The sequence below is a fragment of the Mustela putorius genome, unplaced genomic scaffold (genome assembly GCF_011764305.1).
Source record: "Mustela putorius furo isolate JIRA1106 unplaced genomic scaffold, ASM1176430v1.1 tig00003842_pilon_pilon_pilon, whole genome shotgun sequence".
Lineage (NCBI taxonomy): Eukaryota > Metazoa > Chordata > Mammalia > Carnivora > Mustelidae > Mustela > Mustela putorius.
In genome coordinates, this window is record NW_025421995.1 from 9353 (window position 1) to 153531 (window position 144179).

A 144179-nucleotide genomic window follows, 5' to 3' on the forward strand; every position below is an offset into this window, starting at 1 on the left:
GATCATGACCTGAACTGAAGGCAGCCGCTTAACCAACTGAGCCACCCAGGCATCCCCCAACATGGGATTTAAACTCACAAACTGGAGATCAAGACATGCATGCTCTCCTGACTGAGCTAGCCAGGTGTCCCTCTGGCTTGTGTTTTAACTCAGGCAAAAGACCCAAGAGGCAAAGCATCCTGGGGTGGGAACCAGAACTACCCCTCAAGCAATAAGGACTGCCTGATGCTGCAAGACCCCTCATGATTGACCTCCAGACAATGATCAACCTGACCTTTCCTGCCCACCTGCAGGTACCTACTGACCTTTGTCCCACATTTTCCATATATAAAAATAGAAGTGTTTTCAGGACTTTTGAAGACAGTTTTTGGAACACTAGTCCACTGTCTTCCTGGTATTGGCCTCACTGAAATAAATTCTTCTCTTGTTTCCCCACCACTTGTCTCTCTGCCTTTGGATTTTGTCATTGGTGAGTGGCTGAACCTAGCCTGTTTGAGACCTTGGGAGCCAAGCGCTCTTGCTCCTCTGCACCCCAGTTATACAATGCTATACAAGGCTCAGCTGCAGTTAAATAAAATCAGGCTCAATGATTGCATTTTATCTGCCCAAAATTGATAGTGCCCATGCATTTTTTTTTTCAAAATATAGTAAAAGAACTACTGGAAAGAGGGTGAACACCTTTGCTCATCATGGAATGAAGTTAGGTGCTTGTTTCAAAAGTTGGTAATGTGTTCCATGAAAGGGGGTTTATGCAAAATGACTCCAAAGGCAAAAGGAGCAGTAAGTCTAAAGAAAAAAACTGGTAGGTCCAGCTTGACAAGAAACGGTTTATGAAGGGGCTTAAGGACAGAAGTATGTCTTTGGCAGTAAGACAAGTAGATTTCTGCAATCCCATCTCCTTTTTTTTTTTTTTTAAAGATTTTTATTTATTTGTTAGAGAGAGAGAGATACAGAGCGCAAGCACAGGCAGACAGAGTGGCAGGCTAGAGGCAGAGGGAGAAGCAGGCTCCCTGCCGAGCAAGGAGCCCGATGTGGGACTCGATCCCAGGACGCTGGGATCGTGACCTGAGCTGAAGGCAGCCGCTTAACCAACTGAGCCACCCAGGCGTCCCCCCCCCTTTTTTTTTTTAAGGTTTTATTTATTTATTTGACAGAGAGAGAGATCACAAGTAGGTAGAGAGGCAGGCAGAGAGAGAGGAGGAATCTGAGCAGAGAACCCAATGTGGGGCTTGATCCCAGGACCCTGAGACCATGACCTGAGCCGAAGGCAGAGGCTTAACCCACTGAGCCACCCAGGCACCCCCAACCCTATCTCCTTTAAGACATATTTTTATAGCCTGGAGGTTGGGGAGTCCTCGCTGGGGGGGGGCGGGTTGGGGCTACCTAGGACTACACAGGAGGTGGAATAAGTGTCACAGTCAGACCTCCAGCGATCAAAGACATTTTGCCCTGAGGGTGTACTTAAGGGTGAGGTTAAGGAAAGGAAAGAATAGTGGGTTGGGGGCGGGGATTGCTATGCCCAAAGAGGCTTCAGTCACAGAATGCAATGCTTAAGAAGAACTCTCAATACTGTACTTCATTGTGTCTATGACTTTCAAAGACTGGGCTCTTTTCCGAAGACCTTAGAATGGGGAATTGGCCTCAGGACCAAATGTTTCACTTAAAGTGAATGACTTTAATGTAAAATATTGTTAACTTTTCCAAACCTTTGAAACAGTTGTTGGTAACTTGCTCAGGGGCTCCCATTACTGTATCATCAGGGTATCTTTCTCTGAAAATGACTGGCGAGGTAAAAATTTGTCCCACATTGTGCAGTCATCTAATTAACAGGTCACTTTATTCAGTTTTTTAAAAAGAGATTTGAGAGAGAGAGACACAGAGCATGAAAGGGGAGAGGGTCAGAGGGAGAAACAGACTCCCCATGGGGCTGGGAGCCTGATGCAGGACTAGGTCCCCAGATTCTGGGATCATGAGGCAGTTGCTTAACCGACTGAGCCACCTAGGTGCCCCAATTTATTCAGTTTTAATTGTTAAAAATATGTGTACTATTGTAACGCTTTAGGTTTTACCCTAAAATACATAAGCCTATTATATAAGTGAATTCATTTGCTAATAGAGTATATTTAGGGGAATCGGTGTGGCTCAGTCGGATAAGTGGCTGTATTCAGCTGGGGTCATGATCTCAGTCTCCTGGGATGGAGCCCAGACAGTGGGCTCCCTGCTCAGAGAGGGTCTGCTTCTCCCTCTCTCTGCTCCTCGCCCTGCTCGTGCTCTCTTGCTCATGCACACAAGCTCTCTCTTAATAACTAAAATCTTAAAAAAAAAAAAAATTGAAACCTTTCCTAGAGAACTGTAGGATTTGGCTGTGGTAACTTTTATTAGACGGTGCTCCTTTTCTTTTCTCCGTTGAAGTAACTGTCGCGGCTGGTGCGACAAATCGAACAGAACATGAGGGTAAGAAGTTGGTGAAAAGAAATTAAGAGACAAAGAGATGGGGGCAGGAGGAGCACTGAGGAGGATGTCCAATAGTGCCGATTTTATTCCACATCTTACAAGCATTTATAAGGCAGATCACAATAGAAGGAGTAATAATACATCGGCATCTAGTCAGACGACCGCAAGTGTCTAGAACAAGTCTTAAATTAACTATAAACAAATCTCGTGATGCCAGGTAGTCACGGCTAATGCCATTAGCTACTATTGATGCAAGACAATCAACCAGGGAGTGGGTTATGGGAAGTACAGGAACAACAAGGACCAACTAAGAATTCATGACCCTGACTACATTGTTCCCTTCTGAGCATGTGGGAAGTCACGTAGGCGAGCACACGACACGTAGCACAGACCCTTCCTCAGTGTTACTCAACTTTCCTGTCCTTAACCCCTTATCAAGGCGTCCGGACTTTAAAGGAGATGCAAGTTGGGGCCTGGTTTGATCCATGACTCCAACCACGCCGTAGCCTCCAACAAATAACTATGATAGGATGTTGGTAAATGGTCTTTTAAAAATAAAAATTTGGGGGGTCACGTGGGCGACTCAGTTTGTTGAGTGTCCAACTCTTGGTTTCAGCTTAGGTCATGCATGGTCTTAGGGTCATGAGATCAAGCCACATGTCAGGCTCTATGCTCAGTGCTGAGTGGGTGTGAGAGTCTCTCCCTCTGCCCTTCCTCCCACTTGTATGCATACACTCTCTCTCTCTAAAATAAATAAACTCTTGAAAAATAAAGATAAAAAACTTTGGATTAAAAGGAAAACCAAACTTCTGTATTTTTGTTACCACTAAATAATGCTTTTGTAAATTTGAATGGAAAACCACCTGTATATATTGCTTTTGGGTTGCAGTTATGTCCTTAAGCTTAATTTAAAATATACTACTTAATAAGGGGCGCCTGGGTGGCTCAGTGGGTTAAGCCGCTGCCTTCGGCTCAGGTCATGATCTCAGGGTCCTGGGATCGAGTCCCACATTGGGCTCTCTGCTCAGCAGGGAGCCTGCTTCCCTCTCTCTCTCTCTCTGCCAGCCTCTCTACCTACCTGTGATCTCTCTCTGTCAAATAAATAAATAAAATCTTTAAAAAAAATAAATAAAATATACTACTTAATAAAAATTTCATGAAAGATGAATTCCAATAATCAAAAAATAAATACATTTCGAAGCTAGAATTTGGTGTAATATATATCAACAGTGTGGAATAGTAAAAGGTATAACATAACTTCTTTAAAATTTGAAACATCTTTCTTCTTTCAATTTTTTATTTATTTGACAGGCAGAGATCACAAGTAGGCATAGAGAGAAGAGGAAGCCGGCTCCCCGCTGAGCAGAGAGCCCGACGTGGGGCTCGATCCCAGGACCCTGGGATCATGACCTGAGCTGAAGGCAGAGGCTTTAATCCACTGAGCCACCCAGGCGCCCCTAAAATTGGAAACATCTTATGAATATTTCATGCTTTAGATACTCTGCCAATATTTAGCATACTGGTTTTATTGATAGTGAATATTTAATGCCATTTAGTAGCACTGTGGTTTAAATAATTTTGTCTTGGAAACAAAGTTTCTTTTCTAATTCTATTATTTATGTATGTATGTAGGTCGCACACCCTAGCATGAAGCTTAGGGTGGGGCTTGAGCTCACAACCCTGAGATCAAGACCTGAGCTGAGACCAGGAGTTGAATGCTTAACTAAGTGACTCACCCAGGGACCCTTCTATCAGTCTGTCTTGAAGAAAAGTTTTTCCATTTTGAAGCTTTTGTGTCCCACCCCCAAATAATAAATTTACTTTGCCTTGTACAAAATAACTATAGAATTAAAAAAAATTCTTTTTAAAGACTTCATTCATTTGACAGAGAGAGGCAGGCAGGCAGAGGCAGAGGAAGAAGCAAATTCCTGGCTGAGCAGGGAGGCCAAGGCGGGAATTGATCCTAGCACCCCCGGATCATGACCTGAGCTGAAGGCAGATGATTAACTGACTCAACCACCCAGGTGCCTCCCCCCACCGCCCCGCATTCTTTTAAAGCAATCCTTACACCCAATGTGAGGCTCGAACTCACAACGCTGAGATCAAGAGTTGGATGCTCCACCAACAGAGCCAGGCAGGTGCCCCCTGTCCAAATTTATTTAACAAGTGTTTTCTGTGTGAGCCACCATGCTAAGCACCTTGCATACTGCATCTCATTTAAAGTTCTAACTCACAGGAGCATTATTATCATTCCGACTTTACAGGGGCATTCTTGGGGCCCTTGCCTGATAAGAGCTAGAGTTGGGAGCTCACCAGGTATTTCTGCAGCAAAGCTTAAAGCGGCTGCGTGCGTTCTGTCCTAGGGCTGTGCCATCTTTAGTCCCGAGGTCTGGTGATTACATTTAGAGATGTATTTATAATACTGCCGGGATCCAAATTCTAGGTCAGTTTTCCAGTGCCAGGTTTTTCAATATTTTCTGACAGCCTTTGTCGAATTCCTGCACAAATTGTGCCCAATTTAGTTGCATATTAAAGCTGGACTAGATACTGAAATTGGCCCTCACCAAACAGCTGTTAGCGAATGCCATCGTGATTCGAATGCCAACTATATGCAAGTGACATATGCTTGCTACAATACTTAGTTTAGTTGTTTTTTTGTTTTTTTAAAATTTGTTAAGTTTTTAAGTAAGCTTCACACCCAGCATGGGGCTTGAACTCACAAACCTGAGATCAAGAGTTGCATGCTTTATTGACTGAGCCAGCCAGGCGCTACCAATACTTAGTGGTTTGAGTTGGATAATTGAAGATTGGTGTGGCCCAATTCAAGTTGCTTACTCTTTGGTCATGATTGAAAACTGAAGAATGTGGTCGTGTCCCTAAACAGAGGTCCATTTCATTTGCTTGCTTCTTCTGAGTAGATAGAAACAAGTTCAAGCTCACTACTGTCCTTGTTGCCTTTTCTCTTCCAAAATTCTCAGCTTTTGCTTTCGTTTTTGTCTTTGAATAATTACAAAATCCAGCCTTCAAAAATAGCATTATCACATATGTGCGCTCCAAATGTATGAGCATTTGTCACAATCAGTCATTTGAAAGGGACACATGCATGGGTATTTGCTACTTGAAAATCATCACATGTAATTGTTTGCTGGATCCTTAACCCTATTACTTTCAGAGGTTGTTAAATTCTTTCATACTTTGCAATTTTAAAGTGTTGAAGCAGAGTTCTCTATTAGTTGATCATCTCTTTAGGGTGGATTCTGAGCATTTTGAGTCGGAGTGCTAGCCGCATCAATACAGAGGATCCAGTCTGCACTCATCCCGTTCCTCTGCAGAATAGCTCAGCTCACTGGGCTAATGGCTAACATATCCCTGAAGGACGGCATTCATTCCTGTGGAAGACAGTATGAAGAGTGCCCCCTAGAGGATGCAGTACTCTTCCCAATACCAGGAAGGAAGCACAGGGGCAAGGCCCAGGTCACTCACTACAGTTAGCTCTCTTCCTTCCTTCCTAGCCCTCTGAAAGCTTTCAGAATTTTTTTCCTTCATCTTTTTTTTTTCTTTTTTTAATGTCAAGGGTTCCTACATTAAAATACGAGGAGGGTCAATTCTACATTTGTCAGATTTACACTGGGCAGTATTGCCATTCTGTCCTTAGTTGATGATCATTGAGTGTTCTTCTGTCAACTCCTTGGCAGGTCCTGCCAGCTGAAGAGAAGAGCCAGGGTGGGAATGGGGACATTGTCCTGGGAAGCAGTTCTCATGAGGGACAGCAGCAGGGCTGCCCTAAGATTGTACGCTCCGTTCTAGAAATAGGGTATGAAATTGGAATGGGGTTGTTAGGGAACATATGACTAAAAGACAAATATACTCCGAATTCCATTATAGTCCCAAACTATTATCTATCTAAAAGAAGACAGATGAAAGTAAAGTGTGACTCTTGGTAGTTCCATCATTTAAAAAGCAATTAAATTTCCCTTTTTTTTTTTTTTTTTAAGTATTTATTTATCTGAGGGATGGGTGTAAAGAAACTGAGCAGGGAAGGGGCAGAGGGAGAGGGAGAGAGAACCTCAAGCAGACAGTGCTGAGCTCAGAGCCAAGGTGGGGCTCCATCTCATGACTCTGAGGTCATGACCTGGTCTGAAAAAAAGATTTGGGGGCGCCTGGGTGGCTCAGTGGGTTAAAACTTCTGCCTTTGGCTCCGGTCATGATCCCAGGGTCCTGGGATGGAGCCCAGCATCAGGCTCTCTGCTTGGCAGGGAGCCTGCTTCCCTTCCTCTCTCTGTGCCTGCCTCTCTGCCTACTTGTGATCTCTGTCTGTCAAATAAATAAATAAATAAAATCTTTAAAAAAGAAAAGAAGATTCGTATGCTCAACTGTCTGAGCCACCCAGGGGGCCTACTTCCATTCTTATAATAAATAAAAATGTTAAGAATCAACAGCCACTGGGTGGCTCAGTGGGTTAAGCCGCTGCCTTCGGCTCAGGTCATGATCTCAGGGTCCTGGGATCAAGTCCCGCATCGGGCTCTCTGCTCAGCAGGGAGCCTGCTTCCTCCTCTCTCTATCTCTCTGCCTGCCTCTCTGCCTACTTGTAATCTCTGTCTGTCAAATAAAATAAAATCTTTAAAAAAAAAAAAAAAGAATCAACACATTCAGGTCCCTGCTCCTTGATCCCCTTGGCTGTAGGCTAGGGACTGAGGCAGCTTGGAGATGGTAGATCACAGCTCTTCAGGTCAGTGAGAATGAATGGCCTCCAATAAAACTCCATTGCAAAAAATGGGAGAAGAACAATGTGAAGAGTACAAACGTTGAGGAGGTAGAGCCCAAATAGTTTGTGGTAGAAAATGTCCTAGACTGGGGTGCCTGGGTGGGTCAGTCCGCTAAGCAGCTGCCTTGGGCTCAGGTCATGATCCCAGGGTCCTGGGATGGAGCCCCATGTTGGGCTCCCGGTTCCACAGGGAGTCTGCTGTAATAATAATTAAATAATAATTGTAATAATAATTAAATAAAATCTTAAAGAAAAAAACGGAAGAAAGAAAATGTCCTAGGCTGACACAGAGTGAATGGGAGAGGGGAGTATTTCTCAGGGTGGAAGGGATTTAAAGATGCTGACAGTCCTTGAGAACCTGAAGAAAACTTAATTGTTGCTTCTTAATTTTCAAGAAGCTGATAAAGATGGCACAAAAAGAAAACCTTTATCTGACAGTGAACCTGAAGATAGCAAATGGGAGTCAACTGACAAATTAAGAGGCTTTACCACAGTTATCAATGAGAATGACTATTTCCCACGAAATGGAAAGATTTAGATGAGGCAGACTTAGGGTAATCAAAACCATAATGTTCTCAGATTGTAATTGCTTTTTATGAAGAGAGACTAATTTGACATTTTGCCCAGAAAATGAAGCTCAATATTGTTTGCATTGAGAGATCTAAATATATAAAGCCAATCTGGATCTTGACTTTTTTCCCCCCAGTGAAAGAATACCTACATTCTCATGCAGACTGAATTTGATATATTTCATTTTTGAAGTAGTATTTGAGGAGCAGTTGAGGTTTCTGTGTATCAACAACATTAGTTACTTCAAACAAATGAAAGTGTTCTATAGTTGCTTCATGTATCACAGATAAAAGAATAATCCATACATTGTTCAATCTTTTTTTTTTTTTAAGATTTTATTTATTTGAGAGAGAGAGAGAGACAGTGAGAGAGAGCATGAGAGGGGAGGTCAGAGGGAGAAGCAGACTCCCCATGTTGTTGGGTGCCTGATGCGGGACTCGATCCCAGGACTCTGGGATCATGACCTGAGCTAAAGGCAGTCGCTTAACCAACTGAGCCACCCAGGGGCCCTACATTGGTCAATCTTGCTAGGAAATAAAATGCAAACAAAATTAAAGTGTTTCATATCTAATGTTAGAAAAAATAATGCTCAACTCTGGAAAGCTTCTAGTGAAACAGCTACATTTTAATTACTAAAGACAGTACAAATTGACATAACTCATACAAAAAAATTTGGATATATGTCAGGCCATGAAAATGAATATAACCTTTGACCCTGTAAATCCCACTACTGGGAATTTATACAAAGAAAATCAAAAACAAAAGAAAGAAGGAAAAAAGTCTCTGTATATAAATATGTTATAGGAATAAGCAACAAATTGGAAACAACCTAAATGTCTAGCAAGGGGAGTGGGGAAGTAAATTATACAACTATACAGAATAGAGGTTTTAAAGTTGACAAGTAGACTTTATAGCAGCATTTTAAAAAAAAGGCAAATTACAACATTGTATTTCCATAATGATTAAAAATTTAGAGAAATTATGTATTTGGAAAAAGATGAAGTGGACATATAGTTGTTCACAATGATAACATTAGATGTGAATTCTCTCACATTTTATGTCATGTTTTCATATATATCAAGAAATATATTCATATTATCAGATGCATAAATCTGAAATTCAAAATAATTTGATAACGATATCCAAAAAAAGTACTTTATGAAAAGGTTGATGTTGGGAAAGACTCTTATTTTGTGATTCCTTTCGTCCTTCTGAACACACTACTTAGCTAATAGTAGAGGTTAATAGTGGTTAAGTTTGCATGCTGCTTAAGGTCAAGAATTTCTAGTTAACCAAATGCCCCATGTGCCCAAGTGTCTCCTTGCCAGACAAAGCCCAGGAAAGAACAAGAATGCTTTTGGCCCTGGCTGAGCAGTTACTCTCTCCTATATAGTAAATATTCATCCACAGTACAGTAAAAAATATATATTATATATATTAGGTGCTAGAGCCTAATATAAGACAAGAATTCAATCTAAAAACTTCTAGAAAGATAATTAAAATATTTCTAGTTTTAATTGTGTTTTTCACAAAACTGATGACACTGGAGTATTTTCCTCATGTGAAACAACAATCGGTATCAAATGTTACAACTAACACAAAGAACTAATGTTTAATCATTTTCATGTCATTATTTGTGAGTGCTCCTCTGTTTCAAAACTAATTAAATTTGCCTTCTGCATTTTGTTGCAGAGTTTTGGAACCAGCTCCTTTGGAATGCTCTAACAGCTTGATGGCCTTGTCAGAGTTTTCAATATTTCTAAGCAGAGTCTCTAATCTTCTCTTAATTTTCTTCTGATCTTCAAGAGCACAGCCGATTACTATGGACTGAAACTTCTGGTCAACAGGCCCAGGTGGCACCTCGGAAGAACACGCACTGTATAGTGACATCAAGTGACTCTTGGCATTTCCCAGATCATCCAGAAACTTACTGACCACCTCATCAATGATCCTGGTGGCATGCTTTAGGGATTCTTGCTGCTGGGGGTTCCTAATTGTTTCTACTGAAACTTCAACGGTGAGGGTTCGTCCCATCAAACGGTTGGCCGTCAGATTTAATTCTTCTCTTTCTCCTAAACGTAGAAAGTTTGAAACAGCCATCAGTATAAGACATAAACTTACCAATGTTGAGAACACTAAAGGCACTTATTTGTGGCTAAAGCTATTTTCTGTAAGTGCCTTGGCTATGAAATTTTTAAAGGTAAAAGTCAAAATGATATCACATAAGATTAACTGATGAACCGTATTATATTACAGAGAGAGGTTGCAGAATACCTTTCCCTGAAGGTCTTTCTTCTTTTATTTATTTATTTATTTATTTTGAGAGAAAGAGAGAGAAAGAGAGAGGGAGAGGAGGGAATATGCACATCTTCATGCAGGTAGGGGAGGGGCAGAGGGAGAGAATCTCAAGCAGGCTTCATGTTCAGCCTGTGAGGCTGACATGGGGACTGATCTCACAACCCTGAGATCATGACCTGAGCCAAAATCAAGAGTTGGATGCTTAACCGACTGAGCCACCTGGGACTCTTCCCTAAGTCTTTATGCATGGGATACCAGATGACTTCTCTAGTAGTCACATTTGAAAAAGTTTGGGCAGGTGTGCATGTGTAACTTGAATGGAGTTTAAGTCTTAACAGAGTGAATAGTGCACCTGACCAGGGTTTTGTGCTGCTTAGAGAAGACATCAGACATGATGTATGTATCGTAAGAAGGTGCATGTAGGGGAGGAAAAATAATTTCCCCTGTACCTTTCTGAGTTCTTGGTTGAGAAACCCTGTAATAAAAAGATTAACAAGAAGAAAACCAGAAGCTTACGGATGTGTGTATTTCACATACACATGGGAGATTTTCAAGGACCCTGAGATGGCCCACCTCCCTGAGACAGATGGCCCAAGCCACTACCTTTCTAAAAACCATGTTCATCTAAGGACTAAGACGTTGAGGAAGGCCCTCCCCTCCTGAGTGAGGTTACTGGGAAAAGCAGGATAAACCAGGGTTAAGGTTGTTTTGCAGATTCAGGAGGTGCCCTCTGCAGAGATAAGAGTTTCTTGGATTTACAGTCATCCTTCTCTTCCTGGTACACAGAGGGAGGCACATTTACAAATGGAAATATCCTTTATACATTTGAACTTCCCTTATAAAAGAATAACTTCTACTCTGTTTCCAGAGCTTCTCCTGCGTCTGCAGCTTCTCAAAAATAATCAGCTTGAAATAATTCTTATGCCAAAGAACCATACTTTGGGGTGGCATATTTTGCATGTGAATCAAATACAACGCCACAATTTTGGCTGAGCAAACTTAGCCATGATAGTGGAGAAACAGCTGGCCTCAGAATTAGGCACTGACTTCATCCTTGCCAGGGAAATTTAAGCAGACCAGTGGTTTAAGTCTTGGCCAGCACAGAGAGGCAATGTGGGAAAAGGGATCCACGTTTCATTATTTATATGAAAAAGTCAGCAACCTCCTCTTTGTCCTGGTTCTGTAACTCTCTTCCTAATTCATCACTCTTTGGCCAGGACGGTGAACAGACTGGCTAGATCTTGACCCTGCTGTGTATGTCTAAGAGTTCAGGGCCTGGAGTTAGACGAACGGCACACTCATGGCACCAGCCGCTGGCCCCTCAGCTTGTCTTGGGAGGCACCAGAGCAACCAGGTTGGCAAGAACACTGCCAGTGAGAGGAAACCACAAGTGCCCTGTTCCTCCACAGGCAGTCATGCTTTTAATATAGAAATGATAGCATGTTTTTATATTAATGGGGTTTTACTGGGCCCATAATTTCTTTCCTCTGCATTCTCTCTCCTTCCTCTCCTTAAATTACACTCCAAGCCCTCTCTTTTTGTCTTCTCTGCTTTTACAGCTTCTACCATCCAGTAACTTCTGAGGAACTGAAGTTAGGAATGTGAACCTGACATCAAAGGCATCGCCTTTTACTGCTTGGGACTACCTCTCCCAGAGCTTGGAGGCCTTTTTGACTATCTCCAACCATGCCCTTGAGGGAGGGGGCAGGCCAGAAGGTGCCCTTTGGGTAAGTGGCTCCTGTAATAAGCCGACAGCTGCAGCTGCTGTCCACGCTCATGGGAGATTCTGAAGCCAACTGTACAAATTCCTCAAGTTAAACGAAAATGGACCTAAACCCCATAAAGGAATGGAAAAGATGAGCTCCCCTCTGTGGAAATGCTCTCACCGTCGCTGATCTGCCTCATGTCCTGGCTATTTTGGATGCTGTGGATCATTTCCAGGAGAATTTCTTTCTCTTGCTCAACAGCAGTTGCTGCTTCTCTCAAAGCTTCCACCCTATATGAATTGGGAAAACAAAAGTTACCACATGGAAGTTTACTTTTCCTCATCTCATTTGCTCCAACAGTTTAAAGATCATTAGGAATACTTCCCCAAAATTCTTTATCCCTCTTTAAAATTTAAAAAAAAAAATTCTGTTGTTTTATTTTATTTTTAAAAGATATTTATTTATTTATTTATTTGACAGGCAGAAAGGCAGGCAGGGGGGGAGGAGTAGGCTCCCCGCAGAGCAGAGAGCCCGATGTGGGGCTCGATCCCAGGACCTTGAGATCATGACCTGAGCTGAAGGCAGAGGCTTTAACCCACTGAGCCACCGAGGCGCCCCTCTGTTTTTTTTAAATCCCCCGACCCCACTCCCACCTTCCTCCCCACTCGTATGGCAATCATTCTATTCAGTGTTTCTCTATTTTGTATTTGTTCTTAACAATATATATATTTGTGTTTTCATCTATTTTCAATTTATATCTCATTGTTTCTTTCTTCACTCAACATTATTTTGTTAGGAACCATCCAGCTTCCTACCTAAAGATCTAATCAGTCACTTCTGATTACTGCATAGCCTTCCATGTACATCCACCTGATTTTACCTCTGCTCTCCCAGTGGAAACACTCACTTTGTCTCCTCATTTTTCATCACCACAAAAAACAAAACAAAACAAAACGCTTCAGCAAATACATGGACTTCAAAAAGAATCTCCTTGCAATAGACCCCAGGGCAGAAGTGCTAAGACACAACGTAAGTGCACCCTCAATTTAACTCAGTGCTACCACGGCTTTCCAGAATGGCTAGACTAGACCATTGTCAGGAAGCAAGCAAGCATTCTTACCCTCCTCCTTCAAGTCCCCTTAGCTGGACTAAGAATCAAATTGATATGAGACAAATTAACAGGAGAAAACAAAATTTAATAGTGTACATACAGGGAATTCACATAGACATGGAAATTCCAAAGACAGGCAAAATGAGGTATATGTTATTTTAAATGAAGGAGAAGGGGGTACAGGTGAGGGTTACGGTTAGGGTTACATTTCACAGGGTGATAAGAGCAGATGTTTGGTAATTAGATGTTTGCCCCGCCACACAGATGAGCCACTCAGATAAAATTTATCTCTGCTTATAACCTTTATTCTGGGAAAGACCCCTAACTTAGATTCTTCTGTGTGGTTCAGGGCGGGGCGGAAATTTCTTGTGAGTCTGCAGGCTCTCAAGTGCCTTCAGCTCTAAATAACCTACACAGCAAAGGGCACATTCGGCGGCAGGGGGGGGGGGGGGGGGGGGGCGGCTATCCTGTGCTCCTTCGCAATATTCCCAGCAGCAAAGCACAGGAATCCCTGTGTCCTCACAGCCCGACCAACACTCAGCATTTTCCAACTTCCTATTTGTTGCCAGTCTACTAAAGTACACAGTGATATGTTCATACTTAATTTGCATTGTCTCTCGATACTAATAATTTTGGATGTCTCTTCGTATTTTTGTTAACCTGTTCATAGCCTTTGCCTGTTTTGTTTTCCCCTTCTCCAAACAGGGGTTATTGTCCTCTTGTTGGCTTGCGTACTCAAGGAATTAATCCCATGTTAGTTATAGACATTATAATCATCTTCTTCCATCCTATCAAATATGAATTTTGTTCAGGATATCCTTCACTGAATAGATAATCCTTACTTTGAAGTGATCAGATTAATCTTTACTTGGTTTTATTTTGCCTTACAGTTTATGCTTTCGAAGTTTTACTTCAGGTTTTTCCCATCCTAGCTCATAGGTGTTTTCCTACCCTTCTTCCTATTAACTTTATTGCTTTACCCTCTCGTATTTATGTCTTACTCCCCGCTGAGTAAGGAGCCCAATGTGAAACTCCATTTCAGACCCTGGGATCATCACCCAAGCTGAAGGCAGACGCTTAACCTACTGCGCCACCCAGGTGTCCCTGATTCTTCTAGACTGATGATTGTATCATCTATACAAAATTAGAGCTTTAATCTCTTTCTTTGTATTATTGACTAAAGTCCGCTTTACTTTATTAAACAGAAGATCTTTTTCTTTTCCTGAATTTAAAGGAAACATCTCTGTAGGTTTTTGGTATAAAGCCCATATCAAACTACAGAAGCACAACTTTCCCTAATTCCCCGAAGTGTAAACACACATGCACTTACACATTCACATGATCATGCCCAGTCACTAAAGAAAAGTCTGTGGAATCAGGAGAGGAAGAAAAAAGAAAATCCTGTATATTTCCAAGTGCTTTGTTTTCAGGGCACTTCTTGTTATACATTACCCATATATAAGTTGCCAACTTTTGCAAAATGAACAGTGACAGACTTATTCTCAGTGTTGAGACGGCCGTAGAAACACGAGATCAGGGATGCCTGGGTGGCTCAGTTGGTTAAGCAGCTGCCTTCGGCTCAGGTCATGATCCCAGGGTCCTGGGATCGAGTCCCACATCGGACTCCTTGCTCGGCAGGGAGCCTGCTTCTCCCTCTGCCTCTGCCTGCCTCTTTGTTTGCCTGTGCTCGCTCGCTCTCTCTCCCTCTGTCTCTCACAAATAAATAAATAAAATCTTAAAAAAAAAAAAAAAAAAGAAACATGAGATCATGGAAGATCTAATCCTGACTGCTGCTCTAAGTGGGCACGGAAGGAGCAACTTTACTAATGTTTGAGCACATGTCCATTCCATTTAAGGCAACCCTATCCATCCCAACCACACATTTGCCTTTTCTCCAACAGCCATCCACCTGTTATACCCCAAAATAGTACTGAGAGTCCACAAAGTCATAGGGTCTCTCTGTTTATCAAGATACTAAATATATGTTGAACTCTGTGTTTATAAGAGCTAGTAAAAGCAAAGAGCTGGTAAGATTCTTGCATGACAAATGTGGCTGGAAAACACAATAAAAAAAATCTTTTTTTTTTTTTTTAATATTTTATCTATTCATTTGACAGAAAGAGACACAGTGACCGAGAGAGAGAGAACATAAGCAGGGGGGAGTGGGGTTGAAGGAGAAGCAGACTCCCAGGTGAACAGGGAGCCTGACGTGGGGCTCTATCCCAGGACCCTGGAACCAAGACCCGAGCTGAAGGCAGACGCCTAATGACTGAGCCACCCAGAACAGTCTTCTGTAAAATAGCAAAAATTCAGCAGCAGGCCCACTTCCAGCACCATTCATTATGTGCTTATACAGTTTACATTCACAAACTCTCAGACATATAAACTAGGGCCCAGTACAACTCAGAGAGAGACTGAGTTGGCACTAATATGAAACAAACCAGGACTCTAGTGTTTAAATGACAAAGATGAATCATGTGATTGGTAAATGAGAGGATGCTGAAAGAAGCGATGAATTTTTCAAGACTCATTAGAGTTTGTACTCAAATGTACAATGATAGAGAATCTAATATTATTCAAAAAAGGAAGGCTTCATTTACAACATGTTTATACCACTAAGTTCAGGGAGTTGTTAACAAGAAAATGGTTTAAAAGGGGACACTCTAGGGAAAAAATAAGTCTATCATAGAAGGAAGACATTTTGCCATTAAATGAGGCCAAATACAGAACTCATTAGATGGAAATTTTGAGTCTTGTGGGGTTTTTTTGTTTGTTTGTTTGTTTTGTTTTTGTTTTCCCCCAATACTAGAAATTGCCAGGGCATTTTCCCTGTGAAAAACAGATTTCATCTTTTATGGAACTTCTCATATACATTTTTATGTATACCTTTTTCATCTCATAGCAAAGATAAAATGCCATTCTTCAGAATGTAAAGATTTCAAAGGTTTGTTTTTTTGGCACCATTGACATTTGCTGTTACCTCTCGCTGAACCTAGATCTCTACTTAGTTTATTCAAGTAATATCTGTACTGTTTCTCAGCCACTGAGATCTTTAAATTCATCTCACATATAAATCTGTGTACAACCTTTCCATTTAGTTCTGGAAAATTGTTAACCATAGTATCTTCGAATATTTCCTGTCCTCCATTCTATTACTTTCTTCTGGAACTCTGGTTAGACAAGGTTGGACAACCTCACCTTAGCCTTCATGTTTTTTTAACACCTCATTTGACAACAATTCTCTTGGCGGAGAAGGGTGGTTATGTTTTTACTAACTGATCCTAGAAGAGCTACATTTCCAAAATTGGTTAAGTACTTCTCCTCATAACAAGGCTGGCCTGAGTTGTACTCCTGGAAAACTCTCTGCCTGCAACTGCAATGAAGCCAGCTTAGACAAAAAGAAATTTTAGTCAGAAAATTCTTATGAGGGCAAAAGTGAAGTGTACACATTCTCAGCTAGTCTTCGGGTCTCCCACACCTCACAAGTCTCTGCAGCCAGCGATCAAAAGGACACACTGTTGGGGTGCCTCGGTGGCTCAATGGGATAAAGCCTCTGCCTTCAGCTCAGGTCATGATCCCAGTGTCCTGGCATCGAGGCCCACATCAAGCTCTTTGCTCAGAGGGAGCCTGCTCCCTCCTCTCTTTCTGCCTGCCTCTTTGTCTAGTTGTGATCTCTGTCTGTCAAATAAATAAATAAAATATAAAAAAAAAAATAAGGACACATTGTTGAGAGAAGTAGAGGTCTGAGAGCAACTTCACCAGACCGAGGTACTGTGGATCAATCAGCTAACAGCAGGCAGTGAAGCTGTGATGACTTTTCCATCATGCTGTTCAAACTAACTTTGCCACTCACAGGCTGTGTAACCTTGAGCAGTTAAGTTCTCATTGCCTGCCTCAATTTCTCCACTTAGGAAAAAGGAAAAATGAAAGGGTGGTTTATGGGGCACCTGGGTGGCTCATTGGGTTAAAGCCTCTGCCTTCAGCTCGGGTCATGATCCCGGGGTCCTGGGATGGAGTCCTGCATCGGGCTCTCTGCTCAGCAGGGAGCCTGCTTCCTCCTCTCTCTCTCTGCCTGCCTCTCTGCCTACTTGTGATCTCCCTCTTGTCAATTAAATAAATAAAACCATTAAAAAAAAAAAAAAAAAGAAAGGGTGGTTTGTGATTGAAGGAAAGCAGGTTAAGAGTTCAACACAATGTGGTGCCTGGGTGGCTCAGTGGGGTAAGCCTCTGCCTTCGGCTCAGGTCATGATCTCAGAGTCCCAGGATCAAGCCCTGCAGGGGGTACCTCCCTCTCTGCCCTCTCTCCTCTCTGCCTACTTGTGATTTCTCTCTCTCTGTCAAATAAATAAATAAAATCTTTTTTTAAAAAAGAGTTTAACACAATGACTAACAGCACTGACTAAAACAATTATATTTATGAGTTGACACGTGTGGTGTGTCTACAATTGGTGCTGGCAAACAGCTTTGTGGTATTTATGACACACCATTACAAACTCAGGCTTATAAATAATAAGAATTTGTACTTTCATAAAAAGGAATGGAACAGGCAAATGCTCCTATCATGAATTTATTTGGAAAAAAAAAAAATTCTTTCTTTTTTTCTTTTTTTAAAGTAGGCGCCACACCCAGTGTGGAACTTGAACTCATGACCCCAAGATGAACACCTAAGCTGAAATCAAGAGTCAGATGCTTAACCAACTGTTTTCAGGGGCCCCCAGAAACATAACTTCTTTTTTTTTTTTTTTTTTTTTTAAGATTTTATTTATTTATTTGACAGAGATCACAAGCAGGCAGAGAAGCAGGCAGAGAGAAAGGAGGAAGCAGGCTCCCTGCTGAGCAGAGAGCTCGATGCGGGGCTCGATCCCAGAGCCCTGGGATCATGACCTGAACCGAAGGCAGAGGCTTTAACCCAATGAGCCACCAGGCGCCCCCCGAAAACATAACTTCTAAAACAAATTCTAAAAATCATAGTCCCACCTCATATTTAATATTTTTATACCCAAGAAACAAGAGTTGGTGAGGATGAGGAAAAAAAAAAAGAACCCTCAATGCTCTTTGGTGGAAATGCAAACTGGTGTAGCCACTATGGAAAACAGTATGGAGCTTCCTCAAAAAATTAAAAATGGGGGCACCTGGATGGTTCAGTTGGTAGAGTGTGTAACACTTGATCTTGGGTTTGTGGGTTTAAGCCCCATGCTGGGTGTAGAGATTACTTAAAAATAAAATCTTTAAAATATTAAAAACTGAACTACCCTATAATACCCAAAGTATATAAAAACACAAATTAGAAAGGATATATGTACCTTTATGATTATTGCAGAATTATTATGGAAGCAGCCCAAGTGTCCATTGATACACAGAATATTATTCAGCCATAAAAAAGAATGAAATTTCACCATTTGCAACAACATGGATGGAGCTTGAGAGTATAAGGCTAAGCAACGTTAGTCAGAGAAAGATAAATTACATATGGTTTCACTCATATATGGCATTTTAAAGAAACAAAACAAATTGACAAAAATGGGGAGAGAAGAGACAAACCAAAAAACCAGACTTAATTATAGAGAATAAATGGGCAGTTACTAGAGGGGAGGAATGCAGGGGGATGGGTGAAATAGGTGAAGGGGATTAAGAATACACTTACTTTTTTTTTTTTTTTAATTTTATTTTTAAGTGATCGCTACACCGAATATGGGGCTAGAACTTACAATCCCCACATCATGAGTCACATGCTCTGAGTCAGCCAGATACCCCAAGAACACACTTATCCTGATGAGCAATGAGTAATGTAGATAATTGCTGAATCACTATATTGTACACCTAAAACTAATATAACACCAGATGTTAACTATATCACCTAAAACTAATATAACACCAGATGTTAACTATATTGGAATTAAAATAAAGAATTAAAGTAAAAAAAAAAATACTCTTGTGGGATTCCTGGGTGGCTTAACTCATTGACTGCCTGACTCTAGATTTTGGCTCAGGTCATGATCTCAGAGTCCTGGGATTGAGACCTATATCAGGCTCTGCACTCAGAGGGGAGTCTTCTAGTCTTCTTCAGGATTCTCTCTCTCTCTCTCTCTCCCCCTCTGCCCCTCCCTCTGTGCTTTCTCTTTCATAAATAAATAAATCTTTTAAAAAAAATACTCTTGTATCTAAAGAATGTTACAACAATCACTTATATTCTAGGCAATATAAGATTTTTGAATAAGTTTTCCTAATCATCAGCAAAATATTAAAATACATTCACCACTGAGACCCTTTAATATAAAAATGGAGCTGGTGTTTAATGGGACTGGTGTTAGGAGCTACTCATCACTACTGTGGCCTTAGGCAGGCCACGCAATCCCTCTGGACCTCAGTTCCTTCATTTCTGAAGAGATAACATACATGTGCCCTCCTCTACCTCAAAGGATTTTTGTAAGGTTCAAATGACAATGTATATGAGAAATGGTCTTTTAAATTATAGGCTGTTGCTCAATATTAACTATGATGCTACTTGTTTTGTGACTCCTGAGACACTGGCACACCCTAAGAAACTTTAAGCAACAGGAAACTTTTGGCCAAATGATCCATGTCACTCCTGGCCCCAACCTTTCATTCCCTGGCTGCTGAGGAAGTCACAGCAGATGGCTGATAGCAGGGGGAAGGAGCTACAATATGACCAGTTTGGGGAAATTGGTGAACAATCTCCCAATCCTATCAACTTCTCCTCAGCCATCTTTCACAACCCATCTTCCAAACATCTTCGTTACCATCCAGAGCCTTCTAAGAGCCACTCAGTACTTGGCACTCAGTAGGTGTTTGATATTGACTTAACTTGAGAACCAATTTATATGGAATTTTGGGGGCACCTGGCTGGCTCAGATGGTGGGAGCATGTGACTCTTGGGTTGTAAGTTTAAGCCCCATGTTGGCTGTAGAGATTACTCAAAACTAAAACCTTTAAAAAAATAAAGTAAATAAGTAAATAAATGGAATTTTCACATCTTCCAGTAAAATCATAATTCATCCATATATGATTCCTACATTTTGAAATACTATAAGCAAGAAGAGTTAGGTATCCCTGGGTAAAGAAAGATACAAATAGCTTTCTTGCCATGAGAAGAGTCATTTTAGGCCCCCAGCCATTTTGTGAAAGAATGAGAACAGTCACCACAAGGCCAGAAGACAGCCTCATCATATCCAGAAATGAAGATAGACTACTTGATACACTGTAGGTTTTAAACCGCTTTGAGCACTCAGATACCAGACCAACTGGAGCCAGAGAACTGATGATGCTGACCCTTCCCGGCCCTCATGACTCTGGCTTGGACTTAGTCACCCCAGTTCCATGCTGTATTCCCCACAGTGTAAGCATCTTCATGAATATGTATGCACGCTCAGTTAAAACTTCCCCATTTTTGTCATTCTGGGAGATGCTTCTTTGGGAATGATTTCCCATGTTCTCCTTTACTTGTTGCAAGTAAAACCCTTCCTTTTCCTATTCTTTGGTTTGGCTGTGTCTTTTGGCTTGATACCCATCAAGAGGCAAACCTTGGTAACAATAAGACACATCTAACTTTAAGAGAATACAGGTGTAATATATTAAGCAGTACAGCCAGTCTTCCTGGGTTCTAGGCTGGGGGATCTTAGACAAGTCATTTAACTTTCTATGCCTCAATTTCCCATTTGGAGAATGGAGGTGATAGTAACTTCCACAAAGGAATGGGGCATGGTGAAGAATCACTGCTCATTTAATCAATCAATGTTAGCATGTATTATTTATAAATTATGGTAATGGTTAAAAAACTAATAGTAATAAGCAAGTGTCTTGAGCCACTGATGAATGCAAAAATCGGATATCATTTAGAATTGGTCAAAAAACTGGGAGAGAGGGGTGCCTGGATGGCTCAGTCAGTTAAGGGTCTGACTCTTGGTTTTGGTTCAGGTGATGGTCTTAATGTTGGGAGATTGAGCCCCATATGGGGTTCAGTGCTGAGTGGGCTTGAGGATCTTTCCCTTCCCTCTGACTCCCCCTCTGCTCCTCCTACTCCCACCCTCCCCCACTCCGCTTTCTCCCTCTCTCAAATAAAAATAAAATCTTAAAAAAACAAACAAAACTGGGAGAGAAAGGAATCACCTTTTTAGGAGGAAACAAGAAAGCAGATGAGGTGGAGTCAAGAAAGAGAAAAAGTATTAGAAACAAACGGAATTCCTTCAATGACATGTAGAATGCTGCCAAACATTTTAAAGTATTTAAAAATCACGTACACCAGGGTCGCCTGGGTGGCTCAGTGGATTAAAGCATCTGCCTTCGGCTCAGGTCATGATCCCAGGATTCTGGGATCGAGCCCCACATTGGGCTCTCTGCTTGGCAGGGAGGCTGCTTCCCCCCCTCTCTCTCTCTGCCTGCCTCTCTGCCTGCTTGTGATCTCTCTGTGAAATAAATAAAATATTAAAAAAAAATCACGTACACCAGTAGTTCATACTCTAGGTCATAAAGCACTTAACATAATTCTGTCTTCAGTTTCATATGGAAGGAGTTCTACCCCAGTTGACAAAATTAATATGGTTGGGGAACTACATGTAAACTTTTAAGTATTAAACTACAGTGTTTTATTCTACCTAAATCACTGCTTTAGTGGTCATCCTTAATATGAAATTAAACTATTAGAGCAAAATTACGTAGATGTTTCTTTTACAAATAAATCTTCTAGGCATGATGCTAGTTTTTAACAACGTGGTGCTCTGTGACGCTGCCCATCCATGTAGTTTCAAAGGAACTTTAACGGATCATCATTAGCATTTTTCTTTATTTTTACTACGTTCTAAAACACTTTTGATGGTGTATCACTTTTTTTTTCCAAAGGAAGGAACAAAGCTTACAGAAGTCTAAAATTACAAGAGAAGTCCTTAAAATCAGTAATTAGCACACTTTAATCAGTCTTTCCTCCTCAGCTCAAGGGTTAATTAAGCAACTTATAATTTAATCACTCATATACAGTAATCAATTCACTTCACGTTAATCAAACATTAGAATATACGAATACTCAAAACCAGAGGGTTTCTTTTTTTAAAGATTAGTACCTGACTGTCTTTGTACCTACCACACACGTGAGGTGTTAATTCAAGTTTGAGAATGACTCAGCTTGAAGAAGGGAGGGGCACTGGCCTCCTCATTGCTTTCAGAAAAAAATCTTTCCTGACTAGCGGGGAGAGAGCCCCGAAATGGTTGAGAACACACCCTCAAAGTTCAAAATATCTGGGGAGATGTGTGACTTACTTGGAATGCTGCTACATAAAAAGAAATATTATTCGTCAGAGGGACACTACTGATCTTCAGTCTTGTTGCACTTTCTCTGGGGATTAATGCATCAAGCTCAACCATGGGGAAGAATTACTTTTCTCTTGTTCCATCTGTCTCATTCTGAGCAGAACCCTAGAATGTGGTTTTGGCTCAGGTTTCTCTATCATCCATGAAATCAGGGTGCCTGGCGAATTTCTCATCTTCTGACCCTTTTCTCAGGGTAATAATAATAATAAATGCCTCAACTGCTGAGATACGCTGTGGTTCTTTAGGCACTTTCCTGGCAAATAACTGTTTTGGTATATAAATTGAGGGAGATAAAGACACACATGCACTCTTTCTTAAAATTTTTGGCTTACATATTTCTTTGCTCACCCAGAACCTGGTGAAAACTGTTGGGGGGTGGGGGAAACCCGCTGTAGTTTCAGGGGGTTGTGGGGCCTTAGTAAGATTTTCATTTAAGGACATCTGCGCACAATCTACACAGTAACTTGGGTGATACATTTATAGGGAGTACATAAAAGTTTTCATACGCTGTTAAGGGAAACAAGTATTTCTAAAATTTACTATACACTATTTAAAAACTGCATAGAACCGTAACACTATATATTATTTAATAAAATCTTATCCAGGAAAGAGTGGGGGGGAAAACCTGCCTATCTTACTTACGCTTTCAGGCCCGTGACTAGCACTTTCAAGAAGGGTGTCTTCTATGGGAGGAGATGCACAGTAAATACTGAGAAACTACCGGAATGGGTTAATACAGCACGCCGGGTTTTAGGGGAAAATGGAAGCTGCAGGGTCTTATTCCACCAAGCACCCAGCCACCGTTCACGCCGCAGTCCCTCCATCTGTCCTACTCGTCCCTAATCCTTGCTCTCGGAGGAATCCTGGATTTATTTTTTGCTCTGCTGTTTTGAGGAAACTTACCACTCACCTCGAGGACCACTAAATTGCTGGCGCTCTTAAAAATGACTACTAGGAAGACAGAGAGAGAGAGAGGAAAAAAAAAAAAACCACCTCTGGGAAGACCACATTCTGGCACTCAGAAAATTCTAGAAGTTCTGCAGTCCCGGAGTGTCACAGTCTCTAACCTCAAATAACGGCACCGTAACTTTTGCCTTCTCTGATTTTTCTCCGCTTCCAAGCGCTCAGGTCTAGCTGTGAGAATGTGGCCACCAATAATACGCTCACAGGTTTTTGTTTAAGTCGAATGCGCTTTCTCTCGGTGGGAGAGGAAAATCCACCCACAGCCAGACAAAACTGCACCGCCTCGGCGGAGAGGGAATCTCCGGCAAGCAACTTCCCCGGCTGCAGCCCCCAGGGACCGCGCCGGGCCGGCCCGCCGCGCACGGCCTCCGCCCGCGAACCGCTCACCTGAGCTCCAGCTGGTCCAGGCTCTCCAGCAGGCGGCTGGAGCGGTCGGCCATGGAGGAGGAGCGGCAGAAGCGCCCTTCGTTGGCTTTCGCGTTGATCTTCGCCTGAGCCATCTGAGCCTCTTAGGCGGGGCAGCCAAGAGGTCACCGGCCTCTCCGGCGGCGGCGAGTGGAGAGTCCGGCGGCTGCAGGCGTCGCCGTCACCGCGCGGGGCGCCCGCCTCCCTCTGACGCCCGCGGAGGACGGCCCGGGAGGACGCGCCGACACCGCCGCCGCCGCCGCCGCGTGGCCAAACAAGGGCAGGCGCGCCGCCCGCCAGGCTCGGGGCTACGGTGCCTGGCAGGGAGCAGCTGCGGCTGCGGCAGGGAGCTTGCTGGCTGCTGGGCCTCGCATCCCGATGGGCCGCCAGGGGCCCCCGGGCCAGAGGAGAAAAGCCCGGCGGCCTCCGAGGTACCTGGAGGGGTGGGCGCGGGAAGGTGAGGACCTAATGTGATCGCTGGACCTTTCTAGCGATCAACCCAGTGCCCAGCGGAGACCATCTACCACCCCCTGCCCCCCCTCCCTCGAGCAGAACAGCCCCCCCCCCCGTGAGCCCTCAACTCTGCAGCCTGAATGTAGCCAGCTCCCCATACGAAGGTACCTAACGGTAGGCTGTGGTTATTTATTTTTTTAATTTAATTTAAGTTTTTAATTTGGGAGAGAGATCACAAGTAGGCAGACAGGCAGGCAGAGAGAGAGGGGGAACAGAGCAGAGAGCCCGATGCGGGACTCGATCTCAGGTCCCGGAGATCATGACCTGAGCAGAAGGCAGAGGCTTTAACCCACTGAGCCACCCAGGTGCCCCGGTAGGCTGTGGTTATTACTTAGTGACAACTTCACTTATTTTCTCCCACTGCCCATAATCCACGGCAAAACCAAAGGCATTAAAAAATCTGTTGATGGGGGAGAAAAGATTCCTTTATGGCACAGATTACATTCAAGTACAGCTCCTTGCAGTCTGTACTTGCCTGATCCTGTCTTGTTGCCAGCCCCTTTCCTGAGGTGGAAATAATGAAAGCCTGGACACCACCACTGAAGCCTATATGGGAAGAAAAGCTATCCTTTCTCTTTCACACCCAATTTATTTAAATCTCCTGTTAATTAAAAAACATGCGGCAAGTCACTAGGGCAGATAATATAAAGGTCAGTAAAAGCGGTACAGGATTGGGAGTACAGATTTAGGTACTTAGAAACTTGTGCTTTGCTCTCATGCCATTATAGCCATGCGCCTCATAGTACAGGGATGAGAATGTACAGGGCACATAAAATGACAGATAATAACAGTTTAAAGCTGAATCATAACCTTTAATCTGAGATCAAAGCCATTTAAATACTTGAACAGAGATGAGTTTGGATTCCAGTTCCCTCTGAACTTAATCTACATACTAATAAACTATTTTTGTAGGGGATTATTCGACCTCATTAAATACATTTTGTCGTCATCACTACACAGACATGGAATCCAAAGACATGTGAATGGTTTGAAAGTCTATCATGTAATTTTAGAATCATCCTGGACTCTTTCTCTCTCCAGTTCTATAGATGCTACCCATAAGTAAATCCCCTCAGCTCTACTTTTACAATATACTAGGATTCTTCTCCCCAGTTCCACTGTTAACACTCTGGTCCCAACACAATCAATTTTCACCTGGCTACTAAAACGCCTTCCTATCTGGTCTTTCTCCTACTCTTGCCTCTGGTGCATATGTTCTCAATATAGTAACTACAGATAATCCTTCCAAAAAAGCCAAGATCACACCACTCAGTCTCAGAAACACAATCTTTCCCTTCTCTATTTGCCTACATTAGTTACCAACATTGGATATACTTATAATAGGATAACACTCTATCCAACCCTCTCTCCCCCTGTCATGTGTTCCATAAAGGAATGTGAACTTTGTTTTGCTCACTGGTATATCCCCAGTGCTTAGAACAGTCACTGGCACATGGTTAAGTACTCAATAAATACTTTGTGAGGGAGTGAATGAATGAATAAGTGAATGATTTAATGAAAAGATATGCATCTTTATCAATGTTGGAAACATTTACTTTTGATAACAATCCATTTAACTTTCTGTAATATCATCCACTGATTACCTTAGTGTCTAAATTAAGTTCAAATTATGAAATAATTTAAAAATGATTTTTAATTGCTTAACAAGTGGAAATACAGTGACAATTATTAATGAAAACAGTAAACAACCCAATTATTGTTTTAAGGGTTATGATGAAGTATCCCTTTAGTGTCATATAAAAAACTTCATTTACTCTCTACCATACACACCACAAAAGCTTAACAGAACATCAGTGTATATCACACATGTGTGAGGTACCTCTAGCAAAGAGGTGTTGATTTCTCTTTCCCACATCTGCTTCACCCCTCTTCTTTCTGGATCATCCTTTCTCTGCTCCTCACTATTGAGCAAGATCTTGGAGAGGTCTGTAAGGTCCAGCTCATGACTACCTCCTAAAATCCTGCCTGAGGACTTTAACATACAAATTAAAAGTACAAGTGGTCGTTTTGGAAAAATGGTAAATTCTCAACCAACCGGTCTGTCTACTTAAAAAAAAAAAAAAATGCAAGCAGGTAGGACAGAACTGACATCGTAAGAAATAAAAACACAAACTGGTTTCCAATGTGGATTGGAAAGATTATAGTAATAGAACAAACAAACAGTAATGCTATTTCACACTAAAATATCAAGTTGCAGAGGAAGAAAATTCTAGCCATGATTTTTTTTTTGTCTTAAAGACAAATTCATATTTATAGAAAAATTTAAGTCTGGTATGTAATTACTACTTAAAATCTTTAGGGAAGACTTTGTGCACACACACAAAGATAGTATGACAAGCCCTTCTTCGGTCTTCTATTTATGTAATGTTTTTTATTCTTCACAATGGAGCCTGACCATTTAAAAACTAAATGTTTAATACCAAATGTAGGAAGCTGACGGTTTAATTAATAATTAAAATGAAGACACTTCAAATGAAATAAAAATTTTAAAGGTTAAGGAAGATTACTCCTGAGTAGACCATCAACATTATTTTTTGGAAGAATATTATGTTTACACAAATATATATAAAAAAGGACTGTTATTAAAAATACATTTAATTCTATGGAAATATTTTTACATCATTCCCTTTAAACTATAGATAATACAAGTCACATGAAAGTCTAAGCAGGTAAAAGGAATGGAAAAGGTTTCAATAATTTCAAAGAAATTAGGGTTTTTTGTTTTGTTTTTAATTACAGCAATGTGGTACTCCAGTTACAGCAGGATAATACAGCTGAGTGAAACCTACAAAGAACATTGCCCATTAAAAGTTTTTAATCTGTTTCCATGATCAGTTTCCATTAATCTCTTCTAATAATCATAAACAAAGATCTCAAAGTTATTCTATATTAGTGCCACATAAGAAATAGAATTTACAGAAAAACTGAGCTATGACAGCTTTATTTATATTCATTTTCACTCCTAAAAAAATAAACTAGAATCATCTGTTACAGTACAAATAAAATTAAACAACTAATGCTATTTGGGAAACATATAAACAATAGTCAAGAGCCTCTCTATTTTTTTAGTTCTTTTAACCTAAATATATAAATTCAGAGTTAACTGGAAAACTGTGATAACTATATTAGAATACATGATTTGTATCTGCATTAACAGATGATTACCAGTGATCATGTATTCTATTCTTCTGTACAATTTGCCAAATAGCACAAAAATACAAAGCAAATATCAGATGCAAAAGCAAAAAAAACATGTTTCCAAATACATTTGTACCGACAGATTTCTGGTCTCCTTTAGAAAACAAACTCAAGAATTGATTATCCTGAGTTTCTTCAAGGCCACTTGATGTTGTGTGGTAATAACTTTACAATTACATTTCCTCAAGACTTCTTCTAATAGCTTCTTCTAATTCCACATCTGCATTAACAAAACAGAGAATTTTAATATTTAGGGCAGAAAACTAATAAACATGCTTTATGTAAATCTCATCAACTACATCTGTCTTTCCAAAAGGAAGGAAATACAAAGTTGAGAAACCTAGGATGACTTGGCAGTTTCTTATAAAATTTGAGTGTTTCAAAATAATGAGAATCTGGATATAACCTCAGATTGAATTATAATATGAGCTTACTAAAGAACTTGCAAGTTATTTCCAGTTAGGGACGACAGTCAAAAAACTTTTGATATCACTGACAATCACTTAAGGCAATGCATATAAGGCTTAAAATAGAAATAGAGAGTCAAAAGCATGAAATGCCAAAATCTCACAGGCATTAAAAAGTTTTTTTAAGCTTTCTAGTATCTCAGGTAAAGAGTGAAACTCATAGCTATATAATGTCTTGAGAAGCATATAATATATCATTCATTTAACAAATATTTATCGCATGCCCACTGTATACCAGGCAAAGGAATACAATAGTAAACAAGAATGACATTCTTGGGTTTACAAGTGGTTTCTCCATTTCCTGGCCTTCACCAGCTTCTCACACCAGATTTATTTCATCCCATCCAGTCCAAAGTCTCTCAGAGGCTCCTTGGTTCACGGGTACCAGTGATCTCTCTAAGATGCAGCTACACCTTCCTCTCAGCTGGGATACTGTGTTATGTTTCTGTAATTTAAAATACTACAGGCTAGTATACACTGTATGTTAAATTAAAGCTAGATTCTAGGTCAGGGAGTTGCCCTAAGATGAATTCTAGGGATGAGGAAACACAAAGAAAAGCCAAGATGCTCTAAGCAAAGAAAAACAAGATGATAAGACTTGTAAAAAATATGAAAACTTATTTATAAAGTTATAATAATTAAGGCTGTGGTACCAGTTTCTAGAAGATAATACAAGGGAATAGCTTTATGATCTTAGTGTAGGGAAATATTTATTAAGCAGAATTTTAAAAAATATTATGGAAAACTATGGTAATTTAGAATCTATTAAAATTACTTTTATCCATTAAAAGACACCATTAAATGAGTAAAAAGGCAAGACATACAGTGGGAAAAAATATCTGCAATACACGAACTTGTACCCTGAAAGAACTAAAAAATTTTCAACCCCCAAAAATCAGTTAAAGAAATCCAAAAGAGGGGCGCCTGGGTGGCTCAGTTCATTGGACAACTGCCTTCAGCTCAGGTCCGATCCTGGAGTCCCGGGATCGAGTCCCGCATTGGGCTCCCAGCTCCGTGGGGAGTCTGCTTCTCCCTCTGACCTTCTCCTCGCTCATCCTCTCTCTCATTGTCTCTCTCTCAAATAAATAAATAAAATCTTAAAAGAAAAAAATCCAAAAGAAACTGTTAAGAATTTTGAAAAGGCACAGACATAATGGTCAATAGCCTTTTTCATCAGAAAAACAAAAATTAAAACCACACACATAAAAATAACCGTATATACCCATCACTAGCTAAAATTAAAAGACTAATTTAAATGATTGGTGAAAATGTAAATCAATAGGAACTCACATATACTACTGGGACCAAGAAAAAAACCTGGCAAAACCATTTTGGAAAAACAATTTGGCATTACCTACTAAACCTGAACATGAGTAAGCCCACTCCTAGGTATATATTCCCAGAAATATGCATATATGTTCATTAAGAGATATGTATGAGAATGTTCACAGTAGCATTATCTACAATAGCCAAAAATTAAAAAGCAAATATCTAAATAGAATTTAGAATAGAATTGTGTAGGTACTAGAAATGAAGAAACCAAAGCTACATGCTAACATCTGGATGAATCTATAAAACAATGTTTAAAAGGCATCTAGGGGGTGTCTGAGTGGCACAGTTGGTTAAGTGTCCAACTCTTGGTTTCAGCTCAGGTCATGATCTCAGGGCCTCAAGATGGAGCCCCGTGTTGGGCTCCATGCTCAGCATGGAGTCTGCCTGGAACTGTCTCTCTTGGTATCTCTCAAATAAATAAATCTAAAAAAAAAAAAAAAAAGGCATCCAGACATAAAAGAATACAGACCATGCTCGTGCTTTCCAATATGATAGATACTGACTCTATGTGGCTATTTATATTTAAATCAATAAAAATTAAGATTCAAGATTTAGTTTTCCAGTTAAGCCACATTCAAGTGCTTAAGTTATACATGACTATTAGCAACCAGGTACAGATACAGAATTATTTTCATCATGACAGAAAATTCTTCTGGACAGTGATAAGTCTGTATGATTCAATTTAAATAAAGTTCAAAATCAAGCACTATTAAACTAGTATTTCAAGACATGCTAGTGGTCACTGACAACTGGGAAGGAGTGTAGGGGAAGTAACTGGAAGAGGGAGTGAGGGGGATACTTCTAAGGTACTGGTTGTTATGGTTGAATTATGTTCCCCCCAAAACATATGTCCAAATCCCTAGTACCTATGAATGTGATCTAATCTGAAAAGAGGGTCTTTGCAGGTGTAATCCATTTAAGATGAGGTCACTAGGTTGAGCCCTAATCCAACACAACTGGTGTCCCTATAAGAAAGAAATGCCATGTAAGACACACAGGTAGAAGAAGAATATGGAGGCATGATGATGGAGGCAGAGATTAGAGTGGTATATCTATAAGCCAAGGAGTGCATACAATTGTCTATTAATAACTAAAAGCTAGGAGAGGGAAAATGACCCTCATAGATTTAAGGATGAATGGATAAGAAATCTCAACAGAGAAATCAATCTGTTTTTTAAAAAACAACTCAATGAAAAAAATAAAAAAATTTAAAAACCCCAAAAAACAACAAAAAAAAACCCCAACTCAATGAAAATTCTAGAACTGAGGGGCGCCTGGGTGGCTCAGTGATTTGGGCTGCTGCCTTCGGCTCAGGTCATGATCTCAGGGTCCTGGGATCGAGCCCCGCATCAGGCTCTCTGCTCCGCAGGAAGCCTGCTTCCCTCTCTCTCTCTCTCTCTCTGCCTGCCTCTCTGCCTACTTGTGATCTCTGTCTGTCAAATAAATAAATAAAATCTTAAAAAAAAAAAAAGAAAATTCTAGAACTGAGAAATATATTTGAACTGGAAAATTCACTCAGCTTAACAATGGAGAAGGAAGGGGAAAAAAAAATTAGTAAACTTGATGGCTGAACAACAGAAATTAATGAACAAGGGGGCGCCTGGGTGGCTCAGTTGGTTTAGTCTGATTTTGGCTCAAGTCCTGATCTCAGGGTCCTGTGATGGAGCCCTGCATGGGGATCTATGCTCAGTGGGGAGTCTGCTTGTCCCTCTGCCCTTGCTCCATTTGTGCTCTCTCTCCCAAATAGATGAACCTTAAAAAAAATAATAACAGAGAAAAGAGATTGGAAGAAAATGAACAAACCTCTGGATAAATTTAAGAGACCTAACATATGTATAACTGAAGTCAAAAAAGAAGAGAGACCAAGTGGGGGCAGAAAACTGTTAAGAAATAATGGTTGGAAATTTCTAAAATTGTGTAAACAGGGGTGCGTGGCTGGCTGAGTCAGAATTTATAATACCTGTAGATGTAATACAAATGGCAACTATAGTGGAGAGACTTGGGGGCAGGACAAAACTAACCTATGGTATTAGAAGGTTTCTACATTTTTTTTTAAAAAATATTTTATTTATTTATTTGACAGAGAGAAATCACAAGTAGATGGAGAGGCAGGCAGAGAGAGAGAGAGAGAGAGAGAGGGAAGCGGGCTCTCTGCTCAGCAGGGAGCCCGATGCGGGACTCGATCCCAGGACCCTGAGATCATGACCTGAGCCGAAGGCAGCGGCTTAACCCACTGAGCCACTCAGGCGCCCTACATTTTTTTTTTTTTTTTTAAGATTTTGTTTATTTATTTGTCAGAGAGAGAGCACAAGCAGGCAGAGTGGCAGGCATAGTCACAGAGAGAAGCAGGTTCCCCGCTGGACAAGGAGCCCAATGCGGGACTTGATCCCAGAACTGTGGGACCACAACCTGAGCCGAAGGCAATGGCTTAACCGACTGAGCCACCCAGGTGTCCCGGAAGGTTCCTACATTTTAGATAAAGTGGAGTATATTAGCACTCAATACACTATAAAAAGCAAAAACTATACACTGTAATCTAGAGCAACCATAAAAATTAATACAAAGGGCTAAAAGCCCATAGACCTATTAAAAATAAAAACGGGGATGCATAGTGGCTCAGTAGGTTAAGCATCTGCCTTCGGCTCAGGTCATGATCCCAGGGGTCCTGGGATTGAACCCACGTTAGGCTCCTTGCTCAGCACAGAGCCTACTTTTCCCTCTGCTGCTATTCCTGCTTGTGTTCTCTCCCTCTCTTTCACTCTTAAAGAATAATAAATACACAAACAAATAAGATAGTAAAAACTAAATACACACAATACAGTAAAATATAGTACTATAATAATCCAAAAGAAGGTACAAAAGTAGGAACTAAAAGATAAAAGAGGGGACAAAGAGAAAACAAAATAGCAGACAAGAATTCCACCATGTACGAAATTACATTAAATATTAAGACACTAAATAATCCATTCTTTAAAAGTAGAGATTGTTACAGTAAGTCAAAAAGTAAGATCAAACTTCATGGTGTCTATAAAAAATGTACCTCTCCCTCTCTCAATGCCTCTTACCTCCACCCATATGCTTACTCTCTCTCAAAAATAAATAAAAATCTTTAAAAATATTTTCATGATTAAAGGTGTTACCAGAGATAACATTTCATAATGATAAAAGTGTCAATTAGGAAGACACATCAGAAATACAAAACAGAATTTTCCAATTAAAAACAGAACTTCAAAATATAAAAGTATAAACAGAATTAAAGAGAAACGTAATCTACAATCACTGATGAAGAATTCATTATCCCTACTGCAATACCTGATAGATCAACTAGATTAAAATAAATGAGTACAGATAAAGATTTGATATCAACCACCTTGGCCTAATTGACATTTATAAAGTATTCTACACAATAAACACAGAAAACACATTCTTTTCAAGTGCATATGTAATGTTTACCAAGACACGTGACATGTTGGCTGATAAAAATCTCAATAAATTTAAAAAGATTAAAGTTTTACAGAGTATATTCTCTTACCATAACAGGATAAAATTAGAAATGAATAGTAAGACATTCAAATATTTGGAAACTACACAATATACTCCTAAAGAGCCAACAGGTGAAAGAAGAAAATCCAAGGAAAATTAAAATATTTCAAATTGAAATATCTTTCAATTTCAAACAGCAAAAATACAAGATGTGAAAAGTCATGGAACATGGTAAAAGTAGAGGACTGACAAAGTTGTCTGTGGGCCAAACCCAGGCCAAAGACAATTTTTGTAAATAAAATTTTATTGGACATATCCACAAGCATTTGTTTTTGTGTTATGTATAGGTGTTTTCATACTGTAAGTTTAAGCTGAGTAACTGTAACAGAGACAATGTGAACTACAAAGTTTAAAATACTTACTACCCAGTTTTACAGGAAAAGCCTGTTGACCCTGGCTTAGAGGGAAATTTACACCTTTAAATGTTTATAAATGTATAAATTTAAACCTTTAAATTTAATGTATTTTTTCTCTCTTCCTTATGGTTTTCTTAATATTTTTATCTGTAGATTATTTTATTGTAAGAATACAGTATATAACACATATAACATACAAAATATGTATTGACTATTTTTTAAAAGAATAATTTGAGAGAGAGAGAGAGAGAGAGCGCAAGCGCATGCACAAGTAGGGGGAGGGGCAGAGAAAGAAGGAGAAGCAGACTGTCCCCTAAGCAGAGATCCTGCAGTGGAGCTCAATTCCAGGACCTCAAGATCATGAGCTGAGCTGCAGGCAGACACTTAACCAACTGAGCCACCTAAATGCCCATGTATTGACTATTTTTTGTTTTATTTACTGTTTATTTTTAGAGAGAGAAAGAGTGAGCATGTGTGAACTGGGGAAGGGCAGAGGAAGAGAAATCCAAACACACTCTGAGCTGAGTGTAGAGCCCAATGCAGGGCTCAATCCCAGAACCCTAAGCTCATGACCTGAGCCAAAATCAAGAGTTGGACACTTAATCAGCTGAGCCACCCAGGGGCCCCTACAAAATATGTATTAATAAATAATTTGTTATTGGAGGCTTCCAGTCAATAGTGGGCTATTAGTAATTAAGTTTTTAATTACTGTGGGTGCGTCAGTGTCCCAACCCCATGCTGTTTAAAGGTCAACTATAGTTTGGAAAAGTAAACAAATGGACGACTGTAGCCTTCAACAGAACCGCAGTCTGGGGAAGAGAGAGATATGATTTCCAGAGGTACTACAGTATTTGCATACCCAGTTTTCAACAACAAAGCACAAAGAATACAAAGAAACAGGAACATATGGCCCATTTAAAGGGGAAAAAAATGAGTTAAACTGTCCCTGAGAAAACCTAGACATTGGACTTACTAGACTAAGACTTTAAACCAACTGTTTAAAAAAAAATCCTTTAAAAAAAAAAAAGATTTTATTTATATATTTATTTATTTTATTTATTTATAAAGATTTATTTATTTATTTGACAGAGATCACAAGTAGGCAGAGAGGCAGGCAAAGGGGAAGGGAAGCAGGCTCCCTGCTGAGTAGAGAGCCTGATGAAGGGCTTGATCACGGGACTCTGGGATCATGACCTGAGCCAAAGGCAGAGGCTTTAATCCATTGAGCCACCCAGGCTGTGTATGTGTATATATATATATATATATATGTTTAAAATATGTTCTAAGAGCTAAAGTAAACCACAGACAAAGAACTAAAGGAAACCAGGAAAACAATGTGTGAACAAAATGAGAATATCAATAAAGAGACAGAAATTATGAAAAGCCACCAAATAGAAATTCTGGAGCTGAAAAGTGCAACTAAAATCAAGAATTCATTACAGGAGTTTAGCAAATTTAAACAAACAGAAGAAAGAATCAGCAAACTTGAAGACAGGACAAGTTATCCAGTTTGAAGATAAGAAAGAAAAATGGAAAAAAGCAAGCAGAAGTTAAAGGACTGGTGGAGCACTATCAAATGCAATAAGATATGCATTATGGGAGTCCAGAAGAAGAAGAAAGGGACAGAATGAATATTTTAAGAGATAATGGCCAATAAATGTCCCAAATTTGATGAAAGATATGAATCTACACATCTTAGAAGCTCAACAAACTCCAGGATGAAACTGAAAGTGATCCATGCTGAGACACATTACAGTCAAAGCATCAAAAGCCAAAAATAACACAAGCAGCAAGAGAGAAGCAACTCATCATGTGTAAGAGATTCTCAGAAAGATTAATAGCTTATTTTTCATCAAACCACAGACGCCAGAAGGCAGTGAGTTGACATAGTTAAAGAGCTGAAAAAAACCCTTATAAATCAAGAACTCTTGACGTCCAGCAAAATCAGTCTTCAAGAATGAAGAAATGAAGACCTCCCTAGATAAACAAAAGTAAGGGAGAGTCTGCTACTAGTCTTGACTTTTAAGAAATGCTAAATGAATCCTCAGGTTGAAATGAAAGAACATTAGATAATAACTGAAAGCTATATGAAGAAATAAATTAATATTTGTGGGAATTTTGTCTGCCTTAATTTCACTCTCTTTGAGAGGTAATTACAGTAGAATAAGAAAGAATTCAGTAATAGGAATTAGAATACTTACACATGAATCGTGCCCCATCATTTTAAGATTATGAATCTGGAGGCAAACTACTCAAGGTTTAGAAGACTTGTTATGATTAGAGTCTTCTCTTTTACCCTGTTCTTTAAACTGGCAACAATATGTTTTACTATTTATAAGATTAAGTATATGATGACTGCTATTATCTGAAGAAACTCTTAGGCAAATCACTGACATTTATAGAAAGATGGTTTTGCAATGGCAACCACCCACATAATGATGGTCTTTTTTCTTTTTTAGTGGATTGAGTGAAGATACCTCTAAGTAGCCATTCTCCAGAACAGGCCTTAGATGCAGAGAACAGTGAATAATAGTAATGATGATGATTAAAATCAAAACAGCAGCAGCAGCAACCAATACATGTACAGTTTACCATGTACCAAATTATTCTAGTAAGACAGGTATACTAGTATTCCAAGTTTTTAAAATGAAGAAACTGAAACACAGTGAAGTTAAATGACTTGACCAACATTACATAACTCATAAGTAGCAGAGCTAGGTTTTAACCAAGACAGTCTGAGTCCAAAGTCTGCACTCTATATCACCACACTATGTGTCCTCTATTTCCCCTGTCCAGTATACAAAATAGATTACAGAGGATCTTTATGATTGGCATGGGTAGTCAGAGTCTGATATTAGTCTACAGAGAAAAAAAAAGAATGAAACAAATCATGGTGGTGGGAGGGGAGGGGAGATAAGGGAAGTAACCCTTCCTCAAGGCAAGAGTCACAGGCAGATTTATCCTGCCTTTTGCTACCATTTGTCAGGCATTTACGTGTTGTGTTGGGGAAGGAAAGAATGAAAAGAGACTTAAGTTATTTAGCTTTCCAACCAGGGCCCAGCAGAATGGCTTCTGTGAAGAAGGGTGGAGAGAAGAGCTGTTGTGCCATTGATGAGGTAGTGACCAGATAATACACCATCAACATTCACAATTGCATCAACGGAATGTGTTTCAAGAAGCGTGCCCTCTGGGCACTCAAAGAGATCCAGAAATTTGCCCTGAAGGAGATGGGAACTCCAGATGTGCACATTGACACCTGGCTCAACAAAGATGTCTGGGCCAAAGGAATAAGGAATGTTCCTACCATATCCATGTGTGGTTGTCCAGAAAATGTAACGAGGATAAGATTCACCAAACAAGTTCTACACACTGGTCACCTATGACCCTGTCACCAATTTCAAAAATCTACAGACAGTTAATATGGATGAGAACTAATCACTGATTGTCAAATAAAGGTATAAAACTGGGGAAAAAAAATTAAACTTTTTTGAGTTTTGCTATTAGGTTTGGACTAAAATATCACTTTGCTTTCATGCTGTAGGGTCAATAAAATCACCCACTCTTCTCCCAGCCAAATTGCCTCTATCTTAATTTCTATGATTCAGCTATAGAGAAGTGGGTCCTGGTAGCTCTAACATGTTCGGAGTTTGTTACAAGTTTACTCTTCAACAAACAATTATTTAGGGCTAAACACTATGTGCTAAGTGGTATTGAAACGAAAAAAAACAACAAACAATCTTACTTCTACAGGAGATAAGACAGAAAATTTTTAAATCTACTTGATATGGTACAGAGGGAGCCTTGTGAATGCAGTAGTTAACTCTCTCTAAGATGGTAAATCTAGTACTGACCACCCAAAAATGTCTACAAAATGTCAGTTCTCTATGGTTCAACCTAAGAGATGATATTTGAGCTAGTTCTTACTGGGTGAAAGGGGAAAAAGAAGGGCATCAGAGGAACTGTGGAAGAGTCCTATCCCTTAACTTACATGGAACACTGTGTGTTTCTCAAACTTATTTATATAAAGCATCCAAAAATAAAGCATCTAACACTTTGATTTCTCAAGTTGATTTTTCCTACCTCATGATAACTGGTTAAAAGTTTAGAGAATCTTTTCTTGAATTCTTTATAGTAATCCTTTTGCCAATCTAAAGAATCACAAAAATGTAGAAACTCTTCAAATCATAAAATAACCATAGATAACAAAATGTTAGAAACTCTGGTGCACATTGCATTATACTTATCTCAGATTTCCTGGGTTAGCTAGGAACCATAAAAACTGTGAAGGCTTCCAAGAGTGGTTATTTAAAAGTTATGATTTTGGGGGCACCTGGGTGGCTCAGAGGTTAAAGCCTCTGCCTTCGGCTCATGATCCCAGGGTCCTGGGATAGAGCCCTGCATCGGGCTCTCTGCTCAAGAGGGAGCCTACTTTCACTCTCTGCCTGCTTCTCGGCCTACTTGTGATCTCTGTCAAATAAATAAATAAAATCTTAAAAAAAAAAAAGTTATGATTTTGTGTGGCACCTTCCATGGGATTAGTCATCAGTGGCAAATAAAGGTTGCCAAGTCTATTGCTTAGATGCTCAAGTTGCCAAGTCTACTGCTTAGATGGTATTTAACTTTTAGTGGCCTTGATAAACAACTTAGGGGGCATGTTATTTATTTATTTAGGTTTTATTTACTGAGAGAAAGTGTGTTAGCATGAGCAAGGGGAGAGACAGAGGGTGAAACAGACTCCCTGTCCAGTAGGCAGACCAACACAAGACTTGATCCTACAACCCTGCGATCACGGCCTAAGCTAAAGACAGTCACTTAGGAAGGCACATGCTTAACTGATGGAGCCACCTAGGTGCCTCCCACCCACCCCCCCCCCTTTTTTTTTTTAACTCACAAAAGTTCTTTCACTTGTTTAACTCATTATTATGTGGCTACTAAGCAGTGAGCTAGATCTTGAAAAACCATGTTGGGAAAACAAGTTGGTCAAAAAACTTGCTTCCAATTAGGCTGCAGATTTACTGCCAACTTTGTTTAACCACTGAATTTTGGCTATAAGAAAGAAAGATTAGAATTTTCTACTTCATTGAGTGGATGAATAAATTTCACTGCCAGATTCAAATTCCCAAACGCCTAATAACACAGGGCTTTAGTATGCTCTTAATTAAACTAATTACATTATGTGAGCGATCAAGCAAATACACAGAAAAGGAATCAGCTGGGCCATTTTGTCTTTACTTGTTAAGCTACATTTTCCTCCCTATTTTCTAGTCTCCCCATTCCCACTCTCAAATATCCAACAACAAATACATTACTGGAATGTGTATTAAGGCTTCTACTGTTGTTCTTTAATGTTAAAGGTGCCAGTATAATGGTTTCAATTCTTCAGTGAAACTTAAACTAGTCTCAGAAATCATTTTTTTGCCCCCATGGTTATTAAAAAGCAGTCTGTTATGCAAAAACCAAAGTGAATAAATGGGCATACAACATAATCAAATAGTAATACAGCCAGTAAATAACTTGATGTGAGGTTAAGACAAAAGTTCTTTTTAACCTTTGGGAGAAAATAGCTTTTCCTTTAAGAAGGAACAAAAAAATTAATTTATAGAAACAGTCCATTAATATTCGCATATAAGTGCTTGTTTTCATAACTCTACTGCTTAACTTTTAATACTCTTAATTTAATACTACTCAAAATAAAGAAAAATTTGGAAACCAAAACCTTCTCCTAGCCCAGGTTTTGCAAACTTTTTCTGGAAAGGGTCAGAAAATATTTTAGGCTTTTGCCTCTAACTCCTCTTATACGGGAAAATGCAAACTCTCCTTTAAACAAGGAAACAATGTTTTTGAAATTCTGGGGTAGGAGGGAGTAGGTGAAGATGAAGAGCAGGTGAAGAGGCAAGACAGGGAGCAATTAAAAAAACACACAGATATAGTCAAAGAGAAAAAGGATTAACTTCATTAGGTTACCTTCTGTGGATCTCAATTCTTCTTCTATTGAAGTATTTTTTATACCCAGGTTATCATCACTGTCACATTCTGTAAGGCAGAATCAATAAATGCAAATGTATTTCCGAAAAAGTTATTGTGCCCTAACTTACTTATTCTCAAACAATATTTTTGATGACTTCATCCATACCCAAGCTTACTAATTACAATTCATTAGTATTATACCATTTTCCTTGTAGGTTTGCTTTTTAAAAGTGCTTACCAAATACTACTTAAAACAAGTGGGGGGGGAGCTAATAAAATAAGTCAATTCAATTTTAGCTCTATACTCAAACTACTTGAAAAATTCATTTTAGCACACTGTTGATTAAATTCAAAATTCTATTATTTTAAAAAACTGGAAATTAAGAAAAGCTAGTTTGCTTGTTTAAATCTAGCAAATAAATTCCAAAGTTTAATTTGCATGAAATCATCTTAGAAATTTTTAAGAACGGTAAGATAAAACTCTTATTTTGAAAATCATGCATTCATTGCTATAGAGACCACAGGTTTAAGTCAGCAATGCCTCTTCGTGGCATAAACTCACTCACCTGACATCTTATATATTTTCATATTGAAAGACCTAAATCTATAAAAACAACATTGACTGACCAGGTATTGCAAAAGTCACTTAAAATTTTGAATCGGTGACCAAATACTGGATTTATCACTTTAACTACATTTAAGTCAATATATATATACCATAGTAAGTGAATCAGGGTTTAAAAAACTGAATATAAGTCATATGGACATATTTGATTCTGTGGAACACGTGTAAAAATTCAAATATACATTTAAAAATTAAAGATTTTTTAAGTGTTTATAATGTTTATAAACGAAAACCACTTATTTCATTTATATTTCTTTGCTGCAAAAATTTGTTTTAAGTCATCTTTTTGCCTTTTTGGTTTTTTGTTTTTTATAATGTTATATATATATTTTTGTTTTTTATAATGTTATATAATGAATTCAAGTATTTCAAGCAATGTTTTAGGGAAATAAAACATTGCGCTGACAATTTGAAGAACAACAAATTAAGCCTTAAAACATTAGGAATAAAAGAGAAAGTACCCAAGGTTCCTGTTATTATAATTCAAAGTTAGTGCCAGTCAAAAGTAGCATGTCTTAACTGGACTAAACAATTCATCATTGCATACAAGGCCTAAGGCAAAACTGTAGGTTTGAATCACAAAGATCATCATGATTTTCAGTTGCAAAAATTAAGAATGGTTTCCTTTACCTCAAACAGTAGCACCCTGTAGAGCAGAGAAAATCAAGAATATTCTTTCCTATTTTCATTACCTTAAAAAGAATCCTATCATATAGATTTTCAGGATGGGGCCCAAAGTGACAACCTATAGATAGTATCATTAACAGGCTGAAGAAACAACAGGCAGACAGACTTTTAAAATTAAGTTCAACAATTATTTTATATAATGCCTCCTGGACAGAGCATATTTTCACAGCATAGCTAATCTTTTATATTCGGTATTAAAGATGGCTTTAAAAATTTGTGTAATTGGTATAGCTCTACGGATACCAACCATACTTAAGGCTTCCTTCCACCCATTCATTCCAAAATGAAGACATAAAGTAAAGAGATTTGACAAAGTCCTAGGTCCCGTCATGTCAAGGAAAAAAAAAATTCTCTTAAAGTATAGTAAAATCTGTTTTCAGTTTGAATTCACTAACTCATAACAGCCTCTGTTCAAGTTCATCCTTGCAATACCAAAGAAAAAATACTCTAGGTAAGTTAATACTTTACATAAAGCTGCAAGGAAGATTTTTAACTACTACAGAATATAAGCAACTTTTTAAAAACACACAAAACTGTTTTTAAAAAGAAAATTTTACATAAATCAAGTCAACGTTCTTCAACTAAGTTAGAAGATCGGGCTAAGTTCTGTTGTTTATTTAAGCACCCACAGAATTTTTCATGTAAGCAATTGTCACCAATGATCTCATAAAAAATGGTAATGTAGAAATTCAGTCACAGAAAAGTGAGGCTGAGATAGGCGCTTCTTTTATTATGAGATGAAAGAGAATTTAGTTCATTGTGCTGACCACTTTCCTTACCTATGTTTAATATAGAATCAGCAATATCAGAACCCATAATCAAATCTTTTTATTTTCTGCCCCTCCCATGCATCTTTAAATGTTATTTAAAAAAAAAACAAAAAAAAAAAACAAACAAAAACCAAATTCTTATATTTGGTATCTTTACACAAACTCTGCAATGTCATTACACTGCAGCAAAAAGTCTCTCATATTTCTCAAGGAAATGGTTAGAATCAATGATTCACATTCTCTACATCATAAAATCAGACATTTTTGCAGTAAAAGCCTCAGCCTTAGCAGAAAATACTGATAAAAAGAAAAATACTTGCAGATAACTTATCTTAACCTTTTTGGACCTCTGCTCCCTCATCTATGAAATGGGATAACCTAACACATCCTACCTCAAAGTGTTGCACAGAGAAATAATGTGAAAGTTATTCTTTAAACATGTTTTTAAACATCTTCAAATACTACAAATATAAAAAGTAGCTAGCAGGGTGGTTGGCACATTATAGGCCTTCAATAAAGATTAGTTCCTTTTTTGGGGAGTCTGGTTGGCTCAGTCGGTTAAGGTTCTGACTCTTGATTTTGGCTCAGGTCATGATCTCAGGGTTGTGAGATGGGAGTTCTGCCTCGCCTCTGACTCAGCTCTGGGCATGGAGTCTGCTTTAGATTTTCTCTCTCCCTCTGCCCCTCCCCCTTCCCTCTTTAAAAAAAAAAAAGTTTCCCTTTTATTTTTTGATCTTTTAAAAAGTAGGATTCACGCCCAACCTGGAGCCCAACACACGGCCTAAAATCACGACCCTGAGATCAAGACCTGAGCTGAAATTGAGCTGGATGCTTAACCAACTGAGCTGCCCAGGAGCACCTCCCTGTCTCGTCTTTAAAATACTCTTAAGATTTTATTTATTTATTAAAGAGAGAGAGGGAAAGTGGGAGAGAGGGTGTGAGAGCATGCAGGGGGTAGGGGTAGGAACAGAAGGGAAGGAGATGGAGAAGCAGACTCCATACTTAGTGAGGCGCCAACTTGGGGCTGGATTCCATGATCCTGAGATTATGGCCTGAACTAAAACCTGGAGTTGGTAGTTCAACCAACTAAGCCACTTGGGCACCTCTCTTCTTTAAAACAAAAATTTTAAGTGACAAGTTATATCCACATCTTTGGAATATGACTCTTGAGTTAGAATGACATATATATTTGTGAATAAAATGTAAAAGGTCCAAAAGAAGAGAAACTCTACCTGGCTCCTCTGATTAGAATTACTAGAAAGGATGCTAGAAAAGTATCTTGACAAGTTTTAAAATGGGGAGATGTACACTGTAACACAGAAGTAATGAAGGATAAGGGGGACAAAGGTGTAAGTTAAGGACAAATTAATAGATGTTTTAATATTTCTGTAGGGTTTTATACATTTATCATAGTTGTAATAAAAATGCTCGTGCTGGAATCCTGATGCTTAGGAGGAGAGAGAATTTTTATACTGCAAAAGCCATGACACATTCAATCTCAAATTTAGTCTAAAGGCTTACTTTGGGGGCACCTGGATGGCTCAGTGGGTTAAAGCCTCTGCCTTCAGCTCAGGTCATGATCCCAGGGTCCTGGGATCGAGCCCTGCATTGGGCGCTCTGCTTAGCAGGGAGCCTGCTTCCTCCTCTCTCTCTCTCTCTCTCTGCCTGCCTCTCTGCCTACTTGTGATCTCTGTCAAATAAACAAAATCTTAAAAAAATAAAAATAAAAATAAAGGCTTACTTTGCTGCAGAAAGTAAATGTTTATCCTAAGTCAGAGATCTAAAAAAGGCACCGGTAGTAAAGCTACTTGGCTGTTCCCTCCATGCCAAGCAAAAAAGTAACACCTTATGGCCAACTGACTGGACATTCATATATAAAATCAGCCTCTCTGAATCTCTTTATCTTTACTGAGATAAACACCTCCTAAAAAAACCTTCAAATTAACTGAAAAACTGGCAATGACTAAAAATAAGATATCACATAATCACTGATTCTCAGTGATTCCTCCTTGTTTATATTGGAAGCGCCAGTTTAATATCACTTTTTGGTCCAAATAATGGAAAATTTCTGAAACGTTAGAAAGAAATAAGAGGTTCAGGGACGCTGGGTGGCTCAGTCAGTTAAGCATCTGCCCTCAGCTCAGGTCGTGATCCCATGGTGCTGGAATTGAGTCTCACGTCTAGCTTCTTGCTCAGTGGGGAGCCTGCTTCTCCCTCTGCCTGCTGCTCCCCCTGCTTGTGCACACGCTCTCTCTGACAAATAAAATCTTTTAAAATATTTAAAAAAAAAAAAAAAAGAAGAGGTTCAAACTTCTATCATTTCTCTATGCTACTGAGATTTTAAAAAACTGGAAAATCAGCACTGTCTCTAAATCAATGATTAATGTAAGAGAACTTCTCACTGGATGTTACTTACAGTATGAACTTTTGTAGTATCATAGAGTTTTGTGGTATGGTAATCAGGAGCCTTGGGACCACAAGTTGCATGTGATATTGTATATACATGTTCATTTTTGAGGAAAGAAGCATAGAAAGTTTTTGTCAGATTCTCAAAAAGGTCCACTGATTCATACCCCAAACCACACAGCCTTAGGAAACTGGTTGTTAGATATCCTAAGATAGGAAGGCTGTGCTAATAAGCTAAAAGGAAGGAGTTATTCTGGCATTCTTACAGAAACAATGTGTATTTGTGGACATTGAGAAATCTTCTAAGTCCCAAAATATATCAAGTATCATTTCTAAGAAAGCACTATTATTCAGGCGCCTGGGTGCTCAGTGGGTTAAACCGCTGCCTTCCGCTCGGATCATGATCTCAGGGTCCTGAAATCGAGTCCCACATCGGGCTCTCTGCTCAGCAGGGAGCCTGCTTCCTCCTCTCTCTCTCTCTTGAATAAATAAATAAATAAAAAATCTATAATTAAAAAAAAACTATTATTCTACTATTTACAAAGCCATTTGTAGGGAAAGTGATGGAATAAAGTCATCCAAGGACTGCTCTTTGATTTTCTCATTACAAAGTTCACGACTAGGCAATCTGATGTCTTTTTTTTTTTTTTTAAGATTTTATTTATTTACTTGACAGAGAGAGATAACAAATAGGCAGAGAGGTAGGCAGAGGCAGGGGGGTGGGGTGGGGGTGGGGAAGTAGGATCCCTGCTGAGCAGAGAGCCCAAATGACCTGAGCCGAAGGCAGAGGCTTAACCCACTGAGCCACCCAGGGGCCCTGGCAATCTGATGTCTTTAAGTCTTCCATGAGGAAAAAAAAATTGTCTTAAACTGAATCTGAACATACTGTGATTCAGTAAGACTTATTTTTTTGAATTTTAGAATTAGTTACAAAAGCATCTTCAAATCTAGGTGTAAATGAAATATCATGATTTAAGGACTGTACCCATCTCTGGCACTTCGTTTGGATAATTCCCATTACTTTAAGAAATGTAGTGGCTATAGCACATGAAAAGATGCTCAACATCACTAATCATTAGGGAAATGGAAATGAAAACCACAATGAGATACCACTTCACACCCATCAGGATGGCTATCATCAAAAACAAACAAAACAGGGGCGCCTGGGTGGCTCAGTTGTTAAGTGTCTGCCTTCTGCTCAGGTCATGATCCCAAGATCCTGGGATCAAGCCCTGTGTTGGGCTCCCTGCTCAGTGGGAAGCCTGCTTCTCCCTCTCCCACTCCCCCTGCTTATGTTCCCTCTCTCGCTATGTCTCTCTCTGTCAAAAAATAAAATCTTAAAACAACCAACCAAACAAAACCTAGAAAATAGCAAGTGTTAGCAAAGTGTTTTTCTACATCTTTGTTGGAACCCTTGTACACTCTTGGTAAAGTGTACAAGGTAGGGTACATCCCCACACTCTTGGTAGGGATGTAAAATGATACAGTCGCTATGGAAAACAGTATGGAAATTCCTCAAAAAAAACAAAACAAAACAAACAGAACTAGCTTATGATCCAGCTATTCCACTTCTGGTTATATACTCAAAAGATATAAAAGCAGTGTCTCGAAGAAATATTTATACACCTATATTCAAAAATGCATTATTCACAATAGCTAAAAACATGGGTATAATGCCAAGTACCCATCGACAGACAAATGGATAAGCAAAATAGAGTCTATACATATAATGGACTATTATTCAGCCTTTTTAAAAAGGAAGGAAACTCTGACCTTTGCTAGAACATGGATGAATCTTGAGGACATTATGCTAAGTGAAACAGGCCAGCCAGAAAGAGATAAGTGCTGTATGATTTCATCTGTATGAAGTACTTAGTCAAATTTCTATAGAATGGTGTTTTTCCAGGTGTAAAGAAAATGGTAGTGGAGAATTACTGTTTAATGGATATAAAGTTTCAGTTTGTAAGATGAAAAGAGCTCTGAAAATGGTTATGGTGATGGCTGCACAAGATGTAAATATAGGTAACACCACTGAAGTACATACTTCAGAATGGTTAATTAAGATGATAAATCTTATGTTCTGTATATTTTACCACAATAAAAACTACTGGAAAGAAAAACTAAGGAAAAATAAAAAGCAGTGGCTTGGAATACTTTTACGGTAGTAATAATAAAAATAGCTACTACTTATTGAGCACCCACAGTACTTTTACATACTGTGCTAGATACCTTATACATATCACTAATTCTTACAACTTTATAGATATAAAAAGTGAGGGTCTGAAAAAGTTGACTAACTTGCCTGAAATCACACAGTGAAGAAGCAGCAAAGATAGCTTTGAACCCAAAGCCCATGCCATTCTTTATGTACTGTACGACCTCTGCATTTCACAAAAATTCAGAATAAGGTACACAGGTGTCCCCCAAAAGCAATAAATTCAAAAGGGCACTGAATATGAATGAATAATTAAAACAACACCTAGTGCACAGGGGTATTCAGAGGGGAACAATCAGTATGTAACAATAACCTGTATCTTACCTCCAACTCTAATGTACCCATACAGACCTACTTATATGCAGCTCTCATTCCAAATAAAGTTGGTAAGAGAAGCAAATCCATAATAGGTTTCACAGTGACAATTACAAAAGAGATGTTCCCCAAAGCAGCAGCATAGGAGATGGAAAAAATGGTTGGCCTTGGGTGGCAAAGATAAAAATTTAAGTATTTTACAGGATATTAAGTAGATGTTGTTAAGGACTGGGGACAGGATGTCAAAAGAGTAAAAGAAAAAGGGATTAAAAATAAAAAGCAACAACCAAAGATAAGCAAATAGATGACAACAAAAATTACAGAATAGGAAGATAAAATTCAGTACTAAAACATGATATAAATATGCAAAAGAGTCAATTTTCCTTTAAAGAGCAGAGTTGGCCTAGTAGATTAATGAGTCCTAATTTTGCAGAAGTAAATTCATCTATTGTAATTCAGTGATGACAGTGAAATTCTTCAGAATGGGTATTCAAACTGTGGCTCCAAAAATGCTCAAAGAAAAAAAAGATAGGAGAGTTGGAAAACTTAGAGCATGTAGTAAAGATGCCAAAAACAGATTTTCATTGATGTCATTCATCAATATCTCCAAATCTCAGCCATGGCTGCAAACCATGAGGATACTTAAAAATTTGTTTTCTTCTACCCACATTTATTTCAGAAATCATGAAAAAAACTCATCTGAATCCCTAGAATTACATCCTTTCTTAAATACTTGTTAATGAAACTGAACATAAGCATATTCTTTCACTGAACAATATCAGAAAGTCAGAGAAGGAAGTGTAAATCCTGGGAATAGGACAGGAGGTACCTACTCCTCCCAAGGAATTAAGATCTCTCAGGACTTCATTTTTGTTCCTGTCAACCTCTTAAAATCATCTTTTTTTTTTTTTTGCCATATTATTATTTATAGCTTTCTAGTTTCACCTATAAGCAATTAGCTTTCTGAATAAGTGAAGATGAGCTTGGTATTTTACAAGTAGTGAAAATCTGGATTCTGAGCTTTGCAAAATTGCATTAATGTATTTCAAATCACAAACATATATTTTATATACACGAATACAGATTTTATCTAATAGGTCAGAAAAGGCTCCAGAGGGGTGCCTGGGTGGCTCAGTGGATTGGGCCTCTGCCTTCTGTTCAGGTCATGATCCCAGGGTCCTGGGAACGAGCCCCACATCAGGCTCTCTGCTCAGTGGGAAGCCTGCTTCCCCCTCTTTCTCTCTGCTTGCCTCTCTGCCTACTTACGATCTCTCTCTCTGTGTCAAATAAATAAATAAAATCTTAAAAAAAAGAAAGAAAAGAAAGAAAGAAAAGGCTCCAGAAAATTCTAAACCCTAAAAAATAAGAGAAAAGGAAAAAATAAGTAAGAGAGAAGTAGGAGAGCACGATGCTTTAGTGAGCAGCCAATAAGTTCACTAGTGGACAGCAGTTTATTGGTTTCTCTCAGCAGTGAAGTCTCCTCCTCTTGGGCGGTTTGCACTGTGACTGCAGCTGCGTACCTTTGGTGGTATCAGATATGCTATTTAACAAGGCACACATCATATCTCCCTCTAAATGGTGAGGGTTTAGTATATGTGCTGGCCTCTGGGTCTTCTTAAATTGATTCTCTAGCTCCAGAAAACCTTGATCTCCTGAGAGGATGGTGAAAGGGATTTGCTTGGGTAGTTGTTCATCTAGACGGCCAGCCTAAGGTGGAATAAAATACATGTGTTGACAGAAATCAGTACTTGAGGTTTAAATTAAGTTACATCTATTTCAGAATGAACACATACCTAAAAAAGTATATTTACTTATTTTAAGATTTTATTACTTTTTAAAAATGAATCTGTACACCCAGTGTGGCGCTCAAACTCAACCCTGAGATCAGATCAAGTGTTGCATGTTCCACTGATTAAGCCAGCCAAGCACCCCAACAAAGGTATATTTAGCTTGTGTTCTAGCTCCCACCAAAGTATAAAGATCTCCCTCATAAATAAATGAAATATGCAATGTTTAATCAAATGTAGCCATCAATATCAATGCCAGATATTTTATATGCCACCAAGAAAGTAAAACAAACAAACAAACATAAACCTGGAATGCTATAAGGGCTACACACTTAATCTAAGGGTAAATAAGAAATAAATTTGCCACAGAGAAAGGGTAAGCAAGGTAATTTGCATAACTCAATCTCAGCACTGATAAAGGGAAAAGGAAATGTCTTATGGTTTAAAACGTAAGCAGCAGCTAATAAGTTTGCAGAGGGGACACCTGGCTGCTCAGTCAGTAGAGCATGTGACTTTTGGCCTTGGAGTCATGAGTTAGAGCCCCATGTTGGGTGTAGAGATTACTTAAATAAATAAAAAACTTAATGGGTGCCTGAATTGCTCAGTTGGTTAAGGGTCCAACTCTTGGTTTCGGCTCAGGTCATGACCTCAGGGTTGTGAGACAGCTCCACAATGGGCTTGAAGCCTGCTTAAGATTCTCTTTCCCACCCTTTCCACTTGTCCCTCCCCACTCTCTAAACAAACAAACAAAACAAACTTTTAAAAACATACACAAAAATACCAAAAACCAAATTTGCTGAGTAAATTCATGCTATCAGTGTGACACATAAATCCTTAAGCAGGTAATTTAATTTAAAATGGGTCTCAGGTTGGTAGCTTCTCTAGGTAACTGGCAGAGAGCGAAGCAAATGCAAACCACATCTAGGCCAATGGTGATTGTTAAGGTGCCTCCCAATTTCAGAGATGTTAAAACGTGAAAGTATCTTAGCATACATCAAGTATAATGTCATCTCTTGATCATCATTCTATAAATAGTTAAGGGTCTACAATGAGTTGCTGACAGTCTGCTAGGAATTGGGGAAAAGCAGTAAATAAGTATAATATGAGTCCTTGCCCTCACTGTCATAGGTAGAACCTGATGTAGAAGGTTTTATGCAAAAATACAGCACCAAAATATACTCTATAGCATCATTATGATCCAAGTAGAAAAGATATTCCAAATGGGTCAAAGGTTCACACTAGATTTTGTATAAAACAATCGCTCACATGCATACAGATGGCAAAATCAGCAGCATCTTTTCTTTTACTACAACGAGGATGAAGGAAGAAGCATCCAATCCTATTCAGGTAATTATAGATCTTACAGTTGTGTGGAGGCTTCCAATTGGTGTTTCCTCCTATTATTTTTAGAAAAGGCATATATGATAGTCAAACAAACAAACAAAAAGAACAGAATACTAGATACAACTGAAAGCTCAATCATAAAAAAACACACATTAGAAAAAAAACACACATTAGAGAAAACTTTTTCTAGAGAGTAGATTCTAGATTAGAATGCAGAACTCAATTCGAGTATGGGTTTCACCATTTTGTTGCTTTACAATCTTGGCAAAGTAGGATGACTTCAATCTGCCTATTCATCTGGAAACACATAGGTATATTAGTGAGAATCAAAAGCAGTGTGTGTGAAAAGTCTCTGAATGGTATAATTCTATAAAACCATATTAATGGTTTTTTAACAAATATGTCAGGGCTACTCAGTGGATAGAAATTATGGGCAATCAGCAAAGCTAAATTTACTAAAAGACTGTACTGGGTAACTTTATCCAGGTCAGTACATTCCTATCTTAAATTCAGTCCTCTTCTTTATATGTTTTTCCCTATCAAACATGAAGTTTATTGGATGTTCACTATACCAACTTCCTGTAAATCAAAGAAGTCTCTCTCCCTGTTTGGTCAATAGTTTGTAAAGAGATATTTAGATGAATGAACAGTAAGGATGAACTGAAGAGGCAATTATGACATGTTGAAAATCATACTAGTTCTGTAGCCATGAGGCCCAATCAAGTTCAAAGGCTAACTCTACTATTTATTAGTTTTATATTTTGGAAAAAAATAAACTTTTCAGCATACTTCCTTATAGTTTAAAAGGGAGATAAATATAATAATCAGTAAGCATGGATTAATACCAAGCATAGTACCTGGCACATTGCCAGTGTTAAATAAAGGCTTTTTCAATATGTATCTATAGAGTCACAAACTTTAGGTCACCAAAGAGAGTTCACAGTGACCACAGAGAAATGTGAAGAGAAAAATATTCTAGCAGAGTAGCTATAATGCAAAGTGACAATATTCTATCTATGTCTGTATGTTTTAATCAAGGAGGTTCAAGAGCAGTCTTTTAAATGTGAAACATACTCTAAAGGAAAAAAGAGAGAGGGTGTCATCTCAAATGTTTTCTTTATCAACCATACCTTGAAAACCCCAAATAAATGTTCCTTGGTTAAGATGCCCTGGTAGATGACCAAAAAAGTTTGACCAGTTATCAAAGTCTACAAAGACTATATGAGTCATGGTTCGCAGATAATCCAAATCTGGAAGCTCAACGACTTCTTCATCTGAGAAGAGAGAAACATTAACCTGAATTTGTTAAGAATTAACTAAAAACATTTTAATTGCTTAAGTTTAAAAGATATTAGAGAGGGGTGCCTGGGTGCTCAGTGGGTTAAAGCCTCTGCCTTCAGCTCAGGTCATGATCCCAGGGTCCTGGGATCGAGTCTCACATGGGGCTCTCTGCTCAGCAGGGAGCCTGCTTCCCCATCTCTCTCTGCCTGCCTCTCTGCCTACTTATGATTTCTGTCTGTCAAATAAATAAAATCTTAAAAAAAAAAGATATTAGAGAATATACAAAAATGTTAATCTTGAACATTATTAATTTCTAAACCTTTTTTTTTTTAAAGATTTTTTATTTATTTATTTGACAGAGAGAGATGACAAGCAGGCAGAGAGGCAGGCAGAGAGAGAGGAGGAAGCAAGCTCCCTGCTGAGCGGAGAGCCCGATGTGGGGCTCGATCCCAGGACCCTGGGATCATGACCCGAGCCGAAGGCAGCGGCTTAACCCACTGAGCCACCCAGGCGCCCCTAATTTCTAAACCTTTTAATGAAGTCCAAACTTGTACATGACATGGTATACTGACACCAGATAAAAAGTATTCTGAACATTTCAAAATTTTTATTATTCTTTCTATATATAAATGCCATTGACCCTAAAGCCTACCTTTCTTTCTCTAATTTTTTAAAAAAAAGACATATTTATTCAGTGTCATGATCAGACTATCACATTTAGCAATTAACAGCATGGGTATAAAAAAAATTCTGTATTAAAATCCTTTGTTGGAATGCTTTACCCCTTTCCATAGAACAAAAACTAAAATAACCTGTTATACAATCAGTCTCAAATACAGTCCTCAAGTTTTTTGCCCATACACATGAGTATTGTCTAGAACATGTCCTCTTGGGATGCTGGGGTGGCTCAGTCGTAAAGTGTCTGTCTTGGGTTGCATCGGGCTCCCTGCTCAGCAGGAAGCCTTTTTCTGCCTCTCCCACTCCCCCTGCTTGTGTTTCTTCTCTCACTGTGTCTCTGTTAAATAAATAAAATCTTTTAAAAATAAAAATAATGTACTGGAGAGGCTTCTGGGTGGCTCAGTCGGTTAAGCATCTCACTTCGGCTCAGGTCACAATCCAAGAGTCCTGGGACAGAGTCCTGCAAGAGGCTCCCTGCTCAGCAGGGAGCCTGCTTTTAACTCTGCCTGCTGCTCCCCCTGCTTGTGCTTGCTCTGTCTCTCTCTCTCTCTGATAACTAAGTAAACAAATAAATAAATAAAATCTTAAAAAAAAAAAGTATTGGAAGACCTAAAAGACAAAATTTTGAATTAAATAACCAAAAACTTATACCATCCATCAAAATAAAATTTCAAGGTTATCTGAAGAATGTCTCCTCCCCTGCCGCCCCAGCCATATGTTTGTTCTCTTCCCAATCTAGACTGATTTATTAGTAACCTGTTAAATGAAATAACCAACAACCCTGCTACCATAAAGTGCTGCAGAAGAGGTCCTGGTAGCATACCAGCACTTCCCACCATAAACAGATCTTTTTCTTGGTTCTCTTGCGTTCTTTCCTCTTCCACCATTTTCTAACTCTTGTTCTCCATCCCTTTCACTTCTTTCATACTTCTCTATTTTATAAGGCCTTGAAGATTCAACTGATTAGCAATGCCAACCTTAATATTTTCAATTATTTTTTAAAATGACTAGGTTTTACTCTGCCTTAACAGAGACTCCCTCAAATATACTACTGTTATTCCCTCCCATTTCTAAGCCACCCATTTTCTTTTATGTTTTCTTAATATTCTTATTAATTGTAGGGGCCCCTGGCTAGCTCAGTTGGTGGAGCATGTGACTCACTCTCAGAGTTCTAAATTTGAGCCCCACATTGGGTGTAGAAATTACTTAAAAAATTAAAAAAAAAAATTCTTAGTAACTGTAGATTTAGATACTACAATCATTACCAAACACAGATCAACATAGTTTCCCCAAAAAGTAACTGGAAAAACAAAAGCACAAGAGAACATAAAAACAGTGTAACTACTGCTTTATTGTCTGAAATAGAGCTGAATGGGTCAGTAGCAGCTCATATAACATTTCTTACATAAAGTATGCCAAGACTAAAGATGATACTGAGATCTACACATGCTATAGAGCAAGGCTATATAAACTCAGTAGTTCATAAAAACAGTTAATAAAAAAATTTTAGGGGTGCCTGGGTGGCACAGCTTAGTATCCGACTGTTGATTTTGGCTAAGGTCGTGATCTCAGGGTCATGAGATCAAGCCCCAAGTCGGGCTCTGTGCTGAGCATTGAGTTTACTTAACTTTCTCTTTCTCCCTCTCTCTCTGCCCCTCCCGCTCATGTGTGCTCTCGTTCTCTAAAATAAATAAATCCATAAAAATAAAATCTTGGCCAAAATTTCATATATCACCATTTTCCCCGCTATATATTATATAATTTACAAGGACCTAATATTTGTTTAAAAGAATATACACTTAAAATTATACTTCTAGGGGCGCCTGGGTGGCTCAGTGGGTTAAAGCCTCTGCCTTTGGCTCAGGTCATGATCCCAGAGCCCTGCAATGGGCTCTCTGCTCAGCAGGGAGCCTGCTTCCTCCTCTCTCTCTGCCTGCTTCTCTGCCTACTTGTGATCTCTGTCTGTCAAATAAATACATAAAATATTTAAAAAAAAATTATACTTCTGGGTGCCTGGGTGGCTCAGTGGGTTAAAGCCTCTGCCTTCAGCTCAGGTCATGATCCCAGGGTTCTGGGATCGAGCCCCGCGTCAGGCCCTCTGCTCTGCAGGGAGCCTGCTTCCTCCCTTCTCTCTCTCTGGCTGCCTCTCTGCCTACTTGTGATCTCTCTGTGTCAAATAAATAAAATCTTAAAAAAAAAATTATACTTCTAAACAAAATTAAAACATACTCTTCTGGCCTTACTTAGTCTTACCACTTGGTGCAAGAAGTAAAGTCTAGAGTAAGTACAAAGGAATCTATACCCCAATTTTCTCCCTGGTTTCTTGCTACCATTTGTAACTCTTCTTTTTCTTTTTAAAAATATTTTATTTATTTATTTGAGAGAGAGAGAGAGAGAAAGAGACAGCACAAGCAGGGGAAGCAGCACCCACTGAGCCACCCAGACACCCCTGTAACTCTACTTCTAATTGCCATTTAACTCTAAGTAATAGTTTTGCTTCCAAGAAAATCCTAAAAAAATATACAAATTCTTAAGTGATCTTTAAGATTTCTCATAGAATAAGGCCAAAATATGAGGATGTGGAGGAAAAGGAATCCTTATACACTATGGGTGGGAATGCAAACTGGTACAGCCACTGTAGAAAACACTATGGAGATTCCCTGAAAAATTAAAAAGTTAAATTAATTAAAGAGTTACCATATAATCCAGTAATTCTACTTCTCGGTAGTTACCCAAAGAATACAAAAATATAAATTCAAAAAGATATACACATCCCTTTGTTAAATGCAGCATTATTTAAATAGCCAAATTATGGACACAACCCAAGTGTCCACTGATAAATGAATGGATAAAGAAGATATGGTATGTATGTGCATTATATGTGTATGTGTGTGTGTGTGTGTGTGTGTGTAAACAGAATATTACTCTGCCATAAAAAGTAATGAAATCTTGCCACTTTCAACAACGTGGATGGATCTAGAGGGTATAATGCTAGAAAAAAAAATACCACAGGATTCAGTCACGTGGAATTTAAGAAATAAAGGAAAAAAAGGACAACAAAAAACCATTTTCTTGGGGTGCCTGGGTGGCTCAGTTGTTAAGCGTCTGCCTCTGACTCAGGTCATGATCCCAGAGTCCTGGGACTGAGCCCTCATTGGACCTCCTGCTCCACAGGAAACCTGCTTCTCCCTCTCCACTCCCTCTGCTTATGTTCCCTTTCTCACTATTTCTCTCTCTGTCAAATAAATAAATAAAATCTTAAAACAAAAAACCAGATTCTTAAATATAGAGAACTGGTGATTACCAGGGGAATATACACTTAAAATTATACTTCTAAATGAAATTGGTGGATGGGGGGATGGATGAAATAGCTGAAGGGCTTAAGAGTACACTTTATTAGAGTGCTCAGTGGGTTAAGCCTCTCCTTTCGGTTCAGGTCATGATCTCAGGGTCCTGGGATGAAGTCCCACATCGAGCTCCCTACTCAGCAGGGAGCCTGCTTCCCCCCCTTTCTCTGCCTGCCTCTCTCCCTACTTGTGATCTCTGCCTGTCAAATAAATAAAATCTTAAAAAAAAAGTACACTTTATCATAGTAAGCACTACTACATAGAATTGGGGAATCATTAATACTGTACACCTGAAACTAATATGTTAACTACAGTGAAATAAACATTTTTTAAAATAAAATAAAAAAAGAATTAGCCAACAACAAATGAATAAAGTCAAAATAGAAACAAAAAGAATTCACTTGATTTATCTTTTTTTTTTTTTAAAGATTTTATTTATTTGACAGAGAGAGACAGAGATCACAAGTATCAGAGAAGCAGAGAGAGGGAGGGGGAAGCAGGCTCCCCGCTGAGCAGAGAGCCCAATGTGGGGATCAATCCCAGGACTCTGGGATCATGACTGGAGTTGAAGGCAGACGCTTAACCGACTGAGCCACCCAGGTGCCCCTTGATTTATCTTTTTAATGAACCTAAATCTAAATGATAAGAAGAAACTAAATGTTCAGGATCACTTTCAAATCTTTCAGAAAGACTATCAATTTCCTTCATCTCTCAAAATTCCCATGCATTTTGTGAAAGAAAATGTTATCTTGAACACATTGTTTAAATCTAATAAATACTCGGGGCACCTAGGTGGCTCAGTCAGTTAAGTGTCTGCCTTCGGGCTCAGGTCATGATCCCAGGGTCCTGGGATCAAGCTCTCCATCTGGCTCCCTGCTTGGCGGGAAGCCTTCTTTTCTCCCTCTCCAACTCTCCCTGCTTGTGGTCCTCTGCCACTGTCTCTCTGTCAAATAAATACAATTTTACAAAAAAAAAAAAAAAAAAAAAAAAGCTAATATATACTCTTTGTCCCCATAAGTTTAGTTGAGTATTTAAATAAGAATATTTATTAATGTTTACGAATCACATCCATAAAAAGTGTACACACCACAGTAATTAACTGATCATCCTACCATGTTTCTTACTTCAAAACTGAATCATCATTAGCTTTCACAAAAATGATGGCTACAGTACATGTATGTTTCTCTACCAACATGTGAAATTTGCATAGACATTAGAGTTATAAAGCCATACCTATAGTCTGACAGCTTAGGTCATTCTCAGCTCCTTTCTCCATGTCTGAGTTTTTTGGATAGCTTACTGTCTGTTTCAGTTTTCTCTCTGTACGTGAGGTACTGGCAGCAAACTTGTACAGGCTTGTTTTCTCAGATCCAAAGTGAGCCACACTGGGTTTCCGTAAAAAGCAATGTTTTCTATGGAAGTGCTGCTGAGCACTCTCAGGATCATGAAATGCTTTAGTGCAGGTGCCACACTTGATCACAAACTGTTGCTCCTCTTCCTCCTCACTGTTTTCTTCTCTGTGCACTTGATGGATATGAGTATTAATATCAGCTACGCTCTGTGCTGTTGCTGAACACAAGCTGCAGCGAAACCACAGTTTACCTTTATCCAACATGGTTTGGAGACATCTACTATAATCCTCCTTTCTGTTCACTTTACAGATGTAACTCTCACGGCAACCACAGGTTAACAAGTTACTGGTCTCTATTACTGGAAAATCATTCTCAGTTTTAATCGAAGTTTCAGCTTTTTCAGGCAGAAACACATAATCTATGCTGTGGTGCTCCTTATAATGACTTAAAAATGCTTCTTCCACATTAAAGATAAGATCACAAAGCCCACAAAAGTACTTAACCTTTATTTCATTGTTATGTTCATCTTGGCAATGGCGGTATAGTGTTTCTACCTTGTGAAAAGTCTTTTTGCAATGGGCACAGCTATATCTATGAAACTGGTGACTTGCTAAAGACATGCAATGCTGTTTTACACATTCTTGGGAATCAAACATATCTTCACAAATTCGGCATTGCCATTTACCCCTTGGAGGACTGTTTGCTGGAGAATGATCAATAATAGTAATAGTTGAAGAAGGATTCTTAGCAGTCACATTACTCACCATTGTTGCAGAAGATGATGGCAAAGTTTCACCTTCTACTTCATCAGTCTCGTAAAAATATCTGTGTCCATTATGAAATTCAGTCACATGTGCCATGATAGTCTCTTTTCTTGTTAACTCCTTTTTGCATGTCCGACACCAGAAAAGAAAGTTATTTAAATGTGCCCCTCCATGAATCCGGCTCATATGTAAACGGATGACCCCTGAATCTTCACACACCTTTCCACAGACCACGCACTTATAACACATTGTGTTTGCTGAGAAAACATGCTTTTCCACTGCATCTTCACTTGGGAATTGTTGATGACATTCACAAAACCAAGTTTTTACAACTGACTTTTCTTTCTGAACACAAACCATACCTTCATGGCTTCTACCTTCTAAATTCATCTTCTTTTTTGGAACAGTGGTACAATCTTGTGAACTTGATTCTTGAATAGACATAGTTCTTTTAAGTGATGAAAATTTTGAATGATCTAGCAATAGATGCAAGTCAGAAGAAGGTTTGTTCCCTTCACTGCTGTGGCAATAAAGTAAGACTGATTCTTCCATTGAGGTAATTACTCGGACTTTGTGCCCTGAATTCTGCTTGTGATTTTGGGTACTGGTTTCATCCATAAAGACTTGGTTGCAATTTGGACAGTAACCTCGTAATAGGAATTTTTCTGCAACTTGGGCAATGCTCTTCTCAGCTACAGCTACAGGACCAGCATTTCGACAACGAACTCTAAATCGGATAAAAAACCCAAAAACACACTCTTTTGTAAGCACTTCTAAATACAGTAACTCTGCTTTTTACAGGAATTATAAACAATGTATACATAAAACACCAGAAGATATTTTTCAATAAAAATGCAGATAATAGGGGCGCCTGGGTGGCTCAGTGGGTTAAAGCCTCTGCCTTCGGCTCAGGTCATGATGCCAGGGGCCTGGGATTGAGCCCTGAGGCTCTCTGCTCAGCGGGGAGCCTGCTTCCTCTTCTCTCTCTCTCTGCCTGCCTCTCTGCCTACTTGTGATCTGTCTGTCAAATAAATAAATAAAATCTTTAAAAAAAAAAAAAAGAAGAAAGGTTTGTCTTTAAAAAAAAAATGCAGATAATAGAATAATTTCATCTCAAAATACTTGAGTATTACCTGTATTTTGTCTGTTTCTAATCCACATACAGAATAGTAAAACTAAAATAAAAAGATTTTAAAAAATTCACACAAATATTTGGAAAATGAATCTCTGACTTGTTAGACGTTAAGCAACAAATTTCTAATAAACCTATGGGTCAAAGAAAAAATTAAAAGGTAAAATTTTTTTTAATGAATGAAAATGAAAACAACTTATCAAAATCTGAGGGTAAATCAATGCTTAGAGGCAAATTTATAACTTTAAATGTTTATATAGAAAAAGAAAGGGGCGCCTGGATGGCTCAGTGGGTTAAGCCTCTGCCTTCAACTTGGGTTGTGATCTCAGAGTTCTGGGATCGAGTCCTGCATCAGGCTCTCTGCTTGGCAGGGAGCCTGCTTTCCTCTCTCTCTCTCTGCCTGCCTCTCTGCCTACCTGTGATCTCTGTATGTCAAGGGAATAAAAAAAATCTTTTTTAAAAAATGGTGTAACAGGAAAAACAGAGCCTAAAAGACATAGCACCTAAACAGAAAATATGTACAGATTTTGTTTGGATCATGATTCCAACAAATCAAATGTAAAATGTAAAACTTCATGAGATAATAAGGGCAATTTGATAACTGACTAGTTTTTGATGCTATTAAAAATACCAGTTTTTTAAGGTGTGGTAAATGTATTATAGGATTAAAAAAAAAAAAAGAGTCCCTACCATTTATAGTTACATATTGAAGTATTAACAGATATAATGACATGATTTAGTTTGAAATAATAATTTGCAGGGGGGTGACAATATAAAGGAAAAACAACTGTCATGTGTTGATTATTACTAAAGCTAGTTTTGAAAGGTACATTGGGGATTATACATTGCTTGATAATTTCCATTGTAAAGCCAATGATTATTTGGTAAATTTGGCCTTTCAAAGAAACTTAATCTTTCATATGTATATGATACCTTCCATTCTGGCTGACTTAAAGCCAAAGTTCTATTTTAACCCACTCCTCCCCCAGTATACATACTACTCACACAGCACACAGAAAAGAAAACACATAGAACCATTAATTCTTTTACATTCACAGCAATATCAGCATATCCACTTTTTCCACACCTTTAACTTCTCTCATTATGCTAAACTTGACTAATTTCCAGACTAGTGTACATTCTTGTTTTTAAAAAAGCAAAGAAACATGGAATAGAAAAATATCTGTTGAATCTTCCCTCTGGTAAAGATTATTGGGCAGGATTCCCTTACAGCCAGACTAAATCTATACAAACCTGAAATGGGCAGTGAGCTCCATGTGGGAACGTAGTGTCTGGTGGCAGGCCACACACTTAACTTGAAATGGGACATCTTTGCACAGAGAGATCAGAAGTTTCTTTGCAAAAGATGGAAATAATATTGGATGTGCTATTCCCTGGTCATCTGAAAGACAAAATAAACTATAACTTGCAAAGATTTGAGTAGACAGCAACCCAACCTTCCTCCCCTCTGCTTTTCTCAATATTGGCTGGCATTAGTAAAAGATTGTTATTTATATGATAAAAATCCAAGGGAAGCAATTTTCTAGCCATAAGTACAAAAGATGCTGAACTCATACTCAAAATCTGAGTCTTAAATGCAGAGTAACACCCAACTTCGCAGATATTATGGATATATAAAAACATCATCCTAAAGAAGTATTTTCTTCCCAAGTTTTTCTTCATTCCTTAAGGTAAGTAAATCTTACTATTAGGTGCAGCCCAATACTGAGAATTTGTCTTGAAAAATAAAAATTAAGACCGCCTTTCACTTTCATGTTTTCAATCTAATGTGAGGTTAAGTTTTCTCAAGAATTATCTGAGAAGTATGGTAAGTCAGCAAAGATTAAAGTAGTTCAATAACTTTCAGAAGAGAGTATTAACATACCACCCAGTTTAAAATTCTGATGGAAATGATTCTTTCCAGACATATGCTTCAAACACCCATCCTTGCTGCTAAAAAGAAGGAAGCAATTTGGACACGCGAAACACTGAATAATCTGAGGAAGAAGGCTGTTTTTATGTTCATCATCTGCAGCTTCCTAAAATACAAGGCAAAGCTGTATTAAAGACAACTAAAATCAATATTCAGTTTTTTTAAATCAACTTTTAAAATTTCTTATTTCTTTGGAATATTCTGTATCAGGTTTTAACATAAAAACTTTTTTTCCCTGAGTGTTAACTATGGAATTTTTATCATACATGAGGTTCCATATGTGAATTAAAAAAATTTTTTTTAAAAACAAACCTTGACCATCTTTGTGACAATAAATATACATTTACTTTCTATATATTTTTCCTTTTTTAATATATATATCTATATTATGTTAATGGATAAATGTTTTCTTTTTCTTTCTTTTTTTTTTTTTAAAGATTTTATTTATTTATTTGAGAGAGCGACAGTGAGAGAGAGCATGAGCGAGGAGAAGGTCAGAGGGAGAAGCAGACTCCCCGTGGAGCTGGGAGCCTGATGCGGGACTCGATCCCGGGACTCTGGGATCATGACCTGAGCCGAAGGCAGTTGTCCAACCAACTGAGCCACCGAGGTGTCCCTTTTTCTTTCTTTTTTTTTTTTTTTTTTTAAATATTTTATTTATTTATTTGACACAGAGAGAGAGATCACAAGTAGGCAGAGAGGCAGGCAGAGAGAGGGGTGGGGAAGCATGCTCCTTGCCGATCAGAGAAGCCTAATGCGGGACTTAACCCCAGGACCCTGAGCCAAAGGCAGAGGCTTAACCCACTGAGCCACCCAGGCGCCCCGATAAATGTTTTCATATCACATACACTTCTTTAATTTTGCTTTATTCTCTCTACTCTGCAGTATAACCTATGTTTATGTATTCTTCCATAAATGTCTCCATGCTTAATAATTTACAAAAATATATAGAAATAAACATATAGGGTCTGCCATTGTTTTACCACATGTGGTCATCTTATAGACTCTTATGCCTCTTAGTTTCTCTTATTCCACAATACATAAGGGAAATCCCTAAAAATCAACTGGCATATCTCTAATTCATTCTTCTCAATGGTTGCAGACTACTTCAGTTACTAAGACTTAGTCAACTATTCATTTCCAGGCCCTTCTCTCCTTGCTACTATAAACAATGGTATTGTAACGATCCTTAAATACATATCCTTATTTATAGGTGTATTTTTCTCATTATTCAGAGTGGCCCTATTAGGTTAAAAGGTTTAGTACTTGAATATTAAAGGACACCATAGGATTGTTTTTCAAAAAGGCTCTATCAATTTACATATTCCCTAGCAGTGTGTGTGAGCCTGGCACAACAGCTACTATAGATAGTTTTTTTTCATTTTTGCAGTCTGACAGATATTGTGATACTCATTGTTATTTTAGCTTTTATTTCCTACTAGTGAGTTTGAGTACTTAATTCATGCAACTCTGTGGATATTCCATATTTTGTGGATTGCTTCTTCATAACCTTTTGCCTGATGTTTCAATCGTTTTTATTTTCTCCTCTTCTGGTTGACCTGTGTCTTTTCTTCATTAACAAAAGTAACTGTGCCACGCACCATTTTGCAAATATTTTTCAAACATCTATTACTTTTGTATGTGGTCATTTAAAAATTTTGATGTAGTCAATATCTGAGCCCCACATTGGGGGTAAATATTTTTTAAAAGTATTTTTAGTTTTGAGATAGAAGAACCTCTTAACTAAGTTTGGATACTTTTCTACACACTAGGCTCGAATTCATACCCCAAGATTAAGAGTCACGTGCTCTATAGACTGAGCCAACCAGGTGCCCCAAGACTGAAAGTATTTTAAAATATATATTTATATGTATACATATATATGTGTATGTGTGTATGCTTATATATAAATATAATTTAACATCTTGTTAATGGTCTTTAGAATAATAGCCTTAAAAGTTGTATTGTGTCTTCTTAAACTATCATTAACATTAGGGATATAGAAATAGTATATATGGGATGCCTTGGTGGCTCAGTGGGTTAAGCGTCTCCCTTCAGCTCAGGTCATGATCACAGGGTCCTGGGATGGAGTCCTGCATTGGGGTCCTTGCTCAGTAGGGAGCCTGCTTCTCCCTCTGCCTGCTGCTCCCCCTGTTTGTGCTCTCTCTGACAAATAAATACATCTTGAAAAAAAAAATGAATAAGAAATTTACATATATATTGAGTGCATGTGAAGCACCACATTAGGGTTCAAAATCTAATAATCCCATGAAGTACTATTTTCATTACTTACAAATGAGAAAACTAAAATTTAGTTTCCCTCCAATCAAGTAGTACCCTGGGAAGAGATAAAACTACCATTCAGATACAGTCTTATATGTTGGTTATAAATTCTTTGCTCTTTCCACTTCTACCTACACCATGCAGAAGATAACATTGAAGAAGATACTTTGCATTCCAATGAGAAGGTAAATGAGAGCACTGAAGGGATTTCCTAAACATAAATTTATACAAATGTCCCTTACTTGAAGAATGTCAACAAAGTAATTTTTAGTTCAATTATGAGTCATAAATGGATTCAATATAAAGCTTGTTTAAAGTGTTTGCTCAATAGAAAAAGAACGTGATTCTACATAAAATTTAAATGAAATATACCTATTGCAAAAGTATAGCATATTTCCTTGTACAAACTAGGGGAAGGAGTGGGAAGCAGAATGTCTCATAAGTTAAAGTACTCAATTCCTTTCTACCATTATATTTTTGATTACATTAAAATAAAATACACTATATACATTTGTATATATAAAATAAGTTAAACCACAATAAGATATTATTTCATACCCACTAGGATGGCTGTTTTAAAAGTCACATAATAAGTGTTGTTAAGATGTGTAGAAATTAGAACCTGTTGGGTTGGTGGCTTCGGGAATGCAGGAGGAACAAAAGAAATGACCACTGGGGCCTCCATCTTCCAGGCCCCTCCACCCCCCTTCCTTAACCCTTGACTCTCCCGCCAAAAGGATGTATGCCCAGATTAGGTCTCCATAGGTAACCCGATACCTATGCAGGAAACAGAAGTATCAGGACCCCCCCCCCCATACCCTCTGATCACCAAATACCTTACCATGTATGGCTGTGAACCCACGACCTGCCTTGGCCCAATAAAAAACCCCACCGACTCCCTCCCAGCGCGACTTCCCCGACTCCCCTCTCCGGAGTCCGTGGAACCTTGCCTGAGAGTGCCCACCTCCACACAGCGCAACTTCCCTGGCTCCCCTTCTCTTGGGCCCTGAAACTTCACCAGAGAGTGCCTTTAATAAATCTTGCCTTGCACCTACCTCGCCTGGTGTTGTGTTTACCTTGCCTGCAAAACTTTACAGAACCCACATATATTGCTGGTAAGAAAATAAAATGGTAGTGTGTTGGATAACAATTTAGCAGTTCTTCAAACAAATATAATTACCATATGACCCCAAAACCTAAGTATTGAAGGCATATGTCCGCATGAAGGCCTTTTATTTTTAGCAGCATTGTTCTTTTTTTTTTTAACCTCCCTCCCCTTTCTCACTGTCTCTGTCAATTAAATAAGTAAAATCTTTAAAAAAAAAAAAAGATGAACCTTGACAAAATTATGGCAAATGAAAGAATCTTCTCACAAAAGGCCACATATTCTAGAATTCCATTTATATGAAATATCCAGAAAAGGCAAAACTATAGAGACAGATTGCCTAGGGTAGGGAGGAGGGGCTAACAAAAGGGAACAATCACTTTCAATGAGAGAAAGGCCCTAGGTACAGAATGAGAGGTTATACCTATTGACCCACAAGTGACACTGGGGTACACAGGAGCTTACAATATGATCTCCACCACCTCCACACCTCCACCACCACCAAAAAGGGAGGAAAGCAGGAAGCTATCTAGTGGTATACCCATTAAATGGCTTTAATGTCAAAATCAAATAGACGCTTGTTACGCAAAGCGTGACTTAAGAACCAGCAGCACGGGCATCAACTGTAAGCTTGTTAGGTATCTTGAATCTAAAGTCTCCTCTCAGATTTAGTTTAAGAACTTATATTTTAACAAGATACCGAAGTGATTCGTGTGTAAAGCTTAAGCAGCACAGACAGAAGAAACTAAAAATAAAAGGGAACACGGAGGGTAGCAAGGCAAAAATGCAAATTGTGATCATTTCCAGCTCTTTCACTGAAGAATGCCAGCCTTACAAAATGGAATTCATAGGTATACAATCGTCTAGTGACCTCTTCTGGCTGATTTAAGGTAGACAATTATAATCTAATGCATACCAGTTTCCTTTAGAGTTCCTGTGATGGACTCTCCAAAGAATAAATAAGGAGAATTTAATAAGAGCTATGTTAGGTCCTAAGTGCTTTATATAGTGCTTTATATATCTCGCATGTAACTATAATGATTCCATTTTAGAGACGAAGACATGCAGATGTTGAGTAACTTCTAGCGTACATACAGCTAAGAAAAGTGACAGTAGAAACCAAAGCTTTTGTTCTATTTTACCATCAACCTTCCCAGAAAACTAAACATCATAAATCTACTTACTGGAGACAAGGTAAAACAGCACAAAATAAGTGACTCCCAGAAAAAAAAAGAAACAAAATGAAATTTGGGAAAACACAAATGAAAGAATTAATTTAAAGGTTAAAATACCTATTCAGATTTACTAAAGATAAAAAGATAAATATGCTCATTAAAATGAACAAAACACTAATGACCTGGAAAAGGAAAACACACCCTGAAGACTCTTGTTTTGAAAAAGGTAGAGTATTAGTGACCACCTGAAAACACCAAAAAAGATTATCTTTTTCTTTTCTCTCCTCAAACCTTTGTCACAACAATAGAAACCCCTATCATTTCTTTTGGCTTTACTTTAAGGCTTTATTCTAAATGCCAATACCTAGGCAAAGCCTTTTTTTCATCTCAAAGTTAAATTACTACAAAAGTCACCTTTCTACACCTATGAATCCACCCTGAACACTGCTACCATTCTAATACCACTCCATCTCTTTGGTGTCCCTAAAAAAGGAAACTAACTGATTTTAGAATTAAGAATCTTTCTAGCTCTAAAGGTATAAAGCATTATTTTCATCATATCACTGTCCTACAACAGTAACCTCTTGCCGATATCAAGGTTACCACTTGTGTTGGGAGTCCCCTAGACCATCCCCAGGTTTTTCAAAAAAGATTTTTAAATTATTTATTTATTTGACAGAGATCACAAGTAGGCAGAGAGGCAGGGAGAGAGAGGGGGGAGAAGCAAGCTCCCCCTGAGCAGAGAGCCTGATGCGGGACTCGATCCCAGGACCCTGGGATCATGACCTGCGCTGAAGGCAGAGGCCTCAACCCACTGAGCCACCCAGGCGCCCCATCCCCAGGTTTGATGACTTGCTAGGGTTCACAACACTCAGCACATAGCTGTAATCACAGCTGTGATTTATTATAGGTTTTTAGCTACCAAGATATTTAAACTAGTATTTTTTTTTTAAGATTTTATTTATTTATTTGACAGAGAGAGATACAGTGAGATAGGAACATGAGCAGAGGAACTAGGGGAGGGAAAGCAGGCTTCCTGCCAAGTAGGGAGCCTGATGCGAGGCTCGATCACAGGACCCTGGGATCATGACCTGAGCTGAAGGCAGACGCTTAACAACTGAGCCACCCAGGCACCCCAAAACTGGTTTTGTTTTTAGTAACAGAAAAATGGAAACAATTAATACATCTAATAGGAAACTAAATGAACTATAATATAGTCAAACACTAGAATGTTATTGATTTAAAATGTATGCACTGATTCAACACATATTTAAGCCTTCATGTTTACAACATACTGCTTTTCTTATGTAAAAATTCAGACACTTTATTTTATGTAAAAGTATTTATAAATGTTTTTGGTGTAGTCGTAAATCATATTGTTTTCCTAAGTTTACTTCCTGCTGCTTCATTATTATCAATGTACAGAAATGCAACAGACTTCTGTACATTGATTTATCAGTTCTAGCAGCTTTTGGTAGTCTTTAGGGTTTTCTGTGTCATGTGATCTGCAAATCGTGAAAAGTTTTATTTCTTCCTTACCAATTTGGATCCTTTTTATATATTTTTTGTTGTTGTTGCCTAATTGCTGTGGCTAGGACTTCTGGTACTATGAAGAATAAAAGTGGTCAGAGTGGACATTCTTATCTTGCTCCTGACCTTAGGGAAAAAGCTTCAGTTTTTCACTACTGAATATGATGTTAGCTGTGGGTTTCTCATATATGACCTTTAATTATGTTGAAGTTAAGCTCCATCTAGACCTACACTGTTAAGGGTTTTTATCATGAATGAATGTTGTACTGTCAAGTGCTTTTTCTGCAACTACTGAAATGATCATGTTTTTTATACCTTCTCTTACTGATATGTTTGTTGATTGTTTTGCAAATATTGAACCAACTGCATCAAAAACAATAAATACCTAGAAATAAACGTAACCAAAAAGCTGAAAGACCTGTACTCTGAAAACTATAAAACACTGATGAAAGAAATTCAAGATGATATAAAGAAATGAAGACATTACTACATGCTCATGGATTGGAAGAACAAGAATTGTTAAAATTTTCTGTACTATCCAAAGCAAGCTACAAATTTAATGTAATTCCTACCAAAATAACAACAGCATTTTTCACAGAACTAGAAAAAAACAATCCTAATAATTTGTATGGAACCATAAATGACTCTGAATAGTCAAAGCACTCTTGGAAAAGAAAAGCAAAATTGGAGGTATCACAATTTCAGACTTCAAGTTATATTACAAAGGTACAGTAATCAAAACAGTATGGTACTGGCATTAAACCAGACACACTGATCAAGGGAACAGAATAGAAAATCCAAAAATAGGAGTGCCTGGGTGGCTCAGTGGGTTAAAGCCTCTGCCTTCAGCTCAGGTCATGATCCCAGGATCCTGGGATCGAGCCCCCTAGCGGGGGGGTCTCTGCTCGGCAAGGAGCCTGCTTCCTCCTCTCTCTCTGCCTGCCTCTCTGCCTACTTGTGATCGCTGTCTTTCAAATAAATAAATAAAATCTTAAAAAAAAAAAAAAAAGAAAATCCAAAAATAAACCCATAATTATATGGCCCTCAACAAAGGAGAAATGAATTTCCAGTGGGAAAAAGTTTATTCAACAAATGGCGTTGGGAAAACTGGATGGCTACATGCAAAAAGAACTAAACTGGACCACTTTCTTTCACCATACATACAAATAAAATCAATATGGATTAAAGACCTAAATGTGAGGGTGGCTCAGTGGGTTAAAGCCTCTGCCTCTGGGTCATGACCCCAGTGTCCTGGGACTGAGCCCCGCATCGGGCTCTCTGCTTGGCGGGGAGCCTGCTTCCCCCCCTTTCTCTCTGCCTCTCTGCCTACTCGTGATCTCCATCTGTCAAATAAATAAATAAAAAGAAAAAAGACCTAAATGTGAGACTGAAACCGTAAAAATCCTTGAAGAGAGCACAGGCAGTAGTAATCTGACATCGGCCACAGCAACATTTTTCTAGATGTATCCCCTAAGGCAAGAGAAATAAAAACAGAAATAAACTAGTGGGACTTCATCAAAATAAAGCTTCTGCACGGCAAAAGAAACAATCAACAAAACTAAAAGGCAACCTACTAAATGGGAGAAGACATTGGCAAAGGACATATCTGATAAAGGGTTAGTATCCAAAAATATATAAAGAACGTACACAACTCAATGGCCAAAAAACCAATCATCCAATTAAAAAGTGGGCAGAAAACATAAACAGACATTTCTCCAAAGAAGACAACCAGACGGTCAACAAACACATGAAAAGATGCTCAACATCACTCATCATCAGGGAAATGCAAATCAAAACTACAATGACAGATTGTCAGAATGGCTAAAATCAAAAACAAAAGAAACAACAAGTATTGGAGAGGATGTGGAAAAAAAGGAACCCTGGAGCACTGTTCGTAGATATGCAAACTGGTGCAGCCACTGTGGAGAACAGCATCGAGGTTCCTCAAAAAGTTAAAAATAGAACTACCCTAAGACCCAGTAACTGCACTACTGGCTATTTACCTAAAGAACAAAAACACTGATTCAAACGGATACTGAATGCCTATATTTATAGTAGCATTATTATAAGAGCCCAAGTATCCACTGATTGATGAATAAAGAAGATGTGGAATATAATGGAATATTACTCGGCCTTCAGAAAGGATGAAATCTTGCCATTTGTAACAACATGGATGGAGTTAGAGAGTATACTGCTAAGCAAAATAAGTCAAAGAAGGACAAATACCATATGATTTCACTCATATGTGGAATTTAAGAAACAAAACAAATGAGCAAAGGGAAAAAGAGTGTGAAACCAAGAGAGACCAAACTGTTGGTTACCAGAGGGGAGGTGGGTCTGGAGATGGGTGAAATAGGTGATGAGGATTAAGGAGTGGATGTGTCATGATAGCACCGAGTGATTAAAATAAAAACTTAAAAAATTTTTTTTCCACAGTGAACATATTAACAATTAACATTCTTTAATGTTAATAAGTCATTAAAGATATTTCAAACATGGTAAACAGTTATTACAGAACTGTATATTATACAGATTTGCATATGCCATGAATCAACTTGTATCCCTTGAGATTTAATACTTAATGAAAAGTTACATAAAAGAGCCTTTTTTAAAATACTAGAGTTCTTAATACTACCATTTATAAAAGAATTATTACTTACTACATGGCTCCAACATTTCAACAGGCAGTGAAAGGCAGAAGACTTAATATCAAGGTTCTAGTTCTCATTATGAGCAATCTTTTTTTTTTTTTTAATTTTATTTATTTATTTGTCAGAGAGAGAGAGAGGGATAGAGAGTGAGCACAGGCAGACAGAATGGCAGGCAGAGGCAGAGGGAGAAGCAGGCTCCCTGCCGAGCAAGGAGCCTGATGTGGGACTCGATCCCAGGACGCTTGGATCATGACCTGAGCCGAAGGCAGCTGCTTATCCAACTGAGCCACCCAGGCGTCCCTCATTATGAGCAATCTTGAATAAGATTAATTCCACAGAGCAACTCCATCAAGGGAAGGGTCTCTATGATAATCTTTAGGACTGCTGTATTCACTAATCAAGTTTACCTGTACATAAACATTTAATGTTCCAAATCATTTTATTCTCCTTAAACAATCATAATTTTGAACCTTATATGTATCATTGGTTATTTGTGATTATAGGTGATTGTAGGTGATTAAAAGCAGCAAGGAAACACCTATATCGAATCCCATGGTTCTCTAGAAAAAAAAAATACCTACTCTTAATTTAGGACATGCTCTTCTTACCTTAGCAAAGAGGTGATCCCTATATTGCTGTTGAGTAACAAAATTTTTGTAACATACTACACAAGCAAAGGAATTGATGAATGGTCCATGTAATGTAATTGTTGGATCACATGGAGAGTGATCAAACCTACTCAGCAAAAGAGAGATAACATTAGAAAAGTCCACATTTTAGGAGCTTAATTTTTAAGCATTTATTCAATTGTATAAACACACACACACATTCTCTCTCTCTCTCAGAAATTTATACTTTTCTACTGAAATATCAAATAATGTTCTTCATCTTCAAGAAATAAAATGGTTCCTTGATACCATGTAATTTCTTCAAACAGTGATCGATAGTTAGCTCAAGATTTCATAAAAGTACCCAACATCCAATAAAATGGATGAAATAAATAAAATATACCCAAGATCCAATCAAATGGTGAAATTCCAGTTTGAAAATTATAAAGCCATCACCTTTTCCTTTTTACCTTATTTACCACAAAATTCACAAATAGTTGTAAATGAACCAATGGAATAATAATCTCATCTTAAGATTTCTGAAAAACACCTTTCTTAAAAATGGCTTTTAATCTCTTTAATGTTCATTTTAATCATTTATTAAGTTATGTGCCATTTTACAATTGAAGACTTTTAAAAATACTTTAGATACAGTATGCTACCCAGTTATTTGCAGAATGCTGAAGCTCTCTCTAGGAGCCTTTATAGTACTTTAATGTGTAAGCAGGGTGAGATGGCCGGAAATGGTAATGGCTAAGAGTCCCCAAGCTCCCAACTCCCATCTTTAAACTATCTGAAAGAGAAACTATGAAGGTAAAAATGTTTAATGCCTTTAATATTGCCTTCCCTTGATATTTACTTTCTCAAGCTCTACTATTCAAAAATTCAGTAAATTAGTAAGGTGGTTTCATAAATGGAATTATTTGTTATGAATTTTGCTACCTTTGGTTTGTCTTTAACATTTGTTTTGTAATACCGTATTAGCTTTCTTTAGGCTAGATCAAATATCTCTAAGTGCTTTATGTCTCTTGAAATTTGTATTTATGGGGTGGATTTCTCTAAAACTGATTCAACTGCGTATCAGAGTGTAAAAAATCTGTTCAGAATTTTATGAGACATATTAAGAATAAATACATATTTAAAGGCTACATGCCTTGAAAGACAGAATATCACTAGAAAAAAATCTGACTTTAAACCTTGTAAGAAACCTAACTGTATCATAAAAGCACAAAACCAATTTGAGTTTGGAATATAAAGCTATGATCACAATGGCACAGGTGTATCATGCTTTCATTTTATGCAATCACTTTGTAACTCATTAGCTCTTCAGCATCCATTATTCTATCATACTCACCTTTTCAAATGTCCTAAGAGAAGGTGCCCATTATCAAATTCCTTGTTACAGTGCATTATGGGACATAAAATTGGTTTTCCAGACACCCGCATTTGGCCTCCTCTTCGGAATGAACTTTTTGTTCCAGAATTAATTGTTCCTGTTTTGAGTCCTGTATCATTGGAATACAAATTCTTATGTTCTTACTTCAGATACTTGTACTTTTGGACTGGTAATCAAAATTATGACAAAACAGGGGTGCCTGGGTGGCTCAGTCACTCAGTATCTGCCTTCAGCTCGGGTTGTGATCCCAGGGTCCTGGGATCGAGCCCCACATCAGGCTCGCGGCTGGGCGGGAAACCTGCTTCTCTCTCTCCCACTTCCCCTGCTTGTGTTCCCTCTCTTGCTGTGTCTCTCTCTGTCAAATAAATACATAAATTCTTAAAAAAAAATTATGACAGGGGCACCTGGGTGGCTCAGTGGGTTAAAGCCTCTGCCTTCAGCTCAGGTCATGATCCCAGGATCCTGGGATCGAGTCCCGCATCGGGCTCTCTGCTCCATGGAAAGCCTGCTTCCTCCTCTCTCTCTCTCTGCCTGCCTCTCCGCCTACTTGTGATATCTCTCTCTGTCATATAAATAAATAAAATCTTTAAAAAAAAAATTATGACAAAACAAAAAAATTATGATACAGCATGAATTGGGTGATTCTAATTGCAATTAAGTGTTTTCTTTCTTTCTTATAAAAGATATTATCACCTAAAAATAAACAGGTGTTTGGGACAAGTGAAGTTGTTAACATCTTTTAAGGTTTTTTGTTTTGTTTTGTTTTTTTGGGAGGAAAAGAGAGAGGAGAGAGTGCTCTAGTGAGCTGGGGAGGTCAGGGAAAAGTAAGTGGTTGGAGATGAAGAGTAAGAGAGAATCTTATTTTTTTTTTTTAGTATTTTATTTATTTATTTGACAGAGATGACAAGAAAGCTGTTAACATCTTTAAGTAACATTCTCTTGAGAGAAAAAAATGTGATTCTTTAAGTTCAATAGCTAACAAATGTCAAAGATCAGATACTGATTAGAAAATCAGTTGCTCTACAGAATCACCACTTCCCTTTTCATTTATATAAACTGGTAAAGATCTTCTCATTCTTTTTTCTCTTTTAACTATCTTAAACATATTAGAAAGTTTAGCTATATTATAAAAGATCTGAGTTCTCTGAAAATTGTTAAAAAATGCAACTAGGAAAGGGGGGGAAGAGTGGAGAGTTTAGGGAGGCAAGGAGAGTAAGAGTGATACTTTCGAAAAATACCAGGCATTAATCAATTAGTTCCAACATGGATGTCAAGTAATGCAGGTCTCAGCAATAAATTTATAGAACACAAACCAAAGATTTACTTATCGTTATCTTTCTCTTTTCTACTTATTCTATTTTATCCCTTTTCTTTTTCTCCTTTCAAAGTCTGCCCATCATTACTTTTTCTTTTTCCTCTCCCTTGTTTAAGAAAGCAAACTCTGCACCTACCACAGGGCTGTACAACCTTAAGATCAAGAGTCACATGCTCTATGGAATGAGCCAGCCAGACACCTCTTTCACTAGTTTTTCTTAATTAATCTCTCTTTATCCTGGTCCATTCTTCATCCCCTTTATTTCTTTATAGTCTTCATCTTACAGTGACACAACTCTGGCCAAATTTTGTTCCAGGGAAACTCCTAATGCATGATATATGATGGAAAATTTAGGATTACATTATATAAACCATGAAATGTAAAACTGCCAGGATTCTGACTGTTTATCAGGCAGTTACATACAGACAGTTTGATTACTGACTCCACTGTATTATTATTACTTCTTGTAGATTGTTTCAATGCCTTGAATATTTCATACAACAGAAAACTGGGTATTTATCTTTATGGCAGTTTCTACAAAGCCCCTAAGGATTTCAATAGGATGGATCATTATTCTTTTAACATCATCTAATTTTAAGATCTTCAAATGGTTATTATATAAATTTAAGGTTTTAGCTATTTTTCTGCCATTTTAGTTCTAGGCTGGGGGTGGAAAAGCCCACCATTAAAAGCTGCCAAAATGCTAATAAATATGTTCTGCCAACAAACAATGAACAGCATAGCATTAAACATATTTTTTAAAGATTTTATTTATTTATTTGACAGACAGAGATCACAAGTAGGCAGAGAGGCAGGCGGGGGAAGCAAGCTCCCTGCTGAGCAGAGAGCTGGATGTGGGGCTCCAACCCAGGACCCTGGGATCATGACCTGAACTGAAGGCAGATGCTTTAACCCATTGAGCCACCCAGGAGCCCCACATTAATCACATTTTAATCTTAAAGAGGCATTAAATGACAATACACCTTTTTTTGTCCTTAATTTTTTAATGTAGTCAGAATAATGAAAATTTCTTTATTGTTCATTTACATTCTAGCTATTGCCCATTAAGACTTTTATTTAGCCAAATAAAGGCTCTAGATAAAAATAAAATTGGAGAAAACAATCAAATGAAAGAAAATAACCTTTTTCCATGGAAAGGCAAACTACAGAGATTTAAATAGCCCTTTTCCTTAAATAGTATAGAGAGTGTTGTTTTTAAGTTACTAAATATTCAAATGTATGCAAACTGGCCTAACTATAAAGGTCTACAAAAGATGAATTTCAGGAGTGCCTGGGTGGCTCAGTGAGTTAAGCCTCTGCTTTGGTTCAGGTCATGATCTCAGGGTCCTGGGATGGAGCTCCGCATCAGGTTCTCTCTCTGCTGCCTACTTAGGATCTTTCTATCTCTATCAAATAAATAAATAAATAATCTTAAAAAAAAAAAAAGATAAATTTCAGTAGCATAATTATAAAGTTCTTCTAACCAAAGAGCTGAGTCACAATACTGGATAGATTTAAAAAGTCCCTTAATGCTACTTAGAAGTAGAACCTCACTTTTTATAACTGAAGAGAACAATGGCTCATCTCTGTTTCCCCAGCTATACCTTATTCAAACATCCCAGCACTCTCTAAAACTAATTTATGGAATAGAACCATACCAAATATAGCCCAATGCTAAAGCAGCTATTCTAGCAATAGATCCTAAAGTTCAGTTTTATAGTGCTGTTGCAGGGAACAAGCAAAAAACTAAATCACAAAAAAAGAGCATACTAGACACCTTAACTCCAGGCTCAAGCTTATTAGCCACCAACGAATCAGGTGTGTCCTGAAGATACATGAAATACCAGGTTTTGTCAAGAATCATAAAGATTCTTGGGGTGGCTCAGTTGGTTAAGCATCTGCCTTTGGCTCAGGTCACGATCTCAGAGGCTCAAGCTAGGACAGAGTCCTGCAAGGGGCTCCCTGCTCAGCAGGGAGTCTGCTTCTCCCTCTCACTCTCCCTCTGTGCCCCTTCCCTCCCTCTCAAATAAAAATAATAATACTAAAAAAAAAAATCATGAAGACTAGCTAAATGAGTCATTTGTTCCGACTTGACCAGATAACTCAAAACAGATGCTCATGACTTCATTTTACAGTGATTAAAATACTTTGCCAATCTGGAGGCCAAGGATCAGGCCTAAGGGGTCTAGACAGGACTTGAAGGTATTAGAGTCATATGAGATAAACTATTTGTAGAAGAGATCTTAGAGCTCATAAAGTCTTACAATTCTATTCCATTTTCCTATCAAAATTACCTAGGAATCTTCCCAAAACTACAGATAACCTAGAATTATTCCTGGAGATGAGGCCCAGGTATGTATTTAAAAGCTCCTATGTGATTCTGATGCAGCTGAATTAAGTCATTAACTTCTACTGAGAACAGAAGGCATCTCAAGAGGGAGTTTTCTTTTAAATATGATCCTTAACAAGAACACCCAAGGAGACAAAACCATTTACCATAATTTCTAAGTACCTTTTGCTAAAGTAGATCTCGAATGCCAAACGATTCTTTTGATTAGTTGAATGACAGTTACATTTGGAACCCAAGTTCTAGGCTTCTTTTCTGTGTTCATACATAAATGTTTATAGCCCATCTTGGGTAATATTCAAACATTTGAGTATCTCTAAGCTGAGCCCTCTTCTTGGGTATTTACACAAAAAAAGGATTAAAAAACCTTGGTCTCTGTCTCCACAGAGTATGCAGTCTGACTGCAGAGACATACAAACCCATTAATCCAACATAATGGGATTGTCACAGAACTTTGGAATTATCTTATCAGTGGTAATTAGACTCAAAGAAAAGCCCTCTGAAAACTTTATTTCTTTATTTAAAGATTTTATTTATTTGACAGAGAGAGGCACAGTGAGAGAGGAAACACAAGCATGGACAGTGGGAGAGGGAGAAGCAGGCTTCCTACTAATCAGGGAGCCTGATGTGGGGCTCGATCCCAGAACTCTGGGATCATGACCTGAGCTGAAGGCAGAGGCTTAACCCACTGAGCCACCCAGGTGCCCCTGAAAACTTTATTTTTAAAGATTTACTTATTCATTTGCGAGAGAGAGAATACAAGTTGGGGGAGGGGCAGAGGGAGAGAGAATCCTCAAGCCGACTTCCTGCTGAGCATGGAGCCTGATACAGAACTTGATCCTGGGACTCAGACCTGAACTGAAATCAAAAGTCAGATGCTTTAACCAACAGAGCTATCCACGCGCCCCTGAAAACTAGCTTTAAAACAACAAGCTATCTATTCAAGTTCAGCAACACTTCGGCAGATAATTCTAATGACTTTTTGCAATTAAATGTTCTGCTGGATTAAATCCACAGTTAAGGCTTCTATGGATATCCTAAGCCTTTTAAATGCTCAGTGTTTCTTTCTTGTACAAGAAAGGCAAGAAAAGTTGCCATGGTAGGAGTGTCCTATTGGCTCTTAAAAATTCCAAAAACAACAAAAAAATTCCAACAAATTACCTGGTGGGGGGAAAATGTTCCATAGTGACTCTGGGAATCTCAGGTCTGCAGAGTCAGTGAAGAAGCTACCCAATGCTTTAGACACCTCCATGTGGACATGTCCTTATCAAATATCTACACTGACTATACTGATAAATAAGTAAACACCAATCCTTTAGATCTCAGCTTAAATTCCATTTCATTAGAGCAACTTTCCTGACCGAAAAGAAACCCAAAGACACATGCACTATTTCATGTAATAACTATGAAATAACATGAATAAATTAATGAGCAACATCTAACAAGGTTATCAAGGATGATTATAGGTCATTAAGGATGACCTATTATATTTAAAATATACTTCTGTCAATGTGGGAAGACAACTGATAAAGTAGGCCATTACTAAGTATCACTGAAACTAAATTTTAATACTTTATATACTTATTAGCAACTGGATAATACAGATGTAACCCCTTAAGGCTTTAGAGAAGCTCAGTAACCTTAGTGTTCCACTCTCATCTCTAAAGAGTACCTGGCATTTTTAGCCACTGGTCCACACACAGTCTTGCTGCTTCTGTATCAGAATGTCCTCGAATAAATTCCAATTCTTGTAACCCATGAGCATGCTGAAAGTCGATTTTTTCCTGAAGGTATTAAGAAGAAAATCAATTAACCTATGATTACTAACCTGGTTTCCTTGAGAAAAGAATTTTAACACATCAGTGATCAGAAAATATTGATTATCCTTTATGCCTGTAACTCCACATCTAGACATCTATCCCAAATAGATAAGTCAAAACAAAAGTTCATACTCTGAAATGTTAATCCCAATGTAATCTATATTTGCACAAAGTTCACTATAACTACATCTCCAATAATGGGGTACTGTTTAATTATGGCATATACATTTCATGAAGTCAATTAGAAACACTAACCAAACTTTCAGTGAAGCAGAAATAAATTTTTTGTATCAAGTAGGTCACCAAATAGTAATAAACAAATGAGGCCAAATATAAGTAAAGATTTATTTCAAGCTACATGTGACTCTATCTGCAGAGAGGGAACAAAGGCTGAAAATACAAAAAACATCAATGATTATCTCTGGGAATAAAAATATGAATGATGATTTTCATTTTTAAACTTTTATACATCCTTTTCAAAGTTTCCACATACAGTATGAAGTATACAGAAGCCTATTAAATATTTGTTCAGTGAATAGTATTAATAAGAGCAGATTTCATTAGTACTTACTATGGGCTGGTATAAAGCATTTATCACCATCTAAATCTAGGGTTGGACAACTTTTTCCATAAAGGGTCAGTCAGTAAATATTTTAGGTTTTGCAGCTCAACTCTACTGCAACTACTCAACTCTGCCTGAAAGCAGCCACAGATAACATGTAAACAAATGGGCATTGCTATGTTCCAATAAAATTTTATTTACAAAAAGAGCCAGTAGGCCAATGCCAACCTTGAAACTAGACTTATGCTTTAGACGGTTAGTCTTTAAGTTCTTCTATACATTATTTATAAATCTATTTGCATAATCTCTAATCATGTTGTATCTAACAATTAATACTTATTAACCACTTACCCCGTGCCAGACATGATTCTAAAACCATTTTAGATTTCATTCTCACAATAACTCTATGAAATAGATACTATTATTGTTTGCATTTTAGGATGGTAAAACTGAGGTACAGAAAAGTCAAATAAATTGTCTCAGGATATATAAAAATGTCAAGATTTAGACTCTCACAACTTAATTCTAGAATCCATGCACTTAACCAGTACACCTTATTGCACCTTAACAAGATTTTGTTCTTAAAAGAAATCACAGTCACAAATTCTAGATTTACAAGATATAGGCCAGAATAATGAATGGCCTAGTTAGCAATACAACAGGGTCTTCTATTAGAAATGGTAAGGAGGGGAACAGGGAGATTCAAGATTTCAAACCGAAATAAATCTACACAATATTGTTCAAAGTACAGCCATAGAATACTCATTCTCAAAAATGTTAACAAGCATTATATATATTTTAAAAATTCTCTATAACCAAATTAAGTATATAAATACTGGTTTTAATACAAAATTTTAAAAGTTCCTTTAGTGCAGGACTTTGAAAGCCTTGGAGTGTTAATGTGCATATAATAAATATGCAGTATCTCACAAATCATCAAATACTTTTTTTATTCAAAGCACATTGTACAGTAGTGTTCCAAATTACATGTTTGGAGAACAAAGCTAGTTTATCCAAAGAAAGCAATATGACAAGAATCTGGTAGACTCTAAAGAACATTTTCTAATGTACAAAATTAAACCACTTATCAAAGTTACTTACAAAATCTATCACAATAAAAAATTTTTTTAAAAAAAGATTTTATTTATCTCTTTGTGAGAGACAGTGAGAGTGGGAACAAAAGCAGGAGTGGGAAAGGGAGAAGCAGGCTCCCCACCAAGCAGGGAGCCTGATGTGGGGCTTGGTCCGGGACCCTGGAATCATGACCTGAGCTTAACAACTAAGCCATCCAGGCTCCCGCAATAAAAAATCTTAAATTAATATAATTAAGATCAAATACTACTCCATGCCAGCTAATAGCTTATTTATTTTAAAGAACTTCCAAAAATTAAAAATAAAGTTTGTGGGATGCCTGGGTGGCTCAGTTGGTTAAGCAGTTGCCTTCGGCTCAGGTCATGATCCCAGCGTCCTGGGATGGAGTACCACATCGGGCTCCTTGCTCAGCAGGGAGCCTGCTTCTCCCTCTGCCTCTGCCTGCCATTCTCTCTGCCTGTGCTTGCTCTCTCTCCCCCCCCCCTCTCTGATAAATAAATAAAATCTTAAAAAAAAAAATAAAAAATAATAAAGTTTGTTTGTTTGTTGTTTTTTTTTAGGTTTTTATTTATTTGACACAGAGATAGAGAGTACAAGTAGGCAGAGCAGCAGGCAGAGGGAGAGGAAGAAGCAGGCTCTCCGCTGAGCAGGGAGCCTGATGTAGGGCTCGATCCCAGGACCCTGGGATCATGACCTGACCTGAAGGAAGCGGCTTAACCTACTGAGCCACACAGGTGCCCCAATAAACAGGTTTTTAAAAATGTTCTCTGGCATTTTTACAACAGAATTTGAACTCTGTGCCCATAATAGTCAATGCTCAAAAAAACACTTATTGGTTGAAGTCATCCCCAAATTAGCCACCCTTTTCCTTTGTTACACGAAGCTTCTTCCACAAATGTGAGGTATATAACCCTTCTTGCAAGTCATCTTAACTCCTAGAGTTATCTAACTCCTAGAGTTATCAATGAGCAAAGCTGGTAGCTGGTCAACTAACTAGCCAACACAACATTATCTCTGAAAGTGATTTATCCAGAGAAGAGGGCTTTTGTTGTTGTTTATTTAATTTTAAGTAGGTTCTGTATCCAACATGGGGCTTGAACTCATGACCCTGAGATCAAGAGTCGCATGCTCTACTGACTAGTCAGGCAGGTGCCCCATATCCAATGAAGATTTTAATAAATTTTCTTTCTTTCATTAAAACCACTCCATCACAAAAGATACAAAATTCACCTTAACAGTAATACATCAATAATTCAAAAGGCCCAAGAATAGTTGGAATATATTTTCTACTATCCAGTTTTAGTCAGAGTCATCAGCCATTAGAATTCCTCAACAATCATTTTTACTTTAGTTTCATTATCTTCCTTTCTGGATAGTTTGTTTCATTTTTCTTTTCTGTCATCTAGTTTTTAAAAACAAGTTATCCATACAGGAAACCAAATTTTAAAAAATCATGAATAGATAGCAAGCAATAAACTAAGATATCTATTAGTTGGTTTTTCCCTAGTGAAATCTAGATATATATTTATTCTTTACAATTGGTTAAACAAGATTTTCAGAATTTCAAAAAACTTTCTTCAATGCTGAGATAAAGTCATTACTAGAATGAATGAGCACTTACATGGGGGAAGTGAAACCACCCTGAGAAAAGCCCCAGTTACCACAGTGCCTGTAAGATGCTTTCTTATCTGAACTCACTACAGATGTTTTATTATCTATGTGGAACACCGCCTGGAAAAAGAAGCTAGCATCATTCAGGAAATCTGTGTAAAAGGACAGCTTGTGAACCATCCCTCTCTCAAAGAGATTTTCCTCATAAACAAAACACTTAACATAGTTTGGGGAAAGAATCATCCTTAAAATTGAATAGTATCTCTACCAATAAAGAAATAATCCTATTTTTTGTATCTTTATGCATTAAGCATTTTAAACATACAACTAGAATACTATGTTCTCATTTAATTGGTATTACATTATAAAGTCCCCAAACGAATCTAATTCTAAATGTAAAGAATATTTGTTTATTTTATACAGGATTAGGAGATACTAAAGCAGAGGCTACAGAAATATATAAACTCCTCTATGATAACCAATGGGCAAGGAATCAAAACAGAGATGTTAAAATTAAAAAATCATAGTACTTAACTTGGAAGATCATCTCCAACTCTGTCCCTTTACAGATTAAAACCCAAAGTCTATAAAAGATAAGGACCTGATAAAATCCAAACAGCTGCTGGCAGAGCCAATTTCAATTTCAATTTTTTTTTTTCAAGCTTTACACCAAATGTGAAGCTTGATCTCAGGAGCCTAAGATTAACATTGGCATGCTCTACTGAGTAAGTCAGCCAGGCACCACTCAATTTCCATTTTTAAACTCCTAGGATGAGGGGTGCCTGGGTGGCTCAGTGGGTTAAAGCCTCTGCCTTCAACTCGGGTCATGATCCCAGGGTCCTGGGATCGAGCCCAGCATCGGGCTCTCTGCTCAGCAGGGAGGCTGCTTCCCTCTTTTTCTCTCTCTGACTGCCTCTCTGCCTACTTGTGATCTCTGTCAAATAAATAAATAAAATTAAAAAAACAAACAAACACAAACCTCCTAGGATGAAGCTTAATTTACCCAACTCATCAACTTTCTACTCTGTCAATAATGAGGGATATTGCGTTTTCATTTTTATTTTATTTTAAAAAAAATTTTTTAAGTAAGCTTTAGCCCCACCATGGGGCTCAAACTCACAACCCCCAGGTCAAGAGCCACATGTTCCACCGACTGAGCCAGCCAGATGCCCCAGTACTAAGAGATTCTTTAAGTAACTAACTGGTCTGCGGCCTTCTAAAGCAAGTGAAGAAAAAGATTTATATCATCAGAGATTCTAAATTAGCCTTCATTTTCCACATAGCAGCTCTTCTACAAACCTGATTAAAATTTCTTCCTTTTAGTAACAGGTTAATCTGAAGGAGCAGGCTGAAGTTTGAGAAAGTGGTCTCATTCTATTTGGTAGAAAATGACCATTTAACAGCTTATGTCTACAAAAGCACCAATAAACTCTTGTGATACGGAAACCAGAAACCCTGCTATAAAGAAATCCCATGATTTTTAATTCCCCAAAATAAAGTCCACTCAATTCTATTTTTTCTCCTATATACATATATGATTAGACTCTAACAAACTAAAGACAGAGATACAAAAAATATCATGAAGTACTAAAGTGATGAGGTATCCAGAGTCCATGCTGAACTTGGATTCATTTTTTGATGACAAATTTGTTACAGTTTTATTATAAGCAATTCCATGATTTGGTAAAGCACCAATTAAAATAACCACATACCCTGAATGCTCTATTCTTCTCTTCCTTTTGCTGTTTCTCCACTTCAACATGGCGGGCTAGACGAGCCAGAGTTAAAGCAACTTTATCCTTCTGATGGTCAATATAGTCTTCATGCTTAACATCCTATAATTAAAAAAACAATTTTCATTTTTTTTAAATAGCAAAATTAGTTGTGGGATAATGAATTCATTTACCAAAGAGTTATTGTACTAAAGAACCATTTGCCATTTTTCCCTTAAGTTTATTTATTTATTTAAGTAACCTCAACCCCCAGTGTGGGGCTCAATCATGACCCTGAGATCAAGAGTCACATGCTCTTCTGGCTGAGACAGCCAGGTGCCCTAAGGACCATTTACTTTTATTATCAGCAAATTTCTAAGAAGGTGCCTTATGTATTTTATGCTTTATGTGGTATTTTGTAGGTCAGCCAATTATCCACCAGCACCTATGGTTTTCAAAAAGTTAGATTAACTGATAAGACAATTTATCATTTTTATTTACTTTACAATCATCTGAATACTGAAGAGTTTGGTGTTGCTTTGCTCTGAGTCTATAAAATAATGCCATTAAGCCATTACTCCCCCGCTAAAAGGTCTAACAGTACAAATATCCTTGGTTTTGGTTTTTCAGCAATGCCACAAACAATACCACCCTGAACGTGCCTGATCTCATCTGATCTTGAAATCTAAGCAGGGTTGGGCCTGGTTAGAACTTGGATGGGAGAAAATGATGTAAAAAAATAGATCTAACTTCCAGTTTCTGGTCCATCTTGTAAAGAGCTTGTAAGTTGCTACTCCATCCTGACAAGTAAAATGCTGAAAAAAACCAAAAGTCAACAACTCTTCTTAGATCTCGTTCTTAGACCAGAAAATCGAGGTGACAGTCATAAACCAGTGCTCCGAGAGAGAGAGGATCATAAGTTAATGGAGTAGAAACCCGTAAGTGGAAACTTCAGCAGGAAGCAGTATTGAGTAAAAACTTGAACTATAACTGATGAATTGCTGGATGCTCAGTGGGACAAATCTGAGTTAAAAACCACTAGATGACCTAGCCCTCACACCTTTGTGAGTTTATCTCTCATAGTTCTACCAGGTTCTCACAGTAAAAACTAGAGAAAAATCCTCTCATGCTTCCAGGAGGGGGAAAGGAAAAGTAAGCACACATACTGCAGGATATCAACTAAATGACATTCTGGAAAAGCAAAACTATGGGGACAATAAAAAAGATCAGTGGTTATCCAGGGTTGGGGAGAGGGAGGCATGCGTAAAACAGAGTACAGAAGATTTTTAGGGCAATAAAATTATTCTGCATGATATATGTCCACTATAAAGGTGGACACCTCGGGCGCCAGGGTGGCTGAGTTGGTTAAGCGTCTACCTTTGACTCAGGTCATGATTCCAGGTCCTGGGAGGGAACCCCACACCAGGATCCCTGCACAGCGAGAAGCCTACTTCTCCCTCTCCCTCTGCCTTCTATCCTGTCTACTTGTGTGCTCTCACTCTGGCAAAAAAGTAAATAAAATCTCTTTAAAAAAAAAAAAAAGTGGGCACCTGTCATAAATTTGTCCAAACCCGCAGAATGTAGAACACATCAAAAGTGAACCCTAATGTAAACTATGAACTTAGGGTGATAATGATGGATCACTGTAGGCTCACTGAGTATAACAAACATATCATTATGTTGGGGGATATTGATGATGGAGGAAGCTATGCATGTGTAGGGGCAGGAAGTATACCAGAAATCTCTGTACCTTCCTCTTGTTTTGCTATAAATCTAAAACTTCTCTAAACAATAGTCTATTAAACAATTAAACAATAGTCTAGTAAAAATTTTTCATTTAGAAACACTGGGTTACTACCTAAATTAACACTCTTTAGGCAACTCAGTCATGTATGTACAACCCAAATTTTATCTACAGTAGGACAGAATTGCATCAACCATGTCAAACATCGGGTGTAATTTTCCAAGTACAAGGAAGTTATACTGATGTGACTATATATAAAAAGACCAAAATGGTATTTTCAGTATAAGGCTTCATCTTTGGAATAAAGAACACTCACAGAATTACTCTGGGTGCAAGCAATTCCAACTCACTTTCTGACTACTTGGTCAGCCTACATTATACCCTGTACCAGGTAATAGATGACATTCTCCTAACTTTAAAATAATTCTTTTATAAATCACAGGACAATGCAGCTTACTAGAAATGAGTGACAAAAAGCTATTTATCTGAGCTTCAATCCTTTAGTAAAGGTATATTTACCTGTCTTAAAAGGAATTTAAATGTACTCCTTGGGAAGACAAAAATATTATCTATTTCAAATGTAGGTGCTAAGTTGAAAAGGAAATTTAGAGTAGATCCTAAAAGAATCTTCTAATTTAAGGAAATTAATAATATTTAAACATGGGCTTACAGTAGTTAGTTTTCCTGACATGAATACATTTTTTAGGTTTTAAACTCTAGTGAAAGACATGCTTGGAATGCAAAGTAAACCAAGGTCATAATAACGTATGAGGTAGACAAGGTATAAATTAGGGTTTACCTATAAAAATATGTTGTTGGAGCAAAATAATGTGAATACTCTGGGGGTTGAAAGGCAGCCATGTTTTGGATTAACTAAAGTAAACCTAATCCAGGAAGAACTACCCTTGAATTTACGGTTCCACTATCATTTTACTTTTTCCTAGGCCACCACAAAATAACCATTCTGAAATACTTCCGAAGTTATACTTATTCCGGAAGACATTACATAATATTTATTTTTCTTAAAGTTTCCTTTAAAACACAATGATTCACTGTTTTACATATAAATTATAAATATGCTCTAGACACAAAACTAAATGAAAACTGAAGTTAGAAACACAGATTATATATTCAATGGGAAAACTTTTTAGTAATCCACTGGTCACAAAATTTAAGTACAAACTTTTATTTTTAAAGACTTTATTTATTGGAGATGAGTCAAGATGGTGGAGAAGTAGCAGGCTGAGACATTAGGTAGCAGGAGATCAGCTTAGATGGCTTATTAAACCATTCCAAACACCTAAAAATCCAACAGGAGATGGAAGAGAAGAGCAGTAACTCTAGAAACAGAAAATCGACCACTTTCTGAAAGGTAGGACCAGTGGAGAAGTGAATCCAAAGTGATAGGAAGATAGACTGCAGAGGGAGGGGCCAGCTCCTGGCAAGTGGCAGAGCAATGGAGCACAAAATCAGAACTTTTAAAAGTCTGCCCCATTGAGGGACATCGCTTCAGAGGCTAAGCCGGGGTGAAGCCCATGCGAGGACAGGTCCCACGGGGTCACAGAAGGATCGGGGGGGTCTGAGTATCGCAGTGCTCCCAGGTATTAGAGCAGGGAAGCCAGCTACAGAGATGGAGCCAAGGAGTGAGCTCTCAACTCGGGGTTACCTTAAGTGAGCAGGGACCCCACAAGATCCGCGGAGAACCCCCTGGAAGAGTGCAGGGTTCTATGGGGTTTGGAGACTCCAGGCAGGGCTGTGTGCCAGAGACATAGACACTTGGTCACAGGCTGGGTGAGCTAGGAGTGCAACCAGAGGCCAGGGAGACGAGAGTGAATGAGCGCTTTTCTCCAAGGGCGCACTGAGGAGTGGGCCCCTGAGCTCTTGGGTCCTTCAGGCTGGAGAATGGGAGGCCGCTATTTTCATTCCCGTCCTCTGGAACTCTACAGAAAGCGTTCAGGGAACAAAAGCTCCCGAAAACGAACCTGAGCAGATTACTTAGCCTGGCCCCTGGTAAGGGTGGTACAATTCCTCCATGGGCAAAGATACTTGTAAATCACTACAACAGGCCCCTACCCAAGAAGATCAGCAAAAAATCCAGCCAAGACCAAGTTCACTTACCAAGGAGAACAGCGGAATTCCAGAGGAAGAGAAAGAGAAGCATGGGATTCATGGCTTTCACCCCATGATTCTTTAATCTTGCAAAGTTAATTAATTTTTTTTCTTATGCTAAATTTTTTTTACTCTTTCCTCTTTTAATGTTTTTAACTAATTTATCTTAACAATACCTCTCATTAAAAAAAATCTTTTTTGAAACTTCATTATTATAGTCATATTTTATCCTTCATTGTATCTAACTTTATCTTTTGTATACACATAGGGTTTTTTCTTCTAAAATAATTTGGGATACAACTTCTTCTAATAGATCAAATATACTGTAAATCTAGCACAGGGCTCTGTTCGAGTCTCCAGCCTGAGCAAATTCCCTTCAATTTCTTTTTCTTTATTCTCCCAACCAACTTATCTTATCAACTCCTTTTTTAGAAATTAAAAAAAATTTTCATCTTTATAATCATATCCCATCCCTTCATCATGTTTACCCCTATATGTTTTTAATTCTTTAAAATTGGGGAGGTAGTTTCTTCTAAGAGATCAAGATACTCACAAAATTAAGTGGGTGACTCTGTTCTATTCACCAGTCTAAAATATATATTTTCTTTTTTATATTTTTTATTTGTACTCTTCTTTAAATTTTTTTTCCCTGAACTTCTTTTTACCCCCTTTCTTCCCCACACGACTTGGGGTCTCTTCTGATTTGGTTAAAGCACCTTTTCCTGAGGTCTTTGCCACCCTTTTAGTATTTTATTTGCTCCTTCATCTATTCTTATCTGGATAAAATGACAAGGTGGAAAAACTCACCACAAAAAAAGGAACAAGAGGCAGTACTGAAGATTAGGGACCTAATCAATATGGTCACTGGTAATATGTCAGATCTAGAGTTCAGAATGACAATTCTCCAGGTGCAAGCCAGGCACGAAAAAGGCATGGAAGATATCAGAGAAACACTGTCTGGAGAAATAAAAGCCCTTTCTTGAGAAATAAAAGAACTAAAATCTAACCAAGTTGAAATAAAAAAAAAAAAACTATTAATGAGGTGCAATAAAAAATGGAGGCTCTTAAAGCAAGGATAAATGAGGCAGAAGAAAGAATTAGTGATATAGAAGACGAAATAACAGAGAATAAAGAAGCTGAGCAAAAGAGAGATAAACAACTACTGGGCCACGATGAAACATTAGAGTAATTGGGATTCCAGAAGAAGAAGAAAGAGAGAGGGGAGCAGAAGTATACTGGAGAGAATTATTGTAGAGAATTTCCTTAATATGGCAAAGGGAACAGCATCAAAATCCAGGAGGCGCAGAGAACCCCTCTCAAAATCAATAAGAATAGATCCACACCCCGTCATCTAACAGTAAAATTTACAAGTCTTAGCAACAAAGAGAAAAATCCTGAAAGCAACTCGGGACAAGAAGTCTGTAACATACAATGGTAAAAATATTAGCTTGGCAGAAGACTTATCCACAGAGACCTGGCAGGCCAGAAAGAACTGCCATGTTATATTCAGAGCAGCCAAGAATACTATATCCAGCTAGGCTATCACTGAAAATAGAAGAAGAGATAAAAAGTTCCAGGACAAACAAAAATGGAAAGAATTTGCAATCACCAAACCAGCTCTACAGGAAATATTGAAAGGGGTCCTCTAAGCAAAGAGAGAGAATAAAAGTAGTAGATCAGCAAGGAGCAGAGATAATATACAATAATAGTCATCTTACAGGCAATACAATGGCACTAAATTCCTATCTCTCAATAGTTAACCTGGATGTAAATGGGCGAAATGCCCCAATCAAAAGACATAGGGTATCAGAATAGATAAAAAAAAAACAAAAACAAAACCCATCAATATGCTGTCTACAAGAAACTCATTTTAGACCCAAAGACACCTCCAGATTAAAAGCTAAATTAAAATTTAAAAAGTTAAATTAAAATTAAAACAATTTACCATGCTAATGGACATCAAAAGAAAGCTGGGGTGGCAATCCTTATATCAGATCAATTAGATTTTAAGCCAAAGACTATAATAAGAGAGGAGGAAGGACACTATATCATACTCAAAGGGTGTGTCTAACAAGAAGAGCTAACAATTTTAAATATCTATGCCCCTAACATGGGAGCAGCCAACTATATAAACCAATTAATAACAAAATCAAAGAAACACATCAATAATAATACAGTAATAGCAGGGAACTTTAACACTCCCCTCACTGAAATGGAGAGATCATCCAAGCAAAAGATCAACAAGGAAATAAAGGCCTTAAATGACACACTGGACCAAGTGGACATCACAGATATATTCAGAACACTGCATCCCAAAGCAACAGAATACACATTCTTCTCTAGTGCACATGGAACATTCTCCAGAATAAATCACATCCTGGGTCATAAATCAGGTCTCAACTGGTACCAAAAGATTGGGATAATTCCATGCATATTTTTAGACCACAATGCTCTGAAGCCAGAACTCAATCACAAGAGGAAATTTGGAAAGAACCCAAATACATGGAGACCAAAGAGCATCCTTCTAAAGAATGAATGGGTCAACCAGGAAGTTAAAGAAGAATTGAAAAAATTCATGGAAAAAAATGATAATGAAAACACAATAGTTCAAAATCTATGGGACACAGCAAAGGTGTTCCTGAGAGGAAAATATATAATGATACAAGCCTTTCTCAAGAAACAAGAAAGATCTCAAATACACAACCTAACCCTACACCTAAAGGAGCTGGAGAAAGAACAAGAAAGAAACCCTAAGCCCAGCAGGAGAAGAGAAATCATAAAGATCAGAGAAGAAATCAATGAAATAGAAACCAAAAAAACCACAATAGAACAAATCAACAAAACTAGGCTGGTTCTTGGAAAGAATTAATAGGATTGATAAGCCCCTGGCCAAACTTATCAAAAAGAAAAGAGAAATGATCCAAATAAATAAAATCATGAATGAAAGAGGAGAGATCACAGCCAACACCAAAGAAGTGCAAACAATTATAAGAACATACTACGAGGAACTCTATGCCAGCAAATTTGACAATCTGGAAGAAATGGATGCATTCCTAGAGACATATAAACTACCAAAACTGAACCAGGAAGAAATAGAAAACCTGAACAGACCCATAACCAGTAAGGAGACTGAAGCAGTCATCAAAACTCTCCCAACAAACAAGAGCCCAGGGCCAGACAGCTTCCCAGGGGAATTCTACCAAACATTTAAAGAAGAATTAATAATTATTCCCCTGAAACTGTTCCAAAAAATAGAAATGGAAGGAAAATGAAACTCATTTTATGAGGCCAGCATTACCTTGATCCCAAAACCAGACAAGGATCCCATCACAAAAGAGAATTACAGACCAATATCCTTGATGAACACAGATGTGAACATTCTCACCAAAATGCCAGCCAATAGGATCCAACAGTACATTAAAAGGATTATTCACCACAAGCAAGTGGGATTTATACTAGGGCTGCAAGGCTGAATCAACATCCGCAAATCAATCAATGTGATACATTACTAAAAGAAAGAACAAAAACCATATGATACTCTCAATAAATGCTGAAAAAGCATTTGACAAAGCACAGCACCTTTTCCTCATCAAAACTCTTCAAAATGTGGGGAGAGAGGGTACATACCTCAATATCATCAAAGCCAGCTATGAAAAACCCACCACGAATATCATTCTCAGTGGAGAAAAACTGAGAGCTTTTCCCTAAGGTCAGGAACACGGCAGGGATGTCCATTATCACCACTGCTATTCAACACAGTACTAGAAGTCCTAGCCTCAGCAATCAGACAACAAAAAGAAATTAAAGGCATCCAAACTGGCAAAGAAGAAGTCAAACTATCACTTTGCAGATGATATGATCCTATATGTGGAAAACCCATATATGTGGGAAACTCCACTCCAAATCTGCTAGAACTAGCACAGGAATTCAGTAAAGTGTCAGGATATAAAATCAATGCACAGAAATCAGTTGCATTTCTTTACACCAACAAGACAGAAGAAAGAGAAATTAAGGAGTTCCTCCCATTTACAATTGCATCCAAAACCATAAGATACCTAGGAATAAACCTAACCAAAGAGGCGAAGAATCTGTACTCAGAAAACTATAAAGTACTCATGAAAGAAACTGAGGAAGACACAAAGAAATGGAAAAATGTTCCATGCTCCTGGATTGGAAGAACAAATATTGTGAAAATGTCTATACTACCTAAAGCAATCTACACATTTAATGCAATCCCTATCAAAATACCATCCATTTTTTTCAAAGAAATGGACCAAATAACCCTATATGGAACCAGAAAAGACCTCAAATAGCCCAAGGAATATTGAAAAAGAAAGCCAATGTTCGTGGCATCACAATTCCCGACTTCAAGCTCTATTACATAGCTATCATCATCAATACAGTATGGTACTGGCACAAAAACAGACACATAGATCAATGGAATAGAATAGAGAGCCCAGAAATAGACCCTCAACTCTATGGTCAACTAATCTTTGACAAAGCAGGAAAGAATGTCCAATGGAAAAAAGACCGTCTCTTCAACAAATGGTGTTGGGAAAATTGGACCGCCATATGCAGAACAATAAAACTGGACCATTTCTTTACACTACACATGAAAACAGACTCAAAATGGATGAAAGACCTCAATGTGAGACAGGAATCCATCAAAATACTTGAGGAGAACACAGGCAACAACCTCCTCGACCTCAGCCACAGCAACTCCTTCCTATGAACATCGCCAAAGGCAAGGGAAGCAAGGGCAAAAATGAACTTATTAGGACTTCATCAAGATCAAAAGCTTTTGCACAGCAAAGGAAACAGTCAACAAAATCAAAAGACAACTGACAGAATGGGAGAAGATATTTGCAAACAACATATCAGATAAGGGGCTAGTATCCAAAATCTATAAAGAACTTATCAAACTCAACAGCCATAGAACAAATAATCCAATCAAGAAATGGGCAGAGGACATGAACAGACATTTCTGCAAAGAAGACATCCAGATGGCCAACAGACACATGAAAAAGTGCTCCCCATCACTCAGCATCAGGAAAATACAAATCAAAACCACAATGAGATACCACCTCACACTAGTCATAATGGCTAAAATTAACAAGTCAAGAAATGACAGAAGCTGGCAAGGATGCAGAAAAAGGGGGACCCTCCTACACTGTTGGTGGGAATGCAAGCTGGTGCAACCACTGTGGAAAAAAGCATGGAGGTTCCTCAAAAAGTTGAAAATAGAGCTACCCCATGACCCAGCAATAGCACTACTGGTCTTTACCCTAAGGATACAAATGTAGTGATCCAAAAGGGCACGTGCACCCGAATGTTTACAGCAGCAATGTCCACAATAGCCAAACTATGGAAAGAACCCAGATGTCCATTAACAGATAAATGGATAAAGAAGTGGTGTATAGATATACAATGGAATACTATGCAGCCATCAAAAGAAATGAAATCTTGCCATTTGCAACGACGTGGATGGAACTAGAAGGTATTATGCTTAGTGAAATAAGCCAATCGGAGAAAGCCAACTATCATATGATCTCCCTGATATGAGGAAATGGAGATGCAATGTGGGGAGGTTTCGGGGGTAGGAAAAGAAGAAATGAAACAAGATGGGATCGGGAGGGAGACAAACCATAAGAGACTCTTAATCTTACAAAACAAACTTGAGGGTTGCTGGGGGGAGGTGGATAGGGAGAGGGTGGTGGGATTATGGACATAGGGGAGGGTATGTGCTGCGGTGAGTGCTGTGAAGTGTGTAAACCAGGCGATTCACAGACCTGTACCCCTGGGGCTAATAATACATTATACATTAATAAAAAAATTTAAAAAATTTTTAAAAAGAGATTTTAGGGGCGCCTGTGTGGCTCAGTGGGTTACAGCCTCTGCATTCGGCTCGGGTCGTGATCCCAGGGTCCTTTGATTGAGCCCTGCATCGGGCTCTCTGCTTGGCCGGGAGCCTCCTTCCCTTCCTCTCTCTCTGCCTACCTGCGATCTTTATCTGTCAAATAAATAAAAAAATTTAAAAAAAAAAAAAAGATTTCACTTATTTATTAGAGAGATAGGGTGTGTGCATGGGGAGGGAGAGGCAGAGGGAGAAGCCGACTCACTGCTGAGCACGGAGACCAATGTGGGGCTAGATCCCAGGATCCCGGGATCATGACCTGAGCCAAAGGCAGACGCTTAACCAAATGAACGACTAGGAAGGTAAATTATTTAACCCTTTAATCAGCATTTAAACATTTGTTTAGATCGCTTCAACTTCACTCTAAAATTAATCTCTAGCCCTAGAACATTACTCTTTGGTGGTCAAATAAGCAAAACCTGTTAGTATTACTGTTTGTTAAAATTATTTTCCTCATATTTAGCTATCAGTAGGCCATGTTATCTTTTAATTAATACTATGTGGTTATGTTAATAAAAAAGATTACTTCTGTGATTCCCAAATAATTCTGATCTATTTAACATCTGTCATGACTCCGAAGAGCTCAAAAGACCTAAAGCTCTGATACGGAATTCAAAAAGACATTCAAAATTGAGTTTGGTTTCCTTCTCTTCCTCCACAGGGAAAGTTTCTATTTTCTTCTTCTTCTTCTCTTTTTCTTTTTTAAGATCTTAATTATTTATTTATTTAACACAGAGAGAGATCACAAGTAGGCAGAGAAGGAGGCAAAGAGGGGGGTGGGAAGCAGGCTCCCCGCTGAGTAGACAGTCCAAGCAGGGCTCGATTCCATGACCCTGAGATCATGACCTGGATAGAAGGCAGAGGCGAACCTATTGAGCCACCCAGGCGCCCCTCCATTTTGTTCTTAATACCAAAACCAAACCAAACCAAACCAAACCAAAACACCCACTCTGGCTACCTATATAGGCTACCTATATAGAATACCTATATATAATTAGAAAGGCAATCTGCTAGGAGTAGACTAAAAAGGAATGAATGGTAGATCTAGAGAAAGAATGAACTTCAGCTTTGAAACATCTATCATTTATGAGAAAAATGAAATATTTAAAATAAAGTTTTCCCCTAAAATGGGGAAAAATTAATTATATGTGGCAGGGGGTGATACTCATAATTATTTTTTCATCACAACTTAGGTTTCTGGGTCAAGACTGCTGGTGAATGCCAGGCACGATTAATGGTTTATTTATGAACACTCACTCTCTCCAGAAAGCCAAATCCCTTGGATTTCCACTGTTAGTGATCCAAGATGAGGGGCAGCCTCTAGATCTTATTAAATTACATACTTCTGTGATTCTGAGCAAACACATACACACTGGAAAAACAGAGACCACAGATATTGAAATACACACTAGGGATTTTACCTATTAGGTCACAGAAGACCTTATTTTGCATAAAAGTATAATAGGTAATTCAAAGAATCAGTATGTTCAGAAACAAATTTTAACTTATCAGAAAGCAAGGGGGAAAACACTCATTGCAGGACATCTTATTACTGATCCAACTGCAGAACCAAAGCTATAGGCTAGATGAAAGGATATTAAATGTTTCCTGTAGAATTAGGATGAAAAGGGAATACCATAGTCTTAGGTTTGGGAGTATTACGCTATTCCATTAGTGTTAAAATACTGAAATGTAATTTAATGTGAAATCACAAAATTCTAGGACTGTTCTTCTTAGGTTAGATTTGCCAATCTTCCCCAAAGCCTGTAGTATTAATAAGCATTTAGAGCTTTTAATAAGAGCTTTTCTGAGGTCAGACTTTAGACCGTAAATTCTCAAGCTAGAAGTGGAATTGGCTCTCAGTATACAAATGGTAAGAACAGGGGCACCTGGGTGGCTCAGTGGGTTAAAGCCTCTGCCTTCAGCTCGGGTCATGATCCCAGGGTCCTGGGATCGAGCCCTGCATTGGGCTCTCTGCTCCATGGGGAGCCTGCTTCCCCCCATCTCTCTGCCTGCCTCTCTGCCTACTTGCCATCTCAGTCTGTGAAATAAATAAATAAAATCTTTTAAAAAAAATGGTAAGAATAAAATGTTAGCAGCTATAGGATTTTCAGTCATTCTTCTTGAAGCTCATGCTTGGGTCACTGTGGATTAACCTCCATATTAGAATACTATTGAGTCCACAGTGATAGCAAATGCTATCTACATATTTATTTTGGGGGCGAAAAATAGGAACATCTTAAAGATACCGGGAGGGGAGAGTCTGTTTACCTCTATGTTAGATCACTCCTTGCATGAGTTTTTCTTAACCCCTCCCCTCCTACTGGGAAAGTTGAGTGGGATCTTCATAGAATTAAGGAGAAAGTTGTGGAGTCAGAAAAACATTAAAAGGAAAATTCTAATTCAGTAACTATGAAAATTTTTTAAAAAATACAATGGTTTAAAAAAAATTTTTTTTTTAAATAATATGGTTAAGGGGCGCCTGGGTGGCTCAGTGGGTTAAAGCCTCTGCCTTTGGCTCAGGTCATGATCCCAGAGTCCTGGGATCAAGGCCTGCATCGGGCTCTCTGCTTGGCAGGGAGCCTGCTTCCTCCTCCCTCTCTCTCTGCCTGCCTCTCTGCCTACCTCTGTCTCTGTCAAATAAAATGAATAAAATCTTTTAAAAATCCCTGAGTACACATACCCGTGAAAGTTAAGCATGTATAGGCATACCTCATTATACTGTGCTTTTGCAGATATGGTGTTGTTTTTTTGTTTTCTTTGGTGTTTTTTTTTTAACAAATTGAAGGTCTGTGGCAACCCTGCATCCAGCAAGTCTATTGGTACAATTTTTCCAACAGCATTTGCTCAGTTCAGGCCTGTGTCACATTTTGGTAATTGAGAAATTTCAAAAGTTTTCATTATCATTATATTTGTTGCAGCAATCTGTGATCTTTGATGTTAGTATTATAATTGATTTGGGGGTGCCATGAACTGCACTCCTATAAGATTGCATAAACATTGTGTTCAGATGGCTCCATTCACTGTTCATTCCTTTGTCTCACTCCCCTTCCTTAGGCCTCCCTATTTCCTGAGTTATAAATATTTGGAATTAGGGTAATCAGTAACCTGAGGATGGTCCTCTAAGTGTTCAGGTGAAAGGAAGAGCTGCACATTTATCATTTTACAAGCTGGAAATGATTAAGCTTAGTGGAAAAAACATACTGAAAACCATGGTAGGCTGGAAGCAAGGCCCCTTGGGCCAAACAGTCAAGTTTTGAATGCAAAGGAAAAGTTCTTGAAGGAAAGTACAAGTGCTACTCTAGTGAATACATGAATGAGAGAAAGCAAAACAGCCTTACTGCTGATATGAAGACAGTTTTAGTGGTTTAGACAGCTCAAACCAGCTACAACATTCTGTTAAGCCAAAGCCCAATCCAGAACAAAGCCCTAACTCTTCAATTCTTTGACGGCTCGGAGAATAAGGAAATAGAGAATAAGGAAAAAGAGAAGTTTGAGGCTAGCAGAGGTTGATTCATGAGGCTTAGGAAAAGCTGCCTCATAATATCAAAGTACAAGATGAAGCAGCAGAAGCTGATGTAGAAGCTACAGCAGGTTACCCAGAAGCTCTAGCTGAGAAAATTAATGAAGGTGGCTGGCTGCACTAAGCCACAGAATTTCAATATGGATGAAACAGCCTTCTATTGGAAAGGAGAGGCTATCTAGGACTTTCATAGCTAGAGAAGTCAATGCCTGTTTCAAAATTTACAAGGACAGGCTTCTCTTGTCAGGGGCCAACACAGCTGGTGACATTTTAAGTTGGAATCAATGTTCGTTGACCATTCTGAAAATTCTAGGTCCCTTAAGAATTATGCTAACTCAACTCAGTCTCTGCTCTATAAATGGAGTAAGGCCAAGATAAGAGCACATCTGTTTACATGATGGTTCACTGAATATTTTAAGCCCACTTTTGAGACCTACTGCTCAGAACAAACATTCCTTCAAAATCTGACTTCTCACAGACAATGGACTGGTCACCCAATGGAGATGGAGATGTACAGTAAGAGAAGGTTGTTTTCATGTCTGCTAACACAACATTCATTCCGTAGGCCAAGGATCAAGGAAAAACTTCAACTCTCAAGTCTTACTATTTATGAAGTACATTCTGTTAGAATGTAAGCTGCCACAGACAGTGATTACTCTGAAAGATCTGAGCAAAGAAAACTGAAAACCTTCCAGCAAGGATTTACCATTCTTTATGCTGCTAAGAACTTTCAGGATTCATGGAAAGAGGTTGAAGCATCAACATTAATGGAGTTTGAAAATAGTTGATTCCAACCTCATGATGACTTTGAGGGGTTCAAAACTTCCATGGAGGAAATAACTGTAGATGTGGTAGAAATAGCAAGAGATCTGGAATTAGAAGTAGAGCCTAAGATGTGACTAAATTGCTGAAACCTCATGACAAAATTTGAACAGATGAGAAACTGCTTCTTATGGATGAGCAAAGAGGTTTCTTGAGATAGAATCTACTCATTGTGAGGATGCTGTGAAGACTGTTTAAGTGACAACAAAGGATTTAGAACACAACTATGCGAGAGAAATCATTCCTGAAAGCTACAGTTCATTGATGTGGTAAACTTCACTACTGTTTTGTATTAAGAAATTGCCACAGCCACCCCAACTTTCTGCAACCACCAACCTGGTCAGTCAGAAGTCATCAATATTAAGGCAAGACCCTCCACTAGCAAAAAGGTTAAGGCTCACCAAAAACTCAGATGATAGTTAGCATTTTTTAGCAATAAAGTATTTTTATTTTTTTTTAAAGATTTAAAAAAATTTTTTAAATTTCTTCATGTAACAGAGAGAGAGAGACCACAAGTAAGCAAAGAAGCAGGCAGAGAGAGGGGGAAGCAGATTCCCTGCTGTGCAGAGAGCCCGATGTGGGGCTCAATCCCAGGACCCCGAGATCATGACCTGAGCCGAAGGCAGAGGATTAACCCACTGAGCCACCCAGGCGCCCCAGCAATAAAGTATTTTTAAATTAAGGTGTTTTTTTTTTTTAGCCATAATACTCCTACACACTTAATATTTATATTATTGCAGTGGTCTGGAACCAAACCCACAATATCTCCAAGGTATGCCTATATAGGAGAAAGCAAGAATTCTTTTGTTCTTGAGGACAAAATGTTTAAGTTTGTTTTTTTTTTTAATGTTTAAGTTTTAATGTGGTATGGTAGAGTTACAGCAAAAATTCCAAGTCTAGAAGTAGGAAGAGGGCAGGAAAGGAAGAGGGCTTTCTTAAGAGATCTAATCTGGAATGATAGAATTCAATGGGTCAACAGAACTGGGGGCAAAGAAAAAAGGAAAGCCTGGCAAAGGATTCCATTATTTTGTCAAGTAAGGGCATTTTTTAAAAAAGATTTTATTTATTTATTTATTTATTTATTTATTTATTTATTTATTTATTTGAGAGAGAGAGAGAGAATGAGAGGGGAGAAGGTCAGAGGGAGAAGCAGACTCCCTATGGAGCTGGGAGTCCAATGTGGGACTCGATCCCAGGACCATGACCGAGCCCAAGGCAGTCGCCCAACCAACTGAGCCACCCAGGCAGCCCCAAGTAAGGGCATTTTTAAAGAAACTAATATCAATGATTACCATCATTTCTAAAGAATAAGGCACAGTAATACCCCAAGGTAATAGTTTAAAATTTCCCTTAATAGTCTCATTTTAAACAAAAACAAATTTAGATTTTTTAAAAAAAATATTTATGTATTTGAGTGAGAGAGAAAGAGAGAACATGAAAGAGGTCAGCGGGAGCAGCAGACTCCCTGCTAAGCAGGAAGCCTGATGTGGGACTCAATCCCAGGATTCCAGGATCATGACCTGAGCTAAAGGCAGTCGCTTAACCAACTGTGCCACCCAGGCCCCCAAAACAAATTTAGCTTTATGAGCTGCACTACCTTGATTTTTCTCTTTGCTATAAACTGATAACACTTCAAACTTGAAATCAGTTCAGTTGAGAAAGTGCGCCGAATCCTAACCACTAGACCACCAGGGAAGTTGAAATCAGTTCAGTTGAACTTAAAATTGGTTCTGACCATAAACTCAAAATCCAGATCACAAAAGAGCATCAGAAGTTACATTCAGGAGCGCCTGGGTGGCTCAGAGGGTTGGGCCTCTCCTTTTGGCTTAGGTCATGGTCTCAGGGTCCTAGGATCAAGCCCCACATCAGGCTCTTTGCTCAGCAGGGAGCCTACTTCCCCCTCTCTCACTGCCTACTTGTGATCTCTGTCAAATAAATAGTCTTTTAAAAAAGTCACATTCAATGCAAATTCCACCATTCAGACAAAACTTTCACCAACATAATTAATACTTTCATTTCCTAATCAAGTTTAGTGAGCTAACAAATATTTTCTGGAAACTATTAAAATTTCTAACATTAATGTGAAACTCATCTACTTTCTATGTGAATTATAAAATAAATCATAACGGTATCAACAAATTAATGAAAAAATGGCACAAAATACCACTAATCAATGAAGCTACAATCTGTCTATATTTCAATGTTTTCTTTCCCTCACTAATATTTAAGTGAAAATAATTATCTTTTATTATAACATGTAAGTAAAACCTAGAAGGCTAGAAATCAAAAGGTTAACAATCATTGTTTCTATATGGAGAAATTTTAATTTCCATTTTCTAGTATTTCTACAATTAGCACACGTAATAAACATTTTTTAACAAAATTTCAGGGCGCTTGGGCTCTCTGCTCAGCAGGGAGCCTGCTTCCTCCTCTCTCTGTCTGCTTCTCTGCCTACTTGTGATCTCCGTCTGTCAAATAAATAAATGAAATCTTTAAAAAAAAAAAAATTTCAGGGTGCCTGGGTGGCTCAGTGGGTTAAGCCACTGCCTTCGGCTCGGGTCGTGATCTCAGGGTGCTTCCCTCTCTCTCTCTCTCTGCCTGTCTCTCTGTCTACTTGTGATTTCTCTCTGTCAAATAAATAAATAAAATCTTTAAAAATAAAAAAAGTACAATTAGGCAAATTAAAAATTGAAACTTGAAAATATTAGCTTATTCAGCTATACCTGACTTTCCTCTTTTCCTGTTTGGGACATAAGACTAGAAAGCAAGATTCTTAACTTTTCCAGTGAACAAGGTAACTTTGCAATGTTTACTATATTTATTTGCATGGAAGCTAATAGTGTCCCAAAAATAAATTTTTATAAGAACTTGAATTTTGGGGGCACCTGGATGGCTCAGTGGGTTAAGCCTCTGCCTTTGGTTCAGGTCATGATCTCGGGGTCCTGGGATGGAGCCCCACATTAGTCTCTCTGCTTAGCGGGGAGCCTGCTTAAAATTGGTTCTGACCCGCTTCTCCCTCTCCATCTGCCTGCCTCTCAGCCTACTTGTGATTTCTGTCAAATAAATTTTTTAAATCTTTAAAAAAAAAAAAAACCAAAAAACCAAACTTGAATTTCATAGGTGGGCTTTCTTTGAGAAGTCACCTACACCTAGAAAATGCCTGTTTCTTAAACCATTCACTCTCATCCTGCAGTGTATTATGGTTTAAAAAGCCAAGTGCCATATACTTGACAACCCCCCTTTGGCAGTTAAGAACTGGGCTTAGAACTGAATGCTGAAAAAATGGGCTCTACTCTGTTGAACAAAGCTTTTTAAGGTCCATGAATAAATTTTTTTCAAATATTAAATAGAGGCTGATCTTTCATTTCACCCTTCATTCACCTGCTCACCCAAAGGCTGAGCTTCTTAGTCACTTCCCAACTGCCATAACTAGCTAAATCAGTTTTCTAAAAATACTTGCCAATATCAAGTCAAAGGAAATGCAAAATTAAAGGAATAATTCTGCTTTTGTAAAGCATTTTCTAGAAATACAATATTGAAAAAGGCAGGGTTTCACAGATGAAATTATCATTTTACAATAGCTTGTGGCATTATACCACTGAGCCTTTTTATAATAAGCAACTGATTTTTTTATTTTAAAATCACTACTAATCTCTAAAAAGCACTTTAGTTTTTGAGTAACAATCAAATTTGGCATTATACAAAATTACTTCTTTTTTTTTTTTTAAAGATTTTATTTATTTATTTGAGAGACAGACAGTGAGAGAGAGCATGAGTGAGGAGAAGGTCAGAGAGCGAAACAGACTCCCCATGGAGCTGGGAGCCCGATGTGGGACTCGATCCCGGTACTCCGGGATCATGATCTGAGCCGAAGGCAGTTGTCCAATCAACTGAGCCACCCAGGCGTCCCCAAAATTACTTCTTAAATGGAAGCATGAATATAGTCAAAGGATCTTCTCCATGAAATGAACTCTCACTTCTGTACAGGGTGATATAAATTAGGAGAAAACACTCCATGAGAAGAGTTATCCAGAGAAGTGATCACAACAACCCAGTTCCCTATCTGACTCACCAAAAGCACTTTTCTGGCTACAGAAAAGCCAGTAATAAGGGAAGATGAATTTTGTAGGAGGCAGAGGGGGAGGTATAGCAAGAGGGGATGTAGAGAATAATCCAAGGCAGAGGTTTATTTGCTGTTGTTATAGAATTTCCCTGAATCTCAGCTGACACTAGTCAGCAGGGCATCCAATGGAGATTGATTATTCTGGCCATCATCCTTATCTTCTGTGTAAAGGGAACCCCAAGTTTAAAGAAAGCTCAAAGGAGAAACCAACTGTGATAGTGGAATGAATTAACTTTGTAAATCATTAATCATAGCTATCCATCTAACCAGTGCTTTTGGTTTGAATATAATTCCTGAAACAACTGCTTTATTCCACACAAACTCAAATTCCAAAGCCTGCTTATTATTGCCCATCACAAAGCTGTGGCACATATTTTGCTCTGAAGTTTACCCTCCCTGAAGTTCTGTTTATCAGAAACCCCTTCTGCCCAACTCATGGCTCAAACCACATCCCAAAATAACATTTTGAAAAGCAACAATTTTTCTTAAGTATTTTATATTCAAATACAGAGAGAGCAGAAGGGATAAACACAGCAAAGCAGTACAATATTTATTTACCATCTCCAGCAGCAAAGCTTTGGAACCAGGAAACAACCCTTTTGTACAAAGCAACCATCTTCCCACCCCCAACTGGTTATTGTTTACAAATACAAAGTACACATAACATCTGCTTTATATGGCAAACTTAAAAAACATACATATAGATATACCCCATTCCGTAAAGAACTTTACTTAGTTAAGAAGACTAGTACCACCAAACCTGTTAAATAAGATTCTTCTTCCTGTATTGTCTTTTGGGTAAACTGCCAATATCTATACTTATAAAAATCCCCTCCTAGGAAGAATGACTTTGATTCTCCTTCAGTACAGGACCATAAAAAACCAAAACCACAACAGAACAAAACCATAACTGGAACTTGAGAATTTTTAAGTACCTCTGAAGTACCTCTGAAGTAGCAAAGGGGAGTTGCAATTTTAACCCTGAATGCCACTGCTATAACTCTGGCACAGCAAGAATAAGGATGAATTATGAAAAGAAAAGAGAAAAGGTGAAAGTGGCAACAAAAACAAAAAAAGAAACTCAAATCACAGAAAAACAAACAGGAAATTGACAAAATGTGTTTTGGGTGCTGCTGGAGATACCACTGGCACAAGGTTCACAGGTCTTTCTTCAATACAACATCTCCAAACTCCAATGAAGCAACATTTTTAGAAATATCTTCATTTCCCCCAAGTCTACCCTCAAATTATCTGTAACCCAATGAACAGGGAAATGAACCACATTTAGCTACACTGAGAACACAATGTCAATAGGAGGTCCTGAAGTATGCAACTGTATACCCATACACATTTCACTTCAGTGCCATCATCCTGTTCATCTTCAAAGTTGTTCTCTACTAGTGTCTCAGTTCTTTTTCACTGCTTGAGCTGTTCCTGGGACTAGAGGGACACTGACTGAAAAGCCTTCCTTTGGCTCAGCTCAGGGAAGAAAAAGAATTGCGCTAGCTGACCACAGGGGACTATGGTACAAAGCGAACTCTGGACAGACTACTTCTATGACCTTACACATAACAGCTACACAAACTTGGTACATTTTGAATAGATTGGAACCAATACATTTTCATGGGTAATTAATCCTCTTTCTTCAACTTAGTATCTACCAACTGTCCCCCATAAAGTCTGTTCCTTATAATTCTGAAACCAGACACAATGTTTCACATGCTTTTGTATGCACTGATTCATCTAAATGCCTGGCTCCTAATTCCCTTCTGGTCCAACTAGCTCTTCAATCAACATGATTGCAACATGCAAGCCTCAGCTCAAGTATTTGCTAAGTAGGAAAATTTTCCCTGATCCCTCTAAATGGCCTTCTGTTTTGTTCCAACTTCACTGCAGGCATTCCTCTAAACAGAACAGTTACATTATATTGGTATTTCTTTCTCTTAAGAGAATATACCATCTCTTATTAACCAGGTTCCTCCACACCTTCCTCAGTGCCTGCCTGTACATAGGTACTGAAAACTATGATAGAAGATTGTTGCCAATATAGACACAAAGTGACAAAACAGCAACCATCAAAAATCATATACACATTCCTATATAACCTAGCTCTTCATTCTACATTCTCTTTATTTCCTTACTGTTTATTATGAGCATTTCTTGAGCCTGCACTTGAGAAAAGAGACTATTTTACTTTAAATATGTCTTTCAATGACTTAATCCATTGATGAACTTGTAATATAGCTTAACAGTTGAGCCTTAAAAACTGTAAACAAGGGGAACATGATCTGATGATATGAACCTACTACATGCTACTAAATATACATCTTAAAATGTATCTGTATTTATATCCAATACCATTCCACAGTTATAATATATCTATGTGTGTAGAAAAAGCACACTATGAAAGAAAAGAAACCTGTACTGGGCTTTTGAAATTCCAAAGTATTCCCAGGCATTACCTCATTTGAGAGTAGGAAAACTGAGGCTCAGAAAGTAACTGACTTGCTAATACTCAGACCAAGGTCTTAGAATTTAAATACCATGTGCTCTGCACCATACCACCTTCCTTCCTACCCAATATCCTAAAGAATCTGGAAAAAAAAAAAACAACCACCTTAAGCATGTATCTGAAACAAAACGGTATAACAAAAAAAGGTAGAAGAAAAAGAAAAAAACAAGCAAAAATGGACTAAAATGATTAGTGCCGAAAAAGAACAGAATACGTGAAACAAGTCAATGACTATACATCAAGAACAGTCTTAGTCCCACACAGTGAAATTTCAACGGGAAAACAAGAGTTTCTGATCTGACAAGCAAAATGACCAAGAATTAGTTAATGTAAGACATCAAGTACTGAGGAATAAGAATATAGCCATAAACATAAAATTTAGGGAAGAAAAAGATTAGTATAGGTCAAATTAGCTTATCAGAGAAGTTAAGACTTGAACTGAGCCTTGAAAAATATGAAGAGGCAGCCTAGTAAAATGCTAAACTGAGACTGTGGAGGAAAATAGTTAATATTCAAAAGCTAGGCTCCACCATTTGAGCAACATACTTAATGTTTCATTTTTTCATCTGCAAAATAAGGGTGAATTTCTTCCTCAAGAATAACTTGTAAATTTTAGCACATAGTGTAGTAAATGTGAGCTCTATAAATGAAAATTCTCTCCTCCACTTGCTTGCCAGGCAGGAAGACAACCCTTAGGCCCAAGGCTATAAAGGTGCTTCCAAGATCTCAAAATATATTCTTGCTAAAAGTAAACAGGGGCTGTTATAGGCATTAGACAAAGACCAACTTGCATGCAACTCTTGCTAAGAATCTAAATGAGGCTAGTTAAACACTGACTATACTTGAACCAAGGCAAAAAGGGCTTCACACCTAACGGGAGGATGTTTAATGTAATTAAATATGTTAAAAAAAAAAATGGATCTGAAAATTTGAGACTGTTCAAGTGACTTTGAAAATGCTTCCCCCCCAATCACCCACATCATGTTGCCCTAGTAACTAAAAGTGGTACAGATAAAGGGACCACAAACGTAGGGTACTAGTGTTAAATGCACACTAAGTAGTGCAAAACATAATTATCACAGATAAAAGTGTGAGTTGACAAGAGGTCTAATTGTAGTGCTCAAAACTGAATAACATGACAGAGCTACTCTTACAGGCAATGACAGAAAACAGAAGGCATAGGATACATAGCTGACAGGAAAAAATCGCATATGAAAATAGGTCTTATAAGGAGACTACTAACAGAATTCATAGCACTTGAAGCATTTATGATCAAAGGAGAGTTTAAAATACAACTAGATATAAAGGATTTACTTTCACTGCTACCAAGGAATATACTTAGAAATATTAGAAAACTCAATACAAGCCGAGAGATCTCCAGAGTCCTAAAAGAAAATAAAGTACAGACAACCTGAGAATTCTTGTTGAATTCTTGACAAGGCATCAGAAAATCCAAGACATCATTTGAAATAGACAGTTATCTCAATAAAATAGGTAAAGCCCTTAAGACTTAGAGAAAACTGGTTAATTTTTAGATACAGTTTATGTCAGAGCTGTTCTATAACTTTATGGTGATGGGCTTAGAATTTTTATGAGAAGATGCAATTAACCGTAAACCATATGTAGTAATACATTTGTGTGAAACTATGCAAAATGAGAAAAATAAGACTACCATTAAATAAGAAAGCATTAAAAACTGACTGAAGTTCAATAGCCAGGAAATAATAGTTCCAGAGACTAAACTGGCTGCTTTTTAAAAAAAAAGGACAAAAGAGAAAACTAGAAAATCTCTTACAATAATACTGAAGACATTTGTATTTAAGTACACAAATACAAAGCCACATCAAAATCCTGGCTAGTATTTACTGGTAGAATAGAAAATATAATCTACATCAAAGATACTAAGGGAAGATCAGACATCCTTCTAGAAAGAGGTGTTACATTAAGGGGAAGAAAAGATCAATATAGAGAATGAACTAATATGATAACATCAAAAGGAAATGGTTGGACTGTGATCACTTCCAGATACATCCCACCAGAAGCAAACATAATTTCCAGTAAAAGATATCTCAATGGTACCAAACACTGCTATAAAAAAGTTTTCATTACTACAAAGTCAAGCAACTGAAAACACAAAGTAGTATAAAAATATTATCCCACTAATCAATAGGAGAAAAAAAGATTTAATAAAACAATATTCTCATCATTCATCCAGGAAGGGAAATTCCTTAAAAGAATATTTTAATGGCTTACAAAACTCATTATTTTTTGAAAAATAACTAAAAGATTTTCATTCAATAATGATCATCATCAGTTAAATAATAACTTCCACCTGTGTATTTTCTTAAGTGAAAGACAGAAGAATTGATTGGTTTCTGTATCCACAAAATAACTAAGAATGGACCTGGCCAACTGAAATGACATGTATATATCACAATCAATTACTGGACTAGCCATTAACATTAAGAATGGTAAATTTCAAAAGACAAGGGAACCTAAAACAGTGCAAGTCTGGGGCAAAATATGCCTCACATTAAAAAAAAAAAAGTTTTCAGTTATTGCAATTTTTAAACTATTTCTACAAAGATCTAGTCCATAATTTCTAACCTTCATCAGAATCCCACTAAATTATATCCTCAACAGTGAATGTGGCATTTAACTCTGTTCATCCATGGCATTTAACTCTATCCAACTTTGTAGCTAGAAGGGATTCTGGATTGTATCTGTTCCAACCTCCTCATTTTTAGTACCTGAGAGGTTATCCTGATGTATTGGGCCCTTAAGGACATTATCAATCAGGTCACTTAGGTATCATTCAGTAAATTATTAGTATAGTACTAACATAATATACTAAATAGTATCCAAGTATCCCGAAAGAGTTTATGTTCCCCTCAAAATGTCATTTTGAGGGCCAAGTAATTAAAATGGAATTACAAAGAAGTTGCCATGCAGTTAAAAAAAAAAAAAAAGTTTAAATGCAATTACACTAATAAGGAAGCTGTCACTAAAAAGAAAGGATAAAGTGTCAGCAAATTTACTGCTTTTCCTAATGTCCTTGTTTCTTCTTACCAAGTAAACACATCCACTTATCAAATATAAGTTGTGCTACCATGGCTTAGAACAAGGTTAGTCTGAGATAAATGACTCAATCAGAAAACCTAGAACCTGCAGATAGAAAACAAAGCTGCCTTAATGCTCAGAAACTGAGCCAATCCCTAATAACTAAAAAGAACTACTGTGTAGTTACTTAAATAAAGGGGGAGGGTCATACTCTACAACCTTCTGAAATGGATTAACAGTGCTATAAAGAAAACAAATTAACATTCAGAAGGAGAGTACATTTAGATAGTGCAATTGTACAGATGATGAATAAACTACAAGATTAAAAAAATCACTATACAGAACTCATAAATATCACCAGCAACATATGCAAGACATCAAAATGTTAAGTTTTAAACAATAGGGTGAAATTTAAAAAGGCACTTCATATAACAAATGGAAACAATTTCTCTGTACACAGAAACTGCAAGAAATCATAGTCTTCACATATATTTTATGTCTAGTGGAGAAATAACACTTTGAAGAAAAAGGATCATTAGACGCATCCCCACTGAGAATATCAAATCATTAAATTTGCAATTATCCCAAAGCATCCCAGAAAATCTAGAGATATTTAAACATCTAAGGTTCGCCCAATGGAGAATTCTGTGGCAGGCACAATATGAAAACTTATTTAATTTTGAGTTCCATATGCTTTGGGGGTTGTCTCCCTACATCAGGGCCCCATTTTTAGTTTTATAACACCACCACCATTCAAGTATGCCAGAGAAAGATTTTAAAGTAAACAAACAGGTTAAGAATGTTTCTTCTGCAATCAAGAGACTGATTAATCTACAGCTAAAAGCTGTTTCCATTCTACCGCATTCTGACAGTCCCGACTGAACTGACAAATCCCCTTCAGAAGTTATCTACAGATCAACAATTTGATGACTCCTCAATACCTCTCCACTTTTAGGAAAATTCTCTGGAGATGCTTGAGCTTATCAATCAGAGAATGGCAAAGCAATGTTACTTTAACACTGAGCAACACAAATAACACAAGAGGAAGAGAACAGCAATGCTGTTTTATAAATATTTAAGGAGGAGCTACACAATGTAAATACAGCTTATACTAGTGAACCGTACACTTAAAAATGGTTAAGGTGGTGAATTTTGTTCTTTTTTTCTGACCAGAATTAAAAACAAAGAATCTATGAGGAAGAGCATATTAAGTGGAAATGCCAAAGTAGTTTCAAAGAATTATGTCTTCAAGCATCATTTTGGTTTGGATTTTGGAAAATAAGAGTACCTCAAAAATCATCACATTTGTAACCCAGTATCTAATTCAGGGAAAGAAAGGAGAGAAATGGAAAAGTGGGAACAGTCTGAAGTAGCCTTAGCTAACTAGGTATAACTGTGCAGCCACATAGAACAGTTCCAAGGTCTCTCTCCAGTAAGTTCATCTGTGACTAGTCCTTTCATAAAAGAAACTACAGTGCCATGTCAAGGGCACATGAGACTGCCTGACGGATGCAATATATATCGTAAACTATAAAAATCTAAATGATTTTTTAGACCCTTATTTCTTTTTGGGTAGTTAATCAATAATCTTCTGGAGTTTAATATGAAAGAGTTTCTACATCACTGGCAAGGACCTAAAAAAGATAGAGGTAAAACACTGTGGAAAATATACAAAAATAAAAGTAAATGTTTGCAAGATGATTTCCTCTGTCAAGCCTGTTTTTTAGGCTTAATTTACAAATAGGACCAACATAGTACTCTGAAATTACTGACAAAATAAAATAGCTTCTTCTAAGTAGGTATGCTTGCACCTTCAACCTCTAGCACAAATGGGGAGAGAAAGTAGTAAAAAGGGTGCTGAAGATAGTTACAGTGGAGGGGGAATGAGCTTCAACCATCAGAAAGTGGGGCACTAGGGAAAATGTCAATCACCACTGTGTAAGAACTATGGCAAGAAATAGAAACCATATGAATCCTAAAACAGTGTTATATTCCACTAACAGTAGACTCAAAATATTTTGATCAAGCAGGTGAAATAAATGCAGATGTATGACAAACCAAGTTACAAAATTTTAAATCTGTTGATAAAAAAAAATTTTTTTGGCTGCCAAGCAAATAATACTAGGTGATGTATTCAGACCCCTCAAACTTGACACTTTCTCCATTTCTGAAGTCATGCTGCAAAATCGAGGATCTAAGGGCTGGTATACTGCACAGCCACTGCCTTGAGATTTTAAAAAGATACTGTGAGATATACAATTGAGGTATCTGCTGCCAGTTCCAGAACTGTGAAGAACTATTAATGGAACCAACTGGGAGCAAAAAGATAGTCGTCTCTATTGATGAGTCTGACTAGATTAAGGGAACAGTAAACGAAGAACAGTAAACTTGATTTCAGACTTTTAAGAAATCTCTAATGGATATCATCATTTAAATAAATATCCAGAAACAGAGCTGTGCGAGATGTTCTCTTTACGACATCCACAGTAATACTGAACACTTAAGGATTCTTAGTATCATCTAGTTTGATGGCATCCCTCTTTATTGCAATAAGAGGACCAGATTGTCAGGCATGTTTGGAATTCTCTTAAAAGAGTTCAGATTTGCATGCCTGGATGGTATAACATCCTTTATATCCAGGGCACTAATGTATGTATCTTTTTTGTGATGGATTACCAAGCTCAAGAAAGTCAACTGTTTAGAAGGTAGCTTAAGAAGGTCATCTTGCTGAAAAGCCCAGAGTATCTTGAGAGAACACCATGCCTCGGTCTCAAAGCTTCTTTAGATCTGAGAGCTTGATAGGTCAGAGACTTAGGTGTGATGATAAAGAATTCTCTCACATGTGGCTCTGAATGGTAATGACATGGTAGCCATTGGTCTCGATGAAGATAGTTACTGTGAAAATTTCTAGAGATGTTACAGGAAGGAAAGTCTTTTTCCAATTGGTGTCCACAGTAGACCTGTAACATCTAGCCATCCCGCTGAAACGAACTGGATTTGGCAAAATTTGATTTGTATTCCAGTTCTTGACATACAGCTTCATGATTGATCCTGAAGTCTAAGACAGCTTGAGAGTAGTATGGACTCTTGATAAGTTGATCATCCTGACATAAACACAGTACAACAGATTTATCATTTTGTGAAGATCTGACAAGCTGAAGCCTGAACAAGGAAGCACTGATGACCTAAAAATGAAGGATCTAACAGTAGGTTATTTCCAGACCCCAAATCAGCTAGTCCTCAGTTTATCAGTAGGATTTTCCTGAGGAACAGATCTTTATATTTTTCTTTAATCATAAGAGGATTCAGATTCCTGAGTACCCTCATCTGAACTTATTTTGGACCAGAAATAATAAGTAAACCTTTGTCCAACCCTACTTAGGTGAAAGTCTCTACTGCTCACTTGGCCAATAAGACATGAGTCTCTTTATTATATCCACTTGAAAAGTCTAGAATTTAAATGTTAGCTGTGATAATTCCAGACATGCATCAGTTTCTGACATGACCTCCTACCTGCAGATCCTGTTTGAGTGGGGAGTAGCAAGTAAAATAGGATCTTGGATGACTATGCTGCTGAACGCAAACAGGCTATTAATTCTTGTACCCGTGGCGTTCTGGAGATTCTCCCTTTTTTCTGTATCTATAAGGATGGTTGCGAGGTTTGTACCAATCTCCTTTGGAATATCCTCTATTGTGATAATGTGCTTTCTGATCATGACTATAAAAGTATCGATGTTGGTTATAGTATTTGTTGTGGTCTCTATAATCATTTTCCTTAATACTGTTTTCTTCTGCAACAACAGCATTCACATCTTGTCCAAAGAGGGAAGTACCATCAAAGGGCAAGTGTGAGATCTTCTCCTGGGTTTTCTTAGTGAGAGATGTAAGTCGGAGCCAGGCTTGTCTTCTGTAGTCTATTGCCATTGCCATAACTCTGACTACAGAATCCATTATGTCTCTAGTAGTACAAAGTTGCCAAAGTCCGGCATCCATACCATCAGATATTATACATCTTGCTTTTCCACGATCAAACTCTGGGTCATGAACGAGATCCTCCATATCTTCCCAGAGTTTACGCTGATATTGAGTCATATAGGCCATGTAGCTAGCAGCTCGGGCTGCAATGGAAGCAGCATGGTAGAATCTACAACCCATGACCTCCATTTCTTTTGAGGTAGAATCTAGAGGAGATGTTGTGCTTCCTCTTTTGCTGTGCTCTAATGCTTCTACAATAGGGCCCTCAGCTGGTGGATTTGGTTGGAAAGGAGAGGTATCCTTGGCCACAGGATATACCCTGTGCCCCATGAAGGAAGAAGGATGGCAATCAGCAGGGTCTTTAAAAACCTCAGTGGTGGCAATTCTCAGAAGAGGATGCAATGGAGGAACCAAACGTTTCTTAGAGGTCATACAATCAGGTTTCCCTTCACATGATTCTGCTTCAGATTGTAATGTTACTCTCTTTATAACACCTCTCTGTTCCATTCTTTTCAAAAGACCTGTGAAACTAGACTGACTGGGGTCAGTTGGCTGCCCTTTGTCATCAGCTGAGGGGGATTTGCAGTCAGTTTCTTCATCAACTGTGGATAAATTTTCATCCTTAGAGGTGGATATGTCCCATGGCACTGAGGAGTTCTCACTTGGCCTAGAATGATGAAATCTAAAACAGCTCCTAGACTGCAGATCACGTATCACTCGGGACATCTCAGCCACTTGTGTCTGAAGATAAAGGATGGCATCCTGTCCATGCTGTGAAGCTGAAGAAGACTCTATAGGTAAATCCTCCTTGACCTCTGAAAAGGCCAAAGATTCTTGGGGGACCAGAACTGGAGATGAAGGCAGAGTCTGAAAATTTTGTGATGGTTTAAGTGTCTCTGTCTCAGAGATCTTAATATCTGAATTACTTTGATCATTTTTCTGGTTCTCCAATGGGTTCTCAACAGAAGAAGGTTGAGAAACTATCCTTTGTGGACTGCTGGTGCAACTCCCAGAGGAGGAGCTGCTGTCTCCAATGGGAAGAGGAACACTGCAGCTAGAGCACATTTCTGGGCGATGATTCTCAGAGGATGGCACCTTAGACTCAGGCATTCTCTGGGTTATCCACATGAACAAGAAAACCAAGGAAGAAAAAAAAATGCTTTTAATATGTTAACTTTTAAGTGCAGAGATGCATGTCCAGTAAGTAGAACTCAATTTTTAAAATTATTATAACAACAATGAAAGATGCAATCCTCTACAGATCAGCAAGGGGATCACAGAAGTCAAATCCACAAGGTTTCTACACAAAAACCTAATACCAACTATGGCTATTAATGTGGCACTCTGTCTATGAAAAAAAAAATGAAAACAAGCCCAGTTCAAGTGGTGCCATCCTGGCCTGCTGCTTGGTCTCATGCTAGGATAAGAAGAGGTGGTGAGACTATTGTTGATTAACAATCTTTTTTTAAAAAGCCCATTCAATGTATGTAAGTCAACAAGTAAAAGCTAAAAAACAGAGAACTCAAGAAAAGTTCTACTGAGAACAAAAAAGATTTCTAAAAGTTCTCATTGCAGTCACTTTTAAGCCCCTTTAAAATTTTCTCCTGTTCACTCTCCAAGAATAACAAAACTTCCCAGTTGCATAGCCCTACTTTATTGTTTGTAGTTTCCAAGGAGCTTATTTACATATGTTACCTCATTTTGTCCTCACAACAACCCTGTGAGGTAGGTATTACCCTTATTTGATAAAGAAACTAAGGTTAAAGTTTTCTTAATTTATCCAAAATCAAAGAATTAATAAGGAGCAAAGCTCAGATTAAAACCTACATATACTGATTCCACATCCAAGTCTCAATCCCCTCTATCATAGAGAAAGTTTTCTGCCCATGTTGAGAAGAGCCAGGAGTTCTCTAACCCATCAAGAAAATAGCCCATTAATAGAAATTTGGGCTAAGACAAATGAAAGACAAGATTGCTACAAAGGGCTCAGCTAGTTTGATTCTCAGAGTAAGGGAAATATTGGTTTAAGGGTACCCACAACCAAAAAATCACAGGTAAGAGAAAAAACTCTAAATATGTGAGGGATAGATGAGGTTAAAAGGAGTGACGACTGAAGTACCATGCCACCTAAACCCTTTCCCACATTCCATTTCCTAAAAGGTCTTCACATAGCCTTCCTTCCAATGTAAAACAAACTTTCTGTGGCCACGTGGTTCTGGAAGAAAAGAATCCAGTTACACATGGCACTTGAGGAGAGATGGGAAAGGAGAAGGGCACAAGGAGCCAAAAAGCTTGCAGTTTTTTTATTCCATGTTCCTTTTATCAGATATCATCTTCAAGGCTTAGAACTTTCCTGTGTTGTGTTATCCTTTCACATCCTCACTGAAAGTAAAGAAACAAAACTGGAAGTAGGAGATATTTTGGGCCAAGAACTCAATGGACACCTTTTGTGGTTCACTCTACAGAATCGGGCCATTCTCTAAAGTACTACAGATCCAAAAAACAACCATCATCGACTTGATAGCTCTTTTTAGACAATGCCTCTTAAATGACAGAAGTGAAAGAAATGCAAATCAAATATAAGTACTTACATCACTATAAGAGGTGCTAGGCTCTTCATCATCACTGCTGACCAGATCAATGTATTCAAGAACAGGTCTCAATGGTCCTTCCTATGAAAGAATTGAGCAAATTGACAAGTCATGTACAGTTATTCAAACTAAACTGGTCATTCAAAACAATCACTTTCTTCTTAGGATTGGCAAAAATTCCTCCAAACAACAAGTCTACGGTTGGCAGAAAGTAATTAGAACACAGAAAAATATTCAGATACACAAATAAGAAACAGTAAGATCTAAGCGTTTAAAACCTTGGTAGACTATTAGGACAACAGTGATCCTTTGAGGAAAGGATTAAATAATAATAAAGAAACACTGCTACAAGGACACAAATAGCAGACAGTATGATTCAATGCTTTTTAGATGGGATGAGTATTAATTATCTGTTAGATAACCAAGCTCAAAAACATGCAGTTCTTTGACTAACAGTTCAGCTTTATCTCTCACTCCTACACTCCAACATCAAACTTGATTCTTCATCCTGTTTCCAACCATAGTGACTGCATCATAGACCAGGCCTTGAATGCTTGGTCTAAAAATGCCTAGATTTTATTCTACAAGCAAAAGGGAATAAATACACAGATAGGAAAAACATGAGAGCTGTGCTTTAAACAGATTAATCACACAGACAAGTATGGAGAGTGGGGAAAGCAGGATAATTAATCAATCCAATAACACAAAACTAAAATAATGGCAAAGAGAGTAAATAGTGTTGTGGTACGCACTCAAGAGAATACATGGGTATTTAAAAAAAGAAAAAAAGACTGGCTATGAAAAACAGACCCCTCGCCAAATAAAACAAAAACCCCAACAATAACAAGGAATCAATTAAGTCCTTAAAGTTTCAAACCTGGGAACTAGAAGGATACTAATGCCATCAGAATAATCTGGAATACAGAAATGGGATGCTGACATTCTTTTAGAGATAATGGGTTGATGTAACAGTGGTACACAAAGGTTACTGGCAAATAGCCGGGAATGCAGGGCTATAAACTGGATGTATGAACACAGCCAGATAAACAGATTAGGGAGTTGCTCCCCTAAAAGACTAAACTGAAACTGCGATAGAGCCAACAAAGAAAGCAAGAAGGAGGGACGCCTGGGTGGCTCAGTTGGTTAAGCGGCTGCCTTCGGCTGGGGTCATGATCCCAGCGTCCTGGGATCAAGTCCCACGTTGGGCTCCTTGCTTGGCGGGGAGCCTGCTTCTCTCTCTGCCTCTGTCTCTGCCTGCCACTTGCTCTCGCTTCTTTCTCTGTGACAAATAAATAAATAAAATCTTAAAAAAAAAAAAAACAAAAGAAAGAAAGCAGGAAGGAGAAAAAAGAGATTGAAGAAGGTTCTCGAGAAAATGCAGAATTTAGGACTCAGGAAGAACCACTAACCAGGAAATCAGGAATTAGAGAAGAATCAGGAATACATAAATTCAAAGCCGCTAGAGAAAACCTCAACAAAAAGTTTTCAATGCTAATGTGGCTTAAAATGCTGACAATCAAAAAAACTTCCACTGAATTTGACAACAAGATCTTTAAAAAACACCTGAGAGCAACTTTCAATAAAGTAGCAAGCATACAGAAGCAAGGCTCTAAAAAATTAAGTAGAAAATGAAGCAACAGGGGAACCTGGCTGGCTCAGCCGGCAGAGCATGCAACCTCATCTTAGGGTGCTGAGTTCCGGCCCTGCACTGTGTGCAGAGATTACTAAAAATAAAATCTTAAAAAAGAAAAAGGAAAAGAGGCAGTAAAGGCCATGAGTCAAGAATATTCTTTTTAAAAATCTAGTATGTTAAGAACAAGAGTAAGGAACACAGGAGGCAAATTCAGCTGAAGGAAAGATTTCTTAAGATGCAGAAAGCTGACTGTTGGCAAACAGTGTAAAAACTAGCAGAAAAACACTACAGTCAGGAAACAAAAGCTAAGATCTACTTAAAGATCCTCTTCCTGAGAAGAGGCATCAAGTCTCAAAGATAACTTGTTTCCCTCTTAGGCTACAACTTCTCCCCAAGCAGAAAACTGCTATCCTTTAGGACAGGTTTTATCGAGCCACTAGGATAAAACCAGAGAGCAGAATTCCTGGGCAGGAATCATGTAATAAATAATTAAGATTTTCACCTGAGATGTAAAAATGGAAGTTTAAAAGAAGGGGAAAACAGGGACAAAGTATTTTCCAATTTTGGTCAACAGAGATCAGTTACCTACTTTAAGACTAAAATCGACCATAGCTATGGTCAATATCATACATTCAATCCAAAAAGAAAGTGAAAAAATTAAAAATATGGTAGCTTCTCCTCTTCATAAATCACCTTTAGTTTTTGTCTCTTCAACAAATGTGCATTTGAGGGGTGCCTTCAGCTCAGGTCCTGATCCCAGGGTCCTACCAAGCCCCCCACTGGGCTCTGCAGGGAGCCCGCTTCTCCCTCTCCCTCTCCCTCTGCCTGATGCTCCCCCTGCTTGCATGCTCTTTGTCAAATAAATAAATAAAATCTTAAAAACAAAACAAAACTATTTTTTTAAAGATTTTATTTTTAAGAAATCCCTACCTCCACCATGGGGCTCCAACTCACACCCCCAAGATCAAGAGTCACATGCTCTACTAACTGAGCCAGCCAGGCTACCCTACATACTACTTTTATAGATCAATGCCTTATTACCTAAGTTTCTGAGAAATACTCTGTATTCGTTCAATGAGACTTCTCACTATTGTACACAACTCTGAATAACTTGTAACACTAACCAAAAAATAAGTTATTAATATCCCCAAAAGAATGTTTATAAATGTCAAACACGATTTCTTAAAATGTTTATAATGGCTGCTTATGTTCCAAACACATATAAATGCATGTAGTTCTCCAATTAAAGGTATTTTATTTGAAGCTGCTCCATCCATCAAACAATAAACCATCACTATTATCCCTTTTGTACCAATATCAAAATCAAAGGATGCTACTCCCCAAGACCATACAATTAGGGCCAGGAGCACAAGTACAAGCAAAATAATTTAGGAACAGAGCTGAATTAATATTTTCAGTTAAATAAAATTTTTCAGGGGCGCCTGGGTAGCTGAGTGGATTAAGCCTCTGCCTTGGCTCAGGTCATGATCTCAGAATCCTGGGATCAGGCCCTGCATGGGCTCTCTGCTCAGCAGGGACCCTGCTTCCCTCCCTCTCTCTCTCTCTGCCTACTTGTGATCTCTGTCAAATAAATAAATAAAATCTTAAAAAAAAATTTTTTAATGACACAAAAAGCTTTAATTCCTGTTATCAGGGAAATGATTTTCATATAAAGCCAGACACCAATTAACTGCTACAGTTGACCTTTGACAAACATCAGGGTTATGGGCTCTGACCTTCCCTCCTACCACATAGAACTGAAAATCTACATACAACTTTTGTTTCCCCCAAAATATAACTACTAAAAGCCTACACTTGGCTGGAAGCCTTATCAATAACATAAATAGTTGAGTAACACATTTTTTGCATGTTGTATGTATTATATACTGTATTCTTATAATAAAGCTAAAAAAATCATAAGGAAAATACATTTATAGTACTATAAAAAAAATCTTATCTGCATATAAGACCCTTGCAATTCAAACTTGTGTTGCTTGAGGGTCAAGTCTAAGTGGAAAATAATATCAATACACTAAGACACAGTCTACAAGAAATGTAGTTTACCCCAGTCTAAAACAAAAACTACGGATATGAGCATAGATGCACAACTCTAACCTAAAATCTTAAATATAATGCATGTGTTTTTTTTAATATATTTCCATATATAGAAGTTAGGGATATAATTTACTTCTGTAGTCCTGCCCAGTTCAAACATTTTGAATGATTCCCAACTGACTACATTAAGTTCAAATTTAGTCTACAGTTCAAGATCTACACTATCCAGCCCACCCTTTCCTCTTCTACTTAAAAAATTTTTATCCTCCAGAATTACACATAATCCTCTACTTTCCCAATTTGATGTCTTCCCTTATTTCTTTTCAAAATGCTCTTTTAAATACAAATACTATGTTATTTATGCCAAAAGTCTACTTTTTTTTTAAATAGCACCATATACTTTTATAAAAGAACTACTTTCTTTTTTTTTTAAGATTTTATTTATTTATTTGACAGAGAGAGATCACAAGTAGGCAGAGAGGCAGGCAGAGAGAGAGAGAGAGAGAGGAGTAAGCAGGCTCCCCGCTGAGCAGAGAGCCCGATGCGGGACTCGATCCCAGGACCCTGAGATCATGACCTGAGCCGAAGGCAGCGGCTTAACCCACTGAGCCACCCAGGCGCCCCAAAAGAACTACTTTCTAATAGAACTATTTACACAGTTTTCATTACCTATCTTATCACCCACACTGAAATATGGACACTTATAGGTAGGACATATTTCCAATTAATCTCTGCAGTTCTAGAGTACTTACTTCATGACTTTGCATATCAAAAGCTACATTATTTTCATTTATTGAACTATAGGCCCAAGACACCCAGCCAGAAGATACCTTGATATTTTTGCTCATAACCCCTTTCTACTGTGAAGTATTAACATTTCACCTATGGGCTTCTGAAGTTACTTATGAAATTATACTTTTTCCTCACTGTTTCTACATGCTCAATGATTTCACATTATACCAATAACCTTGGCTGAAACCTACATCTCATGTGTTATTACCAAGATTACAATAGGTTGCCTCAGCAGTTTTCACACCTTTGTATCTCAAGTAGAACGGTGAAAATGTCACCACCTCTTAGCTAAAACAGTTTTGTGGGAATAAATTAAAATATCTGCAGTTTCAAAGACAAAAAGATGGTGGCTGAATAAGGAATCAGACAAGTATTCTCGCTCTTGGAAAGCTTGCGTTCACACTACTTCACTTTAACAAATAACCTACATTAGTACCCATTTTCACTTACTGAAGGAAATTTTTTTTTAATATTTTATTTATTTGACAGACAGAGATCACAAGTAGGTGGGGGGTGGGGGTAGCAGGCTCCCCACCCAGCAGAGAGCCCAATGTGGGGCTGGATCCCAGGACCCTGGGATCATGACCGGAGCAGAAGGCAGAGGCTTTAACCCACTTAGCCACCTAGGCGCCCCTGAAGGAAATCTTAAGAGGATTTTTGCTTATACAAAAAAAGGTGAAAAGCCAAACTACTGCACAGTGTTTGTCTCAATGCAAGCCACTATAGAGGTAGCATGCACCCTAAGTAGCAAAAGTAGCACAGCCAAGCTCCTTCCCTGGGAGCTAAACTCAGCATCTCACTGCCACAGTTTTGAATTATCTGCAAGTACCTGTACAGTATCTTGATTTATTTTTTGCAACTGTTAGCAAGACGTCCTAAGGTAGCAAAACAGCCTAAAAGAGGGTTATTTTTTGGTCTGGAAATACTAAAAATTTTCCCATATAAATTAATGGTAATTACTACTACACTTTATGCCATCTTAGTTTATGAAAGATTTCATAGGTTTCAAAGGTTTCTACTTTCCATTAGTGGGGTGTGAGGCGAGGGGTGGGTGGAGACATACCTATTACTAAACTAAACAGAAAATGAGAGCAAAATCTTTAAATAAGTTTCTGTTACAGTAACATGTTCATTTGAGGTCAGTTACTGACTTTGCAAAATCAGAGAGTACACTTACAAATAGGGCGGTTCTCTATATATACATTTCAACAAAATTTAAATGAAAGAACTCATTTTTACACCTCCACATCCTTACTGCTTTCCTTTAGCATGCTATTTGGTTCCAGACTTTGTATTTTGCAAACCACATAAACACTGCTGTGCCACCATGTGTATTAAAGATGGGAAAATTAGATTAATGAGCATGAACTAAGAAATTCAAAGAGTAAATCAAAAGGTGACGCCATTAATGCCGTTTTTGTATCTGAAGAAATCTTATGCAGAGAACAATGTTATTGTTACTGAATAAGCATTACCGGAAGGAGACAAGTATGAGATGAGTTTACAGAAAGAAGTAGAAAGTTCTGTCTCTGAATTTATTTTGAAACAGAATTAAGGTTTCATTAACTATCATTTAAGTGTTATCACTAAATTTGTAAAAGAAATGTTATTAATAGGTTTCTTCTAGTATTGTAACTGCACTTATTACATATAATTTACATCTTCATTTCCACTATCAGAACTTTGAACCTTTATTTGCCAACCCCTATGGAAAAATAGAAGATGTTGGATCGAGATGAATACACAAGACATTGACTGTATATTTTTTATTCTTCATGCAAAGATATATAGATCCTCTACATATAAAATTTAAATTAAAAGATTTTTTTTTAAAATTAAGAATATTTTAAACTTTAGCTTAGTACCTTACTAAGCTTGTTAATCACAAGTTATAATTTTTCTTTCCAACGGTACCAAAAAAAGTGTTTTCAAATATTATTAATTCCATCTGTAATTCTCAAGCAAGGCCCATAGTTTAGAAAGTATATACTTCCTTTATTTGCACAAAATATAAAGATAAATATTCTCCAAATATACCAAAATTCAAAAACGTGAAAGATATGTTCTAAGGAGCATGGAATGCCATTACCAACATACTTTAGTCCACAGTAAAGAAGAAGGATACAATCCGATTCACCCGCACCCCGGAAATCCTTGTAAGTTTAAAATGAGGACAGAGAACATCTGAAGCTAATATAACAGTGAATGTTAACTATACGGGAATTGAAATAACAGGACAAAGCACAGTACATGCTGGCAATGGTGAGGAAAGCCACCCGACCCAATCTTGTAAAAGACTCCTATAGAAATCCATTAAACTGCAATAGGACAATGGATCATCACAATGGCCCTAAAGCTCGGGTATGTAGAGGATACCATTTAATAACCACCTTTACAAACTGCCCAAATCAATAAACACAAATACACATCCAATATTCTATTAAAGAAAAATTATACAACTTTGACAGCAGACCTCAACTAATCACGGGTTTGTAGAAGTTTCTGGCTAGCTACCACTTTAAACAGAACTCTTAGAAAACATTACACTTTTCAGTGAAAACCATCCCCCAATACATCATGACCCAGTTCCCCTAAACCTACAAAGCATGGCTCACAGAGTCACATGTCCTTTTCTTTGTTCCAAAGTGAAGATTCCTGGGTCCCACCCTCATATTCTGATTCAGCAGGTGTGGTGTGAGGCCCAGAAATCTGCACACTTACACTTCCTAATGCTCAGAGACCACTGTCCCAAAGGGAAGACAGTCTGAAAACCACGCGTGTTCCTGGTGATGCAGGGTCTTCCTTATGAACGTCAACTCCTGCATTATGCTGTAACGTGGTGATCTCAGAGGTTGGAGAAAGCTTCAAGCTACCTGCCTTCGCGTCACCAAGCTCCGGAAAGCTCACACTTTGAGTGCTTGCAACCCTTCTTGCTTTCTCCCGTCCCTTCCCTCTAACCTGCACGTCGTGTTTCAAAGGACGCTCCTGCCCCGCTTGTTCCAAGCACACTCTTAAGACAGCACGACTTTGCCCACAGGAAGTATAAAGTGGCGCTAATGAAGGCATAAGAAGCCTGATTCCATGTGCAACATGTCCTTTCGGGCACAGTCTTTGTGGTGGCCCCTGCAGGTGCTCGGAGACCCCTCTCGGTCAATTTCCTCATCCTGTGCCATACTCCCCAGGGCCCAGTACCTGCGAGACATCCACGCCCAGCTGCTGAACGACGGACGGACAGGCGAGGTACCATCATCACAGAACCGCTTACCGCGCATAGGTTGGGATTCTGGGAAACACCCGAATTTCGTTGCTACTTACACTGACAAACTGAATGTCATCCTCATTTTCATCCGTTGTTGCCTCAGATGCCTCAGGCCCCGCTGGAGGGACAGACTCTATCATCTATAAAAATAAGCCAGAACATGCTTATCGACATACGGCCACGTACCTGCAGGAAGAGATTCTTCCCAAAAAGAACGAAGAAGGAAGAGCTCCGTAAGACAGACAGCAAGCTCTCGAGGAAACCGAACGGAGCACAACTGCATGCAAACCCCACCAACAACAGGACTCGATGGATGGAGTCGGGCTCTGCCTCTGCAGACGTGGAGCCATCCACAGGGAGGGACGCCGAAAACGACTTACCAGCCCCTGCGAATTCCCCAAATCTCCTCGAGGAGGAGGGAGGCACGCACACCGCCCAGGAGCGAGCCTGTCTCAAAATGTCGCTCTCGCGGCCGGAGCAGCGACCACGGGGACCTCCGTGGCCGGCGCACAGGGCCGGGGGCGGCCGGGCGGCCATTGTTACTGCTGGTTCCCCGCTCAGACCCGCACCAGGCCCGAACGCGGAGCTCGGCCCGAGACGCGGACACTGTCGGCCCGCCGGGGCGGCCACCGCCGCGCACCAGGCCTCACTCTCAGCAAAACACAAAGCCCTTCCCCGCTGGCCTGAGAATGCCGCGGCCCAACGTTCGCCCACTCACCTCCGACCCCGGGTCTCCCATTTCTCCGACGGCCTAACTGACAGCACCACCGCTCCTGCGGTCCCCGCCGCCGCCGGCGCCGTCGCTGCCGTCCCCGCCGCCGCTGCCGCCGCCGCCACGACTTCCCTTCCCGCCCAGCACCGCTTCGCGCCGCCGTGACCCGCCCCTGCGTGAGCGCCGACGCCGCCGACGCCCCCGACGCCGCGGGCGGAGAGAGGTGCGAAACCGCTTCAAAAGGAGGAGCGACCGGCTCTGGGCCGCTATCCCCCGCAGCCTCTGTCTCGCAGTCCCCGCCTGCCTTCCCCGGGCCGCGCGGGAAGCCGGAAGTTGTAGTTCTGGTTGTTCCTGCGACTGTCCGATTTCAGTGGAAAAGCAAGGAAAAGGACTCCAAGGTATGGCGCATGCGTCTTATGGGGCTGACGTCAGCTGCAGCTTTGCAAAGCGTGGGCAGCCAGGGTTCTGTTTTATAGTGAAGGGCAGGAACGAGGTTGTGTGGAGGGTTTGGAATTGGATATTGTGTGGGTGTGGAAGCGAAGCGTAGCGGTATGTTTTGGCCGTAAATGCGGATGATGGGGACCAAATTCTCATCGTCTTCCTTTTGTTTTTTTTTTTTTTTTTTTTGTAGCGGGCCTGGAATGCGGAGGCTTAGTTGAATTTTGTGATAAGGAAAGAAATAGAAGGTTTCCTTATGCTACCCACCTGGCTTCATTATCTGAGATAGTATGTATGAATACACCTGAGAAGAAAAGTTGAAGACCAGAGCGCCAGTCACCAGGTTGTCCTGAAGAAAACTGGCGAAGCAAGTGAGAGCTAGGACCCAAGACCCCACAGGGGGCCAAGGCCTGACTATCACTAAGCCCTACACTAGTGGAAATAATGTGCTGTTTAAGGATAGTCTCAGATACTACTTTACTAAAATAGCTTACCTTTTTCAGTGTTCACAGCCAAAAAGCACTCTATAAAAATAGTTCACTCATGTTCATCTGTGTGGTTTTCTCACTCTATTGTCTTACCAAAGAGATCCGGCTTCCCCCCCCCCCCCACCAACAATTTTGAAAAGGACCTTTTAAGCTGGAAAATTCTTTTAAATCTTATGAGCTTGTTTTTGCCTGTTTATATGCAAATCTACCATTTGAGTGTTCATGCCTATAGTAAATTTCCTTAATACTTGGTATTTCCTGCATTTCCAGCAAGTTCTTTATGATTTCATTTGCTTTTCCACCTAAGTTTGAGAATTCTAGGAGCAAACTGAGAATGGGAGACCAGTTACAGGTAGGAGTTAATTGGTAAAACTCTTGGAAAACAAACTATGTGGCTGGAACTTCCAAATACTCATACTCTTCAATTCAGTTGTCATTGCAAGCTTTTTAAGGACACACATTAATCTGTAGGAAAATTTTTATGCTAATTATTATTTATCACAGATTTTTCTGTAGTAGAAAAATTGGAAAACATTTGAATGTCTAGTGATTGGGAAATGAAATGGTTAAGATATGGTATGTACTCTATACTCTGAGTGTTTTTATTTCCATAGAAAATGTTTAGCTAAAATTTCTAAAATCCTGTTTTTCAGAAATGCAAGATAATATGATCAGAACGATGTCAAACCACCAAGCCATGCTGAAATAGAAAAACTACCTATAAATTAATAGTAATTTTCTTTGCATAGGTGAACCTACTAATTTTCGTTGGGTAGGTTCATAAGAAAATCCTGTGAAACCCACTAACAGAGTATTAGAGACATGTCTGTAGTTACCACAAAACCAGGTTTATTTACCTCCGTGTAGCAAAGGAGAAAAACCATACAGCTTAGGAGTCTCTCAGTTTGAGGAAATTAAGAAGAGATTGGGATGGGTGATATTAAGGCCAATGAATAAAGTAGGAAACTGGTTAGATTAGAAAGAAGTAGACTTGTTTGCTGATTGGTTCGGGGTTCAAAATGGAGACTTTTTAAGTACATGGAAATTTTTTGTGTGAAGAGTTTTTTTTTTTAGGGCCATGGATCCATTATTTTGCTTTATAAGTTAAGACTGTGAAGAAAGCCCCTCACTGGACTTGATATCTCCTCTAATTTAGTTCTTAGACTGTGTCCTAAGTAACATCATAATAGATTTCTAGATAATGTCAGTGATACTATGTTGATACTACTCTTTCAACTCACCATGTAACAGAGAAGTATAGGCTTGGACTTAGTTTTGTTTTCATTAGTATTCTATTGACTTGCTTTTTTTGTTCAATGTTTATTTATAGAACCATCTGTCTGAACATTGGCTGCACAGCATCAGCATTTAAGATTCTGGAGACCTGGTTCATTACTAAGAGAATGCCACCAAAAGGCAATTTAATGATCAGAAGGGCTCAAACCCTCAATGAGAATTATTATCTAATATTGTCATAAATCTTAAAAAAGGGGGGAAATAGCACGAACCTGTAATTTACTTAAGGAGAATTCAACTTCGGCAAAAGAATTCATATACACACAGCACCAAATCTTAGTATGCTTTAGCAAAAGTACAAATACATTCAATGCAATTCTATTATTAAGAACCATATTTGGTTTAGATTAAATGCTCTGGTTTTAAGACCTGGCAACTGGAATAGCCTCTTCAACAATTTCTAATAAAGAAATTGATTTATAGGCATTTATTCCAAAATAATATTCTTCAGGGAAGAAGATGGTTCTTAGGATAATATGGAACCAGTTGACATAATCATTTTCTGGGAGTTATGGGAGCAGAACAAAAAGCATTTTGTTCTGAAAAAGTATAAAAGATTAACCCATAGGTCTTTAAGTGCATTTTCATTGCACATAAGGAAAAGAAGCCTGTCGGAGGGGACAGATGAGGGTGGTTAATTTCTGCGGTTAGATCAGAAGTGCAAGCCTCTTTTCTTATTAGAGCATGCTGTACTAATTACTCTAGAATATCAACATTTTCTCCTTCAACCAATGATACATTTGCCTGTATGAGTAAATTGGAGAGTAGTTTTTAGTGCCATTATTACACATTGAGTAATTTTCAAAACTTCCTTTGCCCTTTCTAGAAAAACTTTGAGAATTATCATTTACTGTATTTGCATTGTAGTAACATTATTTGTCCATGAAAAGCCACTGAACAAAACTTTTGAGGTTCAGCTTATAGTGGGTTACAAGAGGTTATTTATTTATATTAACATATAATATATTATTTGCCCCAGGGGTACAGGTCTGTGAATTGTCAGACTTACACATTTCACAGCATTTACCATATCACATACCCTCCCCAATGTCCATAATCGAACCACTCTCTCCATACTCCACCTCCCTCCAGCAACCTTCAGTTTGTTTTCTGAGACTAAGAGTCTCTAATGGTTTGTCTCTCTCCCGATCCCATCTTATTTCACTTTTTCCTTCTCTACCCCTCAAACCCCACACCATGCCTCTCGAATTCTTCATATCAGGGAGATCATATGATAATTGTCTTTCTCTGATTGACTCATTTTGCTCAGTATTATACCCTCTAGTTCCATTCACATCATTGCAAATGGCAAAATTTCATTTCTTTTGATGGCTGCATAGTATTCCATTGTATATATGTATACCACATCTTCTTTACCCATTCATCTGTTGATGGGCATCTAGGATCTCTCCATAGATTGGCTTTTGTGGACACTAATGCTATGAACATTCAGGTGCACGTGCCCCTTCGGATCACTACATCTGTATCCTTAGGGTAAATACCCAGTAGTGTGATTGCTGGGTTGTAGGGTAGCTTTATTTTCAACTTTTTGAGGAACCTCCATGCTGTTTTCCAGAGTGGCTGCATCAGCCTACATTCACACCAGCAGTGTAGATGGGTTCCCCTTCTCTGCATCCTCGCCAACATCTGTCATTTCTTGACTTGTTAATTTTAGCCATTCTGACTGGTGTGAGGTGGTATCTCACTATGGTTTTGATTTGTATTAACCTGATGCTTAATGACGTGGAGCACTTTTTCATGTGTCTGTTGCCCACCTGGATGTCTTCTTTGCAGAAATGTCTGTTCTTGTCCTCTGCCATTTCTTTTTTTTTTTTTTTTTAAAGATTTTATTTATTTGTCAGAGACAGAGGGAGAGAGAGCGAGCGAGCACAGGCAGACAGAGAGGCAGGCAGAGGCAGAGGGAGAAGCAGGCTCTCTGCTGAGCAAGGAGCCTGATGTGGGACTCGATCCCAGGACCCTGGGATTATGACCTGAGCTGAAGGCAGCTGCTTAACCAACTGAGCCACCCAGGTGTCCCTCCTCTGCCATTTCTTGATTGGATTATTTGTTCTATGGATGTTGAGTTTGATAAGTTCTTTATAGATTTTTGGACACTAGCTCTTTATCTGATATGTCATTTGTGAATATCTTCTTCATTCTGTCAGTTGTCTTTTGGTTTTGTTGACTGTTTCCTTTGCTGTGCAAAAGCTTTTGAACTTGATGAAGTCCCAAAAGTTCATTTTTGCCCTTGCATTCTTGCCTTTGATGATGTTTCTAGGAAGAAGTTCCTGTGGCTGAGGTCGAAGAGGTTGCTGCCTGTGTTCTCCTCAAGGATTTGGATGGATTCCTGTCTCACATTGAGGTCTTTCATCCATTTTGAGTCTATTTTTGTGTGTGATATAAGGAAATGGTCCAGTTTCCTTGTTCTGCATATGGTGGTCCAATTTCCCCAACACCATTTCTTGAAGAGATGGTCTTTTTTCCATTGGACATTCCTTCCTCCTTAGTCGACCTTAAAGTTGAGGGTCTGTTTCTGGGCTCTCTATTCTGTTCCATTGATCTATGTGTCTGTTTTTGTGCCAGTACCATACTGTCTTAATGATTACAGCTTTGTTATAGAGCTTGAAGTCTGGAATTGTAATGCCACGAACTTTGGCTTTTTTTTTTTTTTTTCAATATTCCTTGGGCTATTCAGGGCCTTTTCTGGATCCATATGAATTTTAGGGTTATTTATTCCATTTCATTGAAAAAATTGATAGTATTTTGATAGGGATTACATTAAATGTGTAGATTGCTTTAGGTAGCATAGACATTTTCACTATATTTGTTCTTCCAATCCATGAGCATGGAACGTTTTTTCCCATTTCTTTGTGTTTTCCTCAATTTCTTTCATGAGTAAAGTTTTCTGAGTACAGATCCTTTGCCTCTTTGGTTAGATTTATTCCTAGGTATCTTATGGTTTTGGGTGTAATTGTAAATGGGAGCAACTCCTTAATTTCTCTTTCTTTTGTCTTTTTGGTGTAAAGAAATGCAATTGATTTCTGTGCATTGATTTTATATCCTGACACTTTACTGAATTCCTGTATGAGATCTAGCAATTTTGGAGTGAAGTCTTTTGGGTTTTCCACATAGAGTTTCATATCATCTGTGAAGAGTGAGAGTTTGACTTCTTTGCTGATTTGGATGGATTTTATGTTTTTTTGTTGTCTGATTGGTGAGGCTAGGACTTCTAGTACTATGTTAAATAGCAGTGGTGATAGTGGACATCTGTGCTGTGTTCCTGACCTTAGATGTAAAGCTCTCAGTTTTTCCCCATTGAGAATGGTATTTGCTGTGGGTTTTTCATAGATGGCTTTGATGATATTGAGGTATGTACTTTCTATTGCTCCATTCTGAAGAGTTATGATCAAGAAAGGATGCTGTACTTTGTCAAATGCTTTTTCAGCGTCTATTGAGAGTATCATATGGCTCTTGTTCTTTCTTTTATTAATGTATTGTATCACATGGATTGATTTGCAGATGTTGAACCAGCATTGCAGCCCAGAAGTAAATCCCACTAGGTCGTGGTGAATAATCACTCTAATGTACCGTTGGATCCTACTCGCTAGTATTTTGGTGAGAATTTTCACATCTGTGTTCATCAAGGATATTGGTTTGTAATTTTCTTTTTTTTTTTTTTAAGATTTTATTTATTCACTTGACATACAGAGATCACAAGTAGGCAAAGAGACAGGCAGGAGAGAGAGAGAGAGAGAGAGGAGAGAGAGGAGAGAGAGCAAGGAGGCTCCTTGCTGAGCAGAGAGCCCAATGTGGGGCTTGATCCCAGGGCCCTGAGATCATGACCCGAGCCGAAGACAGAGGCTTAGCCCACTGAGCCACAGGTGCCCTGTAATTCTCCTTTTTGATAGGATCTTTGTCTGGTTTTGGGATCAAGGTAATGCTGGCCTCATAAAATGAGTTTGGATGTTTTCCTTCCATTTCTATTTTTGGAACAGTTTCAGTGGAATAGGTATTAATTCTTCTTTAACTGTTTGGTAGAATTCCCCTGGGAAGCTGTCTGGCCCTGGGCTCTTGTTTGTTGGGAGAGTTTTGATGACTGCTTCAGTCTCCTTACTGGTTATGGTTTTCTGTTTCTTCCTGGTTCAGTTTTGGTAGTTTATATGTCTCTAGAAATGCATCCATTTCTTCCAGATTGTCAAATTTCCTGGCATATAGTTGCTGATAATATGTTCTTATAATTGTTTGTACTTCTTTGGTGTTGGTTGTGATTGCTCCAGTTTCATTCATGATTTTATTTATTTGGGTCCTTTCTCTTTTCTTTTTGGTAAGTCTGGCAAGGGGTTTATCAATCTTATTAATTCTTTCAAAGAACCAGCTCCTAGTTTCGTTGATTTATTCTGCTGTTCTTTTGGTTTCTATTTCATTAATTTCTGCTCTGATCTTCATTATTATTCTTCTCCTGCTGGGTTTAGGTATTCTTTGCTGTTCTTTTTCCAGCTCCTTTAGATGTAGGGTTAGGTAATGTACTTGAGGCCTTTCTTGTTTCTTGAGAAAGGCTTGTATTGCTATATACTTTCCTCCCAGGAACACCTTTGCTGTGTCCCACAGTTTTTGAACAGTTATGTTTTCATTTCCATTTGTTTCCATGAACTTTTTTCATTCTTCTCTAATTTCCTGGTTGACCCATTCATTCATTCTCTAGTAGGATGCTCTTTAGCCTCCATGTATTTGAGTTCTTTCCAACTTTCCTCTTGTGATGGAGTTCTGGCTTCAGAGCATTGTGGTCTGAAAATATGCATGGAATGATCCCAATCTTCTGGTACCAGTTGAGACCTGATTTATGCCCCAAGATGTGATCTATTCTGGGGAAAGTTCCATGTGCACTATAGAAGAATATGTATTCTGTTGCTTTCGGATGTAATGTTCAGAATACAGAGGCTCTTAACGTCCCCTACTATTATTGTATTATAGTCAATGTGTTTCTTTGATTTTTGTTATTAATTGGTTTATATAATTGGCTGCTCCTATGTTAGGGGCATAGATATTTAAAATTGTTAGCTCTTCTTATTGGACAGATCCTTCAAGTAAGATTGAGTGTCCTTCCTCATCTCTTAGTTTAGTCTTTGGCTTAAAATCTACTCAGTCTGATATAAGGATTGCCACCCCAGCTTTCTTTTGATGTTAATTAGCATGGTAAATTGTTTTCCACCACCTCACTTTAAATCTGGAGGTGTCTTTGGGTCTAAAATGAGTTTCTTGTAGACAGCATGTCAATGGGTCTTTTTTTTTTTTTTTTTAATCCATTTTGATACCCTGTGTCTTTTGATTGGGGCATTTAGCCCATTTATATGCAGGGTAACTATTGAAAAGATAGGAATTTAGTGCCATTGTATTGCCTTTAAGGTGACTGTTACTCTTTATTGTCTTTGGTCCTTTATGGTCTACTATTTTTAGGCTTTGCTAAGAGGACCGATTCTCTTTCAATATTTCCTGTAGGGTTGGTTTGGTGATTGCAAATTCTTTTAATTTTTGTTTGTCCTGGAAACTTTATATCTTTCCTTCTATTTTCAATGACAGCCTACCTGGATATAGTATTCTTGGCTGCATACTTTTCTCGTTTAGTGCTCTGAATATATCATGGCAGTCCTTTCTGGCCTGCCAGGTCTGTGGATAAGTCTTCTGCAAATCTAATATTTCTACCATTGTATGTTATATACCTGTTGTCTTGAGCTGCTTTCGGGATTTTCTCTTTGTCACTAAAACTTATAAGTTTTACTATTAGATGATAGGGTGTGGACCTCTTTTTATTGATTTTATTGGGGGAGTGTCTCCTGGATTTTTATGCTTGTTTCTTTTGCCAAATTAGGGAAATCCTCTACTATAATTTGCTCCAATATACCTTCTGCCCCCCCCCTCTTCTTCTTCTGGAATCCCAATTATTCTAATATTATTTCATCTTATGGTATCACTTATCTCTCAAATTCTCCCCTTGTGGTCCAGTAGTTGTCTGTCTCTTTCTTTCTTTTTTTTTTTTTAAATATTTTATTTATTTATTTATTTGAGAGAGAGACAGTGAGAGAGAGCATGAGCAAGGAGAAGGTCAGAGAGAGAAGCAGACTCCTCATGGAGCTGGGAGCCCAATGCGGGACTCGATCCCAGGAATCCAGGATCATGACCTGAGCCGAAGGCAGTCGTCCAACCAACTGAGCCACCCAGGCGTCCCAGTTGTCTGTCTCTTTTTTGCTCAGGTTATTTATTCCAGAGGTGTGTGTGTGTGTGTGTGTGTGTGTGTGTGTTTAACATTAAAAAAAAAAAAAAAAAGATTTATTTATTTATTTGACAGAGATCACAAGTAGGCAGAGAGATAAGCAGAGAGAGAGGAAGGGAAGCAGGCTCCCTGCTGAGCTGAGAGCCCAATGTGGGGCTTGATCCTAGGACCCTGGGATCATGACCTGAGCCAAACGCAGAGGCTTTAACCCACTGAGCCACACAGGCGCCCTTTTTTGTTTTTTAAAGAGTATTTATTTAGGGGCACCTGGGTGGCACAGTGGAAGCATCTGCCTTCAGCTCAGGTCATGATCCCAGGGTCCTGGGATCCAGCCCCATGTTTGCCACCCCCCTTCAGTGGAGAGTCTGCTTCTCTCTTTCCTCCCCCTCCTTCTCTTCCCTTCCCTCTCCTCGTCCTCCCTCTCCTTCCCGCTTGGCTCTCTGTCTCTCATAAATAAATAAAATCTTAAAAAAAAAAGATTATTAGAGAGAGAGAGCAGAAGGAACGAGAGAGAACATGGGGTAGAGGGGCAGAGGGAGAGAATGAAGCAAGCTCCCTGCTCAGCAGGTAGCCCCATTCAGGGCTGGAGCCCAGGACCCTGTGATCATGACTTGAGGCCAAAGGCAGACACTTCAAGCCACGGGTCAAGTGTCTCAATGGGTTAAGACACTTAACTGAGCCACCCACACATCCCAAGTTTTAAAAACACCATAGACAACCAAAAGTATTAAAACTGCTTTATATTCACTAAAGGAATTGGTCTTGTTGCAATAGTATATATACAGATGTAACTGTAACAATCTTGCTGGCCAGTCATAAGTATTAAGACCTCACTAACTTCCTCTATGATAATGTACATGTTAGAAGAGTTGTCAAAGTCTATTTACTGAAGAGCAACTATGAAAGAATTTAAGGCATTATTAATATCTGTTTTTTCATACAAGCTAAAGGAGGATGAAAAATCCTAAGCAGAATCACACTGTATGATTTCACACTTAAAGAAAAATAGCACAAAAAACATTTGTTTTATCATATTCTCTATACTAACTCAGAGACACATGGATAAATATATATTTTTCTAAATCATCAGAGAGTAGGTTGCATGTATCATGCCTCTTTATACCTTAATGTTTTCAGTGTGTATTTCCTAAAAATTAGGATTTTGACATAACCATAGTACTTGTTTTAGTCTGCTTGGGCTGCTATAACAATTTACTGTAGAATGGGCTGCTTAATCAACAGACCTTTATTACTCTCAGTCAGAAGTGCAAGATCAAGATGTTAGCAGAATTGGTTCTCAGTGAGGGCACTCTTCCTGGTTTGCAGTCTTCTTATATCTTCTCATGATGGAGAGCAGAAAGAAAAGGCCCTCTTGTGTCTTTCTTTTCTTTTTTTAAAGATTTTATTTATTTGATAGAGAGATCACAAGTAGGCAGAGAGGCAGGTGGGGGGGGGGAAGCAGGCTCCCTGCTGAGCAGAGAGCCCGATGTGGGGCTTGATCTCAGGACCCTGAGATCATTCCCTAAGGCGAAGGCAGAGGCTTAACCCACTGAGCTACCCAGGTGCCCCTTGTGTCTTTCTTTCTTTCTTTTTTTAAGATTTTATTTATTTATTTGTCAGAGAGAACGAGAGAGCAAGCACAGACAGACAGAGTGGCAGGCAGAGTCAGAGGGAGAAGCAGGCTCCCTGCTGAGCAAAGAGCCCAATGTGGGACTCGATCCCAGGACGCTGGGATCATGACCTGAACCAAAGGCAGCTGCTTAACCAACTGAGCCATCCAGGTGTCCCCTCTTGTGTCTTTCTTATAAGGAACACAAATCCCATCCTGAGGGCTCTACCCTCATGACCTATTACCTCCCAAAGGTCCCATTTCCAAATACCATCCCATTGGGAAACAGGGTTTCAACATATGAATTTTGGGGACATAAAAACATGCAGTCCAAAGAATTAGTATTATTAAAATCTGGAGACTTATATGATCCTCTTCCCCCCAATATATAGTCCTTATCACATTTTATCAGTTGTCTAGTCCAAGATCACATAATGCATTGAGTTATCATAGTTCCAATTTTCTTAATTTGGAGTTTTTCAGCCTTTGTTGTTCATGATATTGGTGTTTGTGGAGTATAAAGACCAATTATTTCATAAAATATTCTTCAATTTTGGCTTGTCAAAGGTTTCCTCACAGTTAGATTCAAGTTTCGCATTACCAGACAAAACACTGAAAGTGATGTTGAAGTAGACTGTATCTAGAAGTACATGATGGTTTTTTGTGTTTTTTTTTGGTTTTTTTTTTGGAAGCATATGATAGTTAACTGCTCCTCATTAAGGATCGTAATTTTAATGATCTGCTCTCGGTGTTATCCAGTATCACCACTATGTAGTTTTCCCACTTACAATTAATAAGTAATCTGTAAGGGTATACTTTCAGACCACGGAAACATGCTCTTTACGAAACTTAGTCCTTTAGAGAGTATAATATGATGATACCAATTTTTACTATGGTCACAAAATGTAATATTGCAACTCTACTGGGTCTCAACTTTTTTCAACTGGCATTTTTCGGGTCTCACCTCCTCTCTTTTTAAAAATTTTAATTACAAGCTCATTCCCTTTTAAAAAAAAAAAAAATTCAAAAAACAAACAAACAAAAATACCATTCAAGGGCACCTGGTTGGCTCAGTGGGTTAAAGCCTCTGCCTTTAACTGCTTTTCTTGTGGGTCTACTTTTTCTACCATGAGAGCTATAATATTTGCTTCAGATGTAGTTTAGCCATGCTATATATTTATGTCGTGATTAGTTTTTCTTTTTTTAAAGATTTTATTCAATTATCTGACAGAGAGAGAGCAAGCATAGGCAGGTAGGGCGGCAGGCAGAAGGAAAGGCAGAAGCAGGCCCCCTGCTGAGCAGAAAGCCTGCTATGGGACTGGATCCCAGAGCCCTGGGATCAAGACTTAAGCCAAAGGCAGATGCTTGACTAACTGAGCCACCCAGGTGCTCTTAGTTTATTTTCTTTGAGAGAAGTTTACATTCACATGCACTCATAAAAAATAATTCATAGTATTTCTGACATGATAGTGTGAGGAGCTATGCTGACCTGTTCCCAAGTGAAACTGGTGAACATTATATCTCAAAAACTGTTTAAAGCCTATCGAAGCGGTTCTAAGGAAAAATAGCAAATGAAGAAACATCTATTAAAGAAAATCTATGAAAATTCTGTAACAAAGGAAGAGTCTGTGGTATTCCAACCAAGATCACTCCCTACCACTCCCCTCCCACCTCTGTGAGACAGAGACTCCATCCCAGACTGGTGCAGCCAAGAAAAAGGGTTTTCCCTCTACTCTCTAACCCCTAGCTCTCAGAGAGAGCTCTTTTTCTGGAAGGAGCAGGATATCAACATTTGTCTTCTTGTCCCCAGCTTACCTGTTGCTGAGGCTAAATCTCAGGTGAGTGCAGTTGAGAGGTAGCAATGCTCCTTTTCCATGCAAGTGACACTAATGGATCAGAAGTTCTACCTTGAACACAGCACACTGAGAAGACTGAGCCCTTTATTACCCTTGACTCACCCTAAGACAATGATTTATTCCAGGAGGGGGAAGACCAGAGAACCTCAGGCTGATGCCTCCACACCTCCACCAACTGTTGAGCTCCTGGAATGGAATGTCACTAAAAGAGAAGTTTGTCATTGTCCAGAGCCCTAGTTTAGAAACTTTGGCTTGGAGAAAAAGCAGGCTGTGAAACAGATAGCTCCTAATGTACTAACAAAAGAGCTGACTTTATTTGCAACAGTGGTGGAAAAGTTCAACCCTGTAGATACTTTCAAGAACAGTGGAAATTGTGGTGAAAAGCAATTGGGAGGACATTCAAGATAAAGGATAAACTGCAGGTTGCCTAGTTTTCATCAGAACCATGGAATAAGATACCTAAGAGAACAAAATAAATATCAAACAGTGATCACAAAGACTGTTCCTTCAAAGGAGACAGAATTGGATTGGATTACTCTGTAGAGCAACTGATCTTCCAGCAATTTTCCAACTAGCAGGACTTAATGCATTTTATCTGTTGGGTATGATCAGGGAAAGAGTGAGAGAGCCCAACAAAACCAGTGTCATCCCATGGTGACTGTGGATGTTGCACCTCCTTGAGAAGCAACATAGAGGCTTTACTCTGGGTGGGGGTCCTAGACTTCACTGGAATAATCCAGCCAGTCACTAACCAAATGAGCAAATAAAAATAATGAGTCCTAGAAGAGGGGGACACCAGTACACAATGTATTATCTAAAATGTCTAGTTTCCTACAAAAAATTAAAAGGCAAGCAAAGAAACAAGTCTAATCCATACACACACACATACACACACACACACACACACACACACACACACACACACACACACACAAAGCAGGCAACAGAAATTTCCTATGAGAACAGATTTGTAAGACTTCAGATTAGCCATTATACAGACATTCACAGAACGAAAGGAAAACAGGATTAAAAAGCAAAAGAAGATACAGAATACCAATAATGAGATAGAAATTATAAGAAAAGGGCTGCCTGGGTGGCTCAATCAGTTGGGCCTGGGATCAAGTCCTGCATTGGACTCCTTGCTTGGGAGCCTGCTTCCCCCCGCCCCCACCTGCCTCTCTGCCTACTTGTGATCTCTCTGTCAAATAAATAAATAAAATCTTTAAAAAAAAAGAAATTATAAAAAAAAAAAAACAATGGAAATTCTGGAGTTAGAAAGTATAATAACCGAAATTTTAAAAACTCATTTGATAAATTAGAATTCTTCAAAATTAAAAACCTTTGTGCTTCAAAGGACACCATCAAGAAAATTAAAAGACAACCCAATGAATGAGAGAAAATATTTGTAAATCATTTATGTGATGAGACTTGTATCCACTGAGGGGGGCCACCGCTCTCTCTGGGTCCCCAGCCTCCCGGGCACCAATGAGTGAGGGGGGCAGCACATCAGAACGACTGGAATTTTCCATCCCATTTGGCTGAGCTGCAACCTCTGATACGATATCACGCTTCCAAAAACGGGATCCATTAGAATGGAAAGAAAACAGATCTGTAGAAATGTTTACCTTTCAACGGCCCATGAATTCCAGACACTGGATAGAAAGACCACTCCCCAGAATGAGAGCCGGGAAGAGGAGACCGGATGGTGATTGGTCAACAGTCCAAGGAACACGGCTCCCTCCCCAAGGTCACCTTGCCTACATATTCCTCCACCAGGTTTCTCAGCTCAATAGCCCAATGAAAGCCCTGGTCTGTTTTGTTCCTCCACTATATGGTTTCTGTAATGAAAAGTGTTAATCCATGTTAATCTTTGTAAAAACTACTGTGTGCAACAGTATTTTCTCGTATACCATTTTTTCCTATGTGAATTGTCCCTCTTTTCTTTTTTATTTATAAATGTCTACTTTTTAAAAAAAAAAACAAACCAAAGTGTTGTAGACCTTTATGTAACCTATTCCTTAGTCTCATATTATAGGTATGTTATAAGAATGGATATGTTACTTGGCTTTAGAATGTTTTACAAAAAACATAATTTTTTTTTTTTTTTTTTTTTCTTTTTTTTTTTTTTAATTTTTAATTTTTTATACAAAAAACATAATTTTAACTGGTCAGTTAAGAATTGATCAAGTCCTTGTTAACAAAATGCTTGTGTTTTTCATCATGATGTCATATGCTTCTAAATTAATAATCATTTTCGTTGTTGAAAAATGGAGTGAATTTTTATTAGTATTGGAAACCAATAGCATTGTAAATTTATGAGATGATTAACAGAAAAAAATTATAGAAAAATATAGTTATTTTAATAGTAATATTACTAACTGTAGGGTGAGTAGGGAGGTCCTATTGTAGTGAACTATGTTATAGCTTGTTACTCACGATTTCTTTTTGATCATTTTTTCAGTCTCTGATGTGAAACGAGTTATTAATTAAAATATGTAAACTCACATATGCATAATGTATATGTGTAGAAATGTAATCACACTTTGTCTTGGAATTACATTAAACTGTTTGGAATCACTGTTAAAAAAAAGAGAGAGAGAGAGAGACTTGTATCCATAATATAAAGATATGCAATGACCAGTAAGCACATGAAAATATGCTCAACATCACTATTAATCAGGAAAGTGCAAATCAAAACCGTGATGAGCTACTACTTCACCAGGAAGGCTAAGATCAAAAATCAGGTAATAACAAGAGCTGCCAAGGATGTGGAGAAACAGTAAAATTCATACACTGCTAGTGGGAATGTAAAATTTTGTAGCTACTTTGTAAAGTAATGTGACAGTTTCTCAAATGATTAAGCATAAATGTTACCTTATAGGCCAGCAGTTCTATTCCTAGATTTATGTCCAGGGGAATTGAAAATATGTTCATGCAAAAACTTGTCCAAGAATATTTAAAAGAGCCAAGAGGTGGAAACAACCAAAATATTCAACAGTTGACAATAAAGATTTTATTTATTTATTTGACAGACAGAGATTAAAGCAGGCAGAGAGACAGGCAGAGAGAGGGGAGGGAAGCAGGCTCCCTGCTGAGCAGAGAGCCCCATGCGGGACTCAATTCCAGGACCCTGGGATCATGACCTGAGCGAAAGGCCGAGGCTTTAACCCACTGAGCCACCCAGGCGCCCCTTTCAACAGTTGATAAATGGATAAATAAAATAGAGTATAGTCATAGTGAAATATTATTTACCCATAAAAAGAATGAAGTACTGATACATATTACATCATGGATGAACCTTCAAAGCATTATGCTAAGTGACAGACCGTCACAAAATACCACATATTATATGACTATTCATATTAAGTGTCCATAACAGGGAAATCTACAGAGAAATAAATTAGTGGTTATTTAGGGCTGGGGAAGGGGATATATGGATAAAATTTTACTAGGTCTAAAATTATAGTGATAGCTATACCTATCTCTGAATGTATTAAAAAACCTTATATACTTTAAATAGGTGACTTGTTTTGTATGTAAATTTTATCTCTGTAAAGCTGTTTAAAGCAAAACAAACAAACAAAAAAACAAATCAAAAAGAATATAGAGAGATACTCTGTACCATTTTCCCAGTTTCCCCTGAAGGTAACATTATTCATTATTCAAAACTGTAAGACAGGGGCATCTGACTGACTCAACTGGTGGAGTGTGCAACTCTTGGTCTTGATGTTGTGAGTTGGGAACCCCACACTGGGTATAGACATTACTTAAAAATAAAAGCTTTAAAAGACAAACAAACCAAAAAACCTGTAGTACAGTATCACAACCAGGATGTTGACGGTGATACAGCCAGGATACAATATATATCTATTACAAGGATTCCTCCTGTTGCCCCCTTCTAGCCATGCCCTTTTCCCACCCTAATCCAACTCCTCCTTAACGCCTGGCAACCACTAATCTGTTTTCTACTTCTATAATTTGATCATTTCAATAATGCTATATAAATGGAATCCCACAATATATAACTTTTGGAATTGGCCTTTTTTTTTCCCACTCAGATTAATTTTTTGGAGATTCTTCCAGGTCCTTCCACGTAGAACCAATACTCTGTTCCTTTTTATTTCTGAGTAGTATTCCATGGTATGGATGTAACACAGTTTAACCATTCTCATGTTGAAAGACATGTGGGTGGTTTCCAGCTTTTGGCTGTCACAAATAAAGCTGCTATGAACATTTCTGTAAAGGTTTTTAAGTTAACATAAGTTTTCATTTCTCTGAGATAAATGCCCCAAAACTGCAATTATCAGGTCATATGTTTAGCATGTTTACTTTTCTTTTCTCTTTTTTTCAAGAAACTGCCAAAGTGTTTTGAAGAGTTGCTGTAACATTTTACATTCTCACCACAATATAGGACTGATAGGTTTCTGCACATTCTTGCTGGTGTTTGGTATTGTCACTATTTTTTTTTTTAACTGTTCTAAGTGTGTAGTGCTGTCACATTATAGTTTTAATTTGTATTTTAGTACTTGTAAATAATATTGCTCATCTTTTCATGTGCTTGCCATCTGTATATTCTGTGTGCCAAAATGTGTCTTCATGTCTTTAGAATAATCTTGTGTAAGTCTACAAAAGTCTTGCTGGGATTTTGATTAGAATTGCATTAAAGCTATATTTCAGTTTGGTGGGAATTGACAATTTACTATATTGAGTACTCCAGTCCATGAACAGAGCACATTTCTCCATCTATTTAAGTTTTCTAGGATTTCTTTCATTAACATTGAGTAGTTTTTAGCATATACTACCATACTTAAGGTTTTTTTGTTCTGTTTTGGTTTGGTTTTGGGAATGATGATAAATAGTGTTATACTTTTAAACTTGGTGTCTATATGATAATTGCTAATATATAGAAATACAGTCAAGTTTTGTATATTGATCAAGTGTTTGTGATCTTGCTGAACTCACTCCTTTGGTTTTAGCGAGGGTTTGGGATTTTGTTTTTTCATTTTGTTTTTGTTTTTGAGGCTCCTTGAGATTATATAGTCAGTTATCTGCAAATAAAGACAATTTTGATTTCTTTCCTTACAATCTATATCCCTTTTATTTCCTTTGCTTGCCTACATGTATTGGCTAGAATGTCTAGCACTATGTTGAAGAAGAGTGGTGAAAATGGACATCTTTGTTTTGTTACTGATCTCATGGGAAAAACATTTACTCTTATACCATTAAGTATAATGTTAACTATAGAGCTTTTGTGGCTTTTGACAGCTTTTTTTTTTTTTTTAAGATTTTATTTATTTGACAGGCAGAGATCACAAGTAGGCAGAGATGCAGGCAGAGAGAGATGGGGTGGGAAGTAGGCTCCCCACTGAGCAGAGAGCCCAACGCGGGATCCCAGAACCCTGGGATCATGACCTGAGCTGTAGGCAGAGGCTTTAACCCACTGAGCCACCCAGGCGCCCCGACAGCTTTTTTTTTTTTTTTAATCACAAGTAAGTACTGAATTTTGTTATGCCTTTTCTGTGTCAATTGATAGTACAATGTAACTTTCCTTCTTTAGCCCTGTGGGGGAGGGATGGACATGAGCTTACTGCCTTATAGGCTGTTGAGGGTGGAAATCTAGACTAGACCCCCCAGTCAACCTTTGCTGCCATGCATGATGTTTGGATGGAGTTCTTTGGACCTCAGAAACATTTAGATCCTATTTTTGGTTTCCCTATGTCCATCTTTTCTAACAAAGCATTAACCGCTTAGGGACATACTAATAAAAATGCTCTTTGGTGTAATTCATGGAAGCTAAGATTTAAATTTTATAGATTAATTCAAAATTTATCATCAAATGTACCTCTGATATGCCCTCTGAAATGTATAATTTCACTCATAATTAAAGTTCCCTAAAGTGCCCACTGTAGTTCTCAATTATCCTTGGTAAAATTGTGCCATGTGGAAAGACAGGAGCATTAGTTTGGACAGAAATGAGAAAATATATAAGAAGCAAGTGTCCATCCTATTGGAAGGTAGATTAACCCATGAAAACTTAAAGAGATAGTGTTGTTTTTGCACCTTTTGTCTCTGTATACTAACTAATGGCTGTCTGTCATTAAGTCTATGGGCCTGACAACTTACAGTCTTGGTTTTGAACAGGTGAAGATAATCAAGTCAGTTCTAAGGGACACAAAAACGAACACTGAGTTGAGAGTTTTTGTAGGCGTCTGAAAGATGACCCAAGGCAAAGTTTGTTGAAAGGATGACTTTTTTTTTTTTAAAGATTATATTTATTTATTTGACAGACAGAGATCACAAGTAGGCAGAGAGGCAGGCAGAGAGAGAGGAGGAAGCAGGCTCCCTGCTGAGCAGAGAGCCCGACGTGGGACTCGATCCCAGGACCCTGAGATCATGACCTGAGCCGAAGGCAGCGGCTTAACCCACTGAGCCACCCAGGCGCCCCGACTTTTTTTTTTTTTAAGATTCTATTTTTTGGGGTGCCTGGATGGTTTAGTTGGTTCAGCATCTGCCTTCGGCTCAGGTCATGATCTTGGGGTCCTGGGATGGAGTTCTGCATCAGGCTTCCTATTCAGGGGGGAGTCTGCTTCTCTCTTTCCCTCTGCCACTCCCCCTGCTTGTGCTCTCTTGCTCTCTGTCAAATAAACACAATGTTAAAAACAAAAGATACTGTTAATTTAAAAAATTATCAAAGATCAAAGTAGTATATGTAAAATCCTGCATTTTGTAAAAAATATATGTGCATGGTTGTACAGACCTGGACAACTTAGAAATGTAGATAGGAAAGTGGTAGGAGTGGTTGCCTCTGGGCCATGTGTTTGGCGTAAGACATTTTTCAATATGTAAGCATTTGGCTCTTTAAATATTTTACTGTGTGCATGTATTACTCATTCAAAATTAATATAATTTATTAATTCAAATAATTTTTCAAAGATTTTTATTTATTTGACAGAGAGAGAGAAATCACAAGTAGGCAGAAAGGCAGGCTCCCTGCTAAGCAGAGAGCCTAATGTGGGGCTCCATCTTAGGACCCTGAGATCATGACCTGAGCCAAAGGCAGAAGCTCAACCCATTGAGCCACCCAGGTGGCCCTCAAATAATTTTTAGAAGATTTTATTTTATTTAGAGAGAGAGAAAGAGAGAGAGAGAGAGAGACCATGGAGGCGGGGGTGGAGAAGGGGCAGAGAGAGGGAAAAAGAGAGCAGCAGACTCTCTGCTGAGCAGGAAGTTGGATGCAGGCCTGGATCCCAGGACCCTAGGATCAAGACCTGGGCCAAAGGCAGACACTCAACCAACTGAGCCACCCACTGCCACTAAATAATTTTTGTTAGCTCTCTAGAACCCAAAATAAATGTCATTACACAAAAATTATTCTACTGATCATGGGTGGTATCCTCAGACCCTAAGTCTTAACCTATTTACTATTTAATTACATTAAGTGGGTTTAGTTTTTTCTTTTTTCTTAAGATTTATTTATTTGAGAGAAAGAAAGTATGTGTGGAGGTGGGACAAAGTGAGAGGGACAAGCAAACTCTGCACTTAGCACAGAGCCCAATGCAAGGCTTGCTCTCACGACCCCGAGATCATGACCTGAGTTGAAAACAAGCTTTGGAAGCTCAACTGACTGAGCCACCCAGGCGCCCTGGTTTAGTGCATTCTTGAGTCCAAGATGATTATAAGCAACAAATTACCAGAGATAGAGGAGCTTACTAGAGGTAAGGATACTGAAAGTCAGAGTAAAGAGAACAGCTAGAATGTGAGTGGTAGAGGAAAATTAGAAAAAATGTAGATGAAGTAACCCAGGATCATTTGGTTAAGGGGCAAATGGCCATACCTATTCAGTAACTATTGAACCTATGATACAGCAATTGCTGTTCACATATTCCACTTAATTCATAATGATAGAATAAAATAATGCCAAATAGATTACTTTAAAAGTCATGAGGTGTAGTCTTTGCACAATTCTAGTATGATCACAAAATAGATTTAGGTGGGAAGCGAAATGATCCTCGATTTGTGCTACCAGGATAGTGTGGCAGGTAAATCCAAGAAGCTAGACGCAGTCCCTTTCTTTTCCTTTTGCCTGTTTTTTGCCTCTGGATCCTGCCACTCTCAAGTATAAAATGGCCTATTTTTTTTTTCTCTGAGTATAGAGCTTGATTATCTGCCACAAAGGTCCCAGATATTAGAATATCAAGTAATTGTTTTCCTTTAATGAGAATATGCATGAGATTTGCACGCATGCGGACATGTGTATACTTTTTTTTTTTTTTTTTTTTTTTTTTTTTTTTTTTTTTGCTCAAAGCAGCAAAAGCAAAATACAAATCAGCTGGACACTTGTTAAAGAATGTCTTATCTCACAGTGCCTGGGTGGCTCAGTCAGACATTTGCCTTCGGCTCAGTTCATGATCCTGGGGTCTGGCGATTGAGCCCGGCATCCAGCTCCTTGCTCAGCGGGGAGTTTGCTTCTCCCTCTCTCTCTGTGTCCCTGCTTGAGCTCTCTCTATCTCAAATAAATAAATGGAATCTTAAAAAAACAAAAAGTCTTATCTCCAACCAAACCAAATAATCAGCCATAACAACACTAAAGACATTCCTATTTAGTTGAGGGAGAAAATAAACTTGCCTGTAACTGCTACTCTTATATCTACAAGTCATAACCAATGCTCTAAGATAAAGAAGAGAATGAAGCAAAAGTATTAGAGGAGATAAAAAGACCATTATTTGAGGAAGAAACCTTTTCCCTCTTCTTAGAAAACGGATTTGAATCAGAAGAGTAATGTGGAGACTTAAAAGGAAAACATAAATATCACTATTACTCTATACAGAAATGACTAATTATAAAAATAAAAATAATGTCCCATTTGGAGTACCAACATATAAAATATACAAATATGAAACTCATAGGAATTAAATTTGTAAGTATGTAGGATCTGTATCTTAAAGGTGCAAGTATTTGGGGCGCCTGGGTGGCTCAGTGGATTAAAGCCTCTGCCTTCGGCTCAGGCCATGATCCCAGGGTCCTGAGATGGAGCTCCACATCAGGCTCTCTGCTCAGCGGGGAGCCTGCTTCCTCCTCTCTCTCTGCCTACCTCTCTGCCTACTTGTGATCTCTGTCTGTCAAAAAAAAAAAAAAAAAGATGCAAGTATTTTTTAAAAAATTTTATTTATTTATTTGACAGAGAGAGATATCAAAAGTAGGCGGAGAGGCAGGCAGAGAGAGAGAGGAGGAAGCAGGCTCCCCACTGAGCAGAGAGCCCAATGCGGCGCTCTATCCCAGGACCCTGAGATCATGACCTGAGCTGAAGGCAGAGGCTTTAACCCACTGAGCCACCCAGGCGCCCCTCAAGTATTTATTGAGGAAAAGAAAAACTTTAAGTTGCCCTTGTACTTGAATTGGAATAATCAGTTTCATAAATATGTAACTTCTTTCCAGATTTGAAAATTACTTAAGTATAATTCCAATAAAAATTTCAAGCGTATTTTGGGGGAAAGGGAGTGGGGGAAGGCCAATCAAATGATTATAAAACTCATTTGGATTAATAAATTTATGAAAATAGTAATAATACTATTTTTTTAAATAAAGATTTTACTTAAGAGTGCATGAGAGCACAAGAGAGCATAACCAGTGGGGAAGAGCAGGCTCCCCACTGAGCAGGGAGCCCAACACTGGGTTGGATCCCAGGACCCCTGATCATGATCTGAGCCAAAGGCAGATGTCTACCTGACTGGGCCCCCCAGGTACCCCAATTGTAGTAATATACTTTTTTTAATTAAAAAAATTTTTTTAAAGATTTTATTTATTTATTTGAGAGAGAGAGAGAGAGAGAGCATGAGAGGGGAGAAGGTCAGAAGGAGACGCTGACTCCCCATGTAGCTGGGAGCTCGATGAGGGACTCGATCCCGGGACTCCGGGATCATGACCTGAGCTGAAGGCAGTTGCTTAACCAACTGAGCCACCCAGGCACCCTTGTAGTAATATTCTTAAAGAATATTGAGTTACAGGGGTGCCTGGGTGGCTCATTCGGTTAAGCGGCCAGCTCTTGATTTTGGCATGGGTTGTAATCTTAGGGTCCAGGGACTAGCCTCCATCTGGCTCTGCACTCAGTGGGGAGTCTGCTCCCTTTCTCTCTCTGCCTTCCCCCAACCCAATGGCCTGACCTCATGCTTGTGTGCATGCATCTGTCAAATACATAAATCTTAAAAAAAAATAGTTATAATTAACCATCAGATGCTATAATTTATAAATATCTAGTAATTAAGGCATTGAAGTGGCAGAATCAAAGCACGATTTATTTCATTTCCCAATTTTTTTTCTAAGATGAATGTACAGAAATTAATAAATCCACAATGACAGCAACAGAGACTTTTGGGGGGCACCATATTCTAGAGAATTAATATGAACAGGAGTACCTAGGATTTTGAGAAGTTATAGAACACTAAAAACTACCATTTGTAGAATGATTACTTCAAGCTAGGTGCTATTATGCATATTACATACATAAAACTTCATTTGACTCATACGACAACCTGTATCATTTGGTATTATTTCCTTTAAACAGTTGAGAAAACTTTGGGACCCAGAAAAACAGAGTAGTAACTGATTTTACAGGGAAGAGGAAGCAAACCAATTTGCCCCCAGAAAACTCAGGAGGGTCACAGAACTGACACCAGATAACAATGGATAGTGGAGATTAAGGTTCCACATAACAAAGAGAGTTTGAGAGACTGGATACGGGAACTGTAAATCCCTCCTCCTAAAAATCTCCACATACCTACTCACAAGACATTCTTTGCATTTAGTCAAAAGGAGACGTACACAGCCCAGGGCAAAAGGTATAGTTGTGGGCATAAATGGGAGCTGAAAAGGGAATTCAGTGAAAGTCTGTTTTTGAAACACTGTCACTTTCAGTCCCTTTTCCCTGTCCTATATGCAAAATATTATCAGCCAGGAGAACCAAAAGATTTGGAGAGCAACTCAGCACTAAGCACAAGACTCAGTATCAGACTGATATGAAGGATGCCCCCCAAACAGATGGCTTTCTAGCCAGTGACTCACAGTTGAAGCTCCCCAGGTAACAGATTAAATATGGGGGCACCTGGGTGGCTCAGTGGGTTAAAGCCTCTGCCTTCGGCTCAGGTCATGGTCTCAGGGTCCTGGGATGGGCTCTGCTCAGCGGGGAGCCTGCTTCCTCCTCTCTCCCTGCCTGCCTCTCTGACTACTTGTAATCTCTGTGTATCAAATAAATAACTAAAATCTTTAAAAAAAAAAAAAAGATTAAATACGAAAGAACATCCAGGATTCAAACAGAAAGGCCTTGGAAAGGAAAAGCAAATTTAAGATAATAAGAAAAAGGGATCTTGGGTGAAACAACTAATGCCTAGAATACAATATTTAAAATGTTTTGTTCAGCAGGATAAATAAAGGGAATCCAGAAATAAGCATAGTATTAAAAAAAGAAAGGAAGGAAGGAAGGAAGGAAGGAAGAAACAAACAAACAAACAATAGAGAACAAGAAAAAGGTCTTGGAAATTAGAATTCTGACAATTGAAATAAAAAATTCAATAGATGGCTGGAAGTGATATAGCTAAGGAAACCTCCCAGAAACAGGACAAGGAAGCCAAGACTTAAAAAATTGTAGAGAAATGATAGAGACTTAGAGATTCAGTCCATAATAACTGAATTCCTAGGGTAACTGGAATTCCAGAAAGAGATAAAATGAAAAATGGGGAGGAGTACGTTGAATAAAAATTATATAAAAAGTTAATAAATTTCCCCAGAATTGAAGGATGCAAGTATCCAGTTTGAAAGGGTCCATCATGTACCCCAAACAATGAATAAGGAAAGATACACAACTGGCACCTTTTTATCCAATTCTAGCATATTGGAGAAGATAAAAAGAGTCTCAAGGAGTATGAGGAGACAGGTTCTGAATAAAAGAATGAGAATCAGAGTTGTATTAGCAAAACTGGATGTAACTGGTATGAACACATTGGTAACCTTACTGTCTTTCTCTTCCTCTGAGAAATCAAACAAAGCAAAAAAAAGTTAGAAACAACAAAACGAAATAAAGATTTAAAAATATGGCCCTATTTTTTAGCAAACAGCTTTCAGACAAAAATCTGTATAGCCCTAGAGAAAGCCAATTAAAATTAAATAGAAAATGCAGAGAACACCAAGGGGCCTCATGAGTGGTAAACTCAGAGTACCAGCAAAAGTATACTTCCTGAAAAGGGGAAACTCATTCGGAAATGCAAATTCTTTAACCTGTGAATCTAACAACTGAGGTGTGAACTTCAAGCAGAAGTCATGAGGTTGGGATGTGGAGAAAAGGCACAGAGTATCTATCTAAGAGGACTCCTAGGAGCGGATCTCAGAAAGATCCAACAGAATCTTACTCCATGAAGGTCAAGGGCTCATTGGTAAATGCAAGGGCTCTATACTGTTTGCTGCTGCTGGTGAAGGGTCTGGGAATGCAGGGCTGGTGACAGCAATCCTTCCAGACTCAGCCTGGGTCAGAGGACCAAAGGGAACAGGGCTACACAAAAGATTTCTCAGAGGGGTCA

General features: G+C 38.4%; 2 protein-coding genes and 2 pseudogenes across 7 annotated transcripts; 2 read left to right on the top strand and 2 right to left on the bottom strand.

Moving 5' to 3' along the window:
* Positions 1 to 7197: 7197 nt before the first annotated feature.
* LOC123394795 lies at positions 7198 to 7875 on the top strand (annotated as a pseudogene).
* Positions 7876 to 8393: 518 nt separating this feature from the next.
* Positions 8394 to 24108, bottom strand: BAG2 (BAG cochaperone 2). Its single transcript, XM_004772386.3, has 3 exons — positions 23576 to 24108; positions 11974 to 12083; positions 8394 to 9861 (listed from the first exon to the last, which is right to left on the bottom strand). The coding sequence occupies exons 1-3, from the start codon at positions 23686 to 23688 to the stop codon at positions 9449 to 9451; spliced, it is 636 nt and encodes a 211-aa protein (XP_004772443.1). The 5' UTR covers positions 23689 to 24108; the 3' UTR covers positions 8394 to 9448.
* Positions 24109 to 26835: 2727 nt separating this feature from the next.
* On the bottom strand, positions 26836 to 119818 carry ZNF451 (zinc finger protein 451). 6 transcript variants are annotated; one of them, XM_013045879.2, is made up of 16 exons: positions 119779 to 119818; positions 119664 to 119745; positions 119002 to 119085; positions 111207 to 111287; positions 80834 to 80956; positions 75709 to 75820; positions 70333 to 70483; positions 68979 to 69105; positions 59579 to 59732; positions 58948 to 59095; positions 55679 to 57288; positions 50270 to 50413; positions 49062 to 49192; positions 47529 to 47715; positions 38988 to 39056; positions 26836 to 27545 (listed from the first exon to the last, which is right to left on the bottom strand). In XM_013045879.2, the coding sequence occupies exons 2-16, from the start codon at positions 119682 to 119684 to the stop codon at positions 27499 to 27501; spliced, it is 3189 nt and encodes a 1062-aa protein (XP_012901333.1). In that variant the 5' UTR covers positions 119685 to 119745; positions 119779 to 119818; the 3' UTR covers positions 26836 to 27498. The 6 variants fall into 6 exon arrangements, with proteins under 6 accessions (XP_012901333.1, XP_012901335.1, XP_004772447.1 ...); XM_013045881.2 differs by lacking the exons at positions 119664 to 119745; positions 119779 to 119818 and adding an exon at positions 119326 to 119609; XM_004772387.3 differs by lacking the exon at positions 26836 to 27545 and adding an exon at positions 27552 to 28237 and having other exon boundaries at positions 119664 to 119811.
* Positions 35870 to 36588, top strand: LOC123394796 (annotated as a pseudogene).
* Positions 119819 to 144179: the final 24361 nt, after the last annotated feature.

Coding starts and splice junctions, on each gene's coding strand:
- BAG2 (XM_004772386.3), bottom strand. CDS start 23,688: ATGGCTCAGGCGAAGATCAACGCGAAAGCCAACGAAGGGCGCTTCTGC. Junction 12,084..23,575: donor CTGGACCAGCTGGAGCTCAG/GTGAGCGGTTCG, acceptor CAATTCATATAG/GGTGGAAGCTTTGAGAGAAG. Junction 9,862..11,973: donor CATGAGGCAGATCAGCGACG/GTGAGAGCATTT, acceptor TTCTACGTTTAG/GAGAAAGAGAAGAATTAAAT.
- ZNF451 (XM_013045879.2), bottom strand. CDS start 119,684: ATGGGAGACCCGGGGTCGGAG. Junction 50,414..55,678: donor CCTAAGCTGTCAGACTATAG/GTATGGCTTTAT, acceptor CTCTCTTCTCAG/ATGAAGAAGTCGTTGAGCTT. Junction 49,193..50,269: donor ATTTATTTGGGGTTTTCAAG/GTATGGTTGATA, acceptor TAAAAATAATAG/GAGGAAACACCAATTGGAAG.